At 43.9% G+C, this 144,179-nt stretch overlaps 6 protein-coding genes and 1 pseudogene across 8 annotated transcripts; 3 read left to right on the top strand and 4 right to left on the bottom strand.

Moving 5' to 3' along the window:
• Positions 1–35,667: 35,667 nt before the first annotated feature.
• LOC143509640 (uncharacterized) lies at positions 35,668–39,311 on the bottom strand (annotated as a pseudogene).
• A 6,486-nt stretch (positions 39,312–45,797) lies between these two features.
• On the top strand, positions 45,798–62,935 carry ssbp2a (single stranded DNA binding protein 2a). Of its 2 annotated transcripts, none has more exons than XM_076997678.1 (17): positions 45,798–46,008; positions 51,683–51,755; positions 53,139–53,200; positions 53,302–53,386; positions 58,763–58,843; positions 60,096–60,152; positions 60,651–60,729; positions 60,821–60,891; positions 61,006–61,067; positions 61,270–61,318; positions 61,433–61,468; positions 61,576–61,627; positions 61,821–61,891; positions 62,127–62,205; positions 62,390–62,418; positions 62,530–62,628; positions 62,770–62,935. In XM_076997678.1, exons 1-17 carry the CDS (start codon positions 45,953–45,955, stop codon positions 62,797–62,799), a joined length of 1,071 nt encoding a protein of 356 aa, XP_076853793.1. In that variant the 5' UTR covers positions 45,798–45,952; the 3' UTR covers positions 62,800–62,935. The 2 variants fall into 2 exon arrangements, with proteins under 2 accessions (XP_076853793.1, XP_076853792.1); XM_076997677.1 differs by having other exon boundaries at positions 60,093–60,152.
• Positions 62,936–63,507: 572 nt separating this feature from the next.
• Positions 63,508–65,532, bottom strand: f2r (coagulation factor II (thrombin) receptor). Its single transcript, XM_076997674.1, has 2 exons — positions 65,328–65,532; positions 63,508–65,164 (listed from the first exon to the last, which is right to left on the bottom strand). The coding sequence occupies exons 1-2, from the start codon at positions 65,398–65,400 to the stop codon at positions 64,005–64,007; spliced, it is 1,233 nt and encodes a 410-aa protein (XP_076853789.1). The 5' UTR covers positions 65,401–65,532; the 3' UTR covers positions 63,508–64,004.
• A 143-nt stretch (positions 65,533–65,675) lies between these two features.
• Positions 65,676–113,239, bottom strand: iqgap2 (IQ motif containing GTPase activating protein 2). The gene is made up of 38 exons (XM_076997673.1): positions 112,961–113,239; positions 109,451–109,550; positions 101,862–102,018; positions 101,407–101,484; positions 100,281–100,357; positions 97,868–97,935; positions 96,885–96,998; positions 96,509–96,687; positions 95,518–95,605; positions 95,174–95,337; positions 94,780–94,867; positions 94,070–94,230; positions 93,812–93,978; positions 93,438–93,562; positions 92,997–93,160; positions 83,535–83,625; positions 83,112–83,279; positions 82,660–82,802; positions 82,411–82,581; positions 82,180–82,263; positions 78,883–78,954; positions 78,681–78,750; positions 78,359–78,567; positions 77,985–78,137; positions 77,651–77,814; positions 77,119–77,343; positions 76,480–76,620; positions 75,970–76,054; positions 75,585–75,817; positions 74,948–75,080; positions 70,813–70,915; positions 70,455–70,596; positions 69,073–69,160; positions 68,293–68,505; positions 67,713–67,873; positions 67,494–67,634; positions 66,571–66,679; positions 65,676–66,377 (listed from the first exon to the last, which is right to left on the bottom strand). Exons 1-38 carry the CDS (start codon positions 113,004–113,006, stop codon positions 66,264–66,266), a joined length of 4,989 nt encoding a protein of 1,662 aa, XP_076853788.1. The 5' UTR covers positions 113,007–113,239; the 3' UTR covers positions 65,676–66,263.
• On the top strand, positions 84,080–87,422 carry LOC143509199 (proteinase-activated receptor 3-like). The gene is made up of 2 exons (XM_076997675.1): positions 84,080–84,327; positions 84,815–87,422. Exons 1-2 carry the CDS (start codon positions 84,264–84,266, stop codon positions 85,900–85,902), a joined length of 1,152 nt encoding a protein of 383 aa, XP_076853790.1. The 5' UTR covers positions 84,080–84,263; the 3' UTR covers positions 85,903–87,422.
• Positions 90,111–93,003, top strand: LOC143509200 (proteinase-activated receptor 3-like). The gene is made up of 2 exons (XM_076997676.1): positions 90,111–90,369; positions 90,875–93,003. Exons 1-2 carry the CDS (start codon positions 90,306–90,308, stop codon positions 91,903–91,905), a joined length of 1,095 nt encoding a protein of 364 aa, XP_076853791.1. The 5' UTR covers positions 90,111–90,305; the 3' UTR covers positions 91,906–93,003.
• A 925-nt stretch (positions 113,240–114,164) lies between the features above and the next one.
• On the bottom strand, positions 114,165–143,553 carry sv2ca (synaptic vesicle glycoprotein 2Ca). 2 transcript variants are annotated; one of them, XR_013129609.1, is made up of 14 exons: positions 143,250–143,553; positions 131,799–132,418; positions 125,649–125,829; positions 124,540–124,691; positions 120,119–120,252; positions 119,692–119,781; positions 119,107–119,217; positions 118,896–118,984; positions 118,610–118,774; positions 117,734–117,867; positions 117,244–117,447; positions 116,748–116,907; positions 115,990–116,580; positions 114,165–115,937 (listed from the first exon to the last, which is right to left on the bottom strand). XR_013129609.1 is itself a non-coding variant. In XM_076997672.1 (13 exons), the coding sequence occupies exons 2-13, from the start codon at positions 132,331–132,333 to the stop codon at positions 116,397–116,399; spliced, it is 2,139 nt and encodes a 712-aa protein (XP_076853787.1). In that variant the 5' UTR covers positions 132,334–132,418; positions 143,250–143,553; the 3' UTR covers positions 114,165–116,396. The 2 variants fall into 2 exon arrangements, 1 of the variants encoding a protein (XP_076853787.1); XM_076997672.1 differs by having other exon boundaries at positions 114,165–116,580.
• Between the last annotated feature and the right edge of the window lie 626 nt (positions 143,554–144,179).

Genomic DNA, 144,179 nt, shown 5'->3' with positions numbered 1-144,179 from the left:
TAATGTACAAGCACAGCTGCAGGGACAGCTTATTCAAAGATGTTTAGATGCAAGTATCAATAATATTTGAAGAAAGAAAAATTTCAAATTACACCACTGATGAGCCCTCTCAGATTCTTGGCCTGTTCTCAAGGAAATTAAGAAAAAGAAAGTGTTAATAGAGAGGGGGTGGACATTATCTCACTTGCCACAGTGTTCAACATTGACACAAAATGAAAGAGGGGTTCAATAGCCAGAGGGGTGGTTAAAGATAAATTTATCATCTCAGTTATGAAATTTTAAAATATTTTAAAAGCACATAATGCCTGCGTATAGCGCTAATGTTTTCATGGGGCAAACTTCATAAAGTTAACAATCACAGGAGCGATGAGTGAAATTACTGACCAAGAAAGGCTCTCAGCGTGTAAAGAAATGGGAGAAATCATACAAATTCCTGAGATGTTTTTTGAACAAAAGTAACATTTAAATGAGTAAATATGATTCTGATCTTTCGGTATGATTTACTCTCAACGATAAATACTTTTCCATCAGTTTTATAAGTTTGGTAGACCAGCGTCTCCTCATCAGACAGGTGTTAGGGGTTTTGCACAATGAAGGGTTATAACCCAGTTCTGTCAAAGATGGGATGGAATAACAGAAAAGTGGAATATCACTGAAACATGTTTGAGGTGGACGGTTCTGAATGAGGAGAATTTCCAGCTAACACGATGATAAACAGATGCATGACACGTCAACAAAGCTTGATTTGCTTTAACCACAGCATTATTGGTGGTCTTGCAAAACACAAGTCCACATCTGCTATGTAAGCCCCCTTCCACAGAATGGAGATGAGTTGAATTTTCCAAAAATCGAGTGTGTCTGAGTGGTTTTATGGTCCCTGTGTAAAACAGATGACAGGTTTGCAAGTGAAACGTCTTTTTCCCATGATAAACAGTCAGGAGTTCGGAGATGCTCTTGAGTGAGGAAATGAAGTTTTATTGAGCTCAAAGCTAGTTTTGTTTCATTTGTTTGTTTGGGCTGTTACAGATGTTGTACAATAATGATGCGCCCATAAAATCAGACAGGCACAACCTGCCTCATGCTAACATCCTTGCCCTCTTGACCACATACAAATGACTTAAACTGCAGCCTGAAAATTAGTTTTCACTTATTAATAAATATATTTTTTTTAGTAATAATGATTCTACTCTGACCTGCATATGCATAGATATACATATACACACATGCACATGTATAGTTGCTCAAACATCTCATAGCTGCCCACCATGGCAACTATTCTTGGTTATTCGCTCTATTTATTGTATTTCTATATTATTGTTCCCTAGTTAAATACCTGTTAACAGTTTGTCAGGTCAAGTTACACATGTGTGTGCACGCTAAGTGACAAATTCCTGGTATGAGTGACTTTGTGAAGTGTTTATCAACCAGTAGGTTTACTGTGAGGTGGCATTTTTTGCAGCAATCTGTCTTTATCAGTTACATGTTTATCAGTTACGTTATTGATTTAACTTTTATAGTTTTAAAATAAAGCGATTCTGTTTCAATTACATTGACTGGGCATCTCCATGAACAGTAAGGTTTTACCGTTCCTACCGGAGGATGGACGAGAGACTCATTTCATTTTTTCATTTCATTTTCATTTTTAACACTAAATGTGTCCCACACACGGACGTAGTTTTGGGGGGGGACGGGGGGGACATGTCCCCCCCACTTTTTCAAAAGCCGGTTTTGGTCCCCCCCAGTTTTTACAGTTAAAACCAAATATTTAAGTAGTGACAAAGTCATGTCCCCCCCACTTTTTAACGGTAAAAAAACCAATATCCAAATAGCGACAAATCTAGCACTAGGATCATGCAGCACCCCCCCCCCCCCCCGCTTAACAGTTCGCCACCCCAGGTTGTGTCCCCCCCCATTTGTGAAATCAAAACTACGTCCATGGTCCCACAGGAGTCAAATAGCCTGAACAATGTTTCACCCATTATAGTACGAAGTTCTTCCATTTCCATAGTCATTACATTTGTAATTCTTTAAGTCTTTTCACACATTTCATTTTCATTCATTCATTCAGACACAAACCCACCCACACACACGCACACACCCACACACACACACACGAGACACCTGAGTCGGTAAGTCAATTAGTCAGACAAGGATAGGTCTATTTTGCATTCATCCATTGATCCATTGCCCATTGATCTTGGAAACAACACCTCAACCTTGTGTTTTAGAACTGCAAATGACTGTCCAGCATACCAAAGGGTGATGAGGTGCTAACGGTTCAGTGCTAGCACAAAGACCTGACCCACTGCAATAAAGGTTCAGCTTCAAACACAAGCATTAAATAGCTCTCGTTTTTGGGGGTCTTTCCCTCTCGCTGTCTTGGCAGACGTCACACCTGGTTTCTCCTCTTTATGGCAGTCCTTCACATTTCCAATGACATGTTAAAGACTGGCAAATTATTGACCAACCTCTAATGTCTGGATTTCACTCAAGGGTTTAACTCAAAATAGCAAGCAAGAAGTCTGAAGATTTAATACACATTCACACCCACACCCACCCACCCGCACTCACGCACACAACCACCCAACCTACCCACCCACACACCCTCCAACACACCCCCCCCCCCACACACACACACACAGGCAGAGCAGTCTACACACACTCAGCACTCAGCAGAGTAATAAGAAGCTCTGTGTCATCTATGTTTAAACAGGCTGAGATGTGTTTGTAACACCCTGTCTGGTTCTCTTGAACAGAGCCAGTTATCTTGACAGGATGTATTGACTCAACTCTAATACTCAAGAGGATCACCTCTACCAACACAAACGCACACAAATGAGACGCAACCTTTTTATCAAACATTCACCCTCACACTCATTCAGCTTCTCAGTCAACCTGGCAGAAGAACAAACCCTTGAGACTCTTGGAGATGCCAGCTCCTATTTACTCCACCCACACGTCTTGGCCAAGTGCCCTTTCATAACACAAAAGCAAATTTTAGTACATAAAATGCTTACTTGTTAAGACCGTTGGTAACACGGGTCTCTAGAACTTGTTTGTTTTCTATTACAGTCTGGTTTTGTGACAGTGTATACATCCCTCTGTTACGATATATGCACTGTTAATGGTATGACACCATAACCAGCAATTAAAAGGATTTGCCACTGAGGCATAACTGTAACAATATTATTTTCATTTACTTCTACAATAGCTTTTATTCATTTGAAATTGAAAGAAAGTGTTATTATTCATGCATGGCACAACCAAATCCAGAGATTAATTAAATCAGACAGGCAGGTTTATAACTGCATAGTTAGTGTTTTGCTTCGGATCCAGTGCACTTTACTGTAATACAGAGCCAACAGAACTAAAATTGTGTCACTTTCTCCTTAGCGACTGCACATGTGATCAGTCGGGTTTTGTGGAAATGAAATCGGGTGGTTGGAGACAAAGGCAAAAGTGCCAGCTCCTTTATGTTCTCCACGCTGTAGAAATTCAATTGTGTTTCTTCAAAACATTATTGCCATGGTGATAAAGTGAGCATTGCCGTGGTGACCGCCCTTGCTCCGTGCATTGACGTGGAGCTTTACTCTCTTTTCTTCTAAGTAGCTGTGAGGCTACGTCCAAACATATTGCATCAATGAGAACCATTAAGGTTTCCTTGTTGAAAAAGTCACTACCCAGCTCAGATAGCTTTGAAGGAGATTTCTACGTCTACGCGCTATCGAAGTCGTCAGGAAATGAAGTCAGAAAAGAGGTTGTCCTTCCAAACACGTGAAAATGGCACAGTTAGCAGGTCCTCTCTGGCTCTGTGAGAGTGCTCAAGCTCCAGACCGCAGTGCGTACGACTGAAGACAAGAGATTAAAGAACATATGCTGGGAGCCTCTGGGGACATTTCTATCAAAATTTGGGCTGCATAATTTACACCGGTGTGTTTAGTTTGTGTGTGTGTGTGTGTGTGTGTGTGTGTGTGTGTGTGTGTGGGTGGGTGGGTGGGTGTGGGTGTGGATGCATAGATGTGTGACAGAGACTGAGAGAGCAAAGCAGATATATGCAGAGAACTGCAAACAGCGAGAAAAGACATAAAAAATTTCGTCAAACTGGTAAAACTCTTTTTTGTGTCCCAGGGCTCCCATTCTTGGGTTTTGCGTAAAGCACGTCATTTCTCATATATTAGAACAGGGTTCCTTTCGCTCCATCTCTTCATAAACCAAAAAGCAAATCTTTTCTGTCGCATACCAGTCCAGAGGACTGCAGGCAGAACTGTGAGACTGGCACAGGGAACGAGATGGTCCAGAGTATTGTGCTTGGCCCACTTCATCAGGCTGCTTGGGTCAGAAAACACTAATCCAAATCAACCCCACGTGTCTGCAAATTTTGGAGATCTAGCCATATATATATATCCAACATAATACAGTTATATTTTTCTTTCGCAAATGATTCCAAGACCTTGACATTTTCCTCACATCAAACCACCATTCTTCATGACCTGCACACAGAGGCCCTGTCTGTCTTCTCGGACAGAGAGAATAACAGTTTTCTGCCTCTGGAGCACATTCACCACCCTCCCCCAGACGGAGGTCCACAATGTTCCTCTGCAAACAGCTGCAGAAGAACGTCCTTTATCAGCACGAGCGTTGGAGAAACCTTTGGGTCAGGCCCGGGGGTGAGCCGAGGAAAACGTAGGTGTGGAAGACGGAAAAGCTGGATACTGTGCAAATGTTACCATAACACGCGGTGGGCGCGCGAGGAACATGCCATTTCTCACCAGTGGCATAAATCTTGAGCAGAGTCCTCGAATCACCCCACGGAAGACAATACTTGAGAAAGAGAGGCTTGTTTTCCTGTGGCGGATCTCAGAGTCTCTCTCCCACACAAATGTATCACATCCAGTTGTTGGGCTTCCGTTTGATAGATGGCTAGTTATGTCAGTCTAGCATTTTATGATTCGTGGAAGTATTAGTGATTTAACATGAGAGAGATGTGTGTAATGATTTGTCAACATTATTGTGACAACGGACGTCATCCATTTATTTTCCTCACGTCAATCTTATAAAGTTCTCTTGTTTCTTTTCACGTGAGAAAAACACCTTGAAACGACAGACCACGTCTCGTGCAATGTGCCTAAACAATCTGCATGGGAATTCAAGGGACTTGTTTCCCGTGCTGAAAATAGACCGATATCTCAATGAGATATCAGCATGCATGCATGCATGCGTGTGTGTGTGTGTGCGTGTGCGCATGTGTCTGTTTGCATATGTGTGTGTGTGTGTGTGTGTGTGTGTGTGTGTGTGTGTGTGTGTGTGTGTGTGTGTGTGTGTGCGTGTGTGTGTGTGTGAGGTGTGGGGGAGTTGATTTACAAGAAGCAGTGTATCAAATGGAAAGTGTGCCCTCTCAGTCAGTCAATCCACCAGCACAGACACTTGGCAGATAAAGAGTGGAAACTACACAGGCACACAGCCAGCGTGGCCAGCATGAGTGTTGGAGCCTCCTGGAGACCTTTTGCTTTCCTCATGAATATAAAATTCATCACCCTTCATTAAAGAAATATACACAAGGCTTTTTCATATGATTTTTTTTCTCGGCCAGCATCCATTTTCAATTATTGTCCTAATAGTCCTTATTTCTGTGCTGTCTAACTTGGAGTGCATTATTCATTATTTCATTCAATTTAAAAATTAGGAAAACTTCTGATCCATCAAGGCAGGTAATAACTTAAAATTTATGCATCCATTAATTATTTAATTCAATCTATTTTAGAAAGAGAAAGAGTGCACATTATAATTGTGTTTTCTTGTATTTTGTCTCTGGTTGACTTGATTCACCCTAGAACCACAGCACAGTTTGCCAACAAGGATGCCCTCTTAAAGTATTACCCTCCATTTAACGCATTACAGTCTTCTGCTTAAATTTAAGGTTAAACCCTTTTAAAGCATAGATGCAAATTGCAACACCTCTAGCCCAAAAGTTAATAGCTCCTGTTAAATTGCTTTGTGCTAAAAGAGGAATATAGCATCCTATGGTGGTGTTCCAGTATTATTTAAATATTTTAATCACTTCTGCTGGGTGAGGAACCTTCTCAGACACACTTTCTACTTAAACATCTGACCCGTCAGTGTTGAATTAACCCAATGCATCAATCCTGTTTAGCTCTGGAATATGGAGAATGACCCTAGGTGTCATCGCAGGCACGGATGACCTCGTGGTGTAAAGCCCAGTTTTAGCATGAAGTCGTCAGTCACTGACACAGAGGAAGCGTGGGTAATTACTTCAAGACAGGTGAAGTGCGGATTGGCTGCGTATCCCCCCAACACACGGCGGGTGTCACTGCCTGTTTTCTTAGGTCTCTATCAGCTGTTTCTCACTGACGTTGCCCCCGGCCACACAAAAGGCCAGGCGGCCTGAAGAGGTTGAAACAGCGGTGGCGAGGGACTTTAAACAAACGTGGTGGGAATTCCTCGAAAGCCTCCGCAGACGGCACCGCGGTGGCCGCCGTGGGGTGGGTCGGAGGTGCAAGGAGCAGACCACACAGCAGCGGACCGGACCACGACGGGAAAGAAAAGCTCCTGGCAGGGATTCAGTGGATGACTTGAAACTACAAATCATCTCTGCACACTGGAGCTTCGCACTTAAATTGATTTTATATCTTACACAGTAGGCTGATCACTGGGAACCATGTATCAGGTGTTCTGGTGACTGACACGGCAGAGATCCTAGCCTGTCCTAAAACTGAATTAAAACAGGCGTGCAGAGGGAATACTAGTCCTGTCCCAGCACTACACATTTAATAGGCAGCAATAAAACGATCAGAACTAAGGTCTGATAAATTCAGTATAGATGAGCCTTATATCATTTTGTCAGCCTTTATATTAGAGAACTGCTTTCTGGGTGTTCCAGTAGTTTTAAGGCCAGCCCTGAACATTTAAGTATTCTTTCCAATCTGTTTATATTTGCGCAAAGTTCTCATTGGACAACGGGCTGGTGCTTAACTATATGTTTGCATGAAGTTGACATTTCTGCCACAGATTATATACATCTCCTGGCCAATAAAGAGGACAGCTTACCTCCACAGAAAAGATGCAAGGGTGTATGAATCAACATACTATAAATAAGTAGCAGACAGTATTTCTCGCTATCTCTCACACACATGCATTTACTCATGCATTTCTCTCTCTCACACACACACACACGCATGCAATTACACACTCACACACATTTCTTTCTCACACACCTCATGTGCATAATGCTACACTACACTGACCTCATTCACAAAAGACAACTCAGCAAAAATCGCATAACATGTACTTTCATCCAAAAGTCATAATCACTATTACTCTGGTATCTCTCTTTCTCTCTCTCTCTCTCTCTCTCTCTTTCTCTCTCTCTCTCTCACACACACATACACACACACACACACACACACACACACACATGGACATCTGTGGCAACAAACGTAGTGACTGGGGGTTTTGCGGATCCCCTGGTTAAATCCCTGCTGGGTCATAACAGCAGGCTTGTTTGGCAAAGCTCAATTCATCAAATCCCCCAAAAAGCTGGTGGTCCCTGGGGCCTCCACACCCAGGTCTGGGGTGGTCTGCGCTAGCTTCACTTGGTGGGCTTTGTGGCCGAGGCCTGGAAGTCAATTACACAGCAAATAAAACCTTCTGCCATCACTCATTTCCTGTTATCATGTCACAGCAAATCATGTTTTCAACTGTGTTTTATGAAACCGGAGAAAAATCTGACCGGTGGGGGGTGCTGTGTGCTTCACTACAAGAAATGTTTTAACGTGGCAGAGAAACAACGACAATGAGAGGTGTCGTGTTTGTTGCGGCCCGGTATCGGCCCGTGATGGACCACTCCTTTGGCCGAATGAACCTATTCCAAGGCTCCTACGGTCTGATAAGGGCAGAAAGTAGCGGGGTCTATTTAATGAGGCGGCGGCGTGGTGAGGGCGTGACTGGGCCTGTGCGAGAGCAGACTGGCGAAGGAAGACGTGTACGCCGAGGTTGTGTTTGTTTAGCAGCAGCACTGTCACTCTGCTCATGGGCCACTTGGTGGGGACTTCATGGGTGGCCTTGTCATCACATTCACTCACTCACACACACGCGCACACACACACACACACACACACACACACACACACACACACACACACACACACACACACACACCTTCTCTCACTTATTTTCATGTACTGTGACAGACACATGCAAATGCTCACACACATACTTCTCTCACTGAATTTCTTACATAGTGATGAACACACTCACACACACACACGCACACACACACACACACACACACACACACACACACACACACACACACACACACACACACACACACACACACACACACACACACACACTGCTATCAGTAACATGCGTAAAACCAGCTATTTTTATGTTGCTTTTTATGGCCTACAGTGCTGCTATCAGGTCACCATTTAGAGGACCACCAGCCCTGATAACAGGTTGTGAATATGGAAAGGCTTCCCAGACCTTGCATGAGTGACTGCTTTAGAAACTGTAATTGCCTGGTGTACATCAATCTGTGAAATGAATAAGGAAAGAGGGGCTTATACTCCTGATTAAGCTGGAGGCAGCGGGCGGCAGTACCAAGGACATCGTTTTTTTGGGCACTGTACCAGAACCAGGTGCTCTGCAGGTTCAACATTGTTCACTGTATGTGCTTCAGTGTATCGAGTGTTATGTGGTCTTGTTCTTCTCACCCAGGTGGGTAGGTGCCTTCATCATATTCATCATAATCATCACCTTGTTCTTCAGTAACATCTGCTCTACCGGTATAAGGTCGCTTATTGTGGATGTAGTCAATGAGGACAAGCAGATGGGGTTTGTGTGTGTGTGTGTGTGTGTGTGTGTGTGTGTGTGTGTGTGTGTGTGTGTGTGTGTGTGTGTGTGTGTGTGTGTGTGTGTGTCTGGGTGAGGCAAGAAATAGATTTAGAGGAGAGCGAGAGAGAGAGAGAGAGAGAGAGAGAGAGAGAGAGAGAGAGAGAGAATCTCTGAATTATATTTGCATCTATGAAGATACACCCAATTAATGTGTTATTTCACACACTCAAGGATATTCAAATCACAGTCATGAAGGATTGGGTTTCAAGAGTGATGATGATAGCCAGCCAGTCAGATGATAGCCAGTCAGTTACATTAACTATATCAGCATATTACTTTGTAAAATACACGATAAGAGAACGGATTTAAGGTCCAGTCACAGGGCTAGCCGCCAAACCAAAACTGCTTATTCACAGACCTTTACACGATGTCTACATAATATATAGAGTTTGGGTCAAAAAAGCTATTTTAAAACACCTGTACGCAAGCAGTTTCATGACACACATACATACACGTATCACCACAACTCCAAAGGTCAAGCACATAAAATATTTATGTGAGGTTACGTTCACCACCTGTTGTGCTGTCTTTTCTTGTCCTTTTCCTTTTTTTTCCTTGCAAAAGAAACTCATTTCATTTGTTAGCCCCAGGGATGGATTGTGGCCTTGTGGTCTTTCTCTCTCTCTCTCTCACACACACACACACACACACAGGCTATATGCATACACACAAATTTTGTGCAAACCTTCACATGAGTCGTTGATAGAAACACTACAACGATGCGGTGACACAGTTCTTCTGCATCTCAATGGAATTCATTCACCTACTACATTTGATGTGTCCAGACGCTGCACAAATGTATCAAAGAAGAAACCATAATAACCCTTATATTTCAGAATTTATAGAGGTTTCTTTCTCATCTTCATTTATTTAATCATTTGTGCATAATTGAGGGATCTTATTTTTACACCTCTACAGTGGTCACCTCTAGTCTTTGAGCTGACTTGGGCCTTGTGGTCTGAGGCCCCTCTCGACCCCTGTCAGACCTCTGGGTACTGGTCCCAATGAACTGGTCTGTAATCCATCACTGATCAGCCCTGTGCCCTGATATGACAGTAACTTGGAAAAGATGTGGAAAGATGTGGATGTGAATTTGTGAGTATGTAGATACGAAATTTATTAATAGTCCAGAACATACAGGAATAGCGACCACCTATGGGGAGTTCACATAAAGACAGTCAGACTTGTTTTCACACGTTAATGGAGTTTACCATGAGGTTTTTTTAATACACCATGCTTACACACCTCCATGCCTGCATGCCAAAACTGTCTTTGCTGTACCATTTTTTTTATTTTAACAGTATATGTCCATGGTCACACAAAGAATGTCAGAATCAGAGCCTCTGAATAACTGTGTTTTAATTAATGAAAAGTAACCCCAAGCTACTGATGACAAAAGGCATTAGTCCTCGTGTAGGGATGCATTGAGTCACATTCCTGATCTCAGTGCCACAGAAATGCTAATGGCCTTTAAGAACATGGCAGTAAAACCTCAGGCGTTTCTTGGGTTGTCTTTAACAAATTCTATTCTCTAACCTGAGTTATCTTATCATAGTGGCTAATAAATGTTATCTGGATTTTTATTTATAAGCTGTTGTTAAGCTAATTTATGATCCCGTAGATAACGTGTAAATCAGGATACAAGGTACTGTATGTAAAAAGAAAAACACACATAAAAGAACTGTGATTAAGGTGAGGATAAATAATTTAGGACTAATAAGTTAGGATTAATGAAATGTAATTCTACACTGTTTTTAGAAAGATAACTCTTTAAGACATCTGCAAACAGTAAACATGCCAGCCTCTCTTAAACACTGCAAACACATATCAGCTTAGCAAAAAAGTCCTTATCCCATTATTTAGGTAGTGCAGATGACCCATGTTGAAGCACGTCCAAGAAGGATTGGGGGTAGTTGGGGAGGGACGCGTGAGTTTGCTCAGAGACGGCATCAGCTGGTCCCCAGCTGTTTTCAAAGGCTTCAGTAAAGGAGACACCAAATTATCCCAACCCAGCAGCATACATGGGGCTACACATCCGCCCATGCACAGATCTGTCACCGGGCCTAGGCTGTCTTTCATCTGGGCCAATAAGAGAAGGGGCAGAGGAAGGCCCAGGTGTCTACCCACGCCAGCTGTAGGGCCCTGTTCGGGAGACCTAGCCACAGCCTAATCAAGCTGCACGCCTGGGGCTTCAATGCACAAAGGCCGACGTGTTGTATCTGTACCTGCAGCTACACAAGAACCTACGTACGCAAGAACGGCCATGTGCACCTGGTTAGTGCGCAGAGGATCCTTTTGTTGCAGAGTGCACGGTGGCTGGAGACACAGTTGCACCTGGAAGACGCAGAACTCAAGACAAAGTCTGGCCTTCTTCTTCCCGATGTTCCTCAAGCACACAAGAAGAACAAACCTCATGTGGCCAGTTATGTTTGGCTTTGCTTGACATTACAATGCGCAAGTACTAATTCTTAAATGCACTCTTTTGTGCCAAAGCTAAAATAATCCTGAACAGAATTTAAGGGGGTTGACATAAATAATGAATTTCTCTACCATTTGTTTGATAGCGTATGCAGACATGAGGTTTTCACTCATTATGCTGATCAGAAAATGACACAGCAAGCTTTTACTAACACAAGATTGGGGGGTCAACTACACCCCCCACAATGGTGTGTGAAAGACATGGGGGGAGCTCCACAAGGTTTGGCAGTAGGTGGTAGCCTATATTCCTGACCCCCAGGGCAGCATGTTAAACAGTTCTCAGATAAGCCTTTGGAGACTTTGAAGCACAATCAAGCTTCCCTCCGCAGGGAACCTGCTGGAGAGAATTAAGTAAATTACAATAATGGTATAATGCCTGAAAGTTGTCTCAGTAGACCAAATGTTCTCCATGGCAGCTTACGTTTGACCAACCAAAGGGCTATGGTTCTCACAGTTCTGAGCTGAACATTGATGGGGGCGTATGACGTCATGGGCTACATTAAACCATGAGGAGTGCTGTGATATGAAATTCATAACATATGATCACACAGAAAACCACACTCGGTTATGGATGTCCTGGGAAAGGTCTCATTGCATGTGGATAACAGTATGAGATGTGGCCCATCAAAAGTGCAAAGCTGCACAGGTAGCTTGCTTCAAAAGTGCACGAGTGTGGACTTTAGGAGAACGTCCCCTGAGGCATGAGAGTGATTTACCCATCGCCCAAAACTACACGTCACCTCCTCCCTTGAGGAGCAGGCCAAGGTGACATTGAGGAAGCTGAAAGAGGTCTCTCTCCCGGTCCCTAGATTAAACCCGACCTGCACGTTCAACTTTAACCTCATAAAGAAGGACCCAGCTACTCATTAGATCTGCAACATCTGCAAAAGGCACGATGAGCCCACTATAATGACAGACACATGGCCAAATGAATGAAATGCAGCAGTGCTTCTGTGGAATGGAGCTCCTGGAAGGAGACAACAGGTCACATTATTCATTAAAATCTTCTTAGCTTTGAAGGTAAGAAAGAGTATCATTTTTTGTCAAAAGTTCTTTTTTGGGGGGGGGGGGGGGGGGGGCATTTTGTTAAGGAGTATGTAGGATGTTTTGAGAACGGAAATACTGTTAAGTTCGAAAATGAAAAGTAATGGTAAAAGTTAAAAAAAAAAAAAGAAATACAATTGCAGATTCTGGTTAAGGGATATCCAGCAGAGCAGAAATCATTCAGATATGCTGCTGTCAGGAGATCCGGCCAGAGGCACTATACGCAATGCTAAGCAGTGCTTGCGTCAGGTGTGAGATAGGAGTCTGTGAGGGCATGAAAACTCAATGTGATACCTGTGATTTACGGACTTACTGCGGCTAGCTAGGCGTATTCCATTCTACAGAATCCTAATGAGCTCCGGTAATAAGCTACTTCAACGTGTTAGCATGACCCAGCTTTTCAGCCAGCTAGCTAAGAGAGTCGTTGCTTTGGCTCATCCTTTTCTAGATTTTCTAGATTTCCTTTGCCCGTGATAAATTTGTATAATTCAATACATTAACCATCCTTGCATCTTACTAACATTTCCAGCTTATACAGAAACATTCATATGAAGTCGGCCATTACTCTGCTAAGCTGATTCCCATGGTGGATATTTTACTTTATTAATTATTGTATGAGCATAGCGGTTACAGTGCAAGAAAGGAGCGCATTCGAATTTATTTGTTCCAAGCGGGCTCAGTGTAACTGGCAGCACTGGACCAAGGCGATGGAGGTTCCTATCAGTAGCTGAAGAGGCCATGAAGGTGGTGGAGAGTTTTATGAGGTGTCCCATCTTATCATAAAGGAATTCCCTTCTCTATCTGCGTCCCATATCTCTTCCCGTTTGCCTTGATCCCATCGGTCTGGCCTAAGGACTGTGCTTTCTGGAAGTCCAACCAGCCCCGACGTGTCTTGGCAGTTTTACAACTTTGACCATTTGTAATTATCATGCACAATAGCCTGGGAATTAAAGAGGATGCGCTCTCTCTTATGACCAGCACAGCTGTTATTAGTAGAATAGTCCATTACAAAAAAAAATTTCTTTTCTGCTCAAAATGCATCACTACTTTTGAAAAATTCAGTTTTTTCACAAATTATATTACAGCATAAGTTCAATATATGCGGTTCAAATGAACTAGAAAAATGCAGATCTGACTACACAGTGTGGATTTCTGAAAATCCTGTGAGCACTTCATCAATGATTAAGATACTTGAGGAAGTGGGATTATTGTCAAGATTTGTGTTAAATTCAGATTAGGCTTTTATAGTTTTCATTCTTCTGTAATGAAGAGAAGCTCATGTTGTTTTATCCACAGGCTTGGTTTGATTTAGAAGCACTGCATGAACAAAACTGGCTCAACGCTGACAGGTCACAGACACTACAGACAAGGCCAGTAAAAGTGAAGGCCACAGACACTACAGACAAGGCCAGTAAAGGTGAAGATCACATGCATTGTGGGAAGGCTGATAGAGAAGGTGATAGAGTCTTCATGTTTTAAGAAAAAAATGAATAAAAATATTATTTAGTCCCATTGATAAAACATACATAGCAAAGATAGTTCAACATTTGGAAAGGCGTAGGCTGGGAACAATCCACCCGCCCAACTCCACGTCTGTGCCCTTCAGTCTTAGCTGAGACACGTATGTCTGTAATATGGCTCTACTACGGAGAAGAAGGGCAGCTGGTGTGTCACGACCCCATCCTCCGTGGGCTACTCGCTCCACTTACCTGCTAAGTATAGGTGTGAATACTTACTTGTATGCGTCTGCACACTGCAAAATCTTCTGACCCTTCCCGATTCTGATCCCAAGTTCCTTCTTCACTGTGTGTGTTGATCATTTAATTAATTATACATTTGTGTGTATAAATCTATGTGATTTGTGAGTGGCTTTGGGAGAGTGATTTATGATGGCAGGAATGCCAGGCGACTAATAAGGTGTTTCTCTGAGATGAGTGGTTTTCTAATGATACAGAACATGGCCCAGCAGCCGCGTAATTAACTCACATTCCCAACATGTTGTGCTCCAGGACAACTATGCTTTAAGGCTGTATAACTTCAGAGAAAGTAGGACTGTTCTCAGTATCTAGCTGGATAATAGGAGGTCTCATCCTCTATAGTACGTCATTTTAATGTTAATTAATAAATTAAATAATAAACATTATACAAATAATCATGCAATTCTATACTGCTGCTGCTACCACCACAACTACTAATAATAATAATAATTATTATTATATTATTATTATAAACAACAATAATAATAATAACAATCATTTTATAGTATGGAACTTAATCACGTCAAGAATGTTTTGAAAGCCATCCTTAAATAATGAACATAATTTAAAATTTTTAATTTAAATTCTTGACACTGTCGCCTTTGGCTTGCTCATTAGGGGTTTGGACCCATAGTATTGTTAACCTTGTAAATCCTGTAAAGCGCTTTGTGACAACATGTGTTGTGAAAAGCGCTATACAAATATATTTGATTTGATTTGACTTAAACATTTTTAATAGTCATTTGGAATCTGAAGAGCTGAAAAGTTCCATTTATCTGTTCCAAATCTATCTGTAATATGTTAATGTGAGATTAATTGCAAGATAAACAGTTTCCACTTGGTGTCTTCCTGTGGTAAGCAAGCATAATTAATGCCTGTTGTCACCACCCTGGATGGTCATTCTTGTGTGGCTTGATTTGGTGAGTCATTTGGTAATGGTTGTGTGTGTAAACCCTGTACAACTGCTGTAATTGAATGTAGCACTTCTAGTTTCTAGTAAGTGCTGTATGACTGAAGATGATGGACATTAATAAAGCCTTTTTATTGTACTGGAACTTATGGTGAATTCCCAGCTGTCAAGCTGAAGGTAATGAGTACAAAAAGAGGCTAATGCTAGCTGTTCATTTGTTTTCATTTTAATGACTGTGGCCTACAGATCTCTACACAAAAGGGTTGGTTTTGTTAATCTGTTTGTTTGTTGAGCTGGCAGGAATACATCTAAAAACAGATTGATTTACAGTATGTTTGAGTCTTCAAAAATGTGACATTTTGAATCACTGAATGTGTGTAGTGGTGGTTAACTGTTAACTACCGTGTGTGTGTGTGTATGTATGTGTGTGTGTGTGTGTGCGCGCGCGTGTCTGTGTGTCTGCATATGTATTGGATGATTACCAGTTTGTGTGCTTCATCTATCTGGGTAAACAGTAATTAATGAAGTCTTCATACAATAGAATCTCTTCAGAATTACTTTCCATGATTACAGCTTTAGTAAAACAATGTTGAAAATGTCCCATACATAGTATATTTACTAGAATTTGGAAACTTTTACATACATTAAAGTATAAGCCAGTGTATCAGCCAGGGAAATCAATCATTTATAATGCTGAAGTGTGAAATGGGTGATTTGTAGGACAAAAATGGGACAAACCATATTATAATCATTTACAAATAAATACGACATCACATCACTCACTAACAACTAAGTGTTTGTGTCCTGCTTGAGGCAGAAGACAACTAGATGTTATCTCGACAACAGGTCAAGCGTGTATCTCAAATGATAACCTCGTCTTCCTCAAATGCAGTAAGTCAAGTGACAAGGCGAGGAGCTACCGGCTTGCCTGGTGTTCAGAAGAGACGCTGCCCCTGCCAGGATCTCCATATTTGAGCACATCCGTTCCTGCACTTTCCAGCCAGACAGCCATGCTCATGGTAATGCAGAAGTTATCAGGCCCGGAGCAGACCCCGCGTCTATCGGGCGGAGCAGGAGAGCCGTCACCATCGCTATCTCTAAGAGGGCTCAGGGCAGCAATGTTCTTTCCCAGGACAGCCGCACCACCAGAGGTGAGCAAAGCTCACGCCCGATATCTTTTTTTTTTTTAATAGAGTTCCATGTTGGAGTTTTGCCTGCTCTTCCAGCTGCTCTGGAGGCCTCACCTGAAGTTCAGGTGGAGGAAGAATGTGAGAAGGTGCTCAATGTGAAGCTCTGTAATATTCCAGTTTGGGGAGAGCCTTTCCACCAAAATAAAATGGCTAAATATAATGGCTAAAATAACCTCCATTCCACAGTAAAAGCAAACATTTCTTTATTGATATGAATTAAAATGTAGGAACTTTAAGAGCTTGTGAAAAATGGTGAAGAATGAAATTCCCTTTGATTTACAAGTCTGCTTAGGAACACATACATTAGTTACATGTATAACATGTAGTCTGTCTAAAACAACAAATCACTAACCAATGTTAAAATAAACTGAACTGTATAAATAAATCCATGCAGACTTAATATAATGTTTTTGGACTGGCATATGTTCATTAACACTCGGTCCCCTGAATGTTTTTTGAAAAATAAAGGAGCAGATTGTGGTTTTCCCTCCATCCATTTTACATCACTGCTAATTTCCACCACAAACCCAAAGTACCAAATTTGCTCTGACTGCTGTGTTGGCCCTGGAATAAACAGCAATACACACTCCCAATTATGATGTGAGGAGTGATAGTATTATTGATTATTGCTATTATGCTTGAAGGAAAAGGGGGAAAAGACAACACATATCACTGTGACATACGCAAAAGCATTTATCTGAGGTAATGAACATTTCATTAGGTAAGCAGGCTCTAGACTACACAGCTTGTAGATTTAGCCATTGTTTGTAAACTCTTTTCTAGCTACTTACAAAACTTTTCCAGTGTATTAACAAGCAGCCAAATAGTTGTGTCACCTTAAATTTCTTCCAAAAAGGTGATTTATTGAAATTAATTCAATTGATTTATTGATGTATACTCCATGACTTTACGGGTGACTCTGTGGAAGACAGAGTAATGCTCAGAGACTCTGCATATGGCGAGAAGTTCAGAAATATAAGACAGCACACTTCAAATGTGCCAAAGGATTTGGGCTTTGGGACCAGTGAGATCATTACGCTGCACCAGCAGACAAATAGCAATTTCAAAAGTTTTTCAGATGGAGACCGAAGGAAGGCCTCCATGTCTCCTATTGATCAGCACAATGGGATCAAAAGGTTGCCCTCGATCTCATCTGTGCTAACAAAGTCTCTCCGGCTGAACTGGAAGTGGTCCAGGGGGGTCCAGGAGGCCCACGAAATGCTCCGTGTTACAGCATGGACACGACTGCAGTTCGTCTCTTTCCAGTCAAATAGCTTTTGGGTTTCTGAAGTCGTTTTACTCAATCGCCAAAACGTCTCTCTGTTCCACAGACATTTTCAGTTCCTGAAACGAGTGTTGTTAAGCAGTGATTTATGGTTGGATTTTAATGGGGAAATTGCAAAATCACATATGTGAAAATTATCCACATTGCATGTGCCCACTAATCCTTATGGCAAGTTTAAATATATTCTAATTCTCAAAAATATACTTTTACTTCTAGGTCTTTTTTAGGAAAAGAAATTAAGGCCAAGCAATCCTCTACAGGATTTGTAATTTATTGACCATTTTCACTCACAAAGCTCGTCTCAGACATAAAAGTTAACAACTACATGGCTTCTGGACCAGTGGCCCATGGCCAAGTGAGAGGAGCACGCCACCAAGCCTTTGAAGCGTGATCATTTCAGCTAAGTGCTCCAGTGCAACCATGGCTCCAGACCAAGACAGCAGGTAACAATCTCTCTCCCACTTTAGCTCAAGAGCTCGCCTGCACCAACAGGGTGTTGACTCAGCAACCATGAGCTGTGAACGAGGACGGGCAGGAAAAAAAATGAAAATGAAGAGCTTCAAAGCAGGTTAGCGGTTAAAGGTCAGGACTAACGACTCCGATGGAAGACCAGCTGGGTCGGGCCTTCACACCAGAACACGGGAACAGGACCCTATGCTGCATATGTAAGTGGGAGTAATAGAGGCATTATGATTTACTTTAGGCCAGAAAGGTTATTTTATTGGCCAGATACAAAGGAGATGTCATCAACACTTTCCTGTATTAGACCCAGTTGATTGCAGCACTGACACCAAAACAATGCCAGGAATTCTCTTTGTGATTATATATTAACTGTTGACCTTAAACTATGGGAGAGGTCAGTTATGTGCTGATGGCTCAAGTTGTCTGTTAATGACACCTTAAGTGTCTAATCTTAATAAATATTTCCCTTCTGTGTAATTGAAGTTGTAAACTCAAGCTTATGTGATCTGGCAATGCTTCTCCCTGGGAACTCCTGGTTCTTGCTCAGCTCCATGAGAAAATGACATGGAGGCGCTGGAGTATGTTGGAGTAATGTGACGAAAAATGAAAAACTATAAATCTATCATGTTTGTGTCCAGTCAATGTAGAAACCTTATGTAGACATTGTAATTTATACAAACAAAGAAGAGAAACAACTGTCACAAATGCTTACTTGGTTGTTATTACTAGGTATCTTTTTGCGTTTCACTCCTTCAATTAACAAGGATGCATATGCATCGTCCAAAAAGATTTGCCTGCACTGCTGTGCATATGTTATGTTCCAAAAACTGCACGATCATCTTTAATTGAGCACTTGCGGGTGGGAAAAAAACCCAGCCCTGACAGCATGCATCCTCTTACATTTCGACTTATTCGCAGAACTTTGACGAAAGATTTTTGGATTCACGGAAGCTGGTATCTCCCACAGGTCCCATACGGCGCCAAGGCACAGAGGGTCTGGAACCCGTAAAGAGTTCTGTGAGGGAGCTTTGCTTGCCCTCATCTTCAATAAACGTCTACTGTTTGCACCCCGGGGGCCTCTAGGTTTTCCACGGAAGACGGTTCCCAGGTCCAATTTTCTTTGCTTTTTTTTTTTGGAAACATAACAATAGTGCTTTGTACAGTGTTCATACTGATAACTATTATTTATTGGAGCAGAGGTGAATCATGGCGTAACGTTTTAAATGTGAATTCATCAAAGTTGAAATCCAATTTGCCTGGCACACAGACAAACTACACTTCCAGTGATTCTTTAAGGGAGTCTTGAGGGACTTTAGAAGGTCGCAGTGTGAAGTCATAGGTTTATGAATATGATACCAGATCTATGTTGCTTTCAGCACTTGTCTGAGGTTTTTAAACAAAGGCCCTTGTTTAACGTTAGATTTGTTTCTCAGCTTGCATTTTGGGTAAACCAATCATTTCCAAGAAAGTCTCATTTCTTTCTCATTATAGAGTATTAATTAATCAAATCCAAAATAGTACATTTATCGAAAGCACAGGAAGACATGTGGGCTCAAGAACGTTTTTATTCTATTTATACTAATCAGCTGGAGCATCTTTATAACTATTTACTGCCCTCTGTTGGCTCATGACAAGAAAATAAACTTGACAAACAGTTAATAAACTGATCGGTATCAACTAGCTAAAACATCTCAGTAGACACAGATCAGTACCATTTTCAAATAAACAGAAAAAGCCATGCTGGCCATAAATTTTAGTGCACCGGAATGGCAAACTAAATCTCAATAAAATGAAAATGAACATAACTTTTAAAAAATGCCCTTGAAACTGCATCATAATCAGTGCTCTTCATTTAGAGAGTGTAGAACTGGGGATCTTAATGACTTGCTTAATTAACTGACAAGCTACCTCTGCATTATTAAATAGCAAGAAATAATTATATATATAATAGCACATAATCCTTTTGCCTGTTTCACCTGCCTGTCTAGGAAAAAGTTCCAGTCAGGACATAGGGCAGCTAATCCAGGAAGTTAAACAGTGACAACTGTTGCCTATTGATCCACAAATTGAGCTATCCGATCTAAACAAATTTCATCTAGAAGAGAAGAAGAGAGAAGAAGAATTCTTTTCTTCCCTTTGTTTCTCTGTGTTTTTAGAGCCTCTCTTTCCGCCTCCCGTTTCTGTGGAAATTGATCTCTGCATGGGGGAAATAACCCTCCCACACTCTCAAAGGTCAAAGGCTTAGAGGTCACTTCCACATATAACCAGTTACATGCAGGCCGTGGCCACAACTCCCAAAGTTGGGTTTTGTTTTGTTTTTTTTTGTTTGTTTTTTTATGGCTGGTTGTGTCTGAAACCAATTGAGAAGACTTAGAGCTCTGGGATGATTAAGGTTCTCCCATTTGGATGGCAGGAGAGTTACTCCCCAGTGACTCACCATGGGGTGGTTGTATATATGCAGTATGGGGGAGTTTTGTAACACCATCTATGCTTGACGTCACATTCGAACCAACACTGGTCTCCAGAAGAACAGCTAGGAATGTTTCATTAAGAGAACAGAGCAACCCCAAAAGCTTGAACGAGGATAACGAAGCTTTACTGGAAACTTGGACCACTTGTTTCCACCATTTATTCCAAAACTAGATGATCTGCTGAATTAACTTCTAATGCCATTTAGTTATTGTTATTACATTTACAACGGCACTATTAACCTCAATGGAAACCACAGTGGAAATGTGCTAAGCTTCTGAACACGTGAAGACTCAAACTGATAGAAACATCTCAGAATCTACAATTTCTCACAGATGTCACAGCGTTAACCTGTAGAGAAAATTATTACCGTTCTCATATTTGCACAACTGTCTGTGAGACCAGTTAAACTGAGAAAATATAGTATCTATGAGCCTAGCCTAATGTACATTAAGGTATACACTCTTGGAGATTACTGTTAAATGTACAGTTACCATGGTGTCTTGCTGCTAAATCATCAATCATGATTTTCATCATGATTACATTTGACCAATGGTATCATCCTCTCTAAATCTCTAAAGTTATTACAGATTGTGCCACACAATACATTACATTTTATATGGTCTATTAAAATAACACTGAGGCTAAGGAATGAGAAATGGAGAGATAAATCTAAGGTAATTTAGCTTCACATGGACTGCTGTTTGCTGAAGGTCAAAAATAATCTTGAGGCTTATAAGCAGCCAGAAAATAATAAAATGTTGAGGATGTGAGAAATGTATACATGTATGGTTAACATGTAGCTGGAGGGAGGAGAGAAAGTTCGGCCCGCCTCCCCAATGTCAGCTATTGCATATGTTCTGATTTAAATATGACAGACAAAATGTATAGCAAATTATGTGTGACATCAGATTCATATCTAGGAGGCTTACTTGCTTACTTCGTACTGTCTTCACAACAATGCAGCTCATCTGAAGCTCATCTAAATGATTAAAATCAGCTGATGATTCACACGAAATTGGTACAAACGCTTACTGAATTCAGTGGTATTATAGGTAATTCACAGTAACTGTTCCAGGAATAAACTAATTTGCTAATTAACAAGCCCTTGACATGTTCAAATTAGGTTTGTTTAAGTAAAATGGTTACAGTGTGTTGTACCACACAAGCAGGACTGGGAAAAACGATTTTATATAAATATTTAGCAACATCAAAAGAATTTAGTTCCTGAGGCAAACCTCATCCCTCCGAGTGGTCCACACTGTGCTCTTTTATAAAGATACACAACTCATAAGGTGATCTTCTGTGCGACTCTAAGGCTGAATGTATACAGAACTTTAGATTCCTGTTTTTGTGAATTGTTAGTCACCATTTTGCTAATCTTTGTTTAGTCTGCATGAATGAAAGAGGCCCTGTCTGATTAAATGAAAGTGCTTTGAGTAATGATGTTCAAAAGGTGTGTCACGTTTATAGAACCAATCTTCTATCTACTGAGACTTTAGGAAACATTCTGGAAGCATCTTTATTCATTTAACTTACAGGGTCATTTATTTCATCACTTGTTTTATGGCTTTCATGTTATTTCCATGACTAATAAAGGTGATTTGACCTTGAACGTGCCAGGATCAACAATCGTTATTGATCTATTGATTACGTTTGTACGTCTATCAGCAAGGCCAGAGCCGGAGTGGCTAATCGGGAGATTCGGGAGGATTCCCGATGGGCCGGCTCATGTCAGTCTCTAGTTTGGGCCGATTGGGAGGGAAAAATAATTTTGGGCCGGATTTGGACATGAAACTCCCGGGCTGAAAATGTGTCCCACTCCGGCCCTGAGCAAGGCCCATGAGAAAACGCGAGAGCGAGGAGCTTCCAAGTGTGGAGGAAACAAACCTCTTAGGGACGGTGGATACACAGGAGCTGCTCGGCCGTTTAACGGGGTTTTGCGTGAGTGTCATTCCAGTGGAGTGCAGCGGAGTGCACCCCGCCGCTCTGGGTTAGCTAACAGAGCTAACAGATCTTCTTCAGGGGGTCATCGTCGCTCATGTGGCACGCTAACAACCGACAGATGTAACTGCTTCCTCTCGCCGACTTCCCCGGGTCAGAGTTCAAAGTGATATTTCTTAGTTTACTGATGCAAACATAGTGATAAAAAATATATACAATAAGTGGGGAAAAATGCTCAAGGCAAGGAGTACAAATTCATTAGGTATTCGGCTGTAGGGGTTGATGTCGGTGGAGTCTTTGATTGATTCACTTTCACTGCTATTTTAGTCCATTATTGAGTATTTGTAACAAACATGAATTCCAATATTTATAATAAATGGAATGGTTAGGGATTTTTGAAATATTGAAATGTTACAATTATGCACATAAGCAAGTTGGCTCCAAAGTCAACATAAGACTTGTATGTTGAATGTAATATTGTACACTGACAGGCCGACTACCACGAATAGTCATTCAGTGCTGTACTCAGATGCTATTTATTTGCTTGTTTGCTTATTTGTTTGAAATTGATGGTGAACTACAATTTTACCAATTAAAATTGTTGCTTTTAAGACTTCAGTGTTTAACTGCAATACATCATAATGACTGACAGCTTTGTATTGAATGAAACTCGTAAAACTATTGAATAACATTAGGACTGGTGAATATATTCAATTTTTCTAAGTAAGCCAGGTTTGACATGATTACAGACTGATAAATGCATAACCTATTAAGCTTTTGCTTAGCAAGATGATCTTTCGTTCGAGGTATAGTGTAATGAAGATGACTTCATCTTCATCTTCAGTGTTTGTGTGCTGTGTGTCAGCTGACTTATTCCCAGGCACCCTGTCGATAACATTTCATGAACACGTTTAGTGAAATAATGGCCGGCATTAATCAGTGCATTGTTTAATCAGACTAATGAATTAAACAACACAGCGATGGCCCATAGGCTCTAAAAAGTACATGAGTGTAGGTGAATGGACAAGGAAACATGCTACATCCAGCACGTTACACTGCCTGCACGGCTCTCACTGAGGCTGGTTGTTTGTCTGTTTGTTTGTTTGTTTTAATCAGCCAATGTTTAATCAGCCAATTGTTGCATGGCCTGTTCTAAGTCACAGGTGCCTCTCTGGTCTAAAGACAACACTTACCATAATTTTGGGAAAAGCCATTTACCAAAACACAACTGTACATTATTAAAGCAATTACATCTGTGCAAAGTATGCTGGCCAATGAGTAAATAGTCATGTTTAAACTATTAAACCTTGAGATATTGGAGCTGGTATTGTTATCAAACTTCAGATTCAGTCAATCATAAAGTGAATTTAAAAAGAAATGAATTCCAATTGATGCAAAAAAACTTTTGAAAATACGAGGCCAAATTGTCTTGTAAAAGTTACATGGCCTGTCTCTTGCAAGAATTACATGACCTAGCAAATTATTGAAGTTCTGTTTGAAAAAGAGCAAGGCACTGTAATTCTACATCTCATACATATAATCTCAAATATCTCACTCTGACTCCAAATAACGCAACTCAAAAAAAGGTCTGACCATCTAACCAGATTAGACACATCTGGTGATGAGTCCCGTCTGGGAGAGTTTGACTAACTAACCAAAATCAGCCATGTCTGATGATGAGTCTTGTCTTGGGTAGTCTGCCCAAATAACCAAAACAGACACATATGGTGATGAGTCCTGTCAGTGGAAGTGTCTTGTAGAGTCATAGAGGATGGCGGGATGGTCGTGAGGGCAAATCACTCACACACACCTGTGTTTTTTTTCTAAACCCATACATAGTCAGAGATAAAATATTAAGGAATGGATGACACGTCATATGTTTCAAATTCATGCTGACGACAATCTTTGCCAAGCCACAAGCCGAAGGCCACATTAAATCATCGCTAGTACGGATTCCCCCAACATACTTTATGTGAGTCAACGGCTTAAAGCGTTTTGTTTGGTCAGCATAATTTTTACTTTTCTGTTCTGTGACAAACTCACAGGATTTGACGTGCCTTTTCTCGTTGAGTTGAATTTGTACTCAGAATGACCTAAGATGTTTGGACTGTTTGATTGCATCAAATGACAGCTCTATTGCTTGATTGTTGAGAACCGAATGCATAATGTAATGATCGAACACTGTTTTGTGTTTACATTTACGTTTACACCATGTGAGGAAAAACTTACACAAGGGCTACCCCAGGGATCTGATAACCCCCAGGGATCTGATAACCTCGAGGGATATGCTGTCCCCCAGGTTAACACGTGGCTCTGTGGAACCTCATTGACCTTTCAGTCCTGTTATGCAGGGGAAAGTACTGCCTGCTAACGCTAAAGAAACTCAGGGGCTTGCAGAGTTAAGAACAATATGCTAACAAATGCTAATGGGATTTGAACTGTAAGTAATCATCAAACAGTTTTCTTTTAATTAGCCTCTGTTTGAAAAAGGCTGCATGATATGTGATGGCAACCAGGCTAGACAGTGTTATTTATTCAAGCATAACGGATAATTTCCTTGTGTTTTTATAGGGCTGTTCTGGATTTATCTTGAAGGTACTGCCATCTTTAACCAAGTACATCCAACTGGGATGATGGCTCTCACAACCCATAAGCATTTCATGCCCAAGCATGAAACACTGTCCATGCAAACACTAACAACATTTAACATTTATTTAACATTTAACAAAATATTTCTGCATTTAATTGATCAAAATGTAGTACACAACTGTAACCGTATTACATACAGTATATATTATACTGGCTGTAGAGCTAGGAGGTGTTTCTAATAAAGAAACATGGCTGGTGAGTGTATATGTTTTTTTACATTTACACTCTGCACTATAGGCTATATACATTGTATAATGATAATATTTAAAAAACTATAATTTCCTGAATGCAATCCTGGATGACTCTTTTCATTGATGAGTTCATGAAAGCCCATTTTTTTTTATTTTTCCCTTTCCCTGACCCCAGTGACTTAGTCTTTAAAGGTAAATGCAGATATTGAATGGCTATGTGAGACTAGGCTAGCCATTGCTGCGATATGGCTTCGTCAGTGTTGAGTCCGCCGAGCTGTAACAGAGAGAGAGGTTCAGACGTGCTCTTTCCTCTGAAACTATTACCACTACTCATTAGCCTCCTCGCCATAAGGGCCCTGCTAACAGGAAACACATGGTACGACCACCACAAAGAAGCGCGGTTAGCGTTAGCCTTTCCTCTGTGTGTGTGTGTGTGTGTGTGTGTGTGTGTGTGTGTGTGTGTGTGTGTGTGTGTGTGTGGGAAGGGGGGAGGGAGAAGGATGAGGAGGGGAGGGGGGCGTGCAAGCAGCATGAACGCCGGCATTGTGTTTGGACGAAAAAAGGGAACATGCACCATATCTGTGTTTTATTTGATAGACGTACATGCGGGTTGTGCGGAGGAACCCAGCGGAGACTGAAGGAACCTTGTTACCAGCAGGGCCCCGTTTGCATCATGTTAACATGACATCAGCCCGCAACACAACATTCACATATGTAAAGCTCCAAAGTGAGCAAGATTCAAACTAGTTTTGTTAGGTTTGTTATCTGAGATTGGAACCGTTTTACATTCATGCAGAAAGTGAACAAATATTGACCAAGAAATGAAAACAGAAAAACGACATGAAATAAATTAACTGAATGTCTAAATGAGCGGTGCATGTTACGACTCTGAGCACAGCAAGGCGTGCTGTGTGTACGAAGGTGGGACTCACATGCTCACCAGTGGTATTCTGGGATGCTTACATCATTAAGCATGCTTCTGCAGAAGAATGCATACTGTAATTCAAGGTTTCCATAGCATGGCCACTGAGGTTGATAAGTCATATTCAGCAATAAGTAAGAAATGTTGTGTAGTTGTCAACAAATGTTTTACTGTACGCTGCTGAGCACTGTACATAGGACGGTTTAGAGAACCATATGCACACTAGACAAGCCCACTGAAACATCAAAGTCTCTCAAAATGTGTTCTTAAATAATAGTTTTTTGGTTGTTTCTTTATGTTTGTTTGTTTGCTTGCTTGCTTTGATACTCGTATAAAGCTGTATAAAGTTTAGAGACAATGTCATTTCCGAGGCCTTACATGCTGTTAGCCTTCGGGCGATGCATTTTTCAGCCCAAGTCCAACGTCTTGGCGCCATCTTGTGGTCTAGAGTAGTAACACTTCGAGTGAAGCCACTCCAAATTGCTATTGTAACTGAAGATGTCTGACGCTCAGAAGCTGAAAATAATCTTCTGAGAGGAAGAGATGGCACGTGCCAACCAACTCCAATTTAAAATAACGATTTATTTAGGAAGTATACCAACTGTTGTTAAATATTTATCCACATTACCTTTTATCCACATAATGTTTTATCCACATAGGGTATCAATAATTATTATTATTACAATTATTCCTGAAAGGCCTAAATAGTTCATTCACTGTTTTTGTTTTAAAAAGACAAACATGTGAAACATGTATATAAATATTTACTCCTTGATTTTTATTACAATTTATTACCACTACCATGTTTATAAATTACCTTCTGAAACCTCTGTAAATAACCTTCTCAAACCTGCCCTTAGTATCATGATAAAATGCTACAGAAACAGACCAGGCAACCAGACTGCGACTGTAATAACTCCTTTATGCTATGTGATAAGTCAGGAGGCTGCGCCTGCAGTAACGCCTATGCGCTGCTGGGGGAGCTATACGACACGTTTTATTTACTATCAGAGACGTGTGATTTATGTGTTAAATCTTTCCTTCCTAAGTACATCTCCAACATCGAAAATAGTCATCATATATAATAAAAAATTATTTCGATATATATTTCAGTGTATATTTAAGAGAATCATACAATAAACAATAAACAATAAACTGAAACGCACTCACCAGCTACTATATTAAAACAATTAGAAGCAACTTATAGATGTATAGTTAGAAACTCCAGTAAAATGTTTTGTACTGCAAACGTATTACCATTAATGCTGTATTAGGAATGGACTATTGTCCATATTCATGTATACTAGTCAGTGGCCTTGTAATCTTAAACAGATAAACCAGGTAGAGGTGGCTGAAATTAGATGTGACAGTCCACTGTATATCTGTACACCTACATACACCTTTTAGACAAGTTTTTGTCCAGTGAGCATAAATGCAAGTGCTTCTAATAAAGAGGTTGATGGTCAAGCCACCATTATAAAGTATCCAAATTTTCTACATACTGCATTTTCCTTACAGCTCCATAATTAAAAACATTACACAAAAGCATAACAAATGTTTATATATAAGAAATAAGTTACATGCTGTGTATTGGGTGTACTGAGTGGGTATACAAGGTGATTGTTACTGGTAATAACAATCTACTTACTTGTTTACACCATCCTTATATAGTGAAGGGATGCGTACAGTATGGGTAGAGCGGGAGGAGCAACAGTGTGTTTGTACAGCATGCTTGTCTCACTGTCTCCAGCGCGTCACTGTGTCTAAAGGCTCCTGGTGTGACAGAGGCCAGGTGATACTGTGCAGACCGTGTGATGGGGAATGAAGTAAACCTGATGTAATTAGGTGTAAGGTATCCTCCGCCTGACACTGTAGTCCCCTCGTTCGCCAGGGACCGGTCAGCCTCCATCTCCCGGGACTAAGAACACAGTGAGAAAGCAGCGTCAGAACAGACAGGGCCACAGATTGCGCTACGTCGCCCGTTGGATGACTGGATGCAGCACTGAGTCATGGGCGGATCATCCACAGGGACGGCCCACATCACAGAGAGCCGGGCTGGGGTTTTCTTTTCTAATAAATCAGTGGCCGGCTTCAGCTCGTGCCACTGCTTGGGCAGTTGTGGGTGAAGTTTGAGAGAAATGCCCCGCCTGGCGCTTCACCCGTCTCGCTCCGCGGGTGAAGCCGGCGCCATTTATTCATGTGTCAAAGAGTCAGTGACTCGCACTGACTACACAGACCCCCCTTCTCCCTATGCAATCCTTATTAAACTTTAAACAGCAGTACACCAGTGAATATTATCACCCCAGCTTCTCAGCTAGCTCACAGCTAAATAAATAATAGAATTTATCTCCCATGTGAACTGTTCTTATACATACATAGTGTGTATATATATATATATATATATATATATATATATATATATATGTGTGTGTGTGTGTGTGTGTGTGTGTGTGTGTGTGTGTGTGTGTGTGTGTGTGTGTGTGTGTGTGTGTTTTGTTGTTGGTTTTGGTGGGTTTGGGGTTGGTAATATATATTATTACGCTGTCTAAATCCTGATGTGCTGGATACAGAGTGTGATAGTCCATCATGGCTAGAAGCTAATTTCATACCACTGCTTATCAACATTTTGGCTTGATAGTTATACAAATACTACACAGACCCACAAAGCTGTGAAACAAAACTGAATAGAAGCGGCAACTGAGCCCTAGCAGGAGCTGGGCCATGGATGGATCAATTACCATTTCAATTGTCCAAACAACGATTTAACTCTGTAGCGTCTCAGTGAATTAACCTCGCCCTCGTCCTGCTGCCTCTCTCCCTCTGAAATTTCACATCCCCCCTCTCTCGTGCTCTCCCTCTCTCTGCCCCTATTGGCCAGATCCACTCCACCCCACCAATCACGTCTCAATGGGGGCTGCAGCAGGAGCGCGAGCTCCGGGGGCCTGGAAATGCTAGGGAGAGGCTTTTTTTTCCCTCCCTACTTCTATTTTTGGTCAGAAATTCTTCATGCACAATCACACGCTTGGCTTTTCTTTACTTCAATTAACAAAATGTACACATATATTCCTCGTCGTGCATAAAGAGTAAGAACCGAGGCATTCTGAACTTCGTTTACACACAACACGTTTGAAAAAAAAAAGATTAAAAAAAAAGAGAAAGAGACTGAAATAACCCTGAATGGTGCATGTTTTGTGTTGATATAATAAACGGGTCCGTGTGTGTGACTGTTTTATGGAAGCCCACAAGGTCACTCTTATCTCGAGAGCTTATCCTACATCTTCAAAGGGAGAATAATTTTCGTTTGGTTTTGTTTGAATTTAAAAATCCGATTAAAAAAATGATTTGCTTTTCCCCCCTAGAGTACATCCTAACGTTCAAACTGTGTAACTGATTTTGAGAGTCATCAACTGATTCATCTGTCATAATACCTCAACCAGAGCGTTAGGTAAACATCGTGATTATAATGCAGCTATTCGGTTAAGCAATATAAGAACACAAACGTCCTCAGAGCAGGTGTACTCTCTATTGCTCTGCTTTCCCAACAATATCACCAACGAGACATTATATTGGCTAGGGTTCATCCAACGTCAGACCACTTGACATTTTCATTCTCGAATTTAAAAAACTGGCGCTTTATCGGAGGTTTAAATCGTGACTCGCCCACATGCCTCACGGCACCAGTGTGTGTAACTTTGTTGCCTCTCCACGTCAGCTCGGTGTAAACGTTGAAAAACGTGTAACAAGTATCGAACGGTACAACTTCTCGGGCTGGAAAGGACGCCGAATAACTTTTTTTTGTTTACCACAGTTTCACGTTACAAACGTTAAGTTTGTTTCTGTCGTCTCTCCGGTGCTCTCGGGGTGCGTGGACAAGCGGTGATAATGGCAAGCGCCAGCGGGCATTACAACAGCAAGCGGCCATCTGCCAGCCTAGCGAACTAGCAACCCCACCAGCTGCAGTCGCAAAACGCCCTTACAAAGCAGGACATGCAAGCAGCTTCTGACGTCTGCGGCCACACTGCGCTACAAAGCCTACCAAACCAAGAGCGGAAACAATGAGATTCAAGCCTTTCAAAACGGCATGTTCTAGAGACCAATGAGTTTCCCGGAGACAAACACAGGAACGTTTCAGCTAATTTTGCATTTAGGCTCAGTTTTGACGAATATTTACCCTACTAAAATAAATAAAGGACTCATGCAGGGGCAGTTCAATACCCCGACATGGCGGCAAGAAAAAGAGGAGAGCTTTTTACTATTTTGGAAACTAGCGCGGACACAGAAACTAATGCGGTCTCCGACAGTGAAGAGTGTCCATTAAATCTCCCTGTCGATGTGAAGTGGTTCGAGATTCCTTTCAGACAGCCCGAGTCGGACGAGGAAGACGAACTGCAAGAGGACGAGGGGGAGCCCGAGCTGAAAAGCACAGCGGCAGCAGAAGAGACTGCGGACTCAGCCAGCTACATCGCGGGAGGCGGTTGCAATATTATTTTAGTCACTGGAAATGGAATCAAGCACGAGGAGTATGAAGAGGAGTCCTACTACGCGACCTCCAATAACTGCTCTGAGACCACTTCAACCGATTCAGACATTGATTTTTCCGATTTAGAGGAAGAGGAACACCCAGATTTATTCAGCTCATATGATCTTTTAGATGAAGAATGCATTTCTCCGGACTTCTGGGGCGAGCCTGACCAGGTAATTTCAATTGAACCATTCACCGCTGACAGTGGCCCTCAGCACTCGCTAGGGGATGATGCTGACACTTTAGACTATTTCCGGTTGCTCTTCCCAGATTCATTGTTTGAACACATGGTAGAACAAACAAATAACTACGCCCTCTATCGGCAAAGGAGGAGCGGTAGATCAGACGCCCACTGGCACCCAACTGATGTTAGGGAGATGAGAGCATATGTTGGTCTCAACATTCTGATGGGTATCAATCAGCTTCCAGATTATGGCATGTACTGGGCGAGTGATATTTTTATAGGCAATGCTGGCTTTAAAAAAACAATGACCGCCAGGCGGTTTGAGAAACTGAACCAAAACCTGCACTTGTGCGATCGCCTGTCCGAGCCCGCCAAGGGCGAGCTCGGGTACGACGGCCTGTACAAAATACGCCCCTTGCTGGACATAGTGGGGAATACCATGTGGGACGCCTACTTGCCCAATCGGTGCTTGACTATTGACGAGTGCGCCGTTGCTACGAAGGGCCGTTTCTCCCCCACGCAGTACATGCCCTCCAAGCCTCTGCGGAAGGGCCTGAAGGTGTGGATGCTCTGTGACTCGCGCTCGGGTTACTGCCACCGCACGCGGCTGTACGTGGGCAAGCCGTCGGACGACGCGGCCGCCGCCTCCCTGGGTCACCGGGTGGTCACGTCGCTGGTCAGGGGGCTGGAGGGCCGGCACCACCACCTCTTCGTGGACAGCTTCTTCACGTCGGTGCCCCTGCTGCAGCGCCTCCTGCAGGACGGGCTGTACGGGTGCGGCCCCACCAACCCGTATCGCCGCGGCTACCCCGACGCCCTGCGGCCGCGCAACGTGGGCAAACTGGTGCCGGGCGAGTTCTACCAGTGCCAGCGTGGCAACCTGGTGGCAACCGTCACCCGGGACGCCAAGGTGGTCAGCTGCCTGTCCACCAACTCGGCGCCGGGCATCGTGGGCATCGGGCCCGGCGGGCGGCGAGACGGCGAAACGGACACCTCGGCCGGCCTGTCGGGCCTGGGCGTGGCCCGGCCGCTGCCCCTGCTCCTGTACCAGGAGAATATGCGTGGCGTGGACCTTTGCGACCAGCTGCGCGAGTGCTACCAGGTGGGGCGGCCGTGTAAGAAATGGTGGCGCTACTTCCTGTGGTTCTACGTCAACCTGTGCATCGTCAACGCCCACATCGTGCTGCGCGAGAGTCGTGGCGGGGTGCCGCCGGCCGGCTTCAGCGGCAAGGAGTTCACGCAGCGTCACTTCCGCGTGCGCTTGGCCCAGCAGCTGATCGGCGACTACCAGGGCGCGAGGGGCATGGAGCGAGCGGCACGCAAGCGGCACGCCGACTCGCCCCTCGAGTACGGCCACCGGCTCGAGCGCATGTCTGAGCGCTCGCGACGCTGCCGGAACTGCACCAACAAAGGCCTGCGGCACGAGAGCGTGTTTGGCTGCAAGATCTGCAACGTGCACCTGTGTCGTGGAGGGTGCTTCAGTGAATTTCATAAATAAGCCTTCCTTCCGTTGTGTTTTATATATATATATATATATATATATATATATATATATATATATATATATATACAGACTTTCTACTGTTTATGTTGAAGTTTCCCTTTTGAATTTGGTTACTCAACACATTGGATACTGAGGACTTATTGCCCGAAGGTAAAACGTTGCAAGTACTGTTCTCATCCTCCTAGTCTAATTTGATTCGTAGTTGTAGTCATATTGTCATAGTTGTAGTAATGCACGAATTTACAAAGTTAAGGAATCAGCTATACATTTGCATTAGTATAGAATGTTTTTTGTCTACTCGTCTTTCATATTGCCAACAAAAGGCCTTGTGTCACTTTTTATAATCTTGAACCGAAATGCATTTTATTGACAAATAGAAAAACAATAGAAAACTTTTCGGGACTTACATTGACAATAGCAGTGACATATGTTTTTTTTTTTTTTTTTTTTCTGTGAGAAGTTCTTATGCTTTTCCAAAATAAATACTCCAAGCAGAAAGCCACTCGATTGGGTGATCTTGTATATCAGTTTCAAACCTGTATTGGTTAAGTATGAAGCTAGTTCATGCGGCTAAGGATGAAACGTCTAACGTGGGATCCACTGGAATATCATGCTGGTTGTCTGTGGGAGTGATCACGTTTACAAGATGGCATAAAAGGAGTCTCCTACGTGTTCCAAACTGTCAAGTGGGACAAAGCTTGTAGCAATTACAAGGCTGAAAAGGGCCGTCTAGTCTCGGCGGACGGACAGATTGTAGCCTTTTTAAAGACACTCCAGCTACCACAGCATGACCATCTGTGCCCTGGTAAGTCTTAGTACGAGCTTGGTGTCTTTGAATGCACCACTCTGAGGAGAGAGCTGGGTCTCTGCAATAGAGAGCTCTCGACAAGCCCCTTCAGATTAATGTGCTTGTTGAAAGTGTTCAATAATTATATTATATGGATGAGGCATTTAATAGAGTCATCCTTCATGAAGGCCCTGTAGTCTGCGAAAGTGGTCAGATGGCACAAAGTCACAGAGGTAGCTAGTGGAGCTCTTAGGGAAGGTAATGTGAGAGGGAATACGTCTCGTATGGATGTAGCTGTAACATTATAATGTCTGCTTTACTTTTGGGGGGGGGGGGGTTGTTATTGTTTTTTTGTTTTCATAAACACTAGCTTTATTCAATTCCTTAGGTAACAAGAAGAAATCAAAGAAGGTGCGAAATTAATAAAACATTAGTTTAATTTCTTTCCGCCTAAGCAAAACACAGGGCTTTTAAACTAAACCCACTTACCACATGCAAAATAGCCAAAGTATTGTTCTGCTGGGATGTTGTGAGCACGTAGTGAAGCGCTGGCGTTTCTTGTCGCGTCCCTTCGGCCTGTGTGCGGTGAGTCACCACGCTAGGCCTCTGCGCAGCCTGCCGGAACGCCGCGGCTCCAGGGCGACGCCTCTCCCCTGCAGTTCTCCGCCAGAGAGCGGCTTAGTCAGCTGGACGCCCCTCCTGTCGTTACTGAGGGGGGTGGGCGGGGGAGTCCCGCGGGGAGTCGCCATAGCAACCCCAACCAACGAAGACAGGGAGTTGCCAGCAGGCTCGAACTGTTGTCATGGGTACTCGCCGGCCGGGGGCCGGGAGATAGCTCAAACCACAACCCTCCCTCTCCACCCCCCCGCCACTATCCTCCCCTCCCCCGTTCGCCCCGCCCCCCCCTGCCCCTTGAGCTGCGTTCCAAAAACAGGCTGCGTTCTAGTGTAGAGGCCAGAGGCTGAGAACAGACGGCTTGGTGCTGGCTTTAACTGGGCACGTTACTGTTGTGTGCATACGCAGCTCTGGGAGGGGTGAGCGCCATCTCCAGTTTAAGGGTGACCTGTGTCTACCTTTGATTTTTGCCTTTTGAATTAGTGGCTAGAGACACTAAAAGAATCTTTTTGTATTTAGTCATAAAGTTCATCTGCTCATCATGTGAGATAAGTATATATGTTAAAGAGATGTGCACTAGTGCCTGGGTTTGAGAAACATCGCATTTAATTTAATATAGACTGCTAATCACTGAACACCATATTTATTTATTATTTATTCGTGCAATTGAAAAGCCACGTGACGTCAAAGAGAGGAAACCTTAAGTCAGTAAACCTGATGGTGCTCATTTCATTCAAAAAACTGTTCTATAGAATTACTTAGTAAAACATACAAGGTCAGCCACTAGATGGCGATGCTCAAGCAATCTTCAAAACTTCAGAATGCATTATAACCAAGTGGTAAGAATACCTTTCGTCATTGAAGTCCAGAAAGCACAATACACCCATCTTCTCGAGTGTAAAACATACTCACAGGCAGTATGCTTAAATAAAGATAAAGACAAACAGAAAAATTAACAAACCTTATAGAGACCAAAGTTTGTTTTGAAACAGCAAGCAATGTGTAGGCTGTTAAATGGTTGACTGTGAGGATTATATCACAATAAATGAGAAGCAGCCCAGACAGAGATGTAGATTCTCACGCCATGATGATGGCCAGGCACCCAATGACTGGAACACATCATTCAATCAAACATTTTCAATGCTTGTCAGGGAAATTGGACTGGGACAGAACAGCAGGAATCAAGGACAGATTTACAAGAAAAGACCCATAACCCACTTTATGCCATTTTTCCAACAATGGCTTTTTAGATTTTAACCGTGATCATGGATGCTACAGTAAGTTTCTAAATATTTCAAGTACAAAAGGTATTCTGTGCCAGTACTTAAATATGGAACATCAACCTCAATAGCATATGACCTATAAAGCTAGATGTAAAAAAAAAGATATATGTATATCAATATAAATATCACCATAATATGAAATCAACAAAAGTGCAGATTAACCACCCAACTTGTACAAAATGTAATGTATTTCAATAAACGATCTCCATAAATAACAAACGTTTAAAATAAAAGCACAAGTTCCCATATGCTCCCAAATAAGTGAGTGAGATTCCAGAGATGTGATTTAATGGTGTTTATTCAAATAAAACTAAGCTTTAAAAATCGCAGCCTGTTTTTTTCTTAGATGAATCCAAAGGTGGCAAAATAGCTTCATTCACTTTCTGCATAATGTAACATTCGTAGATAATCAATGCCACAAGGAACAATTAAATAAATTGGTATTAGGTTAAATGCCTAAACCACCACATGGTGTTTTATAGTCTTGCCTGTGATGCTTGTGTGTCACCGTAAAACTGCCCCTCCTGGTTTGACGGGTAAATTCCATATGTGGTATTAGAGGCAGCATGGCCTCTACAAGCAGAGCTGTCGGGCTGCTGGTCCATGATTCAAATCCAACGCGCACGCCTGCCCGAGCTCAGCTTTCTGGGTCGGAGAGGAAGGAAAGAGCAACACTATTGGCAGTTTGATTTTTGGATCAGAAGCAAATTTCACATCCAGACACACTTGAAGGAGGAAAAAAAAAACATGGAAAGACGCTTTGAAAAAGCCGCGGAAGAACTCAGCACATGTCAGAGTAAATATTACAGACTTTTACACATTTCCATATATTTCAATAGTAAATGGGTTCTGTCTGGGGGAATCTAGGCTGAACCGCAAAGCAACTATAGATGCATATACTAAGATGAATCATGGTGTCAGCAAGAGAGTCGGCCTTCTAAAATGTCAGGTTACATGACATGTCCCATTTAGCCTTGTTAAGAGCATTTTTAATCTAAAAAAACAAAACAATCATGACCTCTGGGGACTTAACTTGATTCATGTTCCTAAGACTTTGTTCCGAAGTAGGTATTGATTCCATGTTCAGATAGGACTTGATCTGCTCAGCCTTTGAATCGATAACATTAAGCACTAAAGTCTCAATTCAAAATGGAATTAAAAATCACCCATAATATGGTGGAACCAAAGCTGGCATTAATAAATATCTGGTTGTTAACTGTACAGTATTTATTGTATTTTTGTAGGAAATTAGTAATAATAATCTTTATTTTTATAGTACTGCTGTAATACATTATTCCATCTATACCACAGGCGATAGATTTTAGCTAACGTCATAGCCCACCTTTCATCTGTACTACACTTTGAGAACCCTGCAGTTAAGGATGGACACAGAGAAGTCTTTGGAGATGTTCAAGACCTTGGTTATGCTCTGCTTGGTAGATGGTCCGACAGGGTCGCCTTCTTCTTCCAGGAGATTTTTAGTGCAGACATTTCTTTGCTTCATGCCAATGAAGCTCTGCTTCTGGTACGAGCAGAACGTGGGCTTAATTGTACGAGGTGAATTGTTCTCAACATCTGGCCGCAACTTCGGTCCATCCTCTGTGTGGTGAGGATGCCATTTTTTAAATATGCGCCCACTGTAAATGCTACAGTAGTGCAGAGGGGTTTCTTCAGGTCAGGGCTTGAGCATACCGCTGAAGCTACAAAGAGTTCTAGTGCAGTTTCACTCTGGGAATTAAGACGTGCACCATACTGGGAGTATTTCGGTAACACGGAAGAGCTTTGTAGGGATTATTTGGAAATATTCCATACATTAACCGACAACTATGACTCTTAATAATATACTAATATCTAAACTTCTTAAGAGATTCTTCCTGATAAGTGCTAGAGCTTTCTGTCAAACTCATAAATGGTTGGTGAACAGGTTAGAGCAACCATCCTTTTAAATGTCCTGCAGTTTGGGTTCTATTGGCAGCATTGTCTGATTATGTCACTGCTGCCAAAGTGCATCAGAATGATGCTGTCTCACTGACAACATAATCATAATATAATAAACAACATATAATGAAAAGATGATCATTTATACATCACTGTTTGTAAGAGCATTTTCATTTTAAACTGTTCCTCTATCTTTATGAAAAGAAGGCATATATTATATAGATCGCTGTTTATTTAAAAGTTTTAGACCTTGGACATAGACCTATAATTCAAGTTGCCGTGACAAACCTCTCTAAAAAGTAAGCCTTTTCATGCATAGTTGTTGTCCTATCAGCTATTAACATACCCAGACAGTATTCCAATTTCTAATATGTAAGATTAATAAAGAAATTTTGCATTTCGCCTTATGTGAGGCCCACATGCAAATTTATGGTAAATTTTAAAAAAGGTTGTTCTATTCGCCAATCCTGTAGGTTACTGTCAACTAGGTCCACTAACAGCTGTGGAATCACTCTAACATTACCATTATACCACTGGTGAGGCACATGTATGTTATATATAAACATGTATTAAGTACATTGTAAGTGATGAACATGCAACATCTCAGTTAATGTACACTAATATGTTAAGCATGTACCTAAACACTAACCCATCTTCTCTGAGCAGATGTTCATAGCAATGTTCCTAGACCTGAAGACTCTGTTCTTGTTAATATGTTTTAATATGTTCATTTCTGTACTTTCAGTTATTGTGTGCCTACCGTCAAGTCAGGTATGTACATATCTCCATATGGGGCACATAAGTGAAATCTATTTTGGCTTTGCACGGTATCTTCATCGATCTGCATAGCTTAGCTTGCAAAAAGTAAACAACTTTTCCATGGTAGCCTTTGACCGATGCTGGCATGTCCCTGTGAAGACGAGACTAGTTCACGATAACGACTTTAAAATGTTGCACTTGAATTAACACTAGAGACCAAGAGTGATCATAGTTACTTACTCTTGAGGCACCTGTAAGGTGGAAGGACAGACAGGTGAGCTCCAGGTGTAACTGTTGAGTCTGAAAAGAAGCAGATCATCAGATATCGAAAACAGTAGCAGTAGTCAAAGTGTATGTAGTTGTACCAGGTATTGGTCTTGTACTTCAAGGCTAGTACCAAACATTTGAAATCTTATTTCAAACCAAAAGGACCACCCAGTTTCATCTGTTAACAGCGGGTATTCATTTTGCACTTCAAATGGAGATGTATAAAGATGTAAAAATATTGGATGGTCATGTTTTGTTGGACTCAACGTGTTCTTATTTTACACTTCTCCAAGGTTTCTTATAGTCTACACTGATTACACATTAGCTTCCACGAGCCTTCTTTAGGTGTGGATGCATTTCAGTTTACTTAACGATAACATTGTCCTAAGGTTTTTTTTTTTTACGTTTCTCGCAGTTACGTTTCCATCCGGGTGTCTGAGTCACTCCTTAACATAGTCCCAAACCTCAGGTTGACCCCATTGAGACTTTGTATACAGGACAGCATGCGCCGCTGATTCGTTACTGCACATCAAGCCTGGCCGTTCTATAGAAATATATGTTGCATTAATTTAAGTAGCTAGTCCGCTGTATGTTTATACACGTTGTGTTTGTTTAGCAAACAATAACTCTTTCGACTTTTACTGAAGACTTTCGTGGCAAGAATCAATGATAATATTTTATTGATGTTTGGTTTACAATTGGTTTACAAAGCCAATTTAAAAAAAGTAAATGTAACGCTGTTTACACTCCACACTTTATAGTAATATCGCATTTAATATGTTAAGAAAAACTAAGTAGTTAAAGACATTTTAGAAGTAAAAGAGGTTAAATCCTATTATTAAAAATCCATATATTAAAAAATCCCTGGGGCATCAAACCGCAAACTTGGGTGGCGACAGGTACCTTCAGATTCCTTCTGTTGGATGAAGTACTGAACGGATTTAAAGCATGTTTCTTTATCGTGGCAAATCATTGTGATGTGGACTGTAACGTTTAGACCACAGAACAGACGCGTTTCCTTTAGCTTTTATAAGACTCGATCCTTCCTTCTTCACTTCAGGAGTAATTCGCCCGAAGATGTAGTCGCCGTTGGTAAATGCATTGCTTTCGTTCTTCGGATAAAGAGTTATTAATAGATTCTTAACAGTTTTCAAACTAATCAAAACACTGGGAGTAAATGACACTGCGTTGCGTCTCCGTTGTGGCTCTGCAGAGATGCTTCCGTTTCGGAACATAAGCGCTTGTCAAGCGGGGAAAGATGTTTGACACCGTGACGTGACCACTCGTTGTAGGCTGGGCCATAGTACATTTTACCTTTACCATAAGGTTGTGTAAGTTTTATATGGTCCTCTTATCTGTTAATGTTCCTTGATGTTTGTTTTTTCAGGATGTAAATCCGGGTAAATTTTTACTACAACCCAGATCATAAGTGGTACGTTTTTTTTATTGTACCATTTGAATAATGTTAATAAGCAAAATAGGTTTGTGTAAGAAAGAGTTAATTAACATTTCACTTTAACTTCTGACTCGTAAGCCAGCATTCTGATGGATAATGTTACATGCTGACTGGACACAAGACAGCTGGTCTCAGCTTACAATGTTTATGCCAGTGTTGATTTTTCATTTATTCTTCTCACACAACTAAATTTAAGGAAAACGCAAATAGTATATTGTATAATTCAATTAATTAAGTAAATTAGGTTAAAATTAAGTTTTAACTCTACACTCTACACTATGTCCTTGTCTTTAGGTTAAGAGGGCATGTTTAGTTCTGTTCTGTAAATCACTGTGCTTGTTTAAATGTAATGACATTGATAGGCCCATGGGCTTCCTACGACTTTGTGGGAACATCCTAGACCAAATCTGTCTCTGAAGGCAAACTGTGCCTGGAGTACATTTTTTATTCAGAGTGCACTCATGTTTGTACAGATTTGCAATGTCAAAGATAACCTTCAAAGGCTGTCAGAAACATGCTGCTTTCGGCATGCCAAACATGGCTTCTGCTGAGAGCAATTCTGTGATGTGACATAACTGATCCTCTGATCGTCAGACTCTTCCTCAGTTAAACCAGTAGAGGGGAAATACTAAACGATGCCCTGCTGGCTCCCTCAAGTACTGGATTTTGGAAAGTGCGTTATAAATGGTTTATTTTTGGATGGCGTTCCTCAAACTGCAGGGTATACAATCGGCCACACGGTGGCAGTGTTCTCCGAGTGACATTTTCTGCTCTGAGGAACAGGCTCCTTGCTGTTTATGTGCTCCGCTCTCACATTAATTTCCGCCATACTAATTCCCACATATATGTGTCCGCTCTAGACACTTTGAAGGGGCTTGGCCTGACCATCATCAAAATGGATGTCCAACCATGTTCATGGGAATATGCTGCACAGCCTAGCGTCCGATTTCATACAACACATCTGGCTGTAATATTAAGAGACACATAAAAATCCAGCTTAAAATGAAAATGTGTGTGAAATTAAGGCATTAAATATCAAGTTCATATAATTTCTTAGAACAAAAAGCTTTAATACATTCACACTACACCCACGTCAGTGAGTCATGTCATACTGTTCACTGTGTTTGAACGGCTAGTTACTCAATACTTACTATTGTGGTCTCACTACTTAAATGTGCTTGAATCTTTGTGGGATGCTACATGGTGGTACTGTCACTTCAATAGGCCTGTGCTAACTATGTTGTAGCTATTGGTCATGGATTGATCAGTGACACACCAATGCAGTGTATCATCTTCTACCTGGTGCACGCTTACTGTGTTTCATGATTATTCAAGAGTGCTTTGTGTTTTCTGGTTGTTGAAGAGTGCTTTTGAAGAGTGCTGCAAATTGATGTATAATGACAAGTGAATTGAGCTGTAGATTTTTCTGAAATGTGAGATAGACAGGGCATCTCAGAGATAGACAGGGCATCTGAGATAGACAGGGCATCTCAGGGAGCCTATATCACCTGAGTCAGAGGCATCTGATCATAGATCACACCTTCACCCTTTAAAACCAACCATTTTTTATATTATCTCACATAAATACATTGAAATATATCCTCAGTATATTCCAAATGATCAATAGAAACAGTGTAATTTACCTCCTTTAAACTATTAAGCAGGTTTAATATGTTTGATATTACTGCTAAACCTTCATGACAGTCAAGGAAACCTACATGATTCTAAGTGATGTTTGTTCAGACAACATACTTGCAACTTTCTATCCTTGTTACACGTATTTAATTCACCATTAGGGGCAAATGTCACAGATGTTATTTCTATGTATTTTAAAGTATTTAAAACCATAATAAACAATTCCAAGACATCCTTGGGCTGAAGAATTTGCAGGCTGAAAAACAAGCTGTATCCCATTTCACCCTAAGCCTGCAGGTGATTAAAAAAATTGGATAAAATGGAAAAATGACTACCAGAGCCTAGAATTACTTTGGCTGTGATCCACCTAATTATTTTCCCAAAGATATTTCCCATGTTTAAGATGATCTTGCCCACCCTCAGGCATCACCCATTTCTGTGAGTAATAATAAGGCTTGCATCATCACTTTTATAATGAATACCATGTAAGTGATGCTTCAGTAGTAAATTTAATATTTCTTTGGATGTTATTTACAGTAAACTAAAAATAATGTATTTGGCCTGCTGTGAAATCTTAATTAGTTGTCCATAGTAGCATTAAATATTTGGTTTTAACTGTCAATATTACTTTTTTCAGGCAGTTAAAACTGATTCTACAGTTGTGATCAAATTTATTCAACCCCCACTGAAATAAAGTGTTTTGGCCAGTTTGACATTGATTTTGATCATTTCAGTCATCTTATTTACAATTATATCAAAGAGGCACTTATAAATTAGACAAACATAACATAATATTTATGATGGAATAACCACAAATGTCTTTACTGTGCTCACATCATTTCCAGTTTTATTCAACCCCCTAGTGACATTATTTTTTAGTACTTAGTACAACATCCTTTTCCAGTTATGACAGCTTTCAAGCGTGAAGCATAGCTTGACACAAGTGTCTTGCAGCGACCTATGGGTATCTTAGCCCATTCTTCATGGGCAAAAGCCTCCAGTTCAGTCACATTCTTAGGCTTGCGCACTGCAACTGCCTTCTTTAGGTCCCACCAGAGGTTCTCAATTGGATTTAAGTCTGGTGATTGCGATGGCCACTCTAGAATGTTCCAGCCTTTCATGTTCAACCATGCTCTAGTGGACTTGGATGTGTGCTTCGGATCATTGTCCTGTTGGAAGGTCCAACGTCTCCCAAGCCGCAGGTTTGTGACTGACTCCATCACATTTTCCTCCAAGATCTCCTGGTACTGAAGGGAATTCATGGTACCCTGCACACGTTGAAGCTTTCCTGTACCATTAGAAGCAAAACAGCCCCAAAGCATAATTGACCCCCCGCCATGCTTCACAGTAGGCAAGGTGTTCTTTTGTTCATAAGCCTGGTTCTTCCTTCTCCAAACATAGCGCTGGTCCATTGTCCCAAACAGTTCTAATTTAGTTTCATCTGACCACAGTACACTGTTCCAAAACCTTTGTGGCTTGTCCACATGACTTTTGGCATACTGCAGTCGACTTTTCTTGTTCTTTGGAGTCAGCAAGGGGGTGCGTCTGGGCGTTCTGGCATGGAGGTCTTCGTTATGCAGTGCGCGCCTTATTGTCTGAGCTGAAACTTCAGTGCCCACATCTGACAGGTCTTTTTTCAGTTCCTTAGCAGTCACGCGGGGATTTTTCTCCACATTACGCTTCAGGTAGCGCACAGCAGTCGCGGTCAGGATCTTCTTTCTGCCACGACCAGGTAACGTTTCCACTGTGCCCTTTAACTTGAACTTGCGAATGATACTTCCGATAGTGTCTCTTGGAATATTTAACAACTTCGCAATCTTTTTATATCCATTGCCATTCTTGTGAAGAGCAATAACCTCTTCTCTTGTCTTCTGGGACCATTCTCTTGCCTTCACCATGCTTGGAAACACACCAGTAGATGTCTAGAAGGAGCTGAGTATCACAGTCCTTTTAAATCTGCCTAATTGGTGGTTATCATGCTTGATTGCTGCTCGTTGACATCCACAGATGTTTTCAATACCTGATGGAAAACACTGGAATGAACCTCTGTTCTTAGGAGTGGTAGTCGTAAAGGGGTTGAATAATTGTGTCAATGAAGAAATCACAAAAAGGCCATTTAATACTTTATGACAAAAAAAATTGATGCTATCTTAGTTGCATTTAGTTCTTTAACAAGTCCTTGTAAGATTTCATTATGAACACAATTACAAATGTGCACTGAATTCCATAAAACCCTTCGCAGCATTGGGGGTTGAATAAATTTGATCACAACTGTAAGTCATTTACATTTTGAGTGTATGATTTGTCTTAAGTGAATATGAATACTTTTAGCACACTTGCTCATGGCTCAAAACAAAGTCTAACAAATTTCTCTGTTTGGATCCATCCTTAACCAAACCCTATGCAGGCTTTTATCCAGTGGGTCACAACATGGTACACCCTGGTTATGTAAAGAATGGTCACAGCTCTATAGCCATTGTTGAATATTATGTGGTTGTCTTTAATAATGCAGATAATGGTGACAAAATGTTTTTTACTGGTATGTACTGGTGCAGATGGTATATACTGGTACAGAGTAGATACAGAGTGAACAGCAGTGTGAAAATAGTTTTTTTTTATTCATCATACCGGTAAAAGAGAAACATCTGCCATGTTGTGTAACCTAGAAACGTTGAACTTCGATGTATAATGTGGTGTCAGGTTGAATGTTTTCCACCCTTACATATAGTTAAGAGTTTGGCGTCCTGCCAGTGATATAACCTACCTTTGGTGGTGAACTCCCAAACTGTGTTGATTGCGAACAGAAATCCACATGAGTCGGGACCTTGAATTTCCAAAGTAAAGCAGCTTTGGATTGGCCTGGTTATTTGCAACCCGGTTTAAGTCACTTTGAACAGAAAACGCAGTCATCAATTTGATTCATTTCCATTTATCAGTATATCATCCAACCCAATGGCAATGGCTAAAGACCAAAACAACTCAGGTTACCTAGCTATGAAGTCAACGTGGTAACCTGAGTTGCTTCATTGACTCCATGCTTAAGTAAATATTCCCTCCACCTGATGACACGGGGTTGTCATGGTCCAGTCATTCATTTGGGGCTGGGCACCGTGCACAAATCTAATAATTAGAACAATAATTTCTCTTGGGACAGCATATGAAGCCAGTTGACAACAGAAATTGTTGTATTTGCCAGTTTGTAAACCACCATAATAATAGTGCAAGATTTGCAATAATAGTGTATTGTACACAAATTGTACACACATACAGAAAGTGACTTCTGGTTTTAGGCCAGTGTACACACTCAAGACATGTGATGTGATAAAGTGAGGCACGGATGCCAGCTGCGAGCGCGAGTGTAGTTTTTATAGTCCATAGTGATTAGGCCATGAAAACAAAACAACAAAGGGAAGAGAAGACCATAAACAGGCGAATAAAGAGTCAGAGAAACAGCTCAATACAGAAGCTGACACGACAGAGAGCCGTGTAGAACAGCAGGGCGAGGATCAAAGCACACGCACAAATACAATCCAGACAAAAGCACAAGTCACAGACCAGGGATCTACGATGGGAAACAAACAGGGAACATCTGGGGACAACAGCTGGGATGGGTTACAAAGACGACTCGGATGAGCAGGAGAACAAAACCAACACCAAAACAAAAGCACATGGCCCACGGAGCCCGTGGAAACACAGAAAGAATAAGACAGACCAGACCAGCGCAGATGAAACAGGGATATTACGGCGATAAGAAAGAAGATAACCCAGCTTGTCACTGAGTTGCTTTCCCAATTAAATCGTTTTCAATCTGGTAGCATAAATCAGAAGATTCCAACAAAGTGAGAGGGCAACAGAGAAAACGACTGAGCTACCCTTCACAGGACTCTGACGATCTGCTGTCCTACAGAGTATAGCTTCAACCCTGTCCTAGCACACTAGGCTGTAATATTAAGAACCTACTGAAGGACTTGATTTAATAGAATAGATTAGGGTTGGATATAGACTGTGCAGTAGATCACCAGGACTGGACTTGTTGTACTGAATAGGGCATGAGCACTTTTCAATGGAATGCACTGTTAGATGGGCTATTATGATCATTCTCTCCTTAAAGTCCCCTGTGTTATCTTTAATTGAATCTTTTCACTGTTTTGGTCTTTAATGGAGAGAACACGTAAACTTATAATCACCAAACACAGCCCCCCACCCCCCCTGTTACTGCTCTAATAAGCAACACGTACAGATAGCTCTCTTTAAAAACACTGCCAAATTAATTTGTCCAAGTTGCATTGTCTCTGGAGTCATTTTGAACATCACAGCAAGTTCTCACTAAAACTAACAGTGCAACAGCCCTAAAAGTTCCGACTGGAACGTTTAGTGCACTTGTTCCATACATGTATGAGAAATATCCCATCATAGGAAATCTGAATTTGTGTAACCAGTTGCCTCTACCTGCCTGTACCTGACAGCAGGGAAGGTGGACCGAAAACGGGCTACGTTCAGAATACATAAACTCCGAAGGGGTTACTACTTTAAACAGGCGAAATAACGTTTAAACCACGTGGGGGCGTAAAACCGGGATGCCTGGAAGGGCGTGGCTTCATAACAAGAAGTAAGTTGCGATCACTGGACGTCCACAGCAAGAGGGTGTCCCTTCACCGTGGCCCGCCCAATGGATGGAGACGACTGCGCGAGTCGCTATGGTGACGGCATCCAGCTTGAGTGTGTGATGGGTTGACAGTTGTGTGTGTGTGTGTGTGTGTGTGGCAGTCACTTGGCTCCGCAAGCATGTACCCCAAGAGCAGGAGTATGCGCGTGCCTTCGGACAGTCAAGCCAGAGAAAAGTAAGTTTATTTATTCGGGGCAGGGGCGACCCGGGGGGGGGGGGGGGGGGGGGGGCAACACCGGCGCGCCATTGTGGGACGCGTGCGAGCGTGGCGCCTCCGCGAATGTCGCACGTATAAGATAAGGCATCAGTCCCGGCGCATACGGCGCGCTCCATAAATGACACGACGCTCCGGGGAGAATATTCCAGATTACGACTAGACGCTGTGAAATCTGTGACAGCGGGGAGGCTCGTTTGCTCGGCCGTGTCTGTCATCTTCCTTAGGCTGGAATTAATGTGCTCGACTAAGTCTACACTGCTGCTGGCAACAGGACAAACACGTCAAATCGTATAACCTTGGTACACAACAGCTGTTTAACTGTACGGTTACTGATGATGGTGCGTTACCTCCATCTGTCAGTAACCCACAGATATGGCTTGGTCCGTAAGATGCTCAGAATCGATAAAGTTGTTAACCCATTGCGCTGCCAACTAAACAAAAAAAGCTTTCAGCCTCTCAAATGACAGCATAATTACATTTCCAGATTTTGCCTATTAGCAGGTTTTGTAAATGGTGCGGTAGGTCTCAGCTTTGCTGCTAAAGATTTGAGGTTTTAATGGTACGTTATTGTGTGCGTTTCTGTGTGGGCGCTTTTTTATCCGTCTCTATTTATAATAAGTTTCTCGAGCATCCATCGTCCTGCTCCAGCTCGCCTACCCACCGAGTGTCATTCCAGCCAGGTGAAGCAGTCAGGCATGAGATTTCAATTTCACGGAGGATTCTGTGTATGAGACATTTCTTACAGTTTCAGGCTTTGTTTGCCACCCAGCGTGCAATCGGGAAGATTTTTGTTTCGGAAGAGCAACACCAGATATGAAGTTTTCATAACCCCGTAGTCATACTTTTTAAGTGACTCCTTTGCAGCGCTTTGTTTGCCTGAAATGTAATTAACATAACCTTGAATCTCACAAGTTACGTGAGTCAGGTTTGACTTGTTTGTGAGTTGGATTGAATGTTATGTATTTGTTTTTAAAGCTACATCTGTGACCTGATTAAGCTCTTAATTGTATAGACTTCATTAATTATTTGCAGATAATCCTGAATTTGACTCTAACAACATGAGATTATAAACTGTAGCATCCAGGGCGGGTTGATTGAAGACATAGTCCTTCAACAGCAGTAAATGTCTCGTTAATCTCGGAGACAACGGGTGTGTGCACAGTAATGTTGAGATGAACATGGACTGAAACGTAATACGTTTTATGTTTTGATAATAAGTTGTAATGAAAATGTAGTAACATGTATTTGTCTTCACACTTAGATATTGTGAGTTAACTATAGTTAGTGTTGCTCCAGGGATATCTGTTAAGGCAATTCTATCGTCTTGTTTGGGGGTATATTATCGTTTTATAAAGATGGGCAAAAGATTAAGAAATGTCTTTCAACTTGATCTTTCACTGGAAATACGAGATATTAAGGACTCGATTAAGCAATAAAAGCACATTCTCCGATCCGATTCATGCTTGTGGGTGTTTAGAGATGCTGGAGACTTTCGCGGCGTGACGTTCAGAGCCGCCGGATCCTGCTGTCATTCAAAGTGTTGGATCTTCTCCGAGTGGACCACATGCAGACACTGGCAGGCAGTTTCAGAGTTATACATGGTCAATTAGACAGTTTGTTCTCCTTGGACACATCTGTGTCATGATCAGCAGGTTACATTATGTGAAGTCTTGTCGACGTCTTTTTCGAGCAATGCTGAGGTGACCTTCATGTTAATGAATGGGTAAAGTTTACTGAAACCATTACGATAATTCAACCTATGACAGTTTGACGCACATTCCAAGCCACTGCAGCTGTGCGCCTACTGTAGGGTATTTGGCCACACATACTGCACCATACAATGAGTATTGCATTGATCCTACTGGATCCTATCTGGAAATGAGTAGAGCACAAACACACACACACACACGCACGCACGCACGCACACACACACACACACACACACACACACACACACACACACACACACACACATATTCACCCCCTTAAAAGCCTTTTGTTTAGTGCTTGGATCTCTTTCGTTTGTGCCCCCCCTATTGAATATGCCCATTGTAAATGATCCATTAATGTATTATGTTAATGTATTATTTCTATATAAATGAAGTACTTCCATGTACACTGTTTACTATGTAAATGTCTGGAAAATGTGTAATAACAAGTCTTAACTCTTTATCACAACATATTCTGCTTACTGTCACATCTTTAACAGATGACGACAAGCAGCACACAGTTCAGCTTCAGTGCAGGTGGACACACATTTCCATGGCGTGTCCCAGTGCCTCACCTGTGTGTCCCAGTCCCTCACCTGTGTGTCCCAGTGCCTCACCTGTGTGTCCCAGTGCCTCACCTGTGTGTCTCAGTGCCTCACCTGTGTGTCTCAGTGCCTCACCTGTGTGTCCCAGTGCCTCACCTGTGTGTCCCAGTGCCTCACCTGTGTGTCCCAGTGCCTCACCTGTGTGTCTCAGTGCCTCACCTGTGTGTCCCAGTGCCTCACCTGTGTGTCCCAGTGCCTCACCTGTGTGTCTCAGTGCCTCACCTGTGTGTCCCAGTGCCTCACCTGTGTGTCCCAGTGCCTCACCTGTGTGTCCCAGTGCCTCACCTGTGTGTCCCAGTGCCTCACCTGTGTGTCCCAGTGCCTCACCTGTGTTTGTCAGCCGTGTTCATGTTTGGTTTGTGTGGTCGTGCTGCGGATGAGGGTGGCAGATTTATTTTGCCGTTTGTGAAAGGGAGTTTTTGCCCTGCTGTGTGTAAATGTCTTCAATCACTCTGATGCACCTTTTGAATTTACCCACTCATCCCTCTCTTCTCTTAGTAAACATTCCTCATTAGTCTCTCTCTCCCTCTCTCTCTCTCTCTCTCTCTCTCTCTCTCTCTCTCTCTCTCTCTCTCTCTTCTCTTTATATTTTTATATATATATATATATATATATATATATATATGTGTGTGTGTGTGTGTGTGTGTGTGTGTGTGTGTGTGTGTGTGTCACTCCCAACTCCTTTATTTTCTCTCTCTGTTTATATTTCTCAGTCTCTTCCTCTTATTGTTTAGTGCTTTGTCTCTTTTTGGACATGAGAGTGCCTGAAAGCTCACATTTGTGTCTCTGCTATACCATTTCTGACTCCTAAAACCACACACACACACACACACACACACACACACACACACACACACACACACACACACACACACACACACACCATTTCTCTGCTTCCCCACCCTAACATTGGCTTCTGAGTTATGAGACAGTCGTTGAGGAGTCATATGGGAAAGAGATAGGAGGCTCCTGTAATGACACATCGCTGGCCTCAGGATGAGGTTACGAACGCTCCCCCAGTGTTTGTGTGCCCACCTCATCACTGCTTAAATTGGAATTATAGAGGAGAAAGTGATCCTGTTCCACATTCAAATCTGCGCACCAGTGTGACTGCCAGTCTGCAGGAGGCATTTTCACTCCACTGTGCATGTAGAAACGATGGTAAAAATAGCATTTGCTACAGTTTTGGAGCAAACTTGCATGCACGAGTGCCAAAGTTGAGCTGTACTCTCCTGCTCAAGCACGTGCAGTAACTCCGTGTTCGTTCCTGCTGTCCGGCTATGAGTCCGCCAACCTCGGGGAAACCCGTTTCCTTCAAAGCAGCCTTCTTCTGTTCCATGGAATGAGTTTTAATGGCTTACAAGCCACACCCCTTTTCCCTGAGTGGGTCACATGGTCTCACACTCCGGCCGTGTCCCATTCCACTCTTTCCTTTCTTTGTATGTGTCCATGTTCTCCAGAGCTCCTGGCTGGTAAGTAGTTCTACAGCCATATCAGGGGGCAGCAGATTCTAAACTAATGTGTTAATTCTTGTAAAAAGGCAACATGCAGAAAGCAAAGGTCACAATCAACTCATCATTACGTTACTCTTTAAAAACGGCGGTTCCAAATTCTCCAGTGCCTGAAGGCTTCTCCAAGAACATATTCCTCATCTGAATGCCAGCATGGAGAGTTATTATGCATTAGAGTTTCCCTGTACGCCTCTCTAGCCTTGTAATCCGTGGCCCAGTCCTTCTGAAATGTTTATTTGGTAAAAGCATGTTACAGTCAAGCCGCCTCCTGGTCCTGTTCTGCTTTGAAGTCTTTGAGTTTTGTTCAGTCACTCCTTTCTCCTCTTTCTTTCTCTCTCGCTCTCCGTCTCTCTCTCTCCACCCCTCCGTCTCTCTCCCTCTCACTTTCTCTTTCCCTTTTCTCTCTTTCTCATGCTGCTTCTCTCCATCTCCCCCTGCTTGACGCGTTGCAGTTGGATCTTAAAGGTCTGACACAATCTCAGGAGTATTAATTGCTGAGAGTTTAGCACCCCCACCCACACCCCCCAACCCCATCTTATTTCCAGAGTCCTCCCTGTACCCGGGCTGTTTTTCATCTGGGTTTCCATAAAGTCTGCTATCATTATTCCAGTCTCTGCACCATTCTCTCACACATGAAATGCCTTCTCCTATGAATACTCTTCCCTTTGGTTACATCACATTTATTTTTGCCCTATTTCGTTATCCTTTTTTGTGATTTTATATATATTTTATGATTATATATATATATATATATATATATATATATATATATATGAGCGTGTTTTTTTTATATATATATGCTTGCGGATGCTTGCGAAGTCAATAGCGATGAGTTCACGTTGTGTGTGCGAAACACTTCCACAAGACTTGGCTAAGTGTTCGGTTCAGGTCAACACGCCACATGCATATTAAGCTCAGACAGACGCTCCCGTGCCTGGAGAGATGGAGGGATATGATCGAGCTCATTACAAGCTATTACAGAATTATTTATGAACACGCCACTTCTGGCAGTAAGAATGGTGTGAGTAGTCATTCTTTGACCAGACTCCTTGCGGTGTGTGTACGTGTGTATGTGTACGTGTGTGTACGTGTGTGTGTGTGTGTGTGTGTGTGTGTGTGTGTGTGTGTGTGTGTGTGTGTGTGTGTGTGTGTGTGTGTGTGTCACTGAGGTAGGCCCCCGCATGGTTATAGGTAAGGCTGCTAGGCAGGTCATGTGTCGTATACTGTGCTGGATTTTAGGGGTGAGATCAACTCTTTCCTCACTGTCTTTCTACCTGCTCCTTGCTGCAGTTTTTGACAGCGCCCTCGATTCCAACATAGGAAGCCTCTGGAGAGACGGGCTGCCGTCATTGTTTTGTAGGAAATGAATCTCTCTCCCTGTCCCTGTTCACTCGAGGCTGTCAGCCGGGAAGATGTTGAGCTTGAGAGTTTATCACAGACAGATAAGACTACCTGAGAACACTTGACGAATGAGGATTTCGGTTAATTAATGATGGCTCTGCAGTTATTCTCCAGATGCACTCGAGGAGGCTTTGGCATCAGGGAGATGCAGTAACAGGAAGACACACAAATGCTGTGTTCACAACCGACAAGCGCGCTGTAGTTGTCTTTCATTTATTTTGAATGGTATTGTTAACTTCTCATATTCCAGTAGCCAAATGAACTAGTGTTGGACAAAAAGGCCTTTTGGCAAGATCACCTGATAATGGTTAACTTTAGTTCTGGGTTCTAGGCTCTATACTGTGAATTCATATTAATATCTCTCTCTCTCTCTCTCTCTCTCTCTCTCTCTCTCTCTCTCCTATAGGCTAGCCCTCTACGTATACGAATACCTGCTACACGTTGGAGCTCAGAAATCAGCCCAGACCTTCCTCTCCGAGGTAGGTAGTCAGAAACAATGCCACAGCGCTGGCTTAGCAGGTGCGTTCACAGAGAAATGTGCCATGGTAGCACCTAGATGCTCAGAGCAGGCAGCCAGCATCGCTCCCCACCCAGGCTGCAGGATGCAGGGGGAGGGGCTGGGGGGGGGGGGGGTCTGGCTCCTCTCACACACTCCACTGTGGACTTAACTCAGCCGCACTGCCACAAACACAGAGAGAGAGAGAGACACAGAGAGAGACAGAGAGAGAGAGACTGAGAGTGATGCATACAGGTGGGGCTGTGTGACTCCGCCCACATTCTCACATTGCCAAAGACAGGAACACATGTCCAGTGAACTTGGGTATCTCGATAGGTTTAATAAACAACATTCTGTCAGTAGTGTTTTTTTTACTGATGTTGTTTTGGTCTCCTCCACGCTGCTTTTAGTGTCAGAACAATTACTGTTCAGAGCGAGGCTGTCAGCACTTTCTCGATGGTTGCAGTCTATGGGAACTGGAATGGGAGTATTTTAAGGAACAGTCGACTGTGGATTAAGAACTTTTCAAGGAACAATTACAAGGACTCTGCTAACGGTCGGAGGAGCTCCACGTTCTGCTGGCAGTACTGAGGTATTATGAAGAGAGTCACCCAGTTTTACCGGCGCAGCGTCCACTCAGGACACGCTCGTGAAACAGACGCGTCCCCGGCAAAATTGATGATGAAGCAGTGTTGGCGTGGCCTGATTGGTCTCCTACATGGCGACTGAAACGGCAGTATCATATTGCAGCACAGCGTCGACATGACCAGGGCGAGCGTGAGCAGAGGAGCACGGAGATAAGAGGGCGAGGCCGGCACTCCGCTCTCCGCACGCGATGCTGGCGCCCACCGCAGGCTGTGACTCGGACCCCACCGTGTCATCACGGCCTGTCCCGCCTGGAGGCTCAGCACAGCACAAAAACACGAGCAGATAAACGACGTCGACAGGGAGGGGCAGGCCGCCCGTCACGCCCGCCGCCCAGCAAAAAAAACAAGCCGGTCATTCGGCGTGACTTCAGCCGCCGCGCAGAGAACACCGCCATCCTGCTGTGGAGACTCGGTGTCCACGTCAGCAATCAGTGCAGCGCGGTGTGTCTTTAGGCCTTGGTGGACACCTGACGGTCGCACTCATGATGAGTAAGGCTTTATGGGTTTGTAGGCAGGTCCACACAGGCTGTGATAGGCTACAAGTTTCTTTTCTCACACCTAACATAACCATCGTCCTGCCTTTACTAGCCCCCGGTGTTAAATGGGGGAGTGTGTGGGTGCCCCCTGGCAAGGTCCTAGTCCCTCATCTCTCTCTCTCTCTCTCTCTCTCTCTCTCTCTCTCTCTCTCTCTCTCTCTCTCTCTCTCTGTCTCTTGGCAGATCCGATGGGAGAAGAACATTACGCTGGGTGAGCCACCCGGGTTCCTCCACTCCTGGTGGTGGTAAGTCACTCCACCAGGGCGGTGCATGGAGGGGGGGTGTAAGGGGGCGGGGCTGTACTGTAAAGATGGCGGCCGATTGGTGAGCATGCGCTCTTTTGCAGCGTGTTCTGGGATCTGTACTGTGCGGCGCCCGAGAGAAGGGAGACCTGCGAGCACTCCAGTGAGGCCAAAGCCTTCCACGACTATGTGAGTGACACGACCCGCCTCGTGGTAGAAGCATCGCGCAAACATCCGCTTGTTTTCTTCCGAAGAGTGCGAGGAGACCACGATAGACCATTAGATAGTCTAGTCTAATTGTCGGGAGCTCTTGGTGTTTATTTTATATTATTATTTTATTTGGTCAGATTTTGTTGTTACTGTGAGCGAGGAAACTTGCCACTGGCTACCTGCAATGCCATCATGGCAAGAGTAACGGAGAGGGAGAGGGAGGAAATGAGGAAAAGAGAGAGAGGACAGAGGGCAGGGGTGGGAGGGAGAGAGAGAGGGAGGAAGAGAGGGAGGGAGGGAGGGAGGGAGAGTCAGAGGGAGGGGTGAGATAGAGGCAGAAGGAGAGAAAGTTAGACATAGAGATAAAGGGGAGAGAGATAAAGGGACAGAGGGAGGAAGGGAGAGAACGAGGGAGAGGAGTTAGGGTGAAGGGAACTAGAAGAAACAAGAAAGAAGAGCGGGAGAGACTGAGGGAGAGGAAGAGAGAAGGAACAAGAGGGTGGGAGAGAGAGAGAGAGAGAGAGAGAGAGAGAGAGAGAGAGACTAGAGCAATGATAAAGTGGTTATGAAAGGACACAAGTGGTGATGTCATCCTCTTGTGGTCATCTCTGCTAGGAAGAGGAGAGGGGGGAGGGAGTGAGAGAGAGAGAGAGAGAGAAAGAGAGAGAGAGCAGGAGATTAAAGGAGATTAAAGACATGGCAAATGGTTTGAGTTCAGTAGGTTAACGTTTCTTTGCCTTTTCCGAAGTGCAGCCAACTGATTAAACCCACACTGGAAACACACCAGCACTGCAGTAGCTAGCAGCTCAGAAGCACTGGTAGCCAAAGACTGGAACTGTAACATTATAGCAAGTGGTCAATCAATCAGGAAAACTGTAATTTCAAGTTTAAGAGTTTTGTAGTATTTAAATATTTGCTCTTTGTCTCTAGAAGTTTCCTGAAATTGAAAGCGGTGAATGTTGTAACCATACTGTAGCTGCGGTCTTCCCAAAGAGGAATCACCACTCAGGGTTTCTTCTGGTTAAAGCATTATCATTCACTCAATGGAGAAACATTAGTGGATGTCGGCGCTGTCACTCAAATGTGTCCCTGCTCTAAGAGTTCTCCAGAACCCACCAGACCCTGCCCTGCCGGACCAGGACTGCATTATTTCCAGATGTCACTGCAGAGCTCGCAACAGCCGGGGTCAAGCCAGCAGTAAACATCAGTCAGACAGAATGACGGTGCACACATTATTTTAACGACTGTACGTCATATTCATAAGCAAGAGTGGCGTGAAGACTTTTTCGCTGGCAGTAATGGCATGCTGGTAAATCACAGCGCACATCGATTTCCATCATTTACCTTTTTCGTTTTAGCAGGCGTATATCATTTATGGCGCTGCAAGAGGTATAAAAATCACTCTCTCTCCAAACGAGCACCTTGCGTTTGAGCAGGGGGCTGACTACATAGACTCATCCTACATTTACTTCCCCTTTCTCTGTGTGTTCCAGAAAAGGCTTGTCAGACAGTAACCACTATCAATGGGGGAGTTGTTGTTCCATATCTGAGGTGTCACCATTCAGTTATTGTTATCTCACATTTCTCAGACACACCGCACTGCTGTAGCGGAGACATCCACTAATTCTCATGTGTCTGTGTTGTCCGAATGTCAGCTGTGGTTCGGAAACTCATTATGTTTATCTGTGATTTGAAAACTTTTTTTCCCCTTTTTCTTATGAACTTGATGAATCATCCATGCGGCACATACGTCAATAAAACACGAACAATAAAAGGTTCAGCATAAAACAGATTGCGATGCTTTTGCTACAACCATGCCACAGAAAATATATATAAATATATCTACGTATATTATATATAATGATCCATACGGCAACTCCAAGAGGTCAAAAAAGAATTGAAATCGGATTGAAATGAAGAACTTCCATATGCTTGTCCCAGAAGACTAGCAGGGACGACTGTGGCTGTTTAAGGATGTATGTCCAACCTGGCCGAGATCCTTTGGTCCCGGTGCACCTCCCCATAGGAACCTGACAGATATCTCACTCACGTTACGCTGCTCAGCCCGACATGGAGCGAACACAGCCATGGTGCACCTGAGCGCACCTGAGCACACCTGAGCACAAGGCACCTCAGTTCCGTAACATTTTGTGTGGCCACCAAGCAGGTTAATGAAGATTTTTAGCCCCTAATGAATACACTAAGAGAGCAAAGAAAGGGAGAATTAGCATTTGAAAAAGATAGCTGCCAGCCAGGAAAGCATTGCTGGGTCACCCAGGAATATTGCAGTCAGTCACTGTCTGGAACACTTTGGGCATAGTTTATAATAAAAGCAAGCGCAAATGCCGTATCTCTCCCCAAATACGTGGATTTATGTGCTGTGAATGTCTGGGTCATACTGATTAATGTTTAAGCTCTTCCTTTTAAATGTCGGAGAGAAATGTATTTCCACTGATGTACCAAGACTCCGTATGCCGTATGACTGAGCATATGGGTGTTCACACAGCAGTCACAAGAGCCACAGGAGTGTTGAAATCGTGTTCGCCTGTGAAAGCTGGAAAGCAGAAAACGTCCCTCAAATCACACACGTTTCCCACCTCGCAGGTTCAACCTTGTTCATAGAGTTCATTGGCAAAGCATTTTTTTCTCTTTCTTTTACGTTTCCTTGTTGCTCACACAGGAAGTGGGATAATGGCATTGAAGAGGGTGGATGTATGGAAGGATGGATGGATGGATAAATGGATGGATGGGCAGATGGATGGATGGATGCAGGAAGGAAGAGAGCAAAAAAGCATGTGTGGTATTTGTATATTTCCTGCCATTATGTTAGCCAGCTATGTTAGCAAGCTGAAGTGTTTACTGTTGGGGTTTATCCAGCACACCCCAAAACTAGCACACAGCATACGTTTTACACAAGGTCATATTGCCATGAGAATTAATCAGCTGAAAATGTGAAAATCAGTTAATGGTTGCAGGTAACGGTTTCAGTTGGAGTGTCATCTCCGTGACACACCTCATCCTGCACCATAACTGGGGAAATGGGGGATTCAAGCAGCACATTTGGAAACATGTTGTCCATGTGGTGCTGCTGAGTATCCCAGAGTCATTCTGAGTCCAGGCTAATCTCAGTTAATGAACAATTACAGTGTTGGAATGACTAAAGCCTCCTATATTCTCTAAATCAGAAGAAGAAAATAACAGAAGAATGGGACAGTTTTGTGGTTGATTATTATTAACGCGTGTATCTTGACATACTTGACAGTATATTCCTTCATCTTTAGCCAGTAATGTGTTTGTTAAAAAAACACAGACATGTTTCTCTGTCTGTATTTGAGTTCTCTGCCTGTTTTGTTGGTGTTGGGGGCGGCTGGGGGTGGGGGGGGGGGGGTGGGGGGTGTTGGAATGTCTAGACGAGGCCACTTGTCATTCCTGCCACGTTCCCCTAATGATTAGAGAGATGGAATCCTCCACTGCTGTAAAGTTAGCTTGCGTGCATGTGCGCACACACACACACGTGCACACACACAAATGTGCACACATGCTGCATACAGAAATGGCAAATGAAAATAAATGAAAGAGAGGCTGACGGACAGATCTCAGCTGGAGTATACTGGAATATGAGAGTGCAGAGTGCGTGTGGAGCGTGCGTGTGTGTGATATCTATCCTGTATTTTGACCAGGAGCAACAATTGAAAGGCTTTCTGTTTACCTGACTGTATGGAACCCTGCTCCGTAACAAACACTAACACGCAGATGCATCTGGCGAGCATGCCGTCTCCATAGTTTCGAGGGGGGTAAGACACCCATGTTAACCGCCCTCTGTCCTCAGACCCTTACTGCTATATGGAAGGTTAGAACAGCTGCTATGACCTTGTTCTAATGCTGAAAGATTCCCATGCCGACAAGATCCACTACAGTGGACAGACATTCCATAAGTCCTGACTCTATAGTAGAGCACCTTGGCTGCCAGAAGCAGCGGCTGTGATTCAGACCTATCCCAACCAATCCCAACCTGTCTCGACCTGTCTCAACCAATCCCTAAACATCCCCACCTATCCCGACCAATCCCTACCCATCCCCACCTATCCCGACCAATCCCTACCCATCCTCACCTATCCCAACCAATCCCAACCTGTCTCGACCTGTCTCAACTAATCTCTAACCATCCCCACCTATCCCGACCAATCCCTACCCATCCCCACCTATCCCGACCAATCCCTAACCATCCCCACCTATCCCAACCAATCCCAACCTGTCTCGACCTGTCTCAACCAATCCCTAAACATCCCCACCTATCCCGACCAATCCCTAACCATCCCCACCTATCCCAACCAATCCCAACCTGTCTCGACCTGTCTCAACCAATCCCTAACCATCCCCACCTATCCCGACCAGTCCCTACCCATCCCCACCTATCCCGACCAATCCCTAACCATCCCCACCTATCCCAACCAATCCCAACCTGTCTCGACCTGTCTCAACCAATCCCTAAACATCCCCACCTATCCCGACCAATCCCTAACCATCCCCACCTATCCCCGACCAATCCCAAACCATTCCCACCTATCCCGACCAATCCAAACACCATCATCTAAAATGAGAGGATTAAGCACAGATATGTACAACGAGAATGTAAATACTCACGACAGCTTAACAAGCTGCCATTTTTACTTCAATATTCATGCTTTAATTTCAAGTCCAATGTCCAGTACAGACCCAGCGCTGTCACCACCGTCCCGCTGCCCAGGAGGGAACCGCACAAGTGTGGAGCCTCCGGAGTGTTAGGCTCAGTAAGACCATGACCAATCGATACGGACATGAAAATGTCCTTGGGTGAATACCAAGCACTTAACGCTCAGATACGTGTAGGAGCGACGGGGGAGACCAGTCCAGCCTCACTCCCGTTTGGAGTGGGCAGAAAGGTGAAACCCACGCGTGAAACCCTAGTGCCTCAACAGCAGCACCCTTAATTATTCAGCGAACAAAATGAGTTTGCCAGGAGGCGCGAGTCGTGTTGCTACTCTGTGTACCTTGCTTCGGATTTCCACCCGTCCCATCCTGTCCCGACCCGTCCTGTCCCGACCCGTTCCCTCCTGTCCCAACTGTCCCGACCCGTCCCGACCGGTCCCGTCCCGTCCTGCTGTGTTTGTGTGCGCGTTGCTCAACTGCTTGTATTGTGATAGCACAAATGATGCTGTAGCTGGTTCTGCTCAGAGACGTAGGTGCCCAGAATGTTGAAAGATTCCATTACCATTAACCACACTTGATAGGAGTGTCATTTCTTATGTAGTGTCTCAGACGTGTGTGTGTGTGTGTGTGTGTGTGTGTGTGTGTGCTTGTGCGCTTGCTTTCCAGAGTGCAACAGCAGTACCCAGCCCTGCAAGTGGGAATCTCCCTCCTGGAGAAGGCCTGCCTGTGCCTCCAGGATTCTTTCAGGTACACACACACACACACACACACATGCATACATAAATACGTTTACAAAGCCAGTCATTCTGGAAATCAAATCCTTGCCGTTCAAAGTTGAAAACAAACATGCACTCCATTTCATATCCACTAACACAAAAGTTGTGGTTTATTTCCACAACAGTGGCAGTAAATCTCCTTACACACTTGTTTCTCCAAAAAGAGAGAGCTGGAATCGCAGTGTTATTGTGTTCTACCAGGAACTGGTGAAGTGGGTCTCCACTTTTCTCCCTGCTCAGGTTCCTCTCCTGCGCTTGTGCCAAGAATAATACTCTGGAGTTCATCATTCAGGAGTTTGTGGAGATCTGCCGGGAGAGCAGAGCATAAACAGATTGATTTTTTTGTCAGTGGCTGAATTCCGAGCTGTTCCGCTGTGCCCCTAATGAGAAGTGACGGGCCTCGCTCTCATTCTTCGGGTCGGCTGCGGTAAAGCTCCGATCCAGCCTGACTCTCCCTCACATGCCCCACGCAGCCAATCAGTTCGAACCTTCCAAGAAACTGCTTAGGTACCTGAATTATTGCTAGGTGTCTGTAAGGTGGGACTACACCAGATGTCCTAAAATAGACTCCTGCATGATGAAAAACTAGCATGTTGCTTCTGTGGTAAATGGGAATTGGCCACTATAAAAAGTTGATGGCATCATTCAGCAATCTGTACTGCCAGAGTTGGACATATTTCAGAGGCAAATTTGAATACAGATGTTGCAAATGGCAGTAATCTACCTTCGAAAATCTACACTGTAATTTCAAGACCATTTTACGATGAACCTGCACCGTTGATATATCATGCTACCGCGATATATTGATCTTTTATCCGTGTACAGTCAGACCATAAATAGTATACTTTACTTTCTCATATCTGCGCAGTGTGAAGGAGGTTATTTGGCGATGACGTCGACAAACATGCTGCTTGATCAAAACTAATTTGCATAGTCAATAGATGAAAGTAGATCCTGCAGCGCCCTCTGGTGGCGCTACTCTGAGCAGCCCTGTCGTCTGCTTCGCCTGTTGGGAATTTCTTCCATTCTTTGAAAGGACGGCGCACTTAAAGGAGCACGTGACCGAAATATGACACCAGTGGAAGCCTATTAGAGTTACGCGCGTGCGGTCAAGCATGCGCTGTTCCCGCCGTTTTTCACTGGGTCTAGTCAACATCAGCCTTATGGAGTGGAGGAATGTTCTAGTCTGCTTTCAGTAGTTTGTGTGTGTGTTTCTACAGCAGTTCATGTCCCCACGTTGCACTGGCGGCCCCAGAGTTCCTCTCAGAATACCCAATCAGGTACTTTCTGTATATTTACACATTAAGGTCGCACATATAATAATAATAATAATAATAATAATAATAATAATAATAATAATACTCTAGCAATTTTGAGGTGTGACATGTTTAAGCAAACTGCCCTGCATCTCAGCCAAAAGCATTTACATGTGGATGCTGTGAATCACCACAACACCCACAGCGCTCCACCCTGGAATGGGGGCCTTTGGCCGGGATGCTCACAGCAGACAAAAGCAGAGGTCGTTTTTGAGGATTTTCTCACGCAGTCCTGCCTTCAGTGATATTGGCAACGCAAATACTTTACAGTAATGATTAACAGTCGACTCATACGTGCAGTCATAGCGTATACAAATTGGATTTTTGCTGCTAGTCTGCAACAGTTTACGTCCTTATGCCCTCGTGGGCTGACAAAACGACGCTATAATTTCATGCGGCAAATTCGGGCCGAACCTCGACCAAGGTGACTGTGACCTTTTAATTACGTTTCTGTTGCACCAGGCGATGGGCCCTGGCAACCAGCCGATGGGCCCTGGCAACCAGGCACTGCTGAGCGGGATGGATCCCGCAAGACAGCCAGGTGAGACGGCTACCTCAGGACACCAACCCAGCTCTGCCGTTTCATTTCACACGTGCCACGCTTCTTCACAAAGACATCTTCCCTTCCCCAGGCCACCCGATCATGAACGGCCCACTGCAGAGGATGACGCCCCCTAGAGGCATGGTTCCTCTCGGCCCACAGGTTTGTAGCTAATTATACCCCGTATACTCTCAGTGCCTCAAGTGTGTGTGTGTGTTCCTGTGAGATTCACAGTTGATTAGCTGATGGTGAATTAATTAATGAAATTCTTTACAGAACTTTGCTGGTGGAATGAGGCCTCCCGTGCATTCCTTAATGGGAGCGGGAATGCCTGGAATGTAAGTTTGCCTGGGAGACGTACTTCCGGCCCGCTTCCCGCACAGCACTGCCCCGGGCCCCTCTGCCCCGGGCCCCTCTGCCCCGGGCCCCTCTGCCCCTCCCCAGTCCTTATCTTGCCCCACCCTCTCTTGTCTGTGCTCATTGGAGGCTCAGTGTCCGTATGTGAGCCAGGCTTCAGTTTGTCATCTGTTGTGCGTGCAGGGGCCCGGGCGGAGGGAGGCCCTGGCCAAACCCCCCGAACACGAACTCGGTGAGTGTGCCAGAGCGGAAACTCGCACCAGCTTTTCACGGTTATTGACCGTCGCAAAAAGCAGTTTCATAACCAATCCAAACATCCTTTAACACTCTCTCTCTCTGTTCAAAGATACCATACTCCTCCTCCTCTCCAGGCAGTTACACGGTAGGTGGTCCCTTGCCATCACGAGGTCTGGTCCGCTGAAGAGAAGCGATGTAGATTATGTACATTGACATGGCAGGCCTGTCTAAGCCTCGGCCGTGTGTCCACAGGGCCCAGTAGGCACCGGCCCGCCAGGCACGCCGGTGATGCCCAGTCCAGCAGGTAAACAGTGGCCCAGTAAAACGAGCCCTTCCTGCCCCAGATCAAGCGTGTAAACCCTTACTCTGAACAAAGCCTTCAGAATACTGATGGGCAGACTGCAAGCATGTCCGAATATATTGCACATACAGTAGATTTGAAGAGACTCACATTATTATGTATGTGTGTTATGTGACCTGAATCTGTTTCATCCCAGAGTCGACCAACTCCGGGGACAATTTGTACAGCGTGTTGAATTCGGTCCCCTCCAATGGAAACAGGCCAAACGTAAGATACGCCCACCAGTTTGCATAATACTTCTAGCAGTAGTTCTGTATTTCATTCAAATGTGATTTTCTCACCATAATGCCAAGATTTTCTGCTGGCCAGCCTCTGTGTGAGGCTGACAACAGAGGTAAACGGGCCATGGGTTAAAAAGAGAAAAACACATTTAGATCAAATATGCAGAGCGTAGCCTTGGAGTGTGGAGATTCCCTTGCTCAGGTGTTTTGTGGTCTTCCAGTTTCCTGTTGGTCAGTGCACGGACGGCACCATGGGCGGCGTAGCGGGAATGGAGCCTCACCCACTCAATGGTTCTTTAGGTACGGCCAAAACCACTGGCGCATCACGGCGCCTGACGTGGGTCGGCCCGGGCCAGGAACCGCCGGACCTGCTGTTTGTAATATGCCACTGCAGCATGTCTCTGCCTGTCTCCCATCCACTCATGCCTTTGACCCTGATAAATGCAAAAGCTTCAAGCTTTCTTCTCTCTGTCTGTCTCGGCAGCATCAGGAGACATCGACAGCCTCCCCAAGGTAAGAGAGGCACCGGCAGAGCCTTGAAAGGCTGCCATTCCGCACGGAGACGACTGAGGATGTTTTAATGTCGCAACGAAAGGTGTCTTCATCTTTCCACGCGTTCTCCAGAGCTCTCCCGGGAACCTCGTTATGAACAACCAGCCCAGCACACCGAGGGACGATGGAGAGATGGGCGGGAACTTCCTCCACCCCTTTCAGAACGAGAGTGTATGTCATCACACCTCACACGTTTGTCATTTTGAGCCCCCCCCCCAAAAGAAAACCCCACCTGTGATAATGAGCTGGCTGATAATCAACTGGCAAGGCCATCCTTGTTTTTCCACCACATACGGTTCTTCTTCTCTACAGTACTCCCCAAACATGACGATGAGCGTGTGAAGCTGGAAGGAGAATGGACGGCGCGTCTGCATGGACCTTCACGCGGGGGACGCATCCCCACTGTCCCCCAGCGAGACGGCGTCCTGCAAGCGGCCCCTCGTTTCCTGCTGGAACTGAAACCCCTCCCCCCCCCCCCCCACGACTCTTCATCCGAGACCAAACCCGGACAACCCATCACTAAACACGGACAGCCCACCAGGAGGAGATTGATTTATGGGATTAGCCTTATCTGTGTCCGTCGCTCCATTGCTCAAAGGCGCGAAGCGTGAAGGAGGTCCAAAGGAATCGCTGGCAGGGTTTCAGCTAAACCACTCGTGCTGTTCGTGAGTCTCTGTGACATGATTCATATGGCTTGGTGTTGCACGCTATGTCATGAACCCTGGGGTGATTCTGCTGTGGTCTGTGGAGTTTGGGCCAGCCCCATTCTCCTATAATGAAGAGGGTATTAATATGAAGCATTGGGTAGAGGAAATTAAAGGGTCTCAGCCTGACTAAGGGGCAGTTTTGCCCCTCTGTAGTATCTTTAATGCTGAGCTGTGGCTGTTGGATGGCTGAGAGTGCGGGCACGTACACTTTTTTTTAACTGACATGGATTGTACTGACTGACGGAGAGGAATAACTAATATTAAAAAAGCAAATTTTCCCAGTTTTTAAAAGATGTAATTTTCAAGTTGTATACATTTCTCCACTGATACAGTTTTGATTTTTATACATTTTATTATGATTTACACATTTCCTTAAACAAAACATTTTTTACATGGTACATATACACAGGGATTGACAGACACAGGTAGCAAATTCATTGTATGTTTTTGGGGATTATATACATTTGCATACGTCATTTCGTGGACCAGCCCGCTGGCCATGTTGGGTAGCATGCATTAGTAAATATAAGATGTACAACGTGCAAGCATGTACAAATGTAATATCTGGTGTGTGTTGGCATTCAGGATAAGAGGAATTGCCTGACTTTATAATAAAAGGAATGCTGTGAGATGTCGTTTTGACAGGACGGATGTAGTTCAAATATGGAGACAGAGCTCGAGACGGTGGTCTAACATTAGATCACTATGGCATTCCAAGTTGGGTATAAATTTTCTACTGGGAGTAAAAGGCACTTTTATTGAGAAATAAGTGCAATGAACGTACCCATCACACAAGGTGGATACAGTAACCTTCGCTGGGTGAACTCCCAGGTGACAGGCTCACGCTATCAGCTTTCTGTACTGACTGCTCACGTTGCTTTTAAAGGTCTCCAGCTTGCTCGACCTGGTGCTGTTGCTCGACTCTAAACGCTCGACCTCCGTGGCCGACCGACACCTCAGATAAGCGACCACTTGCTTCTGGCACTGGGACGAACCGAAGTAGTAAATGAGAGGGTCCAGGCAACAGCTGACGCTGCCCAGGCACATTGAAATCAGGTAGGCGGCGTACGACTCCTCGCTGTGCTTGTTCACGAACCTCACGTAATGCGACAGGAGGATGATGTTGGTGGGAGTGAAACAGATCACGAAGGCGGCGAACACCGTGGCCGCCATGAAAACCGCGCGGGTCTTCTTTGCGCGGTTTTCCACGTTGGCTGCGCAAAGCGCCTGGATGATTCGCACGTAGCAGACTGCGGTAAAAATTAAGGGAATAAAGAAGAACAGCGCGCTGAATATGGGGAAAAAGTAGACATAGTAGGCTCTGAAATCGGTGTCCTGCACGTCGTGACAGGTGTTTATGCCCAAGTCGGGCAAGCGAACCGTCTGTTCAGAAATAAGCAAAGGGACGACACCGCCGACGGAGAGGAGCCACATCGCGGCGCACACCACTGCGGCGGTTCGGGGACTGCGCCAGGTGAGTGCGTCCATCGGATAGACGACGGCCACGAAGCGGTCCACGCTTATGCACATCATCAGTAGCACGGAGCAGTACATGTTGCAGTAGAAGGCCGAGGTGACCACACGACACAAGCCGGCTCCGTATGTCCAGTTATTCCCATTGTAGTGGTAGGCAATCCGAAAGGGGAGCAGCAGCACGAAAAGCAGGTCGGCGCAGGCCAGATTCAGCATGTATATCGCCGCCGGCTTCTTTGGTCGCACCCGACGAACGAACATGACGAGGGCAAAGGCGTTTAGAGGAGCACTAATGATGAACACAAACGTGTACACCGTGGGTACGAAAACGGTCATCAGACGTCCCGTTAGAAACTGCGAGGCCTCTTTGGAGACGTAGTAGCGTTTTCTGACCACAGGGGGGTGGTGTTCCTTCTTGGGCTCGTAGAAGCCCGATCCACTGCCTTCCTGCACGTCCAAGAAATCTATGGGCTCGTCTGTGACTGGGACGAAAAAACCCGAAAACGTCCGCACAAAGTGCTGGGTATCTGCGTAAGGAAACATCAGGAGTGTTTTTAAAATAAAATGGATGCAATTTCAATTAATTGTAATTGGATTTATATATATTGGATTTATTAATTGGTTACCGTTATCATTTACATACATTTTAATATTCTGTCTTTATGTGTGCGTGTGTGTATGTAAACTTACCGTTGTTTGGTACCATAGCTGCTGAAGCAGCCAAAGCCATAATTCCCACAAAACAAAACCTACAAACAATCATGACCAAATGAAATTGCTGACAGTGAAAGTGGTTAAAAGCGCCGTAGGTCGCTGGATCACACGCTGCGCGCGAGCTCACACTGATCACTGTTCTACAGCACGCGCGCTCATGGGTAGATCCACTGTGATCGGATGTGACCGCCCACACGTGGACCTCAACTAGCACACTTTAGTCACAAACTAATGGCGCTTTAGCCCCATGTCCTTCATGGTGCGTGCTGTAATGTCGTGACCGAATGAATGAATTAATGAATAAGACGTGCGTTTACGGGGGAAGACATTTTGTGATCCTTTATTTAATTCTGAGATCCTTCAAGTTATTATAATGCCAGTACATCATTTTGAAACCTCTCCCAAATGCCCACCTGGTTCAAATATTCACATCGATAGATCACTTATGAAGGCACCAGATCTTATCTCGGGCGTACTTTTGGCTCTTTCTTTTTTTAGAAGTACGAGTCAGTAGTACACTGGGACATTCATTTAAAAGTCTTGTGTTCCCAACAGATGACATACAAGTGTTTCACATACAGCATTACCTAGATATAAAATATACACTTCAATTACATTACCATTTAAAAATAGAATTCATGTACAATTATTGTGTGGAAAAAGCATAAAACAGACTTCCAGGTATATACCCTTCACTGAAAATTCTGTGCTGGACTTTTGTTAAAATCTGATTACACTTCAAATCAACACAAACCAGAGTAATATATATCCTATAGCTGTACAGCCATTTAAAACGTGTGGTATGCATTGCAATTTCATAATTAAATACTCAGTATCACAAGTTTCCAGTTTCATACATTTCTAAAGTATACAGGCTGTCATCCCATCAAATTTCTCCAGCAGTAGAGGAGTTCACTTTCCATAAAACTTCTTGTTCAGTAGGAAAATGAGGAGGTTGACATTAACTTTAGCCTTGTCAAACATTTTCATGACGGCGACTCCTTCATACTGAAGCTGCAGCAAGTCCTGAAAACGAAATAAAAAGCATCAGATTAGTCAGTGAAACACCGGACTCTAAACAACGCAAGAACATAATAGATGTTTCCAGGAACTAAGGGCTTTTTTGTTTTTGTTATCAATGCCTCCTATATAAAAGTGTGACGTGTTTGATGGTTATGGGACGTATATGGTGTTGAGTGCTGGACACAGAGAGCAGAACCTGGAAATGAAGCTGGACTTTTTCCATCTCCACTCCCATAAACTTGGCCTTTATCTCAAAGTCTCCAACTTCCTCACAGGGCGAGATGTCGAACATGACATTTTTCAATCTAGAAACAAAACAAAAAGAACAATCATTGGGCAAACTAGAGGACAGATAGTAAGGGGAAATAATATCCAGCTATTGTCTCGCAAAAAAACAAAGATATTTATAAGAATTTTCAACTAAAACACCAAAGTCCAATGTGTCATTATGTTATTCTATCCTACTACAATAAACAGATGAATGTTTAATTAGGCCATTCTGTTTTGGGTCCCTCCCTCGGTTTTCACTAGAGCATGTCATGTCTCCTTATCAGTGATCTGCATGCCAGACTAGCTGTGCACTTGGAAAGCTCCATTGGAAATTTCAAAACAGGATAGCTATCTTCTCAAAACGAGCTACCTTCCTTCCGGTCTCACACCCAAATCACTGACCCAGCACTCATTTCATACCAAAGGGAATAAGTGCCAACTATTCTGGGCACAGTCTATGATGTTCACTTCATAAGAATCCCACTTGGATGCAGAGTGAGGAAACTGAGTAAGCGTGATAATAAATGTTAATGATGGCCTTTATTATCCTTGAATTGGACCAGTACATGGGGCAGTGACTTTCTAGAATATTCCAGGATATTATTGTAAGTAGCTGGACAAAATGACAAATGGGAAGAGGATTGGCAGGATTTATCTGAGCTCATCTTGCTATGGTAAAAAAACTGTGGTCCAAGCATACGTAAATGCTCCAGTAAGCAAACTCATCTAACAAAAACATAGCAATTAATCACATTTGTTTTTGAACTAAGTGGAACTTATCACACAATAAATGAATGTAAACAAAAATAGTGGGAAGTTTTATGCCGGTAAAGTTGTGAAGGGACGCACTGATTGGTCTGAAGACCCTCGATCTCTAGAACGACTCCTTTCTCGTGCAGCCGAGCGGCTGTGTACTTCACAGACTGCTGCTTGGACTTCTTGCTTTCCTTCTCTCCCTTTTGATTCAGTTTGATGGACCTCCGAGTATTCCTGTGAAGAAACCGTGGTCAGCGGCTTTCTAGCGAATAAGGGGAATTTATAAGGGAGCCACAATATTTGGCGACTCACTTTCTATTGAGGTTGTCGAGGCAGGTTTTGATGTAGGTGTCGTAGTAGTTGATCTGGTCCTGATAGAAGGCTGTCTTGGAGTTGAGGGCACTGAGAGTCTGTTGGAGTTTCACCAATTCAGCTTTCCTCCTTTGCCTGTAGCGTCTCTGGTAGCGAATGTCCTATAATTTAAACAGAAGGGTGATTTACTGTGTATTAACCCATTCGTGTCTTAGGAGTTGCCGCATTGTTGACCTGTTGCAATAAAATGTCGGTTATTTCTTGCTCAAAACAAAAATCTTCTCTTTGACCTACAGACACAATTATGCTACCATTTGAATGTTGACAATTTATCTGCTTTTTTAATGAGCTTTGACAGAACAGCATGCTTTTTTGTTATCACTGAAGACAGCTGCACCTTCATAGTGTTGATTTGAAGCTCTTACACCGGTGACTGCAAAAAATGTCACTTTAAAAGAATTTTTGCACCAAAAAGCTGAAGGTAAAACCAAAACCGATCGATTGCGGCACACGGCAAAATCTCCGAAGAGAGACTCTACGACGGAGTAGCCTGGTTCCACGGAACATAGGCGAGTCCTACCCTGGAGATGTCGTTGATGAGCTCCTGGTGCTTGGTGGCCGAGCTGACCAGGCCAGCCTGCTCCAGGGTGCGCAGGTTTCGTAGGATCTTGCGTTTCTTCTGCTCCAGGGGCAGCTGCCGGTCCTCCTGCGTGCCCTGGCTGCTCTTCAGCCCTTCGGGGGCCGTGGCGTCCTGCGCCACCTGCCACTCCACCATCCTAGTGTGGTCGTCCTCCTGCCACACACGACGCACACAGGTCGGGCACGTGAGGCCTGCTGGTGCTCGCTGCACCAGAACTGCCCGCAAAATTGCGTTTTCGGAGACTGCAAGGTCTGATGCCCAAGCACAGATGTTTGACTATTCTTCAAAAAGTGAAGAAACGCAAATCTTCCATGTATAAATAAGTAATATATAACTATGGTAACATTAGCTAGTTCAATTTAAAATAATCCAGGACCAAGCAAGGTAAGCGCATCTGTATAGCACACCCTGACATTCTCTTAAAACATCTTTACATAAATACGACTAAGAGTTTACAAAGATTAAAAAGGACACAAACAGATGTAAAGAATAAGATAAAATATATTAATTCACAGTGATGGGAAAGTCGCAGTATAAACTGAATATGTAAATATGTAAATGAGCTTGTGTATTGTTTAACAGCTGCACTGACCTTAAGCACGGTCCCACTGTAAGGCGGCCGGTCCGCTAAAAATTTGATGCAGCTCTCACTATCTCTGTTTTTACCTCGACACGGGACAGGACAGGGAGATAAACGGAGAGAGAGAGTTCAAGCATTACCTGCAGGGCGGAAGCCGGAGTCTCTAGGATATCAGTCAGAGTTTCTCCTGGCTGGATTCTCACCACATCCACTATCAGCTTCTTTGTCCTTTAAAGGGACAGAAAAGAGAATAGGGCATTTACATATATAGGAATTCATTATTACAAATGCCACCATATTTTTCATTGTCTGCTTGATAGTACAAAAACTTCATCATGTAAAGCAGTTGGAGGTTTAAATGAACACTAATTTAATAGTGTTTGTGAACACTATACAGATCTGTATTTGAAGTGTGATGAGGTTTTATTGTTCTACAAGGAGCATATGGCCTCGAGACCCAAGTGCTACAGGCATGAGCATCATAGACCTGCTACTCAGAGACAAGAGGAAACATCACAATATACATAAATGGAGCCAATGCCCCTTAACAACCTGTGGAGAGGCTTAATTCCACAATCCATCCGTTCAAAGGGCTCATTGTAACACTAGTGCAGCTCCGTGGTATAACAAACACGAGTCCTCCCTCCACCACGCGTTCTCCTCTGGTTATGGATCTGGAGTTTTGGCTGCGCGTGTGAGACCAGCGGAAACCGAGTAGTGTGTTTGCAGTAAGACAATGAGGTGTGACGCCAAAGCTCCTGCTCCGTCTGGAGCAGCGTGGACCAGAGGCCGACCCGGTCTTCCTGCTTCCTCCCCAGAGGAGCCGCAACGGCCGGAGAGAGGACGTGCAGCTGGGGTCCGTCTCTCTGCCAGATGGGACGGTGGGACAGGTGACCATCAGGTCAAGGAGAAAAAAAAGGGGTGTATGGGGTTGTGGGTCTTCTTTAGATACGGCGGGGGAAGGGGTTCGGTAAGTCTACACCAATGCTTGATTAACAGGAACACTTTCTCACATCTGCATGTAAATCTTGCACGAGGCAGATTCATAGGAATTCTTGAATCTAAATTTCCCGAGCAAAAATCCAACAAAGTCAGAACTTGCCCTGTGTCATAAATTCATCAGGCACAAAAAGTTAAGACATTTTCTTCCGAACACCGTACACTGACATCCACATGTCTGCCAGCATGAGATGGACGTGTTGCGTGACTCACATCCAGTTCAACCGAGCTCAAAACGTCAGAAAAGTTCCATTTCAGCAGTGGAAGAGATAACAGCAGTCTGTGTACCACTTCCTACTATGGAGGAGAAGAGATAGTGGAATAGGAAATAAACACTGTCTGTAAATGACAGTGACTGTATATGTGAAGACATATCTCTGCACCACAGTCATTGTATCGAATCTTCGCATCAAAAATTTCTGGACATTATGAAATAGGTTTCATCAGTACTGCTGTCGAATGAATGTCGTGTTGCTTACAGGTTAAGAGCAGAGTGTATTTCAGCAATGCCAGTGTGTCTTACTTCGTTATCAGTCCTTTCAAGTCCTTGTCGTCCCCGTCCTTCAGCTCAAACTTGTTGGTCAACGTGAGCGAGATCTCCGTTTTGGCCAGCTGGCTCAGGGTGCTGTCTTTGTTGGGGTCGTTGGGGTCCACGGCCCCTTCACCTGGGTACGGGAAAGAGTCGGAGGGTCCGTGTGAACGTCTCCTGCTGCTCAGCACTGCAGCTGTTCTCTAGCGAAATATTACTGAGCCTTAAATCCTTCTGACATCCACAAATCTTTTCCTGAGTCTGTTTGCCATTACAAACAATTATTAGACCCTTCGTCAGGGCCACCATTACCAGGACATTTGAAGACAGCTGTGTAGTGGATATATTTTACCAAGCAGTGACTCCACATCAGGAACTTCGCCCAGGTCCTCCAAGAGCTCGTGCAGAAGATCGCTGTGATCTGGAGCGATGGCCTCCTTATGCTCCAGGACAAGCTGTGGGACAAAGAGGAGCACAACACTTCAGATACTTTGATCTCAGCAACAGATTAACAGATGAACCCCTCACACACCAATGACCTGTCCATATTCTTGCCACTAGATACCTTTCATATGAGTTTCAATGTAATTACTGAATATCATATTACTGAAACAATATGCTTTAAAAATTATAACTAAATAATAAGCCTCGAGTTTAAGAGGTCAGCAATGTCAGATTTCTGTTCAGACCATTTTTTTTGCACTGCTTATGCACAGGATGAGCTCTCAGTGCTGTTTTCCAGGGCTGTAGGGGAGTTTCCATTATGCAGTAGACCTGGACCAAGCAGGCACCAGTACTAGGACATCACGCCTGGTGTTCGCTCTGGGATCCAACCAGAAGCCCCAGGGCTAAGCAGGAGACGCTGTCCCAGCAGTCAGAGCAGAGTGAGTCAGTGTGAATGTCCTCCATCTGGACACAGTTAGGAATGTGATCCTTGTGCTCTTCGACAGGGCGTGGGTGTTGCTACCTCTTGGGACAACACTTAGGACATGTTTAGTCCACAAATAAAACCATGCATAAGCCGCCAGAACTGTTATCTAATCTCTTTGTCTACTGACAAAGCTATAATTCTTGGAGATTTCAGTATTCATATGGAGAATGAACACTTTAAGGTTAGCTTACATGTCCATTGCAGACTCTAATGGTGAAATTCAGAATATCTTAGGATGGCAAAATACTTTGTCACCCTAAATTTACTGCTTTATTGCTGAAATTCAAAGAATCTAATGCCATATTCAGCTTAATCGCTTACAGCTGAAATATGCCATGCGTGTAATTTTTATTTTTTTCACGATTTATTGATTACACATAGCACTAAAATCTACTTTGTATAATGTTTAACCATATTATGAAGAAGAAAATAATTATGGTAGGCCCAACTGGTTCCACAGTACAGTGAATCATTATCCAAATATCTCCACAGTGTGAGTGCAGCTAGAAGAACTTGGATGTCTTCTGAAAAGCTTGTTAGCCTCTTAAAGAGAGTCAGAGCAGCTTAGTATTGTCGGGAGGAGGCAGGATGACCAATAGCAGGCTCTCATTTAAAAACATAACCTAAATTAACAAATGATCAAGCCATTAACAATTCAGAGATTCCTCCACACAGTGGCAGAAACTTCAGTTCTCTGTTTTCAGACTATGGACATGTTCGTGGACTATAAGCAGTACAACTCAGCAACAGACTCCCAGCAATCCATTATGTAGCACTCAAGTTTCTGAAGCTAAACAGTCTTCAGAAATAAAAAAGCGATATATAGTCATGAAATGCTCATTTTCCAAGAAAGCTTTAGGGAGTGACGCTCCATTGGGTATAACGAGCTCAGAAAGCTGATGCAATCCTGTAGGACCATTACATGTGTACTTGATTCAGTGTTGTCCAGGTTACTTCTAGAATTATTACCAGTGATGTGGAGCCCCTACTAAATATAATTAAATAATCCCTCATTTGTGCCAGGTTCGTGTGCAAGACTTTCCATGTAGCAGTTAATAGGCTTTTACTTAACAAACTGCATTTTCACCTATTTGATCGCACACTTTGAACTTGGGATAGTCACCTAATACCTTTGCTTTATTTAAGTAGGATTAAAAGCACCATTTTGGTTTGGATTTCAGAAAAATCATAGTACAGAAAAAAACCTTAGCTTGAGATTGTCGGCACCATCCCGTGTGCATGAGACTACAGATACAAGCTTACAAACATGATCTGTTTAGGTATACAAGTACCTGGTTTGTCATTTGACAGAACACTACAAATTTGCCAGTGTACATTACAAATTTATTCCGTTTGTACTGCAGCCTATTAAGCTCCACACTGATTTCCAAGTCTGGCTTTTGATGTTTAAAGCAACACAGCATGTAGCTTCAATACAGCTGGGTGACAGTATTCTGTCCTGTTGTTGGAAGATGTTTCTCTTATGTACTTCCTAATCTCTGAGGAAGAAAATATTTGGAATATAAATTCAGATTTTTTGTTGAGCATGGACAACAGGCTGTTTAGAAGGCCTATTATTTAATTTCATATATATTTTTTTCCATTTCATGATATATAGTAATATTAATATATTATTAACTTTATCATGCTAATTCAGTTTAATAATTTAGTTTAATTCTTTAGTTTAGTCATGTGTAAAGCACTAAGATATTGAATTCAAAACTAAGTTCTACATCAAAAATTGATGATGATTATTATTATTATTAAAATGGGATTTTCCAACTATGCAAGAAGTGCCTTGCCATGTGCGTCCTGTTTTTGACCCTGTTCTGAAGCTTATTCAAGGTAGATTCAGTGGTGGATTCTGTTTGACAGCATGTGCTGAAAGCCCATAATCTGTGCTAGCAGTGGGGGAAGTCTACAGTGTGGAGGAGAGCCAACCCAAAGTGGAGGTTTCAGCACTTCAGGGATCCTACTGGGAATCTGGGCCCCGACGCCCAACACTTCCCCAACTGAAAAAAACTCTCCTCCGGTAAAACTCCGTGGAGAGGGAGTGAGCAGCTGTCTCTGACCTATTCCCATAAGTCATATTGCCTCTTAACTCCACCTGCGTACAGAGACAATGAAAGAAACAGATCTGTTCTCTGGCAGTGTGTGCCAACCAAGCTAATAGTGCGACTAGGTATGGTGTAATATCCTTCTTTAAAAAAAAATATTTACTGTTGTATTAACCCAAATTAATGATGTAATAGGGGCCTCCAGGAATCAGTCTTATCGTGAGAATGACGCTTTGAGACGGCAGCTACACCGAACGCTTTCACGCCGCGAGAATACTTCACGCCCCCACATGTATGGTGCTGGCGTGAAACTCCGCCCCCTCCAGTGAGCCGTCCTTCTCTGCAGCGCTACAGCCCTGGGCTTCGCTCTCGTGTTTTGTTGCTACGGTGGCCAGTGTGCTTGGCATATAGACTAGGCCGGGGAGGTGTTTGCCGTCGTCCAGGACATCGGGCCGTCGTTAAGGAGCGGCTACTTTCCGGCGGGGATGATGTGGTTCGATGTGCTCCACCGCTCCTGGAAGCAGACCTAAGATCCTGCTCAGATCCTTCTGCAACACACCACCCTAACAGCCCTGCACCAGATCGCCCCCTCCCATGAAGGCGGCTAGCGGCAAAAAACCCCAGACTGGTGTTTCACGGAAATGTTTTTCCATGACAATTAATTGCTTGCAGATTCCAAATTCCAAGCGGTACTGTTCGTATATTAAAAAAAAAACGTTTTACGCGGCGTTACTAATGAGTTCTAAACTGAGGCAGAAAAGTATGTCACCATATTGGAATGACGCATAACCAGTATGTGTCAGTGAAATAACTTCGGTGACATATACGGCAGGTATGATGGGACAGCAACATGGAACCAAGAAAAGGGGAGGAGACAAGGGTAGTGAATCACTCTAGCTGGAGAGAACTAGCTGTGCAGAAAACATGGGACATTATGGACATCATGGGACATTATGGCACAAAAAAGAGCTGGTTAGCAGAATCTAATGGTGGAAGTGTGGCCATCAGCTTTCATCAGCATCCTAACTCACACTCAGTGTCATGGCCCTGCAAAAAGGCTTCAGCTCCATCTTACTGGTCATTACATTGCATCAGTGATATGGAAGGCATTTTTACAATATATTATACCCTATGTTAAATTGCTTTTGCAAAACACCTTTGTGTACACAAACAAAAGGCATAAAGTAAATGGGGGGGTAGTATTTACTAAATTTACTAGGCTAAATTAATACAGTGAAACACAGTCTGCCAAAATAAAAGTGCTATTTTAGCAGGTTTACAATTTTAATCTCTCAGTGCCTTCACTTTGTGGGTTTTAAAAAGGATTTTCCACTTTGAACAGGCACACCATATTGGCACAGGTATGTATTTTGAAAAATCAGATCTATATCGTGAGTTGTAGACAAACTGTATTGCCATTGGTGTATTTCTTTGAAGCTGAAAAAAAATATCAACCATTTCTCTGCTATAGAACAGCAAGGCAGTGTCCCTGGTCTTACAGAATGGGTGTTGATGATCTCCTCTATAGAGATGTAGATAACCGGTTTGCTGAGTGTCACCATATCAGAGTACTCGTCCACATTGAACTTCTCTTCTGGTGCTTGGACATCGCATACAGCCTGGAAGAATGCCCTGCAAGAAACCACAGCAAAGAAAGAACTGATCTACTGATTTCACGCCTCCACAAATACATACATATACAGCTGTACGCAAAAACCTAGATCTGTGGCTTTAGTAAAATGATTCATTAATGTGTGACTTCGACATCGTAATAATAGTTTTGAAAACGTTTCGTTCAGCGAGAGGCGCAGAAAGAGAGAATGGGGCTGTTCTGTGAGCGGGGGATTTCCAGTTAGCATGACTCACTAGCTGGAGGATGAGCAGTGATAAATGAGTGGAGTCGTGTGCTCTGTGGTGGGTGTGGCCCCCGACCCCTTTCAGGACACGCCCACTAGCACGGGGACACGCCTCCATGCTCTCTGCTGATGCCACACTTTAACACAAAGGCAGTTCCTCTCCTTTCACCTCCATTTCCCCTTGTACTGAGGGTCAGACTTGCTCATGCTTTCTCCCAGATGAAAACCATGAATCAATGACACTGCCCTTTGTTGATACTGCCCCCTGCTGGTGACTCACTTGAACTTCTGATAGGTGGAGGAGATGTATCTGTTCATAGACGTCAAGTGGTCGCCGGCTCCCTCGAACAGCTTGTTGGCAGCGGCGTGCTGGAGCATCTTGGCCACGGAGCCCAGGTTCCTCCGCTGGTCCGAGTGGAGCTGCCCCCCAGCCGTCATGTCTATGATGTCGAAGCCGTCCGGAGCCACGATAGCTGGATTCATGTACCGGTAATAGATCAGGTTCCCTACAATCTGTTCCACAGGAGAAAACAGTGAAGATGGCGTGATGTGATGGATCATACCACAATGCAGTAAAGCGAAGAGTGTTTGGCCCACTCTGATTCATGGTGATTTTGTCTAATTATGCAAAAGGGGAAGATCTCTTGAAATGTTGTATGTCTGACCTTCAGAAGATCATCTTCAGAAGCATCAGGGAACTTCTCATGAAGTGTGTCCTTCAGAACCTTAGCTATATATCTCATTCCATATCTACATGCACAAAAAGGGAAGAGAGAAAAAAGAAATGATTTGGTGGAAGAATTATTTAAAAATTGCAATATCCAGAGATTAATTAACAAAGTATTATAATGTAAGCAATATGCTGTCAGCAGTAATGGTGTGATCATGGCAAGAAGGTATGGTAGGTTTATATATATATATATATATATAAAAACACAAGCAGAATTGCATTGTGCTCCTCCAGAACAGCATTTTAATATTCTGAACCAAAAGGATCTTCAGCTTTTTATTTCAAATCAACACTGCCCCCTAGTGACGAACAAAAGCATCCTCAGATAAAGACCTCAAAATGAGTCCTTCCAGTGATTCATATGAAAGTGATTCAACTGTACACAGGAATGACATACGAGTCCCCAATTAAAATCCAGGCCGGGCTGATGACATCTAGCGCTTACGGGATGGTGTCCACCGATGACATGATGGAGCTGAGGACTTTATCTGTTACGGAGCGCAGTGTCTGGTTAGACGACTCCAGCCGTGACCTCACTTCCGCATGGGAAAGAGCTTGTTCCGCTGTGACCTCATAGGGGAGTTTACTGTGAGTAAACAACAAAGAATGAAACAAGCCATGAGGCCTCATGAGACCGGATGACCTCATGAAATAATTACTCAACTCAAGTGATTACATGTAAAGAAAATTACATGTAATTATGTAGTATGCCATCACAGTAGTAGACTGTCAGTACATCAGTACGTGTATACACAGCCACATATGAATGCACACCCTCACATATATTTAGAAAACAAACTGTAGTGAAGTGCACAAGGTTTCCGGAGAAGCAGGATGTTTTGGACAGAGGTCCTTCACCAGCTGTGCCAGAATTAGGAGGAGGAACCTCCTAATGGATTATTGTTTATGGATGTTTATATCATAACATTCGTTTCATAGGGCTCTAAAGTTCTTCTTAGTTCTTTTTCTTTGAGTTTTGGATGTTTTAATATATATATTAGGATGTAGATGGTGTGGATGGATGCACAGATGGATGGAGTCGCATATATGGAGTGTATGTTGATATCCGTCAGGCAGCACCAACCTGGCCTCCCCTGTGGCCGTCTCCAGCTGGTTGACCCACGCCTTGTAGATGTCTATGGGGTTGGTGTTTATGCTCAGACCCTTATTCTCAATGATCTCCTTCACCACGGGAGAGAGGAGCTGCCTCATGGCGTTCTGACCCCGTGCCCCTCGGTTAAAGCTCACCACCATCTTAATGACTGTAGGGTTCCCCGTTACTATGTCCTGGATCTGGTCCACCTTTGATCTGCGAGGGTTGTTAGAACAGCGTTACACGATCTCACTAATGACGCTCGTTCTTCTAGCAAACAACAAAAACCACAGATGTGTGATATGCAAGATTTCCTGCTGACAATATGACTGGATCCTTACGAGGTTAAAACAGCTGGATTGAATCGAACACGGGGTTGAATCTAAACACTGAAAAATATGGCCTATAACAGCCAACATTGTTGTGCGGCTACAGTAAGGTTCATATTCCCACCTCACTCTGGAACGAAATGTCTGGAATGAAAACGTTCTGGGACGTAGAACGTGAGCGAGTGCACTCTCACTTGATCTCCTCCTTGAGCGCAGACTCAAAGAGCTTCAGCAGCAGGTACTCCTCGCGCTGGTTGGAGGCGTAGTTATACAGGGTGAAGATCACCGTGTCCATGAACTTGGTGGACTTATTCTGAGGCATCTGGAAGATGAGCTTGGCCAGGTATGAGGGGTTGGTCTGTTGGGACAGAGTAAACATTCACGTTCAACGCGTGTTATTACTGCAAATATTACGGATAACTTACTCATTAGATGATGTCGGATTTGGAAAAATGGATTAATGTGAATATGCTATGGAGCCCCAAGTGCCACAGCCTCTCTTCTGCTGGTTCTGGAAGTTCTGCTCACCTGCAGGAGGTAGAAGAGATGGTGGTAGGCCTCCAGCTTCCTCCGCTTGCCTTTGCTCAGGCCTTTGATGCCCTGACGTTCTCCAGCGGCCAGATCCTCCTTGCTCATTTTGTTCTTTTTGCTTTTCATCTTTTTACTGTGCGACACCACGTCCTGTTGGTCGAGCACACCCGGTAATGCAAATGGAGCAATTCTGTCACGATGACAATAGTTTTCTACTGACTCCTACCACGGAGAGGTAGGTGCAAAACACAGCAAAGGCTCCAGAAATACTAGCAGCATTTCTAGTTTATCATTTATTTACCATTTTATAGGTGACGGAAAGACACTGCGATGAATCAGTGTGGATTCAGCCGTTTGTAAATTGACCCAACCTGAAGCGTGATCCTGTTTTTCACCAACAGGCCGATCTTAATGTCCATCAGGTTCAGGTCCTTCTCCATCTGCTGATTGGCACGGATCTTGGTGACCACCTGCTCTCGGAGACGCGTCACGTCCTGCTCCTCCTGCATGTCCAGGTTGCTCTGCTCCAGTAAGTGAACAAACTTGCGGACCACAGAGAGAGGAGGGTCCTGAGCACCAGCTGAAACACAAACACACACACACACACACACACACACACACACACACACAGTTTTACACTGCCATTACTCCGCAAACCAATGTCAGTTCTGTGGATATCAGTGCTTTACTCACTGAGCGTTCTGTAATTATCTCTGGCCTTGTTTGCCTTTAGAAAAGCCTGAATCTTCACTATCTCTTTTTCCTGTAGACATAGAAAAAATAGCCATTTGCTAGTATTCTCATTATAACATTATAATACCATGTTATTCCAATGCCAAAGTTAATGTTTCCACTGTATGAGTTACTGTAAAAAATATTAATTTAAGTCACTTACATGTTCTTGAAAATACTGCAGTCTCTGTTTGTATATTCGTCTGGCTTTCCACATTTTAAACAAAGACTGTAACTGAATTTTGAAGATAAGGGGTCATTTACATTAATAAACAAAAACTTGTACATATCAACCATTGGTTTTTTTCTGGGTTTCTAGTTTCTTCACAATTTCTGTTTGCTTGCTGAACATCTCTCCAGATATGTAACTAAAAAGAAAAACAAATTTCTGCCCTTGCAAAAGAATCATGTTTTGCATATTGACAAACAAGAGTAAACAACTGCAATTCCATTTCTACACTCGTATTATTAGCTGTGAACATTACTGAGAACCATCATTACTGAGAACCAACCACCATTTTTTTTTATATAGTGACTTTCCCATGTTCATGGTTGCTGTCTATTCGCACTGATCACAATAAATTACATAGCACAACACATTACATTCAAACACTGATGTACTGGCAGCATGGTGAAAACCGATGGTCTTTAGCAGGGTTACTGAGGCTGTCACGGTGAGGCGGCCCCTCATTCGCTTCCATCCACAGCGGCTGTTGTTGTTGTTTTGTTGCATCGCGTGCGTCCCTCAGGTGGGCGGAGCCCGTGATCCGTCTCACCTGAGGGTCGTTTGTTTGCCTATATATGTCTTGTCTTTGTACCAGTTGACCGCTGGTCATTATATCCTTAATTCGGATCTATTCACGGGTTTTTGGTTTGCGCATTTCTTCATTAAACCATCCTTTTTCCCTGAGACTTGGCGTGATCGCTTCCTTTTTGTTCGCACTCCCTGCCCGTCACAGAATGACCAGCCACTTTCGGAAGCCGCCAGTCTCTTTTACTTTCTCCTTCGTTTGTGGTGATGTCTCGTGGTAAGTGTTTGTCTGCGTAGTGTTTCGTGAAGAGTTCCGCCGTGCTTTTGTGTTCTGTTTGTGGCACGGCGAGGACCAGGGCTGTCTGCCCTGGGAAAACTCTTCGTGTTTGTTTGTTGTATGTAGTTGAAGAGCCCTGCCATGCTTAGATGTTTGTGTGTAGCACGGTGGTGACCAGGGTAGTCGACCCATGGCTCTTCGTGTTGTGTGGTTGTGTGTGTGTGAACGGACGTGTGGATCAATGCGCTAGCTCGCTTGTTAATTGTTAAATGTTGTGTGTGAGATGCGGTCGCGGCTCGTCATGGTCGCTCCCCGTGTGTCTTGTGTTTTATGTGGGGAGCGACTGCGAACTTGAGCGGCGCGTCACTATTGTTTGTGTAGAGCGCGCATGGGTCCCGTCCGTTTGCTGTTTGCATCGTTTGTCTAGTCTTTGCGTGCATGTGAAATGTTGCGTGTAATTCCACACATGCTCCTCCCCTTAAATGTGTGTTTGGGGAGGACCGGCTGTGGTCCCATGCCACGGGGTATGGCACGGAGGGCGTCGATGGGGCGCGTTTGTGTTTTATGTTGGTGTGTGTGTTCTGTTTCTGTGCAGGTGGTTCCCCCTGGCGGTGTCGTGGTGTTCCTGGAACTTGTGGGGGTCTCCACTTAGCAGGAGCCCCCTTATGTTGTGGCGTGACCGGAGCCCGGTCGTAAAGAGCCCCTCCCTAGAGGATTGGGGCCCCCGGATGTTTAGGGACCATGGGGCTCCGGTCTGAGAAGCTCCTGCTGAAGATGGAGATCCTCCCTCCTGCCCGGGGTGACCAGGAGGCCCTTGGGGCTGCTCCCCAGCCCGCGACAGGGGTGCTCTGGGCCTCGGTCTCTGGCGCTCCTGGGTTGGGTGGAGGAGTCCACCTTGCGATGAGGGGCCCTGGGAGGGGTTGGCTCCCCAGGAGGCTGGGGTGACCCCTAGCAGAAAGCAGGGGTCAGCTCTGGGAGGAGGTAGGTCCAGGAGGTGAAGTAGCCACGCCTCGGGGAGGTAACCTGCACACACACACATACACTAGGGACGAGAAAGGAGCCATAGCTCCTCGTCCTCACATCTGTGGGGCTCACCGGCCGAAGGCTGGTTAGGGCGCGAGGGCCCTGTGACCAACCGGGGCGTGGTTTTGTGTAATTAACGGCCCAGTCGGTCCAGGGTCCCGCCCAGGGAGGTGAGCTAAGTAAATGTTCTATGTTTTGTGTTTCAGCTCCCGGACTGCAGGAGGTGTGTCCCTGCCTTGTCCCTGCCTTCCTGCCCCTTCATGTTTTGTGTGCAGCCGCTGTGTGCCACACACCCAGTGGAGGGGAGTGCGGCTTGGTGGGGGGGGGGTCTGTCACGGTGAGGCGGCCCCCTACCGGTCGCCTCCATCCACAGCGGCTGTTGTTGTTGTTGTTTTGTTACGTCGTGTGCGTCCCTCAGGTGGGCGGAGCCCGTGATCCATCTCACCTGAGGGTCGTTTGTTTGCCTATATATGTCTTGCATATGTCTTAAAGCGCTTTGTGACAACATATGTTGTGAAAAGCGCTATACAAATATATTTGATTTAGATTTTTTTTTTTTTTGTCTTTGTACCAGTTGACCGCTGGTCATTATATCCTTAATTCGGATCTACCCACAGGTTTTTGGTTTGCGCACTTCTTCATTAAACCATCCTTTTTCCCTGAGACTTGGCGTGATCGCTTCCTTTTTGTTCGCACTCCCTGCCCGTCACAGAGGCAACGTGCCAAACACACTTTGTTAGTGTCATTGCTTAGTAGCAGCCACAATAAATGATGGGCCGTAGTCGCCATTACTTAAAGTATTTATCAAGTACAGCCTACGCAGGTGCAGTGGGTCAACCCAGGTCAACACTGGACTATCAGTGTAGTCAAGAGTCAGGATTCCTCAGACTGCACCACCACAAAGGTGAACAGGGTGTGTCCTGAACATGAGACACTGCACAATCGCTGGTTGTGACTGTACGGGAAGGTGGAGGTGGTGGTGTACTGCTTTTTAGGAGCCTTCGGTCAGCACAAACTACATCAATTAATACCTCAGTGAAACCACACTGTGCCTTAACATTAGTGATGGATACCATGTGACGGCCACCCATGGGGCTGGCTGGTCCCAACAGATGAATGCGTCATAATAAGGTCAGGTCACCACAATCCTCCGATATCAACCGTACTGAACACCTTTAGGGTGCGCTTGAACAGAGCATCATTAGCAATGTTCATCCATCAACTGAGTAAATATCCTCGTGATCAGACACGCCGGAGGGATGAAACCGGACTCTTGCCGAGCCACTATCACGAGGAGGAGCATCACCTGCAGTCAGGACCAAAAAACGGTCCAGTGTGGCGATGAACTGGGGGTTCCATTTTCCTGGACTGCGCGTATATACGAGATAGAGATATTTGAGATTGTTTACCTTGATCACGGTGTTCACGTTGCTTTGGAAGGTGTGTAGTCTGTCTCTGTAGGCTTTCCTTTGTTTATAGCCTTTCCAGGAGGCCTGCAGACATGGGTAAAAATAGCTCATACATTTCTGCCTCTCTGGATAGAAAACTTTCATGGCCCTGAGTCAAGCCTGTTTAGCATAAAGACTACTGATTTAAGTTTCTCTCTGTGTGTTATTGCCGAGTACAGTTTGTAGTTTTACCTGCAGTTTGATTATACTTGGTTCTTTTTGCTTGAAATATTTCAGTCTGTCGTTGAAGGCCCGCCTCACCAAATATCCACGAATGAGGGCCTGTAGCTGTATGATGACTTTCTTATTGGCCAACCACAACTGCTCTCGGTTGTACTCTGCGGTCACACTGCTCACAGCACTCTAAAGCATATAGAAGAATCTCATCTAAATTAGTGAATAAGTACTGACAAACCTATTAATGCTCAGACAGAGACCTACCTGAATGTCCTCTTTGGTGAGCTGTGTGCGATCATTGATAAAGTCTTCTGGTTCTACCCATGTCCCTTCATTGGTTTCCAGGTTGTAGAAATAATCATAGTTCTCCTTGATTCTGTGCTTCACCCACAAACTACCACCAGTCCCTAATGAAGAGATGAAATTAAACAGCCAGAATCCACAAAAAATATTATATTATTGGCATGCAAACCATTAGTGAAAAGGTCTTTGTTTGGTACATACACCCATTCATTAACCCTTAAATCCTTAAAAAAAAAAAAAAACTACAGGACACACTGCTAATTCTGCAGTGGAAATAAAGCGGTCATATTGCCTTCACCAGTCCAGTGAGAAAGAAAGTATATGTGAACTCAGTCTAAGATGCACCTCTGTAATTCACCTATGAGATTTTTCCGCATTTCTAAAATCAGACTGCGCTGGTGTTTTGGTGCTACCTTGTTCGGTGCGCTGGGCCTGCAGCCGCGCCAGCTCGGTCAGGTAGACGCCACCGCACTCCGCCAACACTCCCCTCAGCCCCACGCCGGGGGCCTGCAGGGCGGACAGCATGGCCTCCTCGTCCGCCCCTGCTACCGCCCGGTTGACGTCCGCCACGGCCTGGGCCACTGCAAGGACAGGCGGCTGCGATCAGGTGTGCTCGGTTAGAGGATCTCTGGGATGGCTTCAATTCTTTCAAATGGGTTTGCATGTGTTTACTACAGCACTCAAATTTTATATTATACTGTTGGATCTACATAAAAAATATGCATATGAATCTATGTACATCTATATAAAAACAACATGGGAGTAGGGGTCCCTTAGTGTGAATGTGAATTCCATAACTGTAGGAGCCATGATTGAAACTTTATTGTCAATCATACATTTGTAAGCTTCCTCCTGGTCTTGGTTAGCAGTGTGTACAGCTTCTTGGATCTGGTCCAGCCACAGTACTGCAGACTCATCTCCTGACTTCTGTTACCACAAAATACACACCAGTGTCTCAATATGAGTGTTATGACGCACGCACGCGCACACACACACACACACGCACACACACGAATGGCAACCGGACTGCATGAGAAACAACACTGAACCAGTACTGACTATTTAAAGCCCTTGTGGTGAACATAAAAGAGTGTAAAAGGGCACAAAAGATCTTGTGATGAAAAGTGAACTGGATACTGAAGGGAGATATTTCACAGTGAAATTACTCAAATCTGCCAACAATCCATATGAAAACAAAATACACAGTACAGAAGTAACAGGAGCGAAACATCATAAAAAATAATAATTCCAATCCATATTTCCAGTTCGAGTAAATGGGGCATTTACACAACAGCAACAATAACCACCCCCACATTGTTAGTGGGTCACAGATGTAAGTGAGCAGAAACCTCCACCCACAACACTTCCTGAGTACCAGAGAATCTGAAGTCACTGTCTTACAAGCCTGGACAGGAAATTAGCACACACTACCAGTCTGAATACGACTCGGCTAAAGAAAACCTGGACTTGATTTTCAGCTCCTTTATGCTTTAAGGACTGGGTCTGCCATAGGAGAAAGAGTTTTGAAGGGGAGAACTCCGTAGAAAGGCGTTATTAGGAGAAATATGTGGAGATTGCTTCCGGTAGTCTTATATGCTTTTGTGCTTTTCCAGACTCCTCATGCCAGACGTAAGTAATTTTCCTTTAAAACAAACACATAATTTACATCTCAAAAAAACTATGTGTGATATATGTCTCAGACGTCTAACATCAAAGCTCCTTTCAATTCACTTCGAGTTACGGGTTTTGACGAGGACAGAAGCTCAAAAGCTTAAGTTTTGTGGATAGAAAGAGAGATGTGAAGGTATAGATAAACTCTAAGTAACAAATGTAAAGATTTAATAACAATAATAAAAAAGAAAATATTGGTCACTTTTTTATTTTAGTGTTTGTAAGCCTTTTGAAGTAAGTTCAGTTTTGTTTAATGTACTGACTAACCTCTATGGAGGACAGAGTACAAATTGTGCCTTACAAACTGTGGTAAAAAGATATTCAAAAAAGTCTAAATAAACTATGAAAGGAAATGTGTCTAACTGTGTCAGTACATTTTTTATATTATAGTCCACATTTGAATGCCCAGCTTTCCCGAGTGCTTATTCCCCCACTCTATCAACAGGCAATAAAACCGACGTACCAAAGGATGTGCTGAGACCGAAAACACTTGGTGGAGGAATAGCTGTGATTTCAACGCAGCCCAACTCCACCGCCGTCCCAGCGAGCCTCAACACCTCCTACCAATATGCGCTTAACTACACCACCGGGATCCTGAGCACCAGGATCATCCCAGCGATGTACGTGGTTGCTATTCTAATAGGCGTCCCCTCAAACGTGCTAGTGCTGACCTGCCTCAGCAGGAAGACCAGAAGCCAGACTACTGTCATCCTCTACTTGAGCCTGGCCACTTCAAACCTTCTCCTCCTGCTCTCGCTAACTCTCAGGGTCCACTACCACGTGAACGGCAACGACTGGGTGTTCGGCGAGCTCGCCTGCAGGGTCGCCACGGTCTGTTTTTACGGGAACATCTACTGCTCCGTTCACACGCACATGTGTATCAGCGTGAAGCGGTATTTGGCTGTGGTCCACCCGTTCGTTTACCGAGGACTCTCCAAGCATTTGTGCGTGACCTGGGCCAGCCTGACCGTTTGGGTGGTTTTTGCGTTGACCATGGTTCCGGAATTACTCGCACGTCAAAGCTACTACGTCGTCAACCACGCGGGGATCATATGCCATGATGTTCTGCCTTACAAAGAGGACTCACACAAGTACCTGATTCCATACAGACTGTGTCTCATTTTTTTTGGTTTCATGGTGCCTGTTGTGATCATCACGTTTTCCTATGGATCAATTATAATCCACCTAGGCAGGTCTAGCTGTGGTGTGAGGAAGAAGAACTATGTCAAGGCAATCACAATCGTGTTTGGGATTTTTCTTGTGTGTTTCACTCCAAGCAACATGATCCACTTGATACACTACATCAGACTCTATACAAGCCAGCCAGACGACTTCTATATTTACTACAGTGTGGCTGCATGTCTTTGTTGCCTTCACAGCTGTATGGACCCTTTCCTATATTACATCGTAAGAAAGGCTAGTACGTCCACAGGAGACTTTATCTCCCTTATAAACATGCGCCCTAAATGTAAATTTGTTGGCTTTTTACCCAACTGTGCAGTTAGAACACACACACACACTAGTGATTACTAGGGGGCTGTGGTGCACACATGCCTAGAGCGGTGGGCAGCCCTAGCCCGGCGCCCAGGGAGCAGTTGGGGTTAGGTGCCTTGCTCAAGGGCACCTCAGTCATGGCCTCAGGTCTGGGAATCGAACCCACGACCCTCTGGTCACAAGACCAGTTCCCTACCACAGGACCAAGACTGCCCCTAGGAACTCAACCAATTCCTGAGCTACAGAATCTGCGGGAAGTTTGTCTTTTGTATCACCAAAGATCATGAAGGTGACTCTCTTGTCTAAAACAGATTAAAAACAGCCGACAAGTTAGCATGTGAATGTTATTGTTAGACTGCAGGATGTTAACTGATAAACGTGAATGATTCTTAAACAAAGCTTCTGTTTTCTTTACCATTTTAGAATTATTCAAAACTCTGGTAATTAATATAATGAACTGTAGTAACAACCAAGACATCTGAGCAGCGACAGATAAGTGCAAATCCAGTAAGACACAGTGACACACGCTGACTAGACATGGCACTACTCCATGATTTCTTCATCAGACCTTTTTCTGTAAAAAATTCCATTCCATAAGCAGAGTCGTAATACGGGGCACGGGTCATAACGGGAGGACAATCAGGACAAGAGATATACGCAGTCATATTCGGACAGGGATCTAAACACGATGGGGAAACACGGAACAGGCAGATAGACACGCAAGGGGAAACAATACTCACAACTACAACACGTAACGGGGATATCAAAGGGCACGAGAAACAAACAAGGCATAGAAACAAAATAACCGATACTGACATGGGAGACACAGGGACTATAAATACATAGAACTAGACAAGGAACAGGTGATAACAATGACGACACGGGCGTGGCAGACGAGGGGAAACCATAGAAACAGACGAGTAGGGCGGGATCCAGGAGCAGGGAACAACACAGACACGAGGGAACAGGGAAACCGGAGTGACAGCTAGTAGAGGGGGCGTAGCCCTACGTGACACAGTGCAATATGCCTACTGCAACATTGTTATTATTTCAAAAGTGCATCTGAAATGAACAGAGGATCATATGTGTGTTTTAATATATATTTATTTTAAAACTTGCTGAGTTAAGCTAATCATAGCACCTACTAGGATTGGGCAGTATGATGACAGTATTGTAAAATTGTGGCAGTATATTAACCATGTGATGTGACGCAACGTGCCAAATCTGTACTTTGAAAAGGGGGGCATTTAGGACATTTTGCGCATTCATTAAAAAGATCTGTGGGAGGGGTCAGCAGTTGGAGCTCACTGATTGGTTATGAAGTGGCTGTGTTCACTAATATCAGAGGGGGGAAAGCAACAACGACGATGTGTGTTAGTTGTGAGTCAAGCGAGCTGGTTTCAAGAAAAAACACCACTGCTACAGATTGGCAGCATTTTGGATTTGTTTCAAATAAAAAGGAGATCCATCAAACCTATATGAGTCAGTGTGGTAGATCTGCTTACAACAATTATCCGCCAAAGGAAACACATCAATCATGCATTCTCATATTAAAATGAAGCACACTTCAATTACAATTCAGCAGGTGCTACAAAAGTCCCGACTCAGTTACCACTGTAATTGGAGCATTTGCCAAATACAAAAAACACAAGTGACGATAGAAGGCGATTACACTAGTGACATCTGAAGATTCTGCTTATTGTAGAGAGTCTCTAATCGATGAGGATTAAGACCTGCTTATTTAGTGGAAAATGGGGTGTTATGAGGTCTTTTCAAATTTCTTTAATGAGTTTAGGGAAGGGGGTAACTGACGCCATCACTTGCTAGCTAGTAACTACCTTTCTGAAGACAACTTTTACTGTACAACATACAGTATAGTGTTAATTCACCACATATTACCATTATATTACCTCTGGTTTTTTGCCACCTTTCCTCCTCCACTTTTCTCCTTTTTCTACCCTGGGCACCAGAGGACTTCTGCCTTTTTGACATCTTTACGGGGAGATGTCACTCACTCTGTGACGTTGTCTTTTTCCTCCACAGAGAAACAGTAATGAGGTGCACAGAGCACGCGGGGTGCGGGCAGGTGATAGGTGTCGTGTGTTGTTATAATAATTATTAATTTGACTAATATTAAACAATGAAATTATGTTATTATTATGTGGCCTTTGCTTATTTTCACATTTATTAATTGTTCATTTGGAAAAAAAAAAAAAGAAAAAACCACACACACACACAAAAAAAAATGCATGCATGCGAGCGCCCCCCCTGGACAGACGGAGCCCCTAGCATTTGCCTATATTGCCTAATGGATGGGCCGGCCCTGCTGCCCAGGGTACAGGTGTTACACAGAATTCCTTCACATCTTTTCTTTTCATGATTCCTTTTCTTTAGGTGAGGCAATCGGAGGTCACATGACATGCTGGATACGACTACACGTTCTGAGAAGAAAACTACAGTGATATAATTATGTATTTTTGATCTGATGGGCATTGAGTAATTTTGTAGTTCTCAAACTGACCTCAAATATGTACTCACACACATTCAAATAAGTTACTTTATATTTCAAATGAACTCTCTGAGGGGTGTGATTATGTCGGAGCAGTTTTTTTCATAACAGAAGGCTAAGCAAGCCTTTTCTTGTTATTACACGACCTGCGAAGGAAAGAAATGCCCTCAGCTGCCACAGACAGTGGAGGGACGCGCAGGTCTTCGACGGCTCCCCGTGCTTGAAGAAGCCTCACACAGTGTGGTGTGATGGCAGCACCATTACTCTGTTCACACCTTGTCCATTATGTTTATATTATTCATTGTGTGTGTGTGTGTGTGTGTGTGTGTGTGTACTCAACAAGTCAAGCAGATTGTCAGTGATATTAAATTAGTGATATTAGACACACTTGGCTCAGTTAAGGTGCAGGTTATAGGAGGTCACACAAGGTAGACATAGGCCTGTCACAATAACAAAATTTTCAGAACGATATATTGTCCCAGAAATTATCGCAATAAACGATAATATTATATTTATACTTGACGCGTTGAAAGCGGCGCGAATGTCCGCGCAGCAAAAATGACGTAATCGCAGTGGCTCCGCCCGTGCGCGAGGGCGTCACGCGCTGTCGATTCGCGAGGTCGTGCACCTCTTATCACATTATTTAATGGTTGTTTATTTTCAAAACGCCCAATCTTAACGTTTTCACGTTCTCTCATGTTTCGTCCTGGAATTACAAGAGGCTCGTATTTGGTAACGTAATACAAGAGAACTGTTCAGTCAGACAGATATTTGTTGTGAAACGAACAAATTCCAGCACTTTTCAAACCTGAAACACAAAGCAACATCTAAGTTCGTCAGGTAAATGTTCATTCGCCTGTTTTTGAGGGGTGTTTCTTATACTACCACATATCATTTCGAACAACACTGCAACGAAAAGCAAGTATAAACGCTTCCACCGTTCGCGGAGGTAGGCGGAGTCACGCGCTACGGTCACTATAATAAACAACCATTAAATAATGTGATAAAAACCGAATTATTTCGAATCATTTCGAGTCCTATTAGCCTTGAATACGTTCGCGAACACATCTCCATTTGTGTGTGTGTGTGTGTGTGTGTGGAGGCAATGTTATTGACGCATGCGCTCTCCGTGTACTGCACTCATTTCCTAACCAGTAGATGTCGCTCTCTGATCACAGATTCGTCTCCCCTTAAGGGGGGAGGAGGTGCGAGAGAGCAGCACTGCGTGCCTTTTTGAAATCTCACGTAGTTGCGGTTTATTCTCATGTAAACAAATGTGCGCGGAAACCCAATGGCCAATTATCGACATCAGCAAAAATGATCGCGGTAAAAAAAATTATCGTACGATAAGTCGATAATGTAATTATCGCGACAGGCCTAGCTAGACACTAATTATTCATTATAACATTTAATATTAGTTTATAATTACAACAACAGGGATCAGAATAATGTATATTACAAACTGGTATCCATGTCTACACATCACTGTAACCAGAAAGGATGAATGAGTATTAATGACTACATTACAACTATGACCACAACACAGTACAGAACAGGAGCAAAACACATAAAAAAAAAAATAATTCCATGTTTTCCAGTTCCAGTAAATGGAGCATTTACACAAACAACAGCAACAATAACAACCCCCACATTGTTAGTGGGTCACAGATGTAAGTGAGCAGAAACCTCCACCCACGACACTAAGTATTTCCTGAGTACCAGAGAGTCTGAAGTCAGTGTCTTACAAGCCTGGACAGGAAACTAGCACACACCACCAGTCTGAATACGACCCAGCTAAAGAAAACCTGGACTTGATTTTCAGCTCCACAGATCTTATTTCACCTTTGTTTTATGCTTTAAGGACTGGGTCTGCCACAGGAGAAAGAGTTTTGAAGGGGAGAACTCCGTATGAAGGCGTTATTAGGAGAAAAATATGTGTAGATTGCTTCTGGTAGTCTTATATGCTTTTGTGCTTTTCCAGACTCCTCATGCCAGACGTAAGTAATTTTCCTTTAAAACAAACACATAATTTACATCAAAAAAAAAAAAAACTACGCGTAATAAACGTCTCAGACGTCTAGCGGGTGAGGAGGTAAACATCGAAGTTCTTTTCAATTCACTTCAAGTTACGGGTTTTGAGGAGTACAGACGCTCAAAAGCTTAAGTCTTGTGGATAGAAACAGAGATGTGAAGTTATAGACAAACTCTAAGTAACAAACATAAAGATTTAACAGTAATAATAAAAAAGAAAATATTGGTCACTTTTTTATTGTTAGTGTTTGTAAGCCTTTTGAAGTAAGTTTTGTTTAATGTACTGACTAACCTCTATGGAGGACAGAGTACAAATTGTGCCTTACAAACTGTGGTAAAAAGATATTCGATAAAAGTCTAAATAAAAGATGAAAGGAACTGCGTCTAGCTGTGTCAGTACATTTTTAATATTATAGTCCACATTTGAATGCCCAGCTTTCCCGAGTGCTTACTCCCCCACTGTTTCAACAGGCAATAAAACCGACGTACCAAAGGATGTGCTGAGACCGAAAACACTTGGCGGAGAAAGAGCTGCAATTAAAACGCAGCCCAACTCCACCGTCACAGCGAGCCTCAACACCTCCTACCAATATGCACTTAACTACACCACCGGGATCCTGAGCACCAGGATCATCCCAGCGATGTACGTGGTTGCTATTCTAATAGGCGTCCCCTCAAACGTGCTAGTACTGACCTGCCTCAGCAGGAAGACCAGAAGCCAGGCTAATGTCATCCTCTACTTGAGCCTGGCCACTTCAAACCTTCTCCTCCTGCTCTCGCTAACTCTCAGGGTCCACTACCACGTGAACGGCAATGACTGGGTGTTCGGCGAGCTCGCCTGCAGGGTCGTCACGGCCTGTTTTTATGGGAACATCTACTGCTCCGTTCACGCACACATGTGCATTGGCATGGTGCGGTATTTGGCTGTGGTCCACCCGTTTGTTTACCGAGGACTTTCCAAACAATTGTGCGTGACCTGGGCCAGCCTGACCGTTTGGGTGGTTTTTGCGTTGACCATGGCTCCGGAATTACTCACTCGTCAAAGCTACTACGTCGTCAACCACGCAGGGATCATATGCCATGACGTTCTGCCTTACAAAGAGGACTCACACAAGTACCTGATTCCATACAGACTGTGTCTCATTTTTTTTGGTTTCATGGTGCCTTTTGTGATAATCACATTTTCCTATGGATCAATTGTAATCCACCTAGGCAGGTCTAGCTGTGATTGGAGGAACTATGTCAAGGCAAGCACAATCGTGTTTGGGATTTTTCTTGTGTGTTTCACTCCAAGCAACATGATCCACTTGATACACTACGTCAGACTCTACACAAGCCAGCCAGATGACTTCTATATTTACTACAGTGTGGCTGCATGTCTTTGTTGCTTTCACAGCTGTCTGGACCCCTTCCTGACTTACATCATAACAAAGACTAGGACGTCCACAGGAGACATTATCTCCCTTACAAGCATGTCCCCTAGGAGTTCAACCAATTCCTGAGCCACAGAAGCTGCCGGAAGTTTGTCTTTTGTATCACCAAAGATCATGCAGGTGACTCTCTTGTCTAAAACAGATTAAAAACAGCCAACAAGTTAACATGTGAATGTTACTGTTAGACTGCAGGATGTTAACTGGAAAACATGAATGGTTCTTAAACATCGCTTCTGTTATCTTTGCCATTTTAGAATGGTTCAAATCTCTGGTAATTAATATAATAACTGTAGTAACCGGCTGGTAACAACTGAGCAGCAACAGATAAGCGCACAGTGACACACACTGTCTAGACATGGCACTACTCCATGATTTCTTTATCAGACCTTTTTCCGTAAATTAAATTACTGACACTAATCGCCATTGAAGCCCAACCTGCAGGTATGAACCATGTTTGAACTTGCCTCCAGGTCATCCCCGGTTCCTCTGCTGGTTAAGAACATTCCAGTCGAATTACATTCATTTTCATTGATGTACGTCAACATTTTTCTTTGAACAAAAATTGGTACAGACGAACAATTAAGAGACCACTGCAAAATGATCGGTTTCTCTGGTTTTGCTACTTAAAGTTGTGTGTCTGAGTAAAATCAATATTTTTTGTTTCATTCTACAAACATTCCATTATTATATTTATTATTATATTATTAAATTCTCCAAAATTACAAAAACATTGTAATTCAGAGCATTCATTTGAAGACGTATCAAATGGTCAAAATAACCAAAAAAGACGTAGTGTTTTCAAACCTCAAAAAATGTTAAGAAAGTTAGTAATAATTTCTCAAATTCACAGTACTCGGAAATCAATCTTTAAATTCAGTTGAATAAGATTTAGTTCAGGTGATCACCTAATGGAACGGTATGGCGACCATATAAGAAAAGATGCTGACAATATCTGGAGCAGTGTCAAGTTCTTCTAGTGCTGTATCCGTTTTCCTAATTTATTATCCAAGATATAAAACCAGAGACAAAATGCACTGTGAACTGCAGTTGTGCAACTACACAAAATATTTCTTCACCACCTTAAAGCAGAAGCAAAATGAAGGAAAGAACATTTAGGTGGAGAAATGAGTAGGAAGACTCAGAGATCATTACTGCAGTACCTTGCAAATTAGCTCTTTGGTGTAGAGCAGGAGGTTGTGGTAATGTTTGGCTGTGGCTGGGTTAACATTCTGTAGTTTAGCTGTGGGGAGGAGCAGAGCGGCGAGGGTCTTCTCTGGATCTCCAGAGTTCAGGGCCTCGTTGATCTCGGCGATGGCAATCACTCCTGCAGATGTACACACATTGCGCAGTGGACAGTATTAACCCAAATGTAGGAAGGAGCCGAATGTGAAAACTGCATAACTGTGAAGTAATAAAAATGGCTTGTAGGTGTAATGAATGAGAAAAAAAAAGCATCCATTGTTACTTATTTTGAACTTATATTGACTAATAAATAGCTATTAAAATAATTCTTAAATCCACGAGAATATTTTTATTCTGTCCTTTATTCAAGCAATGTAATTACAATGTAATGTAATGTAATGACTGTGCCAAGTCCTTACGTTCATGTTCCTCATGAACCTGAAGGTTCACACTGTCGATGCATTTCTGAACATCATTCCAAGTGAGGAACTCCTGTCCCTGAGTAAGGGATTCTGCTCTGAGGCTTATAAGTGTGTCAGCATATCTGTGAGAAGAAAAACATGGAGAATTCAGTATTCATTTCCATTTTTATAGTGGCCTTAGGGAGCACAAAGTGCACCCAAATAATGTCCACGGCCCATATTTATCAGATTCTTTGCTATGGGAATTCCATTTAGGTATGAATGCAATTCTAAGAGACGGGTGTGGACCCTGATATTATTACATTGGATTAATATTGACCTGGGCCCTATTCATCTTGGTGAATTCGCTGGTGTTTGCCTGGTGCTGCTACCTTTGCATGTTGTCATGGTCGATGTTGCTGAAGCCGAGCGGAGAGTGAGTCATCTGCTCGGTGACGGCCGAGGCGTCCTTGGTGTCCAGCACGTCGTTGAGGACGGCCACGGCAGACAGCATCTCCACAGCAACGCACAGCTCCTCGTGGCCCAGTCCCGCCTTGTTCTGGAACACAAGGCGTCACGATGACGACGGCGGACAGAGAGCGATTGGGGTGAGAGGGGGGGCGGGGTGGGGGGAGGAGACTCAAGCTGACCTGTGAGCTGCCCTGTAGGCTGAAGAGCTCCGACTGGTACAGCCTGGCAGCCGTGGGGTACACGAGGGGCATCTGGGCGTCGGGGTTCTGGAGCCGCTCCACCGTGTCCTCTGGGACGGCGCGGCGGACGGCAGCGTTGATCGCAGCCACGGCGTCCCGCTCTGCGGCAAGGACAAGCATCAAAACACATGCTTCAAATTCACAGCAGTCTAAGCCATTATACTCTTTGGCTTATCTTCACGGACTGCTGACTGCAGAGGTCATGGAAAGTCATGTCTGGTGGTTAGGGAACCGGTCTTGTGACCGGTTGTGGGTTCGATTCCCAGGTCTGAGGCCATGACTGAGGTGCCCTTGAAGAAGGCACCTAACCTCAACTGCTCCACAGACGCTGGGCTAGGGCTGCCCACCGGTCTGGGCATGTGTGCACCACAGCCTCCTAGTAATCACTAGTGTGTGTGTGTGTGTGTGTTAACTTTAACTGCACAGATGCGGAGGACAAAATTTGATTGAGGTGAAAATCACAATTAACAAAATATGGCACATTTACATTTTTTTTACATTGACATATGTTCAAAGTTGGATATTTTTCTAGACAGTAAACATTATAATCCTTGTTAATGTGCGAAAGAGCTTCGCTGTGGAAGTACTGCTATGTATCCGAAGGCCATTCCGAACGTGTCCTACAGGGGGCAGGCGTGTGCGATACATACTCCGTTTCTCTGCTTCGGCGAAGTCGTTGGAGGAGCCAATCGCCCTTTGGATCTCGTCCATCTCCAACTGTGCTGTGCCGCCGACATCCTGCAGGGAGAGAGCCGTTAGAAACACGCTCCTCAGAGTCACGAGCTCTGCTGCGCAACAGGACTGGGCCATTTGACCAGAGGTCACAGTCATCATAAATGATTACAACACACACTTGTGAACACACCTCAGGTTCTGTGTCGTCTGTAACCCTACAAAGATAACCACTGGCTTTTTCCTTAAGCAAAGCGATGGTGAGGCGGTGATGGTCTCTTTTTGTGCCCTAATAACTTTGACATGGTTTAGGAACTCGTTATCCAGTACACTAATTGCGGCCTGCATCCATCCTGTGTTGGGGGGACCCACCTTAGGTTTGTGCTCCCTGCAGGATGTGAAGTGCTCCAGGTAGCACTGAGAGTTGGCGTCCTCGATGCCCAAAAGGCCCAGGGCAGGTAGTCTGAGGGCTGCCAGCAGGGCCTCCTTATCCTGGGCATCAATGGCCCGGTTCACCATCTGCACGGCTGTAGTTGCTACACACAGAGAGGTGTGACGTTCTCAGAGTGCAGAGTTCAGGCAATTAATGCTTGCAATCTGGACATGAGCGACAAATTTTACAATGAGTGTTCTGTGTAAGATTAGCTTGGCCAGAGCCCAGGGGGCTATGGGACCAAAGGATGGACAGAGTTATAGAGGGAGGACTGAGAACTCACTGTTGACCAGGTCCACACTGCTTTGGATCTCCTGCTGGGTCAGTAATTCTTCATACATGTCTCTTTCTTCAGTCGCAATGGACAGGCACTGGACACACGGACACACATCCAGATACACACACAGGCCAGTCACAATCAGCAGGAAATAAAAGGCACACAGGACCTTCCTAGTTAAAGAGTGGGACAAGCATGATATTTATATAATATATTATAAAATATGGCACATTTCATAATAGAAAAAAAATCACCATATCATGCACATGAAATCATATAACCCAAACAAGTCATCTGTGGCGCATCCCAGGAAATGAAACGGTCAAATCAGTGTACCACTGAACACCACTGAAACGGTCAAATCAGTGTACCACTGAACACCACTAAAACGGTCAAATCAGTGTAGCAAGCAAGTAGTAATCAAAGCAAAAGAACCCTGAAACGTTATAGTTTGCGATGTGTGTTATTTCTCGAACTAAAACTGAATTGGCAGATACCATGAACACTTGAACTTCTGGGAGACTACGGGGAGGGGGAAGTGCCCAAACTTAAGTGCCATGTTGCAACACCAGATTTGCCCCTTTTTGCACGCCGTGTTCATCCGTTTCCATCTCTCACAATACTCAGGCCCTCTTGCATCTCTCCAGCTCACAGGACTGCCAGTTATTCTCTCTGGGCCTTATTGCTCCATCCCTGCTCATGGGGTCTGCACATTTTGTCATTTTGTGGCGGTTTGTGTACAGTTGTGCACCCGGCGCCGTAGGAGTGGATTCATTTCTAATCTGATTTTGTCTGGTGCTGCAAAATCAGGAAGAGCGCTATAGCACAACTTAAAGAGAGACAGGTAATAAATAAATAAATAAACACACACACACACACACACACACACACACACACACACACACACACACACACACACACACACACACACACACACAAACACACACAAACACACACAAACTTTGACCCTTTAGGTAACATTTGAGTGCGGCTTTACCCGTCCTGAGGCGTGGGCCTTTTTCTTCATCTTGGCCCTGCTCAGCGTGTCCTGGTAGTCCTGGGCCAGCTCCTCCTGGGTGTTCTTCAGCATTGCGTTGGGGTTCTGCAGCGAGGCCATGGTGCCCTCCACCTGCCCTTTGTCTATGGCCTCGTTGATGGCGATTACAGCAGCATGCACTGCAAACAGGCCCGGCACATAAGGGATTAGGAGGAACCATGGAGCCAGGCTGTTCTCCACAGAGAACGTTAAGGAGAAATTAGTGATAATTCAGTATCAGTGATTCGATTAATGGCCCCGTCGCAAATGAGGTGATTAGCAGATGATGGAGTCTGGTGATAATTCTGTGATTGAGGCCTGGGTTTGTGGTGCTCACGTGCGGCTTCGTCCACCGAGAGCTCGCTGGCCAAGATGCCCCCGATCTTGCTAAAGGCCGGCATCTGGATGCCGTACTTCTCCAACTCTTTACTCATGTTACTGATCTCCTCCTCTGGAAAGATACATCACGAGGCATTGGCATATGGGGGGAACATCATAAATACGACTTTGAAAACATCTGTGCGTACGTAGTCATGCGTTTGCTTCATGCACCACATGGGCTGACGCTCATAAGCTAGAAATAACGGTAGTTCAAGGGTGTCCATGCATGAGTAATAGGGACAGCGTCTAAAATATTCCGATATGAAATAAGCCACTCCTTGCCAGACTGGCATTTCACGACAGGAGGTTGGAAACTGAAACTGAAGCCATGTTGACTGTGTCACTTTAGTCAAGTCCCGGGTGCTGAGAACTTTTTTCAGAAACAAACTGCTTCCACAATTCAATTTATTATGCAGACAGAACCTTTTGTCTTGCATTGCTGCCCTTTATTATAAACAATAGGTCATCGGAGATACATGAGACAAGGCTATATCATGCCTTAAATAAACCTGACATTACAATTAATCTATGCACAGCAATTACTAGGCATTAGGGCTCAGTTTGGCTCATTACTGAAGTCCAATTACCGTCTGCGGAGTCTTTGGGCAGTGTGTGTACCTCTCGGGCAGTGTGTGTACCTATTTGGCAGTGTGTGTACCTGTCGGGCTGTCTGTGTCAGGCTGTGTGTTTAACTGTTGTTAGCTGCTTCCAATGTGAGCGTCCAGGACTAATCATGAAAGGTTTCTGTGATTAATTCTGGAAAACAGCTACAAACCCTTAATCCACACATAGCTGCATTGCGTGTCTGGAGTCATAAAGCTAATTAATGTGAGCTTCCTGCAAACCACTGAGTATGGGATGACCAGAATTGACGGTGGTGGTGTTATGTAAATCTCTCCGAGATGACGTTCCCATGAGACAGAAATCTTAGGCATGTACCTGTGAAGGCCACTTTCCCCAGCAAGTCTTGAATTTGTGGAGCGATTCCCAATTTGTAGAGGTACAGACTGAAAAAAACACACACACACACACACACACACACCGGCCCACAACCCCCCCCAAAAGGTCATGAGTGACATCATGAAGAAACCTGAAGTCAGGTCCTAAAATTACGGTAATTCAAAAAGGGACACTAAAACGTTTTCAGAGTAAACTGTGTTTATATGCTTTGACACATTATTCAGTATTCACAGCTTACATTTAAAATGCACCGTCATATAGTATTGTGGCATGTGTGGTAACGTTAACCTGTAACAAATGCACTGCTTGGAATAATGAGAAACAGCACTGATTTCAGATGGGACATCTAATGGAGTAATACATGCTTCTTAACACTAGAGGTCAGTGTGTAGCAGGTCAAGTCCTTGTGGCGGAGACGTTGTCTATGCTTCGACACCCAAACTAGTAGAAAGTTCTGCAGTCCGTCAGCTACAGGTGCCTGGAAACTCCATTAAACTTTCATCTACCGCTGATGGAGGATAAGTAGGGCATGAATTATTGAGGCCTTTTGTGTACTGTGGAGCGGGTGTGTGTGTCTATATATGTGTACCGCTGCATGTTGGAAGATAAGCTTGCGTGCTTGCTTGCTTTACCTTTGACCGCTAAACACAATAGACATGGAAGAAGAGAAGCTTTCTTGACTTCACCCTCCGTTTAACAGGGCAAAGGGCAAAGGGCAAAATGTTTAACCCCTGGCGCAGGAGGAAGAGGCCAGAATTGGCAGAGTGTACCGAGAAGCTCACTATAATGAATCTGTTTACGGCCTTTGTGCGAGCTTGGAGAGGAACTGTCCCTTCCGCACACGTCCTTAGCAATATAAGAAATATTTTCCAAAGTATCAAAATGTAGGACCTTGCCAAAAACATTCAAAAACAAACACCCCCAACTACCGGTAAACATAAATGCTAGGCAGAGGGGTTTGTGCCGTTATATGCCTAGAGCCGTTTCCTCCTATCAGAGGGATCGTCCCTGCATGATTGCTTCTCTGATCTCAAGGCAGCTTGGTACTGCCGAGTTGACCGCAGGGTCAGGAAGGAAGCGCATGTGTGAGGGAGAAAGAGGAAGCCACGCAGGCTCGTGGAGGAGAGAGGGAAAAAGGGAGGAAAAAGAAAGGGAGCAGGAAAGACATCGTAAAGCTCTTCTCTACAGCCAGAGACCTTCCTGTTGTCAGTGGCTACAAATGTTGACAGGTATTTGCTAATAGCACCCACCCACCCACACAGTGTAGGGGGCTGTTCAAAATTAACTTTCATTGATGTGACCCGCCACTAAACCCGACCCAAAAAAAAAACACCAGTGATTAGTCACCGCCACAGATTTTCTGCTTAATGATTTTCTATTCTGTTGTCACAGACAAAAACGCAACTGATTGTGGACAATGGTTAATATAGTGCATGAAATTATTCAAACATTAAACTTCGCCCACTGGGTTTAAAATTCTTCATTACATTTTACGGTATGAATTAGGCGCCTTATTGACTTGAGACAGGAAGCAGGAGGACACGCTGGGAAATCCTTATCACGGCGCCCAACGCATCATGACGAAGCGTGCTGGACACACTGCGTTGACCACTGGACTGAGCTACGCGGGTCTCCTCACGTCTTCCTATGTGCATGGGGGCCAGTTGCTCAAGATCATCATGACTGTGTATGTAGCGTGTACCAGAAATGAAAACAGAAACCATCTGTGATGATGCGTTTCCTGCTAGGCTGGGCGCCTGATGTCAAAACAGCTCCTGCCATTGTCACATAACCAAACCTGCATCAGTCAAAGGGCATGAATGCAGCAAGGGGCACTTAAACCAAATACAGTCTAAAAATGATTGTGAAAAGATAAATAAATTTGATAACTAATACATTTATATGCATTTCAGCCTGTATAACACTCGGGTTAAGCCAGTGTCTCAGACAGAAGATGCCACATGGGACAAAGATCTGCTGCTGTGGCAAAATGGCGGGAATTGACAGGAAACAGTGACAGGAAATGACTAAAAGCAGGCAGGAAGTAAACCAGTGTGGCTCTGGAGTAGCTGTACCGCAGGATACCAGTCACTGACAACGTTCACCCCAGAAAGGAGCCGGGCTTGTGGGTTGAGGTCGTCATGCCAACGAGCGGCAACGAAAAACCAAATAGGCAAAAGTCAAGCGAGCGTCCATGTGTCAAAGCACCCCTGAATATACGCAAGACCTGACATGTAAATGACCCCGACGCCTGAACGTCTCAGATTCCCACGTCCACTGCAGCACAGATTTCTGAAACTGTAAGCTGTGCACATGAAGCAGTGAGAGAGCGTACGCTAACTTGAGGCGATGTCATTTCTTGGACGGTGGAGGGGGGAGTGCTGGATTGTACCTGAGTGCGTGAATACAGTAGATCACCTTGGGCATGTTCTTGCGATCGTATACGTCAGTCGTCTCCGGATAGAATATCTGAAAGCAGAGACCATTATTAGTCATCCTTTATTCCTCCCGCGGTCTCTGGCCCTCATCGCAACGAAAAGCAAGAGCACAGCGCGTTTCGTTTCGTCCGTGACCTTTTCCGAGATGAGATGCACGGGCAGAAAGCTTTTTTTTTTTTTGGGATTTGGTTGATTAAGAATGCGAGAGGCCCGTCACGACTGCCCCCTCCAGTGGCCTGTAGTTGCAGCCCTAACACACCTCTGCAGACTCGGGTCTCAGCAGCTCTCCCAGCAGGTGCTGAACATTTAACGTTCTGTGACTGACAAACAGCTTAGCGCTAACCGTTCCTTGTGGAAGTGATATTGAGCATTGTGCGTTTGCACATTTCGGTGGAAGATGTCTGTATTTTCTAAGACGATGACTCATGGTCTGTCAAAGTTTGCACGCAACCATGTGCAGAGCACTGGGTTTCTGTTTACTGCTGGCTGCAGCGTTAAAGGTTTAGGGTTAGGGTTTCCCTTAAGGGGAAAAACTCTCGCCAGGTACTGCAAACGCCGTCAAACTGTGCATTCAAGGGGAAGGTAAAGACACTAATCACAGGCAGCTAGTAACTGATCGGCGGACTGTTGGACTGCAGAGACACAGTCCAACGTCATTAAAGGTTCTTTTTAAATCCTGGCTGGTGCTCTATTTTAGGAGTCAGGCACAGACAATGAATGAAAAAAGAAAAAAAAAAACAATAGGTGGTTTCCACTGCTATTCACACCGTAGGATAATAGCTTTGTTCTGCTCATTAATCATGCATTTGTTTGAGTCGCTCCATAAGGTCCCACCCATGCTTCTCCAAGGCAAGCTGACGCCAGTAGTGTAATGGGGAAGACGGGTAATAATGCAGAATCCACTGAATGAAAGTCTCATAACATTCTGTGTTATCTTTGTTAACTATAATCTGCACAATACAGGAACAGGAATATCTTAATACTCAGGACAGGAATACTCTGCACAAACAGCGTTTTTCTGAGCGTTTGTGAGTGCGGTTGCGTGCGGTTGCAGAAGATCTACAGCACGGACAGCCTCACCTTTGGCAAACCAATGGACTCCATAGCTCTGAGCCACTGCACTGTATTGTCCGTGTGTCTGAAGTGTAGCCCTGTGCGCTGGGGAACACAGCAGAGCAAACACACCGTTAGTTCAAAGTAAACCTCTCAACCTCCTAATTAAACACGTTTATCTATTTATCTGTGAATTAATACGTCTGTGAATTAGCTTCAACCAGTGTCGTCATCTTTTTCCAGAATATGAACATAAATGAGGACACGGGGTCAGAGTGCTGTGTAAAATTAAATAAGTTAATGGGTAGTGTCTGCTAGTGGGAAGGAGTTTTGCGAGACATAAGGAGGTCTGGGATGCATTTAGGAGTCAATGTTTTCCTGTAGACATTTAGCATGTGTATGAGCTTAGGAAATAGCACAAATATTTAGCAGCACTGGTCCAGCTGAAATGGTGACCTTAAATCAGAACCGTCCCATTATACCTTATAACGAGCCTGGTCTCTGTCATAGATCCTCTTCTCGGACACCATTTTGGGGGCAAAGAACTTGGCAAGTTTGCCAAGGTAGACGCCGTTGCGCAAGCCTTCCTCGAGCTCCGTGGTGGAGGGAAGCTCCTCCTCCAGACAGGCCTCCATCCACCTGAAAGGACAGAGCAGAGGTTTGTCATCAGAAGAATCTAAGAACCTAAGAACCTAAGAAGTTTGGCATCAGAAGAACCTAAGAACCGAAGGTCTGGGCGACCAACTCCTACATATCGCAACGTGAGACATAAGAAAATTTTTCTTTTGTTAGGAACCCAAAATAAAAGTAAGTATTTAATCCAAAAAAAAACAAACAAAAAAAAAAAAGTTCAAAGGTTGTATTTCTCTGTGGAAACATTTACGAATTACATGTAGTACAGTTCAGTGCTATATCTATATATATTGCTGTGAGAGCAGCAAAAATGCAGTGACTGTGATCTATTTATACATTTATTTAAATATTAATATGAACAAATATATTAATGCTGAACTATAGTAAGACAAGTTAGGTCCCTTTTTATCACAATTTGTGTTAGTCTATGTGGTTAAACTCAAAATTTGTGTTAGTCTATGTGGTTAAACTCAAAATTTGTGTTAGTCTATGTGGTTAAACTCAAAAAGAAAAAGAAAAAGAACAAAATCCCATATCGCAACAATAACCAGTAAAAATTTAATGAATAATCAATAATTCACATATTAAATATATGCTGTGGTGAAACTTCAATTCTATGTGCATTATTAAAACACAGACAATGGCATTTCAGTTCCTCAGTAAATGTTAAAACTAAAAGGCTACAACCTGATTGTGTTGGATTGTCACAGTTCCTAGCACAAGTGGAGTTAACCTTCACCATGGAAACCTGGTAAAGTAAATGAATGTAACCTTGGACTGTCCCTGGAGTTAGGTTATGAAAGCACACAGGTTAAACAGGGTAAGGATGTTGGTGCCCAAGCCGACTGGTCAATATTGGCTTTACCAGAGCGAACAGTAGAGTGATCAAGGTTAAGCGTCGTTATGAGACGGATTTTCAAATCCGCCGCATGTCCACAAAGATTTGGATGTGAATTCTGCTGTGGTTAAGGGGATTACGCTTCCACAATCACCTGTCCATGAAGTGAGGGGCAGAGGAACCCCCAAAGTCTTCAGGTGTGGGGCCAGAACAAAGGGAACTGCACACCAGGAGAGAAATACCCCCTAGATTTTCAGCCCGGTTCAAGTGAACAGACAAGCAAAATGTAAAACAAAAGAAAGACACATCAACCTGTTTCCAAAGTGTTGTCAGTAAAACATTTCGATGGGTGTCCTGTACATGGACCGCTGAATACTGAAAATGCAGGTGGACTGACACGGGCTGGCGCAACTTCCTTTCTTTGCAGAAGTCAGTAGTCCATGACCCACTGAACAAGTGACCTCTGACGTACGAACACAAAGCTCCATTGTCGTGGCATCTACACTGGCACAGTTCACGTCGCGCCTGCGTATGGCAGCTGGCGTTGTTCCAGGGACTGGCACTGCCCCAAAGGCTGATAACCTGTCTCACTGATCTTTGTGACATCAGAGTGTCCACATTCTGCACAAAATCAAGCACAAGCCCTTTGTTGCCCTCTGACCTATTCATCACTCATAAAGGCTGACTGAAATCAGGAGCAAAGGCTATCTGTGCAATTAATTTCATAGAAAGTCATGGTTCATGTTTTAAGGCTGCTGTGTTACATAACGCTAATCTGCATATGAAATTAGTGCTGGGGAAAACATCCGAAATGCTATTAATGAGTTACTGTCTGTGGGACTGTAGTTAATGATTTGTAAAACCTTTTTTTGGTTCTACATTAAAAGACTATTAGGTAGCGGCTGCTCGGCCCTGAGCTGGCTAACTAAAACAAAAACATCGTCTCAAGTTGCAACACACCTTTATTTAGAAGTCGCCTCTGGAAATACAGGTGTCTGAAAGTTCTGTCCAGATACAAGAATGGAGAACTGGAATTCACACGTACGCCTCACGTATGCAGTGCTACAAACTCAGGCTTTAAGTGCCGTTTTAGTCTATCATTTTATTCCCTAATCCTAATTACACTCATTTACCCTGTGGTTTTTGAACCTGCAGTTCACATACCCACGCTCATATTTTTCACCCATCTCCACATTCTCTGGTACTGCAAGATCAGCTGCTTACCTTTAAGGGGTAGTTTAATTAAAATTACACATACGGATCAACAACGGCTGAGGAAATGTGCTGTCCAAGCACACATCAACAGTCCTCCTGTCTCCTCCCAGGAGCTCCAGCTCAACACAAACCAATCAGCTGGAAAGAGCAGAGTGCCTCTACTTTGTGTCAATCTACTCTGGTCTTATCATGGCCATAACATGATTAGGCTTGAATTTTAAAGGGTTACATGTTAATTCCAGTCATTGTGATTCTGAACAGTGGAAACACGAGGTCTGAGTGTATCATATAGCAAAGGATTTTGAATATTACAAATTTACCAGATCAATAACTTTAAGGTACTGATTCAGGTGTCCAAGCAGTGACTTGACAGACGAGATCCCTTCTGAGATCCATGAAGGTGGATGAGAGAGTCCTCATCAGTACTAACTACATGAACTAGGATGGCAGTAATTTCCCATGTTTGAGAAAATTACTTTCGGTCAATGTGAGATTTTTGCTGCTGATCTTACAATATCCTTTCAATAGCAGGCTCTGGCTTTGACTTGTTCATTGCATAACGCCCAATGTGCTGATCAAAGGATGTGCAAAAAACAATGAGGCCAAAATAGACGTTCCCTCTTGGTCCCATCAGGAATAACAGGAAAACTGCTCTCACCAAGCGTTCCCTCTTAAGATGGGAGTGAGACGCGTGAAATTCTCAAGTCATAGCACTAGAAATCAGTCAAGCGCACATGTTCATGAAGGTTTGTGTCAATTGTCAAGTATGCCAAGTTACAACCAAAATAAATACCGGTAAGTATGTAATACTATGGTACTATGCTAATACTATAAGTATGTGATGAACATACAGACACTGAACACAGACACATAAAAGTCATGAAATCTTTATGTATGTTATGAATTTGGCCAAAGATATTTTTGTTTGCCACACTTTACCGAACAGCCTTGCAGCCTAGTGTTCCCATTAACAGGCTGGAAAATGATTTAACATTAGCGCACGGAGAGGAAATCTTAATGCTACTTCAAATTGGGTGAAATCTGCTTTTTTCTTACAGAATGAAGGGCTTGGCTTTGCTACTCAGTTAGTTTAGACATTAAAAAACTTACATTTATTTTGTATTCCAATAAAGAATAGTCAATTGAAAATAAAAAAAGAATAGTTAAATGAAGATTTCCTTCTCCATTTAACCAAGTATATATTCTACTGTAAAAATACTGTGACTTTAGTGGGCTGCTAGCAGTTAACTAGCAAGCTAATCTCTGCGACGTTCAGGTCATTGAAGCTTTTCAAATTCCACCTCAAGTCAAAGTTAAGTCTTGAGTTCAGTAAGTTTGTGTCAATGTCAAGTCGTGACTCATTTATTATTTTCTCATGTACGCCACCAGTCATTTTGTGGATGAGGAGAGTCCAGGCACTATAAGCTGGAATGGTTGAGGTGTTTTTGGAGGACGGGACGTGCGCTTGGGTTGTTGTGTCGTCTCATCGTGTAAAGTGGTAAATCCAGACTGAACTGGTACCACAGAATCTGCATTAATGGTGCTATTGGGGCTGTGTGTGGCCTTAGTTGTTAGAGGGGCCAAAATGAATTTTTACGGGCTGAGATACAGGCTGGGACCCCAGACCTCACTGTTGGGTCTTCTGGAGGCATCTCAGGTTTAATTTAGTGAAACACAGATGAAGGGAGGAGCCTGATGACCCCTGTGAAGAACTCACAGTGTTGTGGTTGGTGGTGTGAAGTGAGTGTGTGAAGCTCTAAAGGACTGGCAGATATTTGATGTCTTATCCTGTGTTGAACTACAATTACCACAAATTTAGACCTCAAGTTTACTGCCTCCCTGTGTTGATTGTTCACTGTAAAGATTAAGCAAATCTGTGAAATTTTACTCCAATGTCTCCACTGACTGCTTACTACTAATTCTGTCAAGTACCTGCTGTCTACAGTAAGATTACCAGCATACAGGAATACATGCTATTACTGGTACGATTATACAACTCTGGACACCACCAGCCCTAAGTGTCGCTGAATGTTGTGAGCATAAACCTAGCCTGACTACAGAGTACACACTTTTTAAGGAACCCTAAACAGGAACTAGATTTGTGATATAGATTTTTTTTCCATTTACATGCAAGTATATTAACGTTAAGATAATAAATTATGATTCTTCAATTCTAATATAATGTGATTTTAAAATATTTAAAAAATATATTTTTCATCAGCCCTTCAAAATCATTTTTCTGACAAAATAATTTCTTAGTTTTATCAAGGATTCTTTTTAAACTTTCATTTACAGAGATTTCTGAAACCTGAAACCTATAAGTGGAAGTGTTCAAAAAACACATACGTTATTGTTGTATGATACACACTAAACAAATCTACAGTCCAATGAACCATGAAGTCATTACACGAACATTAAAAAATAAAGTATTGTCTTGTAAAGAACATGGTTTGCATCTTTACACAAGTCACATGGTTTTACAATTTGAATCTACAATCATGTTTTGAATGCCATGTTTGATTTGGCGCAGTGCTGGCACAGGGGCCGGTCCTCTCCACTCTCCTCTCTGGAGGATGAGCAGTATGAGCAAGAGACACAGGAAAACCTTCACCCTTCTAGAGCAGTAGCTGGGAGACACAGGAAGATCCTCCCCCTTCTAGAGCAGTAGCTGGGAGACACAGCAAGATCCTCCCCCTTCTAGAGCAGTAGCTGGGAGACACAGGAAGATCCTCCCCCTTCTAGAGCAGTAGCTGTGAGACACAAAGACCTTCCCCTTTCTAGAGCAGTAGATGGGAGACACAGGAAGACCTTCCCCCTTCTAGAGCAGTAGCTGGGAGACACAGCAAGACCCTCCCCTTCTAAAGCAGTAGCTGGGAGACACAAGAAGATCCTCCCCCTTCTAGAGCAGTAGCTGGGAGACACAGGAAGATCCTCCCCCTTCTAGAGCAGTAGCTGGGAGACACAGGAAGATCCTCCCCCTTCTAGAGCAGTAGCTGGGAGACACAGGAAGATCCTCCCCCTTCCAGAGCAGTAGCTGGGAGACACAGAAAGACATTACCCTTTCTAGAGCAGTAGATGGGAGACACAGGAAGACCCTCCCCCTTCTAGAGCAGTAGCTGGGAGACACAGGAAGACCCTCCCCCTTCTAGAGCAGTAGCTGAGAGACACAGGAAGACCTTCACCCTTCTAGAGCAGTAGCTGGGAGACACAGGAAGACCCTCCCCCTTCTTGAGCAGTAGCTGGGAGACACAGGAAGACCTTCACCCTTCTAGAGCAGTGGTGTTGTCTTGCAACAGGGGGGGTGTGGTTACTTCCCTTGATATCAACCAGTGTAACCAACGTGACTGCATAATGTGACACCATGTGAAGAAAAGGCAGCGTGTTGTCAGATATTGTGTTTCAAAGGAAAAAAAATCGACTTCTAAAATGAGGAAAGGTATATTTAAAGCTGAATTCCACACAATCATATTATGATTTTCAAAGGTGTTTACAAGTGCATTATATGTAATTTTATTTACATTATGTGAATATGTTGAACAAGAACAAGTGATGTGACCCTTTGTTAAAATAATTTCAAGCAAGTGCAATTGATCTTTTCCAGCTACAGGTGACTCCCCCTTTGTTTTTACCAAATTTCCCCCCACTATATAGGCTCATACATACTACAGGGCAGCACTCTTGGATATGTGGAAATAACAATAATCTATTGTATAATAATCTAATCAATAATCTACTAGTCAGTGTTATCCTATGATTTACCTAAAACCACACAACAGAGAAACAAATAATCTAATTGTAAACAATCAATTGTTTTTCAAAAGATTAAAAGTTCTGAAAAACACTTTGAAAAAAGGAAAAATGAAACCCAAAATGTTTAACATGAGAAAATGTTTAGAAATACAGGATAAACAAATCTGGTTTCATTACTCATTGAGTAATAGCCTATAGCATCTAGGCAATATACCTATAGGCAATAGCTCTGAGTTTTTGAAAAGGTAAGGGTGAGAGAGACCTCATGGGTGGGCTGAAACAGGTGCGGGGTCTAAAATATGATGCATATTAAAATTGGGAACCGAGCCTTAACTGTGGCATAGCAGACATTCCCAACCAACGTCACGACATTACAGCCTCCAGTAAACTCACATAAGCCTTTAACGTCATACAACACCACAGCTGGCAATGGAAAAAAAAGTTTTCCCAAAGGACCCCTATCTAAAAAGCACACATGGGCAAATGTGCTGTATTTACTCAAGTCAGCAGGTACAAAGTCTCCCTAGTAAAGCCGTTTAGTGGAGGAGGGACGGTAGGTGTGGGAAAAAGTGTGCTCGTCAGCTGACAAGCTGTGAATTGCCATCCATGGCCCAATCTACAGCAATCGAAAAATACATGACTGTCAAATCAAAAGACAAAGGAGATTTTAAACCCCAGGTGGCATTAGCTGGTTAGCTTTTTACTGGTTTCTGAACCTACCCATCAGCTTTGAACCAAAACCTGCTTTGTATTCCCTTAATGGATAGGATCTGGTACCACAGCAGTGCAACATTTGGTGACACCTGGCTCCATCTGTGACTCATAATTCCAAAGTTAAAAAAATTAAAACAGGATGTAACAGTTTTGACCCTTAACCAGACCAATTAATGGCCAGCGTTAAAACCATAATGTAGAACAGAAGCTTTGCAGTGTTGACTCACAGAAACATCTTGCAATTTGTACTCAACAAACATGATTGGCCCTTAGATCATTAGCCCTATACATTGTATTATCACAGATACTGACAGTTTTCTCTTCAAACTGCCAATTAGTGAACAGTGAATATAATCCTGAGGCATGAGTAGAAAATTCCCAGAACAAAAGCTTTACGATGAGGCAAGTCATTAAATGTGTAAAGAGCAGGATAATCAATACACTAAGCTCTGACTTAGAGTTTGCTCTCTCTTCCCCTAAATATCTCCACTGAGAGGTCAGACTCCATATTTGCTATTGTTTGCAGAACATCTAGCGCTGTGCTCTCTGCTGTCGCGTGTAGCTTTTCCACACATATCAGTCAGGCTCTCTCCAACACAATTGACAGGTGATAATCCCCTAATGAGCTCTTTATTGAATTGACAAAGCCTGGTCTGAGCTATAGTAAACATGCATATTCACATAATGTATCAGACCACTGAACATCAGGACACCAGTTGTAATATGTGCATTTTTATCTAATGGACAAAACCCCACTGTGGTTCTTGAATGGAGCTCTTTATTTGAAATGGCCTAAAATGAAACAATGATCACTTCAGCATCACGGGCTGTCACGTCGCGTCTGTAACACCTCACCAACACAGCCAGACAATCAGATCGAAGAGGGACGCGCCATCCCGGTTTGCGGCAGGAGAGACGTACCGTTTGGCTTCCTCTAGATGACACAGGTATTCGTAGGCGAGGTTCTGACGTCTCCTCTCATCCATTTCCTCCGCCGAGAGCCTCTCGTCATCCACAATGGCTACAGAAGAGACAAAGAGTAAATATAGTGCCTACAAAACCCCGGAAAGACTGAGACTGGAGACCTACTCTGTGTTTTTACACACGAAGGCCACGTTGTACAAGGGCCGTAACATCACTAAGCGTCGCGGCTCTTTCATGAGGTCCATTTAAAACAGCCAGCAAGAGCTTTAAAATCCATGAAGAACTAAAAAGAAAAATGTCTACCAATAAGCACCAATGACGAATAAGCACCAATGACATTCTATGGTAAAAACTAAAATGCTTTATTGATCCAGAAGAATATACTCCACATGATTTTTAATATGAAGCACAATCCATTAGTACTGGCTGTCCGACAGAAGGGAAAGTATAGCAGCATGAACGCTCATGACCCCAAGATCCCACCATTAAACGAGTGGTTGCTAAAGAGGGTCCAGTTATGAAACACGCTGCTCCAAGCTGACCTTTCCTTGCTTTCTTGTTCGCAGTCTCTTCTCTAAGCATAGCTAAATCCCTTTTTTCTGGATGAGCTGTTGTGTACACTCCATTACACTGGTTTTAAATATCCTTCAACTAACACCATCCGAGGGCAGCAGGCTGCCATGCACGGTCACCAAAACAGAAACAAAAGAAACTCATAACAGGGCATGAAAAATAAAACTTCGCTTCGTTAGAAAATAGAACTGACTTGTTGGCTCCTTTCAGAGGACTAAAATTTGTTTTCGTAACAGTGAACCTGCCTCAGCGAGGCTCAGTAAACTGTAAACCAAAACACGGCTTTCTAAAATTGCCCCCTCAGCACAACATCCTTGTTGATGTAGAATACAACTCTCGGTTTGAGCACGCTGGAGCTCTTAACCACTCCCCCACCACCAACAGAGCGTTAATGACTTAAGGGAGGCCGCAATATCAGACTTAAACCAACAACAAACTGCAAAAATATTCAGTCACTGTGTAGCCTACTGCCCTAAGTTTTTTTCTCTGCACTTCCTGCAATGTGTAGCGCGCGGAATCACGCCTGATATTTCGGGGGCCCTTACGATCAGTCACATCTGTGGCACAGGCATGCGTACGTCCTACCGCAAAGCCTTTGATTACGGCCAGTGTCGTAGCATCGCCTATAGGCTGCATCAACCCTGACTACAGTGGCAAACCTAGAATACACTTAGGGCTTTAACCCACAATGGAAAACAACTCATGAGTATTGGTAATATTTACAAAGCTATATGCACCAGCAGGTAATAATAATTCAAAGCAATGATTCCATGACATGGCAGAGATTTTCAGTCTTGATCCTTGAAATCCATGAGGCTAAACCACAAAACACAGAGCTGCTAGCTGTGGGCTAAACCAGGGCCCTCAGGCTCTGGAGGGCCACAGCACTGCGGCTCTGGAATGTCCCTACTAACAATGCTGCTTCTCAGGACTGGAGTACAGGAGAGGTGGCATTTTATATGGTATTAATGATTCAGGTAACGGAACAGTGCTTCACTCACACACTAGCACTGTCAAAAAGGTCCAATAAAAGGGCAGAAAAAAATCCATACATGTGAAGAGTGAAATGATAAGATAAAGTTGTGAATTTATCAAGATTATTATAAAAGACATGTTAGTTACCAAACAGGCTCAAATAAACATACTGGAGTTCCTAATCTCCAAAGTCTTCATTGCCTCATTATTTAACATAACATCTTGCAAATTTTGTACCACGAAAACAGAACATGGAGAGAATTCTGAACAGACGTTGCATCATGGGCTGAACGCGTCCCAAAGCCCACACATGAGCACACCCAGTTCACCCCCCCCCCCCCCCCCCCCACCTAACGGCAATTAGGCCAAAGCTTGCTGACATGAAATCATGTGCTCATCTTTGTCTTTTGCAAATGAGCAGCTCGTCGTGCCTAGCGGCCCAGCAAAATGTTTCACCATGGCAAGCATGCTGCAGCATGTTTCTGCCGGGTTGGACCGCGTGGGCCTCAGTGTCGTGGTCCGTCCCGACGGACATCACGCTGTACGGACCTCAACGGAACACCGGTTTCGCTCGGCAGAGGTTTTGCAAGTCAGAGCACACAAGGTGTGGTGGGCGGGCAGGTAAACACTACCCACAATTCTACGCAGATCGTGGCCATCTCTTCTATGGAGCCATGATGTCTTGCAGAGGAACTCTGTAATAACACATTTGCAACAGCTTATTGCACTATGCTGAGATGATCCTGGCAAGGCAGGACTCTTCTGACCCTATCTGATTCTGATATACTAACCCACTGATCAGTTGATGGTGCATAAACATGTGCACACAGTGCAGGACCCTGAGATCACCCGCCTCTTTTACGACTAACTTCCTAAGAGGGCCATTAAAATGCTATCACTAAGTAACTGGTTTTGGGTCCTCAATAAAAAAAAAACCTCACAGTGTAGTGATAAACTATCAAGAGAAAGCAAACATAACAGATGTGTGCCGAATCGATGACTAGTCCACTAGAAACCAAATTACAGCTCTGAAATCAGCACATTTGTGGAATGCAGGCTTGTTTTTGCAAAACAATTTAATTTATGTGCAGTCGGTTTTCAGAGAGAAAAATACTTATTTATTATCAGAGAGCAGCGTGTCTGTTGGAGTACAGGATTTCATCAAACTGCAGTAACCACCTCAATATTCAGAACCCAATACAGGATTTCAATGGCTGCTGTGCAGCCATCAAAACAACAAAAAAATTCACAGTATGTTTTTCGTGGCACACACCATTGACAGGGTTGACAGTGCAGACAGCTACTCTTCAGAAATGGTAGAATTTCTCTGGAGCAAATAGTACACACAAGGATTGTTACAGATGGCAAGCAAACTTGTTTAATCTAGTGAAGCAGTGCACAGGCAAAACAACAGTTGCGGACAAACACTGAAAACAAATAAAGAAATATTTGTGTTACTTTAAGTTTCCCTTGGAACTAAAAGTCCTCAATTTCCCTTCCTCAGGTGCAATAAAAGAAACTGCTGAAGGAAACCTGTCCAAAATTCAAACTCTAACCGCATTGATTTGCTGGCATTGCAGTGATAAGCAGAAGTCGAAATTGCACGTTGTTTTTTGCACAGCTGTCCGACAATTCACTTGCCCTCAAACAGACGTTTGCCTGCAAAAACGGTTTAAGTTTGAAGCAGGAGAAGAAACTTTCAAAAACATGGCCGGAGTCTCTTGGTTTCTCGACCCCAAAAACCTGCAGCAGCTGGAATGAGCTCAGCGTGAGACGTGAGGAGCACACCACACATTTACCTGTTGATTTATTAGGCAAGTTTTGATTGTCTAACTCAATATACTGTTAGTTTAGCTAGCTTTCAAACTTCATTTATGATGCCATGTCCTTGGAGGGCGTTTAAAGTTCAGACTACATACGAGAAGACCTTCATTTATGTGTTAAAATAAAAATACTCACATCCATATCGTGGTCTGAGGGAGTTAGTGCCGTCTTCATGATACATCCTGTCACAGTCCCGTTGCTTTTAAGACCCGAACAAGCTAACATCAACTGCGTTTTTTCAGTCTTATCCTTGAATTTAGCCTATACCTTTTCAAACGATGACTTTGAAAGATGTATGGCCTCGGTTTTAAATAAAAAAAATGCGGTTAAACCCAGTCTGTCATGTCTGCGTCCTAACGTGAAACTGACAGTTTTGCCACAGCGTCTGAAACCGCGGCGCACGCGAGCGCGCTGAGGACTCGCGAGGCTGCTCCACCTGGCGGCACGTGCCTTCAAGAACGTGAAAGAGACTCCCCCGCGTGGTCATTGTGCGAAGTGCAGCTGCAGGTAAATACTGCTTAAAATATACTGACCATTGCAAATCTGATTTGAAGCATCTAAGTTACTACTGACTATTGAGACACCACAAACAAATCTTGAGACATAGGCAAACGTATAATAATCGAAATGACTGCAGAATAAGGGATGAAACGTTTTAATGCACTTTTAATTGACACATGAATTTTTGAACAAATGTTTTTTCATCCATATCAATCGAAAACTGAACATAGACGTAATTAATTTAGTATGCTGCACTTTATAAAATGGTTTTCAACACTTAGCTTTTATCTTCATCATAAAATTAAGCTTTTCTGTATTTTTCTTTTTTTATTACAGACCACACATACATTTCCCATAGATATTTAGCAGGGTCACATTCTTTTCTTTACTTCAAAATAACCATTTTCTGATTATTTTTATTCTGTGATTGCCCTTTGACCACATGGCCATATGAACTCAGAAATGAGCACTAAGACCAAGAGTTTCATACATATATGCAAAATTTTTGCGATAGCGATTGGCTTTTTGTTGTAACACTTGCTGCAATGTATTGATCGATGAAACAGTTGTAGGGATGCATCTCCATACATGTCTGTCAGATGTACACAGATCAGTTTATGCCTGAATGTCCAAAACAACCACTGCATGATATATACAATATTTTACTGGTACTCACACACAATGTCCATATACACACGTACATACATATATAATATACAAATGACATAATATCCTTCAATAACATTACAGTGTCCACAGTGTATATATATATATATATATATATATATATATATATATATATATATATATATATATATATATATATATATATGAGAGAGATAGAGAGAGAGTGGGAGAGAGCTAATACAGAATAACACTTATGAGATATCCTTTTGAATAAATATTTTCCTAACAGACTGCATAGCCCTGCTGAAACTTAAACTACAGGAAGTCACTTTGGTTTGTTGAAGGCCTAATCACATAATACAGGACACACTATTTTCTATTACCTCCATGTCTTTTTTAATATAACAAAATTATTAAGAATAATTTCAAAATAGTTATTTTCAAAATATATTTATACCTTTGCGACACTCTTAAGACAATTGTGTTATTTATATATTTATCAGTACTGCATGACACAAAATGGCATCGGGCCCAACATCTATGTAGTTAGTGAATAGGACACAGGCAACTCCATGTCCAGAGTTATATTAATGGACCATCAACGAGCATACAAAGACATGGCAGGAAAAGGAGTCATTTGTGTATGATGGGAAAACATAGCCAATAACATTACAATGTTGTGTAAAAAAAAGCAGCTGAGTGGTCTACAGCTCCTCTGGCTGTAAGTGAGGATAAACACAAATCAAACCACTGTAGTTACCAGTAGTGTAGAGCTACACTAATGACTTACAATTCTCTTTGAGAAAATGAATAGGGTCTATAGTATCTTGGAATAAATTTGTCTCTTACGTGTTAGGATTTTAATGGCTCTGAGCACCCTATATAATATATATATAGTCACAGAACTTAGACACAACTGTTAACACAGTGAGACTATATTCCCACCAGCTGGGTGACCCATCTGCTTGTATTTATAAACCAGTCAGCAAAACCAAGGTGAGCCTATGACCAGTTTATGTAAATCTCATTCAAGCATAGCATCACATCTGTAAACTCTCTGCTTTTTGGCTTTTTGACAAGGTCTGATGAATTTAGTGAAGACGTGGGCAACAAATACATCCACTGTACTACAAAGTGCACCCCTGTCCAAAAGTAAGAATGGTCTTACAGTTTCAGTCTTTAAGTCATTAATATTTCCACACAAAGCCTACCGCATTTATTAAAGCATCCAAAAAAGATGCAACCAATGGCTTATTTTACAGTTTGACCTTACATAAACTAGGTAAGCAATACTGAGTGAGTTTTGCCCTTGTAATTTCAGTTTCAAGCAGTGTTGTCGTAAAAGTTCTGCGTCCATTGTGTACTGAATGGTAATACAAATAGGGCGAATAAAAGCTGGAAATATTAATTTATTCCTTTAAATTTTGCTACAACTAATTTATAAATTCTGCATTTTCAATTTGTTTGATTTTATAGGTACACTTAAATGAATGGTTATGTTAATTTCTCCCAGGATGGACCACTGATGCAGAATACATTGATGCAATTTTATTTAAGCAATTATATAACAAATTACCTGATTTAAATGGCTTGAGTAATAGAAGAAATTGTTTATTAATCAGTTACATTTACTAAGACGTGGGTCTCATATGCTTAACAAAGACGACTTCTAACTAGTGGATTTTAACAGCTGAGCACAAAATCATTTCATAGTTAAGAGAACCACTGACTGTGGCTGATTTAAACTCTTGCCTGGTCTTGCTAGCTAGCCTGTATGAGGCTTTAGGCCATCTGGTCCACAGCTCTGCATCCTTCTTTGATCATCCCATTTATCTGAGGGCCCCCCAGCAAGTGCAGAGGCTCATTAAAAGTTTGTTTTTCAAGCATCTTAAGAAGATGGCATTAATATCAGCAGCAGGGTTTGGCTATAGCCTATCAGCGTACAGCATGAGATCTGCAGCCGGGCTCATCTTAATACTACAGCCTATCAGCATACAACATGAGATCTGCAGCCGGGCTCATCTTAATACCTCAGCCTATCAGCATACAGCATGAGATCTGCAGCCGGGCTCATCTTAACACTATGCAGGCAAGGAGAGAAATGTAAGACTCCCTGGATCTCCCTTGCTCAGGCTCCATAGTGTTTCTCATCTCATATTGCCTACATATTAATATGTAAATTAGGTTTACGGACACAGAGTCAGTGACTCGGAAAACCTCTTGAGGCGTAGTTTGATGTGTTTCAGTGTTTAACTGTGTCATACAGCTGTTCCTGTGCTGCTCCGTATGGTAGTCCTTCTCGTTCTTGAGCGACCCATGGTTCCCTCGCCATCGGCTTTGCAAACGAAAAGGGACACAGCTTAAACTGACATGTACAGTGATGGTGATGGCAGGTGGGGGGCGTGTGTGAGGCTGGGTGCATGGCTCTGCCCGATGGTGGAGGCTACATCAGGACGTTGGACTGGGTGTCTGGAAGCCGCAGACCCATCAGGCCACCCCCCACCAGCACGGTGGAGGCCAGCAGAATCGGGATAGATTTTGTGATGCTGACCAAAGAACCAAAAATGAGGTTCCCCAGCACAGCTGCCAACTTACACAAAGCATTGCAGAAGCCGAACCCTGTCCCTCTGAAAAGCGAGAGAGAAACAGAGGGAGAGAGACAGATAGAAAGAGTTTGCATCCGTGGCATTAGGAATAACAGGATCCAAATATGCAGTGTGTCTCATATCCTGTATATGTGAATTCTACCCAATAATTATGCGTACGCTTGTTCGTTAATGTGTGCAGAACACACCTTCTGTCTGTAGGATATAGCTCTACTGTGACCACATCCAGTGAGTTCCAGGCAGAGATGCTTAGGCCATTATAAAGACAGAGCATCCCGATCATCATGGCTTCACTGCTGCCGAACCACAGGAAGAAGCAGCTGATTCCAGACAGGATCATGGAGAATCCTGTGAGCAAACAAAACACAGTCTGCAAATTACTGAGGGTTGTTGGATTTCTTGGACGTACTATCCACGTTTTTGCACCCAACCCATTCGGCATTGCGTATGTTGTCACTTTTAACTATTACACGATTGTTTGATTTAAATAAGTCTGAAACAAACTTTACACATTTGTAAAAAAAAATTATATATATTTTGTAATAATTTGTAAAAAATCTCCTTTTTTCATAATGTTATTATTTTATATATTATTTTGTTGGCCATGTCAACTTGCATGTTATATAGCAAATACACGACTAACATGTTAACATTAAAAATTGAGTACAAGATTCTTATCCCTACCAAGCATGGATAAGCGTCCTATTTTATCCACCAGGAGCGCGGAAACCACGTTGCCTGGTAGCACAGCCAACGTCCCCATGAAGTTGACAAAATACACCCAGTATGCACTGTAGTCATCATCAAAAGAGGGATGACAACCCGTTTTGTTGTGAACAAATGTGCTGTTTATGAACTTTGTGTTAAAAAGTTTGGAGTCGTCAATATCTATAAGTGGAAAAAACAAACAAAAACATGACATATATGCAAAAATGAATTGTAACACAGGGTGTTAAAGAGCTTTTTTTTGCCAAGACATGACACATCTGTATAGAAGTAGTTATTGATGGATGTGTACCAACTTGATAACCATTAAAACTATATTTCAAATTCTTAGATTTGTTCAGAAAGTACTAGGGTAACTCTTCATTTAAAGGATCCTGTAAATGATCCATTCCCAAAGGATTAAAAGTCATGAAAGAAGTTACTTCTCAAAACTGACCAGTTTACATACCTGTGTTGTAGAGGTAAGTGTTAATAAAATTGCAGTTTCTGAAGAAGCAACCCACAGAGGTGATGTCTTCAAAATAGCAACTTTTAAAGGTGCTATTGATGAAAGTGACCGCCTTCAGTTTCATACTTATGAATCTGTAAACACAGTGCAAAGAGAAAAGCTTCACACACAACATATTGAAGTCTTTAGCAATAAGAAACAACACAACAGTGTCGCTAGGCCACCTCCAGCCACCAGAGGGAGGCATAGAACTGCTTCAGAGAGAGGAAGTCAGTCACACTGATCATATCCATTAAGACATTAAGACAGAGGCTGTGTTCGAAATAGACTACGACATACTGGATACTGCATACTGGTCCTCGTAGTAGTATGCAGTACAGTTTCCAGTATGCGACAAAAGCAAAGCACACTACGGGGTCACGTGAACGTAGCGTTGCATGATGGGATGCAGTACACCACGAAGATAGCTCTGTTTGCGTACTGGAATATTTTGCGGAAGTAGTAGGTCATCCGGGTATGTTTCGCGTACTGGAAATTTTCATTTTGGTCACATACTGCATACGACATACTGATTTGGGGCTCGATCAGTACGCCAGTACTCAATTTTACCTCAGGACCCTGTATACAAAAACCTGGGTTCGAATCCAGCTTGGGGTGAGTCACCTCGTTACACAGCAGGGCAGTTGTGTACTTTGTCACATAAGTTTCTTAACATTTACATTTACATTTACATTTATGGCATTTAGCAGACGCTCTTATCTAGAGCGACTTACAAAAGTGCTACTTAACAATATTTTGTGATATAGTTTGATTTGATGTGTGTAGTTTTTCTTTTCCCAGTGCATGGGATGCGTGACCTCTCATTGGCCCGCCTACCTGGTATTGATGAACAAACTGTTCATGTGTATTTGGTTCTCCAATGTGAAATTAAACGTGACGTCCTCGATTCGCTCGTTAGTATGGCGTTGCACTTTGGAGGCATATTCGTCAGCTTGAAGGTCCTTAATGACATCAGGGAACCACACAGACAAGCCATAGTACCTGTAAGAGCACAGTGTAGAGTTCCATTGCCAGGTTAAGTGAAAAGCACACAGGAATTGTAACCAGTTAATTTCTCTTAATGCATTGCATTTCAATCCACTGTATGTGACAAAAGCCTTACCCAAAGGACAGACTGAACCACACAATGGCCAACTTTACTGTATTATCTTTAATTGGATAGTCGAAACACTTCATAAGGCTCAGCCAGATCTGGACGTGAAAACAGTTATAGATAAAAATAGTTATAGATGTTATTTGCCAGATGCATATAAAAAGTTTTATTAAACACATTATGAAAATTATTCTGTGTTAAATGAACTAGGTAGACTCACCCCATTAAGTTCAGTCTTGATCCGAAAGATAACTTTGGACACATAGCTGTGGGACTCTGGGTGCATCTCCACAAACTCGTCGATCTGCTTTGGGATCTTAATTCTATTTACCTGTGAGAAGAATAAAGGTTTTACTATATACTTGACTTTGATCGATCTAACTGCACCTATGGGGTGTACAGTATGTATACCATTAACAAAACCTACAACAAGCCAACATTATATGAATGCAACAAATTTAAGATTTTTGAAAAACAAACATTAAAAGCCATGGGAAATCACATTGAAATTGATTAGGTTAAGTTTCTAAAGGTAATGTGAGTAAGGTTACTGATTTTGTGGCACTTGGCTAAACACCACACCTGGAGTGTATGTTAAAGCAGGAAGTCATTTATTTACACATCATCTAGGTTTTCTTCTTGCTAGGTGTTTGTGAATGACATCATGAATGTCCAAAACCCACATGTCAAGGAGACCACTGGCGGCGTGTCACAGAGTTGTGGACTGCCGTGGAGATGAACTCCTGCTGTCTGCATCAACATGGCGTCAAGAAGAACTAGTTAACATTGAGAATGCTGGACTCACGGTGAAGACTTTCTCAGGCTGCCCACGTGCTCGCATGTTGGTGTCATGGATCTGTTTGAGGATCATCCAGGCCTCGTCGTGCTTCCCCACCTGAATGTTGAAAGAAGGAAATCCATGGAGAATTAAGGGATTAGGTGCCAATGCGGAGCGCTGGATGACAGCCACCCACCCTCCTCTGCCTCTGTGCTACTAAGATGCTTGTGGAGGGAGCCGCGAGTTATTTGTGAGTTATTTGCTTCAAAGGTAGCTGCTTCCTTTGTAGGCCAATTTCTATAACAGCTGTTCAGGACATTGACACAGCATGAGGAAATGATAGATCTGCATCAAATAAATAAACACACACACACACACACACACACACACACACACACACACACATACTATAACATATATGTTCATGCATATCCGTTTAGTGAAAAGTTCTTACCTCCAGGTAAAATCTAGGGCTTTCAGGCATGAAGGTGAGAGCGACCACAGAGAAGACACATGGTAGAGCACACACAACCACAAACACTCTCCATCTATGGAACTGATATGCCGAACCCATGCTGAAGCTCCAGCCTAAGGAACACAAAGAATGCAAGGTAAGTTCACAAATATGTTACTGCTGCCAGTTATTATATGGTATTCCTTATCGGGTAACACTGAGCAAAGCATGTAGAGATGAAGTAGAGACAACTAATGAAGATATCACATCCATCCATCCATCCATCCATCCATCCATCCATCCATCCATTTACATCTGGTTATCTGCATCCCGGTCACGGAGGCAGTAAACTAAGCGAAGAGGCCCAGGTTTCTCTCTCCCCAGCCACCTCTCCCAGCTCTTCTGGGGAGGACACTAAGGTGTTCCCAGGATGGCCAAGAGATATAATCTCACCAGCATGTCCTGGGTCTTCCTCGGGGTCTCCTCCCAGCTCCTCCCAGCCCGAAATGCCTCACCAAGGAGGAGCTCAGGGGGCATCCGGACCAGATGGCCAAACCACCTCAACTGGCTCCTCTCTACATGGAGGAGCAGCAGCTCTTGGGATATCCTATCCATAATGCTAAGAGCTAAGAGCTATAATTCACACCTAATCTGAAGCCTGTGTAAAATAAGAAGGCCAGACCTCTTCAGGGATGAGACACTGTGATACGATATAATTTATGGATGATATTGGGACACGCTGATGGACTGACGTGATAGTATGATGAAAACCTGACCAACTCGGTTCAAAGTAGTTTTGAAAAGCTTATATGAGACAAGAAAAGCATCCATCCTTGATCTCATCTCACAGTCAAGATGGTCACTAAATAGGTGTGTCAGTGTGACCTCAAAAAGCCTGAAAAATCGAAATACACTACACAAAAGAGCCCCGGATTCTTTTAAACAAGACGACTCATTAAAAGCCAAGATGAATTAATACTCTTCTCAGCCAAGACGCTTCTGTGCATGGATGCAGAGAGGGAATAGAGGCCAGCAGCAGGCGGGGTGAACGGGGACCAGGTTAATGGGATGGGTTTCTGAATTAGGAGGGCGGCGTTTTTCTTGCTCCCGCTGATTTCATTAGCTACGCCGAGAGCTGCTCGTTAATCTTACAGCTGCCATATGCCAACACATGCTCACATATGAAACTGGGCCTGAGGTTCATGCTGCAGGCAGATAACGGCCTTTTTTTCTAAATGCCTAGATACTAATACAATATCATGAATGCTATGTGTGTGTGTGTGTGTGTGTGTGTGTGTGTGTGTGTGTGTGTGTGTGTGTGTGTGTGTGTGTGTTCGTGTGTGTGTGTGTGTGTGTGTGTGTGTGTGCGCGTGTGTGTTTGACATGAATTAATCCCTGAAATGTTAACTATATATTTATCATATACAAAAATGAATATGGCAATATGAAATGTCCCTACGTTAACTATAGCATGATGCTAATTTGTATACCTAATAAACCCATGACGATAGGTTTAGGAGAATAACAATCTCCATTGCGGACTGAGCGAAACACTAAAATTATGACCGGTAATGTGAATCTGCTTAGCAATGCAAAACGGCTTCACTCTGGGCCTTTACTAAGGTCCTACTACTGTTTTCCTTATGAAAAACTTTTGCATCGTAGTCATGGTAGCTTTTGGAAGCCTTTTTTGAGTGTCCCAAGTTGTAAAAGCAACATACTAATGACACAGTTTAAGTGTCTGGACTGTGGACATGTAGCCTACATGTATCTTTAGTTCCATTCTACAGTGAGTCAGCATAGTTTAAAAACTACATTCAATCGGAATAAGCTATTTTGTGAGGGGTCTGGCATTAAAAAATGATACATGAATTAGCTTAATTTTAAAGTATCTTGTACTCAATTGAGCCAATGTCCATGACACTTCTAAAGAATTGATTTCAGTAACAGCGTGAAAACCTCTTCTTTTTGGTCCTTTCTGTTAGCTATTGATAGCAGACAGCTGCTCTTTCCAGTGTACCTTCGTTTGTTGATGTTTCTAGCACGTCGTGTCACCCTGCCGCAAAAGCTCGTCCATGCAGAAGTGCAAAAATGCTTTTTTTCTGGAGTACTAGCCTAATCCACTGATGTGTGGGAGGGGGAGGTTTCTGGAGGCATTAATTCAAGAAGTGACAGCTTTGAATAAAATCCGCTGGCATATTCAAATATGGCTTTGATTAACACAACCGATTATACATGCCTGGATTACAACGTGTGCTTATAAGACATGAGAGAGGGAAGGTTTGGCTGATGCCTGATGAGATGGTTAATGCATGAGTTTAAAGGATGTGTATTAAATATTAAAGATTAAATATATACAATATATGGCCAAAAGTATGTGGACACCTGACTGCTACACATCTATGTATTTGTTGGACCACAAATTTAGAATAATCCAAATTCCAAAAAATCCAAAAAAAAAAAAAAAAAAAAAAAGTTTTTGTGTGTGTGTGTGTGTGTGTGTGTGTGTGTGTGTGAGTGGTGTTGTGTGTGTGTGTGTGTGTGTGTGTGTGTGTGTGTGTGTGTGTGTGGTTGCAACCCTCCATTGTGTATTTGGCTGCTGCGGCTCTGTGCATGAAGCCGGACCCAGAAGGCCCGTGTCAGTGTAAATCACATTAGCTGGATCATGTACATAATTGGCTGAAGGTGTGAATGGTTGAACAGCAGTGGACAAGCCTGCATGTGTAAACCCTCATACAAGCCAGACACGCAGTGTTGCTGTGGCCATGCCAACAGCTGCTAAAAAGGAGTTTACATTTCACTAGAGCATATGTGTATGGATATGTATGGATACTGGCAAATGGGAAAGGGATTTCTGTCTGGTCTATACAAAAGGAGAGGTACAAAAGGGGTACACACTGGAAAAACACACGCATCACATTTTTTTTTAAAGGATGCAGTGTAGTCACGGTTCGAGGGCGATTGCTGAAGTCAAGAAGAATATTAAGAAACGGTCGATGACAAAATGATCAGAGGTAAGTGGGGGCGGAGAGATTAGGAAAGGGGCAGGGAGGTTAGGGAAGGGGCGGAGAGATTAGGGAAGGGGCGGGGAGATTAGGGAAGGGGCGGGGAGGTTAGGGAAGGGGCGGGGAGGTTAGGGAAGGGGCGGAGAGGTTAGGGAAGGGGCGGAGAGGTTAGGGAAGGGGCGGAGAGATTAGGGAAGGGGCGGGGAGGTTAGGGAAGGGGCGGAGAGGTTAGGGAAGGGGCGGAGAGATTAGGGAAGGGGCGGGGAGGTTAGGGAAGGGGCGGAGTCGTGAGCATTGCAAATAGCAGCTCCCTTCCTTCCCAAAACACTTTAACAGGAAATCAGCTTGTGTCGAACTCTGCCCAGAGCCAAAAGTGATGGATCTTTTAGACATAGGATAAAGGGCAAACCATTTTATTTTTAAGTTATCCTCCCCATGTGTTTTTACATACGCTAATATGTGGGTGTAGATTTTTGATAACCAAAAATGATACCGGGAGTGTGTGTGAGTGAGTGAGTGTGTGTGTGTGTGTGTGTGTGTGTGTGTGTGTGTGTGTGTGTGTGTGTGTGTGTGTGTGTGTGTGTGTGTGTGTGTGTGTGTGTGGGACAGGGACATAACAGAGATGGCTGGTTATCTGTAAGACACTTTATACCATCATAGATGAAACTGCAAGAGTTTTGTGAGAGTCTGGGTTGAAGTTAGGGTTGGGGATAGGATTAAAGTTGGGGTTAGGTTTTAGGAGTAAGGTTTAAAGATAGGGTTGGGGTTAGGGTTAGGGTTGGGGTTGGGGTTAGGCTTGGGGTTACCCCAAAGATGTAGGGTTAGGGTTGGGCTTGGGGGGCAGGACACCTTTAGGTATGGAGCAGGACATGCAGGACATCCCGCAGTGCTCAAGCCCAGCAAGAAATGCACCTCAAGTGTTCCTCCCACTTCATCCCACGAGTCCCCAGTCCTTCCCCAGTGCCTGTGTATAAACCTGGGGGGAAAGGCACCCGTCTGTGTGTGCGTATGTGTCTGCATCTGTTTTGGGTCCCGTATAAATCACGCTGTCCATGTGTGGTCTAGCAAACCTCAAAAAAAGCTCATTATTCTAGTCATCGTGAACCAAAGAAGACAGAAAGAGAGAGCTGAGGCAGAACAGCTCTCTGGCATTTCAGATTGTGCTTTCATATTCAATACCCTTCCCCCAGCTTCTTCCCAAATGAATGTAGCTTATTGCCCACGCTGAGGTCCTCATAAATCATGGAGCTGCGCCTCAACCCTCAGGAACGCCTTCGTGCTTTAAATATCATGCATTTGCAGATGTCATTCAAGGACAAACACAACAATCCTCTCTCACACATTAAACACTTAAACAGCCATCAGCTGGGAAAATAATTTGTGACCCCATCAGGGTCTATGACCCCTTTGGCTTACCATAGTGAGGTATGATCGCCCAGGCCATGGCGGAGGCATAGATCTCGCCAATCATCCAGAACATGCAGAGCCAGCTCAGATGCTCACCGCGCTTCTCCCGTGCCAACACCTCTGCGTAGTAGGAGAAGACGATGGGCACTGCCCCACCGATGCTACGCAGCACACCACAGGAACAAAGATGTGAGAGAAACCACAGGAACAAAGATATGAGAGAAAAACATGACAGTTTGGTCAATGGATCAGGTCAAAAACCTGCACATTTAAGAAGGACGTACAGAAGAAGGCTTCAGAGCAACCATCTTCAGATACTTAAGTCAGTTTTGAAGAAAGACGTCTTTGTTGTTTTATACACAAAGTCTGCAGAAATGACTGATGGAGATTTTTTCTCATATTTCTCTGAAATATTGAAGGATCTAGTACATGTTTCCATAACGTACTTTATCTGTAAAAAGTTTGTTGACTGGGAGTTAAAGTGGCAGAAAGCTTCCGCAAATTGTAAATGAAATAGAAATAACAATAATCATCTTAAGTTCTTTATTACAGTGCCACAGGTTGTCTCTAGTAGTGACAGCAGTAGCTGGATCTAAGCAAGAAGTATTGCAGCATCTATTGATCTGGGCAGATGTAATGTATTGTCTGTCTAAATAAAAAGCAAAAAATGATCCAAAGCAAAAGGAAGTCATTTTCTCTTAGAGCTGACTTGATAAAAGATTGCCACTTGATTATTTTGTATGATGATCCCATATAGAAAACAATGATTCTCCATATTACATTTGTGGTGTACACTGTGGTGTGTGTGTGTGTGTGTGTGTGTGTGTGTATGTGTGTGCATGTGTATGTTTGTGTGTGTGTGTGTGTGGGGGGGGGGGGGGGGGGGGGGGGGGGGGATGGGCGTGAGGGGAAAGTACAAAAGACATTACATTATCCATCGATCTGTTTTTGATGACAATAGGTAAATATTTCTCCCTCAATCAATCATTCTCAACCTTGAGTGCGAGATCATGTATAAACCCATAGACATGTTGTCCCCATAATCCAAAAATAGCACAGCCTTTCTTTGAAAGTGCCACGCGGTTAATACGAAGGGAGCGGAGCTGCAGGACACTCACCCGAAACCTGCTATCATGCGGCAGAGCAGGAAGAGGCCATAACCCTGCACGAAGGAGGACAGGAAACCAAAGAAGCCGTTCAGGGACATGCATATGAGCAGGCACTGCCGTCGACCCGCCTTGTCCGCCATGCCCCCCCAGAAGAAGGCCCCCATCATCATGCCCATGTACACTATGCTACCTGCGAGGTGGGGAGTGAGGGGCAGGGAGCAGGGGAGAGAAAGGGGAGGGGGGGTTGTTTCATGAGCACAGACATAAGAGACATGCACTTGGGTCCGCGGAACACAGAGATCAAGGAAGTGCACCTCAAGGTACGACACACAACTTTTGGTTTTTTGCCGAGTTTGGTATAAAAAAACAAATAAAAGTACTTCTGTCCCCCTTTTGCATTATTTTCGATTTCGAGAAAATTGTTGAGACACTGTTGTTCGCCCCAACAGCCTCGCAAAAAAAAAAAACTCCATTACGTTTAAAGTAAATTAAGTGCAATTCTGTTTTTTTACCTGAGGACATTATTTGTTATTTAACTTGCTAAACAAATTGTGAAAAAAATAACTCCCTGTGATAGCAGTTTGAAGCATTAGCATTGTGTGGGAGCCTTGGGCCTAGGTGAACCCATTAAAACAATGTCAGTGTGATCCAGAACTGGTCCCTGATTGAGATTTTCTACCCACAACAAATGGTCAGAATAAACAAGTAGTATATGGGTTAGCAGGTGCATTCATGCTAAATCTATCACTTACTCATTAAATTAAATGACACAAATGACACATCCTCTGTTCATCAGAATCTTCTCATATTTAACTCTGGCCAGTAATATAGGTCAACATCATTTACGAACACACAGTCATTTAGAACAGTTTAACTTTACCACTGCTTAATCTAGTGATGTATTGTGGCTTCTTCTTCTACTTTCGGCAATTCCCATTTAGGGGTCGCCACAGCGGATCAAACTCCTCCATCTGGCCCTGTCCTGAGTGTCCTCCACTGACACATCAGCCACTCTCATATCCTCTACCACTGCATCCATAAACCTCCTCTTAGGTCTACATCTCCTCCTCATGCCTGGAAGTTCCATCCTCAAGACCCTCCTACCAATATTCCTCTCCTCCCTCCTCTGTACATGTCCAAACCATCTCAATCTCGTTTCTCTAACTTTATCTCCAAAACATGCTACATGTGCTGATCCTCTAATAAACTAATTTCTGATCCTATCCTTCCTTGTCACTCCAAATGAGAATCTCAACATCTTCATCTCAGACACCTCCATCTCCCTCACCTGTCTCTTTGTCAGTGCCACTGTCTCCAGTCCATACAACATAGCAGGTCTCACTACTGTCCTATAGATCTTTCCTTTCAGTCTAGCCGACACCCTTCTATCACAGATCACCCCAGACACTTTATGCCATCCACCCCACCCTACCTGCAATCTCTTCTTTACTTCTCATTCACTTCCTCCATTACTCTGTACCCTCGACCCTAAGTAGGTAAACTCGTCAAACTAGTGACGTATTGTGGCAAATGTGTTTTATATTCTTAAGTATTATTGTAGTCTATTTGGTGCATTTCTCTAACACGCTTCAGTACGAAACAGATCCTATAGGACATTACCGTGATATAGGATTCCCTCTGCTCGAGGGCACTCAGTGAGAACGCTGCAGGTGTCTGTCTTTTACTGTCATACGAACATTCAAGCGCCATTAGGGATTTGTTGGTTTGTAAAATGAAGAAAGCAGATTACTGTGGAAATTCAAGATGTACATTCATCATGTTTGTTTACCTCAGACATCACGACAGAGCGCCTATTATGTAGTGTGTGGCATCGGCACACTTTGTTTCTTAGAGAAAACCCATGATTAATGAGTTCTTAGAACAAGAAGCCGACGAATCACCGCTGACAGCGAAATCTGGAGTCTGACTTGCAGTTTTCTGCATTTCGCTGCCGTCTGCTAGCATACCGACGTGTTCAGAACGGAAGACTTATGAGATCAGGACTGAAGAGTGAAGAGTTTAGTACCAGTCAGTGTACAATGACACTATATTTTGATTCGAGGCTGGAGATAATCAAAATGAGATGCGTTACTAATTAAATGATCTTTGATATTCAGCTTGCTCCTGTGATACAATTATGTGGTGATTACTCATATTACATGCATATTACATATAATAATTATAATATAATTACAAGTAATATAATAATATATAAACAACATTTTGTTGTCAGATTGTGCTCACTCTAATATTTCTCATATTGCATATATTCCTTTGCTAGACTGAAACCGAAACAGGCTTTGTAGGCTGCATGGCCAGTAGCAAAGTAGCGCTAATAGATACGTAACATGGCAGAGATGTGGTGTGTTGTAGAATGGTAGACTGCTCCAGAGTGTGCAGGTAAATGCCATGTGAGGGCATAACTGTGACACAGCTAGGTGGTGAGAGGGAGTACAGGTGCCTGGAGGGGACAAGCTTCCGTAGAGTGACGGTTTTCCCAGCAGGGCACAAAGGTGCTGATAGTCCTCATAGCTGAAAAGTACACAGTGATCACTCCAATATATGGCAACTGTTCAAAAGGAAGCAACACTGAAAAGCAGCTCTCAACAGGGAAGAACGTGACTTTGCATCTTTCACACATGCACACATACACATACATGCACGCACATGCACACACATGCACACACATGCACACACATACACACACATACACACATTCTGTAGCCATTAGTGCACAATAGTCATCCTACTGTCATGCACTGAAACTGGAAAAGTGCATGGAATACAACCACACACATGAAGAGAAAAGAAAAGGCATCTCTGGTTTGTCAGATCTCAGTCAGATCTGTCAGCTCTTCAGAGGGAACCCAGGGGAGTGGCAGGAATGTTCTAGAAGCACAGCAGCCTTGTTTCGGATTTCGCACTCTGATGCCCGTGACTGGTGGAGGCACCTGGGGAAGCTGTTTAACAGGAGTGCAGTGTTATTCGTTGGGATAAGGCTCATAAGCCAAGCTGCTTATTATCTACTTTATTATTGTCCACATATGATTTGGCATTTGATTTACTGGGCTATGGCAAAATGTGTGCATCAAATGCAAAAACTGTGCAGAAGTCTCCATAACATGCCAGGATCGAATGCTTAGACTGTGCAGTAGTCAGTAGGCTAGGATTATATGCACAAACCGAAAAATACATGAACACAAGGTTATGAACCAAGATTTAAGTGCAGGGTGATTGCAAAGACGTTGGAGCGTCTGGTGTGCATGTCACCCAGGCACACGTGCACGTGTCTTGATGCGTGCACGTCCATGCCTGCACCTGCTTACACAGGAGCCACACAGCACAGCTGGGATTCCACTGCAGTCCAGCCATGCTGAGCTGCCTCTGCCAGGGGTTGGGGGTGGGGGCCAGGTAGGGGGGGTGGGGGCCGGGTAGGGGGGGATGGGGGCCGGGTAGGGGGGGATGGGGTGGTGAGGGATCGAGGATAAGACGTAGATGATAAAACAAGAGTAAATGGCGAAACGCCTCCTGGCTGTGTGTCAGCGTTAATGGAATAGGCGACTGAATTTACTTACAGCGCAGTCCATTAGCGTGATTGTGTGATGCAGCAACTTTCTTATGGGTTCAGCCTGTATCGTTTAACGATCATTTCTTAATTTAGCACGGGGTAAACTTGGACAATGAAAGATTTCTAAGAGTGAGACGACACCCTGCCAGGGGGGTTAGAGCAAAGCAAAGACAAGATTTTCTCAATAGTAAAACAAAGCAGTAAAAAAGACTAACTGGTAAGTCTCACATTCCACTTTCTTTGTGAGTATCTCTCAGGTGACCTGATAGCTGTGTTGATATTTCTTGAACTGCTCCTGCTCCTGTTAGTGATAACACCATGGAATTATTAAAAAAACATATTCTAGCTCTTCTTTCTTTCTTTCTTTCTTCTTTCTAACTACTATTATTATTTCCTGTTTTTTTCCCTTCAGTTGGGTTAAATACTTCACTAAACCACTGACCTCCACGCAGAAAGCATTTATGCACAATTTGATTTGAAAATAATCTAAACAAATCAAAGGGGCAAGTGGACAATAATAAAGGAGACAATAATACAGAGACTGAGGCAGATAGGCGGAGGGCAGGATGAAAGTATTGTCTGGGACACCCTGATCCTGGCATCAGAGAGTGTCAAGGGTCACTGCGCTGACAAGGGATTACAAATGCCATGAGAATATGATGGACACCTCCCTCTCTGCACTGCCCTCCAGTGCATTGCCCGTCATTACAGATGATGTGGATTCCTACCAGGATATACAAACACATATACACTATATTGCCAAAAGTATTCGCTCACCCATCCAAATTATCGGAATCAGGTGTTCCAATCACTTCCATGGCAACAGGTATATAAAATTAAGCACCTAGGCATGTTTTACAAGCATTTATGAAAGAATGGGTCGCTCTCAGGAGGTCAGTGAATTCCAGCGAAGAACTGTGATAGGATGCCACCTGTGCAATATTTCCAGTCGTGAAATTTCCTCGCTCCTAAATATTCCACAGTGAACTGTCAGCTGTATTATAAGAAAATGGAAGTGTTTGGGAACGACAGCAACTCAGCCATGAAGTAGTAGGCCACGTAAACTGACAGAGTGGGGTCAGCAGATGCTAAAGCGCATAGTGCAAAGAGGTCGCAAATGTTTTGCAGAATCAATCACTACAGACATCCAGACTTCATGTGGCCTTCAGATTATCTCAAGAACAGTGCGCAGAGAGCTTCATGGAATGGGTTTCCATGGTCGAGTAGCTGCATCCAAGCCATACATCACCAAGTGCAATGCAAAGCGTCTTACGCAGTGGTGTAAAGCACGCCGCCACTGAACTCTAGAGTGTTCTCTGGAGTGATGAATCGCGCTTGTCCATCTGGCAATCTGATGGACGAGTCTGGGTTTGTCGGTTGCCGGGAGAACGGTACTTGTCTGACTGCATTGTGCCAAATGGAAAGTTTGGTGGAGGGGGGATTTTGGTGTGGGGTTGTTTCTCAGGAGCTGGGCTTGGTCCCTTAGTTCCAGTGAAAGGAACTCTGAATGCTCCAGAATGTAATGCAGAATCCTGTTGAACTACCAATCACCACAACAGCTGTGATCCCAAGTCATATATGCACTTCGACAAGATGAGAGGTCAGACCATGACAACAGGTCATCATTGCAATGAATCATCAAACCATCGCAAACAGCTATCCTTCCCAACACAAGGATTTGCATGTATACCTATGATGTCTTCAGCATAGTAAGAGACTTGCACTATAATGGGTTTTCTTCAGAAGTTCATGCACCCAAATTTAAGAGGTGCATATTACAAAATTAAAGGTGGAGAAAGCTACCAATTATGACACAACACCTTTCCATGACAAATAAGGACCCGAAAAAGGGGATTAAAGAACAACACAGCGACAGAAAGGAATCAGCAGAGAGAGTGAAGAGGTGTCAAGTAAACATTTGTTCTTGATTGTCAAAAGTACTAGATTTACAGATGCTATCATCCTATCGTTCCTATCGTGAACAACTCAATTATGGAGGAAAAGTGTCCAGGAAAGCCTGTGTTTCTGTTCCTTTTAGGTGATCTCTTGGGCTAGGCTGCAGTAGTGGTCATGGCAGCCATGTGCAATTATACCTTAAAAGCCACTGTCTATGGCAGGACAAAGAGGGAGATAGAAAGAGAGAAAGAGAGGGAGAGAGCGAAAGACAGCAGAGTGTTCTGCCCAATGTCCACGGGGCTCATGTCAGACACAGAACAACATTGAGGAACAAAGAATTGAGAGAAAGAGAGAGAGAGAAAGATTGGCTAAGGAGTGATTAATCTCTGACAGAATTACAGCGATTTCAATTGCTTTGATGATGCTACTGTAAAAAAGAAAACATTATCAATTAATTAATTAATTAATTTTTTTATATAGATGCCACAACAGAGGTATCACATGATTAATACCCATCAAATTTCTCTAACGTGAAGCATCTAAAGTCAATTTCTTTCATTGAGCTTTATGTTCTCTGATAGTCCTCAGAAGAAGTTTGCATATGGACATACCAACATAGTATAATCAGTCTTTACCAAAAGCTCACTGCACCATGTATTATTGAAGGTAATTGAAGGTATTGATGAAAGTCTTACCCAGCCAGCTAGATCCAGAGTCAGGCACACACATGTCCGTCTCAGCGCTCGGCAGGACAAAGCCCACGATGAACACCTCCACGCCATCCGACATCAGCGCCATGCCCAGTGTGAAGAAGAGCTGCCACTGGTAGCGCCCGTGCCCGCACTCCTGCAGGATCAGCTCGTACTGCTGTGCCAGTTCCTCCTCGTCCTCCTTCCTCTCGCTCTCCAGCTCGCGACGCTCCTTCAGGTCGTCCACTACGGCCCGGCCCGCCCCCGCCTGCCCGTTCCTGGGCGCCGTGTCCGAGGGGATCCCCTGATACTCGCCCTCGTAGATCTCGTCCTCGTCGTCGTGGCCGTCGGTGGCTTCGCTGGAGCCGTCATCCTCCTCGTTCTTGACTTGCTCGACCGTGTCGTACCCATCGAGCCCACCTTGGTAGTTGGTGTCGAAGTTGTCTTGGAAGTGCTGGTTGCCGTGGCTGTGTTCTTCTGAGGTCCAGTCCAAGAGCTGGGCCTCTTGAAACATGGGGTTTGCAGGGACTGCTGCGTTCATGGTTGGAGGAGCCACTGGGTGAGGGTGGAGTCTGCAGTTACCAGAGAAGGAGAGGCTGAACCTCCCTGGCTCTCATTAGCTGCTTCTAATAGAAGAGGGAGAGAAGGTTCTGGTTTAGAAAGGTGAGGAATTCACACTGGCAATAATTTCCCTAAAAAGGTTATTTCAAGAATACAGTGGGATAATGTAATAGTTCATTATGACTGTTGGAAGACTTGCAGCTCTTGAGAATATGAAATTTCATTGACTGTTTGTCATACATATAGAATACATAATTGAGCATCCCATGAAATAAAAAATTTTAACAGCTATTTTTGGGTCATGCAGAAATAAAGCATGATAATGACATGATAATAAAATAACAGTTATAATATGGTAGTACACCCTCTATACTATGATATTATTTATGCATGATCAGCATAAGAGTTTTTTTTCCATGATAATGTCAATAAAAGCAGTTCAATAAAAGAATGGGAACAGGCTGAGGATGGGACACGCGTGAACGGATCTGATTAGCCTCGCACCCCAACATTTTATAGAGTAGGCCTATAGCACGTTTCCTTTCTGTCGTCAACTGTGACATGTGCTCAGTGTTCACACCTCATGGAAATGCAATCTGAAAGCACTCAGAGGATGGCAATAACTGAAACTACAAAATCAATTTGTCTCTACTGTATGAGAACATGTAACTCGAAATTTGGTTTCCCATACTGACTGGCAGCTCAATATTGGAACAATTCTCAATCATCATATAAAATTAAAAAGTAACATATTTAACCCACATTTTATAATGAATTCATATATCCAGATGGTATTTGAGGAAGCAAAGGGCTTTTGCACATGTTAATCTAATGAATGAAAAATTATTACATATTACTTTCCACGTGCGTGGTTCCTGAGTGTGAAGTGCAATTGTATGGTTAGTAGTATACAACATCTTACATATATATACTGTATGTGTATGTCTATGGACAATAAGTGGCCGGGTAGGTGGGAGTGATCCATTATCTGGTCTCTTGGATGGAGGTGGACCTCCTGTCTGTCAGCGGGTCAGTGAGACGGAGCTCTGCCCTCTATCCGTGTCACATCCAGCCCCTCCCTCCTCCCTGGCCCTGCCCAACTTCCCCGTTCCCAGGATTTCTCCTTCTGTCTGTCACGCCCCTGTCTTTAGTGCCCGCACCGGAGTCTCGTTAACCTCCCCTGTCTCAGTGTATTTAATCCCCGTGGTGTTTTACTCCCGTGTCGGTCTTTGTTTGTTGTATCTGCCATGCTCCCCTCCACGCTCAGTAACCTGTGTCTTCCCTTCGTTTCCTCATGTGCCGGTATGGTTAGTTCTGTCTTTGTCTTTCCTGTTGTGATTCTCTGGTTCCTTTACCTATTCAGCTAGTTATTTCTTGTTAGTTTGATCTTCCATTGTATTGTGTTTCTTGTCGTTAGTGGGTGTTTGTTGTTAGTTCGCTCGTTGTCTGTTAGTTCATAGTTTGGTGTTACTTGTTACTAGTCACCCCCTAGTATTGGTGCCTTATTTGTGTATCCCCTCTCGTCATGTTTGCCTGGCCTGTTGAGTTATGTTCTCGTGTATAGTCTGGATTTTAAGTTGTATTGCTCACCCGTTTAGTAGTGTCTTCCCCTCTGTGTTTAGCATAGTCCCTTTCTGTCTGTTGTGGTGTGGTTTAGTGTTCTGTTACCTTACACACAATAAATATTCAAAATCCTGCAATTGCGTCACTCCCGCTGTTCAGAATCGTTACAAGGCATCACTTTTAATAACAAATATTGCGCAATAGCGCACGGAGAACACCACACAGACACTGGTAACGTGTAGACTCTAGACAACGACGAGCACAGGACACTGCGTGAGCGCACATTAAATAGACAAACCACATTAGCCCCACGTGATTACGAGACAAGTCACAGGTGAGACAGATTATCACATGACATAGCCATAACCACGGATATCCACAGACGCAGACGATGCACGTGGACTACGTAAACACACGCCCAAAAGGGAGGGGCCGGGGTCCTCAACGTGACACTTGCACTCTTGATAGCCTCTGTCTGGATGATCTATGGTGTTTTTGTTACTGCTGGTCCCTTGGGTGCTTAAAAAAAACACCAGGTCAAGATCTATATGTCTGATGGTACTAGCGTTTAGCATGGGCAAGCCATCGCACTGCATCCTAGAAGTATTTTTGGGGTAACCAGGTTATTGATATCACAAAGTATATGACTTGTGCAAATTTCTACATATGTCACACAAAAATTATACATGATAAATTTTGTTCTGCTCTGAAACTGTACATTTAAATATAATATCCATTACTTAATTTTAATTTTCACATTTAATTTTCTTGATTTTGTTCCATGGTCGAATCCAGTACCAATTACAGTATGTTTTTGTGAATAAAGGTGAATAATAACAAAGTCTCTCCACCCGGAGAGACCTGACAGTTTCACAGATATGGAACCCACCTGACAGTTTCACAATTACGGAGCCCACCTGACAGTTTCACAATTACGGAGCCCACCTGACAGTTTCACAATTACGGAGCCCACCTGACAGTTTCACAATTACGGAGCCCACCTGACAGTTTCACAATTCTGCTCTATCCATGTTCCCTCATTAGGCTGGAGCAAAACCGTGGAACCGGCTGTTGGGCCCCAAGGACTGGGCTGAAAAACACTGAACTATATGTACACTCATTTTCCTATCATGTTCATAGTTCTAAGATGTGTGGTAATCATTTTTAGTGTTCCAGGAATGTCCAAGTTCACAAATTAGTTTCGTGCATGCACATGTATGAATTTGTCATTCCTGACTCCTGACGCACCCAGCTGAAAACCCCAAAAGGCGGTGAGTGGGGAATGGTTTCTTTCATTAGTGTCAGACAGCTGGAATCAGCCAAGTCTAATCTCATAATGGCTGGAGGCAGACATAATCACATCAAAACGGAAGGCGAATAACCTCGTCCAAAAGGGGAGAGCTAGGACGTCTGGTGTTAAAAGATTGCATCAGGCACTGATGCCATTACTAAGCATGCGGGAAGAGGGAGGGAGCAAGATAGGAGGAGAGACAAAAAGACAGATAGAAGGAGAGTAAGAGATGTGTGTGGCATAGCAAATACAAGTGGACAGACGCTGATATGCTGTTTCCTGGAGGCATGGTTTGTCAGGACGCAATCAGACGTTATCTTGGGCCAGAGGTTTAAGAGAAGTTCTTTAAATAATTAATTATGTATAGGAGTAAAATGGATATGTTTAGGCTGAGTAGTCTGTAGTATAAATTCAACTTTGTTCTGCAGACTACTCAATTTATTTATGACCTGCATTGGATGACTCAGAGGCACTGTGGTTAATTGTGGGTTATTTTTCCAATAAAGCATGCAGAAGGGTTTTTTTATTGTTATTATTCCTCTGTAGTCCTAACGATTCCTCACTGAACCTCCATCCAGACCTTAATACAGACTTTAATCCTGCGGCACGTCACGTGCCATATAGGCCTACTAACTGGCACCTAAGCAGCGGATTTGTGAATTATAACGGACCCGTCACTCTTGATCAGGCCACAACCGACCGCTCCGTCCTGTGGGAGATTTAATAAAGTGTCCCTGTAACGCGTTGCCGCCGATCACGGCGGTGACGCGTTGGTTTAAACGTGGTGAGAACCCAAACGCTAACCAAAAAATAAAACGGCAAAAGACAGCCAACTGAAACCTCCGCAGATGCGGGAAAAAACGAAAATAAAACTCAAGGGTAACAACCGAAGGATAACACGGAGGAACTCGACGTGCACAGGTAAGTAAACAAACGAAAAACACGCGGAAAGAAATACAACGCGTCCAATAAGGGAAAAAACAGGAAAACGAAAAACACACGGAGAAACCTCAACGTGTCGGAAGGAGAGGAGAAAAATACACAAAATAAAAGACGAAGCTTTGGTACAAGACCAGCGGCTTCTTACCAGGTTACCTGTCAGACTGTCAACCAGAACACTGGAGGACAACCGACGAAGAACAGAGGGAGAAGACAAAAAGAAACAAAACCAACCTGAGAACACTCAGGGGGAAAACGAGAGAAAGAGAGCAACGAGATCGTACAGAGAAGAAGAGAGAACTTGGCTTAGGCTGTGAGAGTGCGTGACTACAGACAACTTCAGCAATGTGTTGCTGAAGTCGCCTGCTTTAAATAGGCAGCCCAACAGGTGTAATCTATCGGGCTCGATTACCCCTGGAACCAGCTCGCGGGCTCCGCCTAGTGGCGGCAGGAGGCACGTGCCTGGGTCCAACCCTGACAGAACCCCCCCCTCTAGGCCCGAGACCCCGCGGGCCCAGGGCAACAGCCCTGTCGCGGTAGAAGGCCGCGATCAGGGAAGGATCCAGGATGCGTGCCCTGGGAACCCAAGACCGCTCCTCAGGACCGTAACCCTCCCAGTCCACCAGGAATTGATCCCGCCCCCGGACCCGACGGACGTCCAAAAGACGCCGCACCGTGTAAACAGGACCACCACCAACCATACGCGGCGCAGGAGGAGCCGGGGCGGGAGAAGAACCACATAAGTAAGGCCGGAGATGGGACACGTGAAACACCGGGTGGACACGCATGGACGGAGGGAGAACCAAACGGTAGGTGACCGGGTTGATGCGACGGTCGACTTTGAATGGGCCCAGGAAGCGAGGAGCCAGCTTCTTGGTGCCGCCCCGCACCGGTAAGTTACCCGCCGCCAACCATACCCGCTGACCAGGACGGAAGGACAGCGCCGGGAGACGATGCTTGTCGGCGCTGCGGCAATAGGCGGAGGAAGCCTTCAACAGGGCCGAGCGAGCACGCGACCAAGCCTTGCGACAGCGCCGAAACTGAGCCACAGCAGAAGGCACAGCTACGGCCTGCTCGTGATCAGCGAACAGGGGAGGCGCATACCCAAACAAACATTCAAAGGGCGACATACCCAGAGCGGAATGCCATAGCGTGTTGTGGGCGTACTCGGCCCACAACAGGTGGTCGGCCCAGGACGCGGGGTTAGAGGACGCCAGGCACCTGAGCGTCTGCTCCAGGTCCTGGTTGACTCGCTCGGTCTGACCGTTAGACTGGGGGTGGAAACCCGATGAGAGGCTGGCGGAGGCACCGAGGAGGGTCAAAAAGGCCTTCCAGAAGCTGCTGGCGAACTGAGGCCCTCTGTCGGACACCACGTCCTGAGGAAATCCGTAGTTACGGACTACATGAACCAGTAATAGAGACGCAGTTTCTCGGGCGGAGGGTAGCTTAGGCAGGCCGATGAATTTGCTATACTTAGAGAACCTGTCTACAATCACAAGAATGGTGGTCAGCCCTTTGGAGGATGGAAGACCGGTGATGAAGTCTAGGGAGATATGGGACCATGGTCTGGAGGGAATAGGTAAAGGGCGCAACAGCCCCCTGGGCTTGTTACGAGGGGCCTTACTCCTGGTACACACCTCGCAGGAAGCCACGAAGTCACGGATCTCCTGATCCATCGCAGGCCACCAAAACCTCCTTTTTATGAGCTCGGCGGTCCGCCTAGCACCGGGGTGCGCAGCATACCGTTCGGTGTGTCCCCATAAGAGGACCTTAGGCCGGACGGTCGAGGGCACGTAGAGACAGCCAGGAGGAACACCGCTAGGGCCGGGTTCGTTAGCGAGTTCATCCTGTACTGCTTTCTCAATACCCCACCGGATAGGTGCGACAACGACTCCCGGGGGAAGCACGGTCTCAGGGGGACTGTCGACGAGAGGTGGCTCCCACTGTCGGGACAAAGCGTCAGGCTTGGTGTTTTTTGAGCCAGGACGATACGACAGAGTGAAGTCGAAACGACTGAAAAACAGGGCCCATCTGGCCTGTCTGGCATTGAGGCGCTTGGCCTGCTGGAGATAGGTCAGGTTTTTGTGGTCCGACCAGACCAGGAAAGGATGGCGAGCCCCCTCCAGCCAGTGTCGCCACTCCTCTAAGGCCAACTTAACGGCCAGGAGTTCTTTGTCCCCTACGTCGTACCGTCTTTCCGTGGGGGTGAACCGGTGAGAATAGTAAGCACAGGGATGCAGCTTAGGAGGAACCCCGACCCGCTGCGAGAGAACAGCCCCAACACCCAGATCAGAAGCGTCAGTCTCAACAACGAAGGGAAGCTCAGGGTCAGGAACCCGCAGTACAGGAGCACTAGTAAAAAGGCCCTTAAGGGTCTCGAATGCTTTCTGGGCTTCAGGAGTCCATGTGAACTTCCCCAGTTTTTTGCTAGTGAGAGCAGAGAGCGGAGCCGCGAGGGAGCCAAAATTTCTAATAAAGCGCCTGTAGAAATTGGCAAACCCCAGGAAGCGTTGGACCAAACGCACGGACGTGGGCACGGGCCATTGAGACACAGCTTTAATCTTGGCGGGTTCCATTGCCAGTTTACCGTTGGCAATGATGAACCCCAAGAAAGCTACTTCGGCGACGTGGAACAGGGACTTCTCTAATTTAACATAGAGGTGATTCTCGAGCAGCAATTGGAGCACGCGGCGTACGTGTTGCTGATGCTCTTGGACAGTACGGCTATATATTAAAATGTCGTCTAGGTAGACGTAGGCGTAGTTATCCAAAGCCTCCCTAAGGACGCCGTTAACAAACCGCTGAAAAGCGGCGGGTGCGTTCATGAGACCAAACGGCATGACTAAGTACTCGTAATGCCCGGAGGGCGTATTGAAGGCGGTTTTCCACTCGTCGCCCTCCCTGACACGCAACAGGTTGTACGCACTTCTCAGATCTAGCTTAGTGAAGACCGTCGCCCGTTGAAGGGCCTCGAAGGCAGAGGACATGAGAGGCAAGGGGTGGCGGTCTTTGATAGTGATCTTGTTAAGCCCCCTGTAATCGATGCAAGGGCGGAGACCCCAATCTTTTTTCCCCACAAAGAAAAATCCAGCCCCGGCGGGAGAGGTAGAGGGACGAATAGTACCAGCCGCGAGCGCCTCCTGTATGTAGGTCTCCATAGCCTTGCGTTCAGGCAAAGCTAGGGAAAACAAACGCCCCCTAGGGGGAGTAGTACCGGGCAGGAGGTTGATAGCGATATCGCAGGCTCTATGCGGGGGTAGGAAGCCTGCTTTGCGTTTGCTAAAAACGTCTTTGAGGTCGTGGTAAACAGCAGGAACCTTTTCTATGAACGCTATCTTTTCTTGGCTCTCCCCGGTTTTGCTGCGGTGGGGCGCCAAGCACGACTGTTCACAGACCTTACTCCATCGGTTAATGGACAGATTAAGCCAATCTACGTCGGGGTTGTGGCGTTGGAGCCAGGGAAACCCTAGGATCAGCTGTAGTTTGGGTGCAGCGATGACATAGGGGGTGAGTGTTTCGTGGTGGTTCCCTATAGAAATGTTCAGAGGAACGGTTTGGTGGGTTATGTCCCCGGAAGTGAGCAGCCTACCGTCCACAGCGGACACAGTGATGGGCTTTTCTAGAGGAACCAGAGGTATGGAGAGTGAGGCTACGAGAGCGGTGTCTATGAAATTACCAGAGGCCCCTGAGTCAACGAGAGCCAGGACCCGATGTTCCTCAGAACCTCTCCATGACACCACTACATGAGGCATCAGTCCACATGCGGGGAAATAAGTGCCATGACCCGTCGGTGCAACCCCGTTCACCGACGGGTCTGCCCTTTTCCCTGTAACTCAGGACACTCGGCGATACGGTGGTTAGCCCTGCCGCAATAAAGACACTTGCCCTCTCGTATGCGGCTTTGTCTTTCCTGACGGGAGAGACGAGTGTGCCCTAATTGCATGGGCTGTTCCGATGACGCGCCCTCCTCGTGTGTGGTCTTACGCACAGGGGATACTGCCTTAACACTGGGCGAAGTGAACAAACGGCGGTGTTGTTTACGGTCCCTCAACCGATTATCTATTCTAATGGTGAGGTCTATAGCGTCGTCCAGACCGCTAGGAGGCTCCCTGAGGGACAGTTCGTCCTTGATCTCTTCGCTCAAGCCTTCTATGTAAACGGCCCCCAGCGCCTCCGAACCCCAATTACTTTCTGCCACCAGTGTGCGGAAGTCCAGAGAGTATTCCGCCACGGTAGATCTGCCCTGTCGCAAACGTAACAACCTAGAAGCGACCATACCCCCTGAAGCAGGATGAAAAAACGCCTGCCGCATAGCCCGAGAAAACCGTTCGTATGAGGAACAGAGCTCCGGCTGGTTCTCCCAAACCGGTGTAGCCCACCGTAATGCTTTCCCCGAGAGTAACGCCATAACATAAGCCACTCTAGCACGTTCGGTGGGAAAACGGGACGGTTGTTGTTCAAAGATAAGAGAACACTGTAACAAAAACCCCCTACACTCGTTGGGATCCCCGTTATAACGCGCCGGAGCGGGCAATGCGGGCTCAGCACGAGAGTCAGCAGGCAGCCCAACAGCCCCGGGGGAAACCAGAGGGCTGGGAGCCGCAGCAGGCGGATCAGGCCTTTGGACAGCGAGAGCGATAGCCTGGAGCTGAGTGTGAATTTCCTGCAACGCCTGCTCATGCCTGCCAATAGTCTGCCCTTGTATGGCAAGGGCGTTTCGCATGTCGTCGGCGTCAGGGTTAGCTGGGTCCATAATAGGCTGAAGTTGTTCTGTAACGCGTTGCCGCCGATCACGGCGGTGACGCGTTGGTTTAAACGTGGTGAGAACCCAAACGCTAACCAAAAAATAAAACGGCAAAAGACAGCCAACTGAAACCTCCGCAGATGCGGGAAAAAACGAAAATAAAACTCAAGGGTAACAACCGAAGGATAACACGGAGGAACTCGACGTGCACAGGTAAGTAAACAAACGAAAAACACGCGGAAAGAAATACAACGCGTCCAATAAGGGAAAAAACAGGAAAACGAAAAACACACGGAGAAACCTCAACGTGTCAGAAGGAGAGGAGAAAAATACACAAAATAAAAGACGAAGCTTTGGTACAAGACCAGCGGCTTCTTACCAGGTTACCTGTCAGACTGTCAACCAGAACACTGGAGGACAACCGACGAAGAACAGAGGGAGAAGACAAAAAGAAACAAAACCAACCTGAGAACACTCAGGGGGAAAACGAGAGAAAGAGAGCAACGAGATCGTACAGAGAAGAAGAGAGAACTTGGCTTAGGCTGTGAGAGTGCGTGACTACAGACAACTTCAGCAATGTGTTGCTGAAGTCGCCTGCTTTAAATAGGCAGCCCAACAGGTGTAATCTATCGGGCTCGATTACCCCTGGAACCAGCTCGCGGGCTCCGCCTAGTGGCGGCAGGAGGCACGTGCCTGGGTCCAACCCTGACAGTCCCCTTACCGATCGGCGAATCGAGCCAGGAATAATACCCCCCCCCCCCCCCCCCCCCCCAACAGCACACAATAACAGCCATTTGGGGGGTGTGAGGATCCTGAGTGGGGCGATGGACATATCTTCACCCACCCATGCCAGCACAGAGGCAGTCGTCCCCTAGCGCCTGGGCTGCACATGCCTGGCTCCGGTTTCAACAGGGGCACGAGGATGTGTCCGGGTACCCGGAGTACTTCTCAAAGCTGTTTTAAAAGTAGAATTGCTTGATTATCTTATTTTGTTCTGTAAGTCCGCTATAACCTGACAATGAGAAGCTTTGACTAGCATACCTTAACGTTGCTCCACTGCTCAGAAAGAAGCATCCCATGCATTCATAATAAAATTACTGAACACTCACCTCACTATCATTGCTTAAAATATATATATAATCCAGCTCCAAATTGCCTATTTGGCTTAAAAATATAACCTAATGTGGGTAAGTCAAGAGTTCGGGTCTATGTATTTGAACTTTGTGAAAGTCATCGTAGAGCCGTGCGGCAGTGCTGATGAAGCATCAAACTCAAGGATACAACCTTGACGCCTAGTCGATAGTGTCGAAATTAACAGAAAACATAGTCATCTCATGCATATTTAGAGATGTTCCGACATTAACAAAGTAAACCAGGCCATTGTGGTGTTTAGGGTATGGTGATATCACGGACGTAATTTGGGGGGGGGGGGGGGGCTTTTGAAAATGTCCCCCACCTTTTCAAAAGCGTTTTGGTCCCCCCCAGTTTTTACGGTTAAAACCAAATATTTAAATAGCGACGAATCCAGCTGTGACCACATCAGGCGTAATGTAGGTAAATTAACATGTAGGTAAATTAAGTGCCCATCAGTTCTGGGGTGAGTTTCCCGAAACGTTCATTAGCGCTAAGTACTTCTTAACCTCATACGTTTCATACGAGGTTACGAAGTATAGCGCTACGAACGTTTCGGGAAACCCACCCCTGGGCATTTAATGCTTGTAATTTCACAGCCTTAGCACATATATATATATATATATATATATATATATATATATATATATATATATATATACCGCAGAGTGCTTTAACTGCCCGAGGCAGATATTTGTCAAAATTGACTTTAACAGAAGACCGCTTATATGGCTATATCTGGGACTGTCGTACAAAACGCTGTGTGGTTTAAAGGCTGTATTTAATATTTTGACTATATCTAAGCCAAATGTAAATGCAGGATATAGTGACACGCTGACTAATTCAGTCCAGTGGATGCAGCATCAGGCGCCAGAAAATCCGAAGACGTGTAACTAGTGCAAAGCAGTCAAATGTACTTCAGGTGAAAGAAAAAAATACTTGAGCTAAGGGACTCTTGTTACAGTATAGGTCTCTCACACTCAGAATAACTTTTTCTAGGCAAATAAATGAAGATTATTATTGGAAAATAGTTGTTACAGTTTCTCCTTGTATTCTTGTATGATCCGCGGAGGATGCTGCCCGACGCATTCACCTGCATAGTACAGCCTTCCAGTTGTGTTCGTGCTCTCTATGTATCGCTATTGCTGCGAGTTTACTCAAAGATGTAGATTTGTTTAATAAGAAACTCAACCCTTACTTGAATGCAATGAATGTAAAGAAACTTTACCTTTTAGGGAGCAGAGCAAAGGAGATCTCGGATCCGGTACTCCATTGTACTAAATGAGCCGTGTCCAGTGAATACAAATTTTCTTGTATCACTACGGACATCCAGGAACTGATGTAAGAGCCGACAGTCAGTTGTATTCCTGCAGGACTTCTAGTAAGGAGAGAGAGAGAGAGAGAGAGAGAGAGAGAGAGAGAGAGAGAAAGAGAGAGAGAGAGAGAGAGAGAGAGAGAGAGGCACGCTGGTAGGGTTAATAGCACGCTGGTAGGGTTAATAAGTATGATGTTCTGCGGATAAACCTGATGGAATCACCATCATGGTGTGACGCAGGCTAACACAAAATCGTTATTTGACATGAACGTACATCTTCTGATGACGAGAGTCTTTTTTTTATACCAGACAGAAAGGCACAACGTTCACGCTATGCCATTACCGGTAAAGTTTTTAAAGGATCTCTCTCTCTCTCTCTCTCTCTCTCTCTCTGTGTGTGTGTTTGTGTGTGTATGTGTGTCTAAAACACACAATGATTTCCTGACTGTAAAGCTATAGATGGAAACCCTTAACTGATTTACTTTGCCATCTGTTATATCTTGTGCTAAATGCCTTCATATTCTAACAGCTATGATACAGTAGCTTATCAGAGTTTAGGGTGTATAAAGCAGCCCAGCGACCTGGTTTTGTGTTGTTGGTTATAACTGTGTTTTCTGATTGTTTTCTGAACAGGTCCCAGGACATCTGGAATAGCACATTATGTGTTAGTGAAACATGACAGTGGACCACTGCCATTAATATAATCAATGCTCAAGTTTAGTGACGTCTGATTCCCTAGGTGTCATCATTTTTACTGCCTTCCTGATTCTAAACTCCATATTGCATCTCATGCAAACACTAAGTTTGAACTCTTTCTCTTCCAATTCTGGTTTCTGGGATTAA

This window comes from Brachyhypopomus gauderio, chromosome 3, assembly GCF_052324685.1.
Source record: "Brachyhypopomus gauderio isolate BG-103 chromosome 3, BGAUD_0.2, whole genome shotgun sequence".
In the NCBI taxonomy this organism is placed as follows: domain Eukaryota; kingdom Metazoa; phylum Chordata; class Actinopteri; order Gymnotiformes; family Hypopomidae; genus Brachyhypopomus; species Brachyhypopomus gauderio.
This window is presented reverse-complemented; position numbering and strand designations above follow the sequence as displayed.

What these genes read in the sequence shown, in the direction of transcription:
- LOC143509200 (XM_076997676.1), top strand. Translation starts at nt 90,306, where the DNA reads ATGTGTAGATTGCTTCTGGTAGTCTTATATGCTTTTGTGCTTTTCCAG. An exon ending in CCAGACTCCTCATGCCAGAC is followed by an intron (nt 90,370 to 90,874) that starts GTAAGTAATTTT and finishes CTGTTTCAACAG; the next exon opens with GCAATAAAACCGACGTACCA.
- LOC143509199 (XM_076997675.1), top strand. Translation starts at nt 84,264, where the DNA reads ATGTGGAGATTGCTTCCGGTAGTCTTATATGCTTTTGTGCTTTTCCAG. An exon ending in CCAGACTCCTCATGCCAGAC is followed by an intron (nt 84,328 to 84,814) that starts GTAAGTAATTTT and finishes CTCTATCAACAG; the next exon opens with GCAATAAAACCGACGTACCA.
- ssbp2a (XM_076997677.1), top strand. Translation starts at nt 45,953, where the DNA reads ATGTACCCCAAGAGCAGGAGTATGCGCGTGCCTTCGGACAGTCAAGCC. An exon ending in CCAATGGAAACAGGCCAAAC is followed by an intron (nt 61,892 to 62,126) that starts GTAAGATACGCC and finishes GTGGTCTTCCAG; the next exon opens with TTTCCTGTTGGTCAGTGCAC. An exon ending in ACCCCTTTCAGAACGAGAGT is followed by an intron (nt 62,629 to 62,769) that starts GTATGTCATCAC and finishes TCTTCTCTACAG; the next exon opens with TACTCCCCAAACATGACGAT.
- f2r (XM_076997674.1), bottom strand. Translation starts at nt 65,400, where the DNA reads ATGATTGTTTGTAGGTTTTGTTTTGTGGGAATTATGGCTTTGGCTGCT. An exon ending in AGCTATGGTACCAAACAACG is followed by an intron (nt 65,165 to 65,327) that starts GTAAGTTTACAT and finishes TTCCTTACGCAG; the next exon opens with ATACCCAGCACTTTGTGCGG.
- iqgap2 (XM_076997673.1), bottom strand. Translation starts at nt 113,006, where the DNA reads ATGTATCATGAAGACGGCACTAACTCCCTCAGACCACGATATGGAT. An exon ending in CCAGGAGGAAGCTTACAAAT is followed by an intron (nt 83,280 to 83,534) that starts GTATGATTGACA and finishes CTGTCCTTGCAG; the next exon opens with TGGCCCAGGCCGTGGCGGAC. An exon ending in TCATCGGTGGACACCATCCC is followed by an intron (nt 76,055 to 76,479) that starts GTAAGCGCTAGA and finishes TTGTGCATGTAG; the next exon opens with ATATGGAATGAGATATATAG.
- sv2ca (XM_076997672.1), bottom strand. Translation starts at nt 132,333, where the DNA reads ATGAACGCAGCAGTCCCTGCAAACCCCATGTTTCAAGAGGCCCAGCTC. An exon ending in GGCGATCATACCTCACTATG is followed by an intron (nt 120,253 to 124,539) that starts GTAAGCCAAAGG and finishes TGTGTTCCTTAG; the next exon opens with GCTGGAGCTTCAGCATGGGT. An exon ending in AGCCTGAGAAAGTCTTCACC is followed by an intron (nt 119,218 to 119,691) that starts GTGAGTCCAGCA and finishes TTCTTCTCACAG; the next exon opens with GTAAATAGAATTAAGATCCC.